We start from the raw sequence: 112585 nt of genomic DNA, 5'->3' as shown, positions 1-112585 counted from the left end.
GAGAAGAGAAGGATCACTGTGCAACAAGCCATTAAACGTTTATTGATCCCAAACAATAGGTTTCTGTATCCTGGTAGAATAAAAGCTGCTTGCCGATCAACAGTATTGTAAAGTTGCAGCAGTGGTCTTTTGGAACTTAACTTGCAACTAAAAAGCCCAAATATGCCCCCAGACCCCCAATCCATACTTTACCATCTGTAAATCGTGTTTCCTGGTCCACGGCACATTAAAAAGATGCCAAGGTGCTGATCCGACATGGGATTGACAATGAGATCAGGGCTCATGAAATGTTGCTTGGAAGGAAAACAATTTATATTGGATGATTCTGTGCTGACTGGGAATGTCTGACATAAAAGGAATCCAATACAGGACTGACGGGTGGGTGTTCTGGGTATGTGTATTGAGACTCAGTATCCTATGGAACAAACAAGCAAACAATTTGGTCCAGGGTAGCACTTGACTCGACGGACCCAGGTCTGATATATTTGAGTGGGTGAGTTTCTGGTGACGAGAGTCCTCACTGCTGGTTCCATCAAATGAGAGAATTCAGCTTTGATGAGCTCTGCTTCAGTCAGTCTGTTAAGTCAGTCTGACTAATAACAGCTCTGTGTTTACAAAACCTTGTCAGCGAGGGCAACACAAAGACCTACAGCACTCCTACTGATACATGGAGGGGCCACTTGAGACACGACTGTGCATGTCAGATACTGTAAAGTGCTATTCTTGTAGTGAACAATCCACTGTGTCAACATGACAGGAAATCATGACCTGTGACACAAGCTGATTTTCTTTTACTCAGCATATTACTTCTTGACAAAGTTCCAGCTGTGTGCGCTTAGAGTAGGACGCATCTGTCAGTGTGACCCACATGCTCTGACATACAGTAACACGTTCTGAGATTTGAATGTCTGTCCAAAAAAAGTCATATTTTCAGTAGGCTGTGGTGCATTTGAACACTGCTCCTTAACTCCTCTAAGATACTTTGAAAGGGTCTGTCACATCATATTCACGGGAATGGAAATGTTCTAGCTCTCGCACACCTCTCTCTTTAAAGCCAACCTTCACAGACTTTATTATCTCTCTAATCATCCATGTAAGCATAAATATATTGTAAGGCTGTCAGCATACTCCAGTGTCCAGAGTCCATCTTCATGAGTCCAGCTTCCATTCCCAGACAGGAAGCAACATGCAGGATTTTGTATGCAGAGCTGTGATTTGGACAGAGGGCTTCAGACAACTGGGGCTGTTTCTGACACATTTCCTCCATAATGTCAAGGAGCATTGGAAGCCATTACCGGACTAGCCCTAATTCACTATCACACTAATTGCACTCATTTGAATGTTCCCAGAACCGCTTGCGCATTTGCCACCACAGAGATGCTGCACGAGGCTGATAAGGATGATGTACCTGCAAGGGGGAATGCTAATCATAAGTTCATCTACGATATACGATATACAATTCCAAAGTAACGTAGAGATTATGAATTATTAAACCATCCGACCATTATCTCCCAGGGCCACTGGGGACTGAAGACTCATTAGCTGAATTTGAGCTGGATCAGCTGCTGTCTGTGAATCGTCCCATCAGTATTACTATGTAGTAACTGTGATGTTGTGCCATAGAGCAGAAATAAATACTGCTGCAAAGATTATCCATAGAGTTTAACTATCAAAGAGGAGGAGACACTGGAGATATGCATCAATGCAAACAACAATACACCCAGGACTCTGCAATCAATGCTCAAGATGCTGTTGATAACTGTACTGATCATTTATCGTTGTAAATTAATTAATCTTTCACTTCCATTAGAGGCTTCACAAAGAAGATCATTGTCAGTAAGAGTGACAGTTTGGAGAGGCTATTTACTGATGAAGGATGTGAAGGAAGTTAGTAATGACACCATAATAGCTTCTATCCAGATCCTAGATTTCTCACAGATGGGATTAACAGAGAAGCAGAAAGCAACCCAAAGATCTGAACCCTCGTTTCCACATGGTCGCTGATTATCTGGGATTTGATCAGCTTCAAGACAGCAGTTTTCCGTTTCCAAGCTCCTGCCCCAGCTCTGCTTGAGTTCCCAAATGAGCTTGTTAAATTCACAGGCGATGCCATAGTTGCCCTAGAAAGCCTTCCAGCAATCTCACCTTCTTTTGGTATACGTAGCTGTTACATGTATTTAAAGAGATTTTGATTCAGTTATAAGGATCTGCTAATTATTTAAGGCATTCAGGGAAGGCCTTATCAGGTCACCTGGAGTGTTGCAGTGAGAGTCTAGGGAGGGGTGCAGTCCCCATTACTGGCCTACCTGTCAGCCCAGCGTCCATTAGCATATAACTAGTACTGCTAGAATGTGACCATTAGTCCCAGAATATGTATGTCTGGCTCTGGCCCCAGATAAGAGACAGCAGCCATAAGGTTCAAATGCTGACTTCTGTATAGTATATGGACTTCTCTGGGAGGGGTGGGGGTAGTCATTATGATAATGGGTGCATTACTGTGCACACATACACAGTCTGGGAGAAAAGGCAGCTCTGCAATCATAGATTTTTTTTGCCAGAGAAAAATAAGTATCGTTTGACTGTGACATGCTGTTGATTTCAGAGAAGGGTTTGAATGTCCCATGGGGAGCGCAGATGAACAAATGTATAGATCACATTATTCAAACCTGGAGGAGCGATCATGAAATAAGTAGATCCATCAGTTGTCCTTCATAGGGAATTACACTATGTGCTAATTTAGTTAACCTGCTTTTAAAAGGGGTTTCATTCACTGGGTTTGTTGTTTGCTAAAAGCAGGGGTTCTACGTGGGCTCAACGTGATCAATGCGCTTATCTAATGTTACCTGCATACTTTGCCTCAGCGTCGTGAAAGACAAGGGGATTATCTCTACTGTTGCCACATTTCTAGTGGTGAATATTCCCAAGCTTTGAAATGCCTTTGAATCATCTAAGTGTTAATGGACCAGCCACAGAGACCGTCCCTTTTATCCTCTTATAGCTGGGATGGGAATGGAAGGAGTACACAGCAACAGCCAGCCACTCTGCATCTGACCTATGACTCTCATACTGGCATATTTTTGTTTAGGGTGGGGGTTGACCACAAGCTGACAAGCGAGATGAAAAAGGACTCTGGTGTTGTGTGAGCTTTGAGAACAAGGAGGGAATGTTACCTCAAAATGTATTAGTACTGTACATGCCACTTTCATTACCATAGCATTAAGAGAAGTGTAACATCCTTGCACAAAGGATGTAGCACAGTGGGAACAAATCATGCAATTCAAATGAAGTCCTAAAGGTATCTGGGGAACGCCTCTCTATATTCGTCTAATCTCTTCTCATCAGTCTGGGAAGAGTTTAATCATGTCCTCTTGAAGTTTCAAACTACTGTATATGGAAAACAGACAGAAAAAGTGAAAAAAGGGAACAAGGAAACAGAGAGAAAGAGAGAGAGCGAGAGAGAGAGAGAGAGAGAGAGAGAGAGAGAGAGAGAGAGAGAGAGAGAGAGAGTGAGAGAGAAATAGAGAAATAGAGAAATAGAGAAATAGAGAAATAGAGAAATAGAGAAATAAAGAGAAAAAACATCAGCAATGATTTTAGCTTTTGTCAGTGTGGCGATTAGCTGTTTTTTTACCCTTGTTTTAAGGATTCAAGGTAGAACGTTGTCTCTCAGGAGAATGGATCTTTGGAGTATCCTGTTTTGACAGGGCTTATTAGTGAGAGTAATGCATCCTGTCTGAACGCCACCTCTGGACCCTAGACTGATTGCATCTGGCTGCCTGGCTGGATGAGCCATTTTGGATTTGCTTCTCAAGGTTTGAGAGGAAAGCCAACAAGCCATGTCTGCTGGAAACAGGCGCACAGATTCATCTGCAGCAAGCCCAAACACGGAGAAATGTGAAAGAAAACCAAGCTGAGAGGTTGTTTCAGCAGAAGACAATCAACATGGATTTCAATTCAATACTATTGATGATCAGACATGTCGTCCGAAACTGTCATTGTAAATTGTTTGAGTTTGTTCTACAATTTGTCTAGCATTTTTGTTATCCTGATAAAGATCCTGAAATGGACATTTCTTGCTGGCTGGCTCTGCTTTCACATAGCTTCAATATAGCTCAGTCCTGTCAAGAAAACATTGCTCAGGGCCACAGAGTATCTGGAGAGAAGCAATTGAAGCTCTGAGCCTTAAGGATTAGACTATAAACACTGTGAGAAGGAAATAATTTGATCCTCACCCAATCCTTTCTTTCACACCCCCTATCAGGGGAGAGTCCTTCTGGTGAAATATCTTTAGTGTGTGTGTGTATGATCAAGACTTAGATGGATGGGTCAAAGGGCAGACAGATTGTAAATGGACTGCATTTAAATAGCGCGTTTTCTACCTTAGCGGCACTCAAAGCGCTTTATAGTGTTTGCCTCTCATTCACCCATTCATACTCACACATACCGACAGCGGTGAGCTGCCATGCAAGGCGCCGATCTGCCCATCGGGAGCAACTTGGGGTTCAGAGTCTTGCTCAAGGATACTTCGGCACATGGCCTTGGAGGAGTCGGGGATCGAACCGCCAACCTTGCAATTAACAGACGCCCCTCTCTACCCCCTAAGCCACAGCCGCCCCCGGATTGTATTTGCTGAGAGGTGATAGGACAACATGAAAGCACGGTGGGAGTGTGACCATTTGGCAAAGGCATTGAGTGGAAAACATTTGTGTGTCTATGGCTTCATGCATTATTGCATGTTTCAAAGATGACTGATGACAGCACATGATTGCAACCTGCTCCCCAATCCCTCATCTGAAAGACAAGTTACCTGACCAGTCTGCCACTGGGGCCCCCCACTCTTATTTTTGCCTGACAACTGCTCACATTTTTCTGCTGTCATGGAGCTGCTGTCATGGAAACTGTGTATGCTGAGGTACTTTGAGTTGGATTGCAGCTCTGTGGAGTTTTTTGACATAACTGTTGGTGTCAAGGCAGCTATAAAGAAACATCACATTTCCCATCAGGAATTCTATGAGAAATAAAAGGTCAGCTCACACACTCAGGGCAACATTACTGTAACCTCACTGACAGGGTGAGTAGTGGAAAAAAGAGAAAATCTTTCAAATAAATGTCATTCCAATTATAAAAATTAAGTCAGTGTATGATGGTTTATCCAATTTGGTTAATATTCATTTACACTACAGTTCTTATTGCTTCAAGGTGGGCTTGCTTTGATTCAGATGGCACTGGGTGAACTTTTATTTTACTGTACTAGTAGAATTAGCAAAAAGTCTTTGGTGACATCATTAACCTTCTGTGACAATTTAAATTACCCAATGAACAGATTTGACATCTTAAAATCTTAAACAATCTTAAAATATCTACTGAAGTGTTCCTGTAACTTTACATACTATGGAAGTATACTTTTATTCTTGGTGACTGGTTTGTTGACTATATACTCACAGCAAGACAGGATGTAAATCCAATATGGCTACTGGTGTAGATGGTGATGGTCATAAAGCAATGTGTTGGCTGACAGCTCTCTTCACTGCGCTCTACCTCAAACTCAGCTAACAGACAGCCTGACAGCTGCCAACTTCACAATTACATAAAACATGGTGGTAAATAACATCACCCGGCCAAACGATCTGATCTAGACCTGTTGGACTAGTAACATACTTTAAAATGCTTTCATGACCCCTAAGAACTATTCATTTCTAATGGCTTTCTGAAATACAGACAAAAGGAATGCAATTACCTTTGAGGTGCTCTAAATCGTCCATGGTGTTGTAGTCTATGGGCCATCCAACTGGGTTCATCTATAATGTAACATATACTGTACCATAGGAGGTGGGGGGAAGATACATTTTCCATGTTATCACTTCAGAATCTCCAATTGTGCTGGCAATATCCTGATTAGGATCCAGATACAGGATTGGAGGCCCCCTACATAGAGGAGAAAATAGTTTCTCAAAAGAGAGGGCAAAATTAAGGGAACATGAACGTAATTGTGTGTGTGTGTGTGTGTGTGTGTGTGTGTGTGCTTGCATGCATGTGTTTTTGTGTGTGCCTGTGTGCCTGTGTGTGTGTGTGTGTGTTTGTTTGTGTAAGTGTACAATATAGAGATTTAAAACAAAGAGAGAGAGAGAGACACACAGAGACAGAGACAGAGACAGAGACAGATTAGATATATCTTCCAGTCTGGGATGAAGGCAGCACATCTGTTTAGTTTGGGCTGGTCATTATCCATGAGAGCTTACTGTGGGTCGGGTCTGTGACAGCCATGGTTTCTAAGGAAAGTCAGTGAATCAGACAGAGAGACAGACAGGGCGAGAGATCATACTTTATCAACTAGACCCAGATCACACTCTCCTGTGCTGATCCGGTCATCTGGCCCACATTCATGGCATCTCCTGTATGGCCCCTGTCCCACAGATTACCATGAGATTCACAGTCACACTACCTGTTGAATACTGTATGATGTACTATGATTGTTGGACATTCTCAGAGTCAGTCAAGGTCACTCATTCTCAGCCCAATAATGATTGTTTAGGTTTGTACAGCTTTTTATGAGGTATTTCTTTCTCAGAATTGCAAGTTTTATTCTGCCCTTAATAATTTAAGGGGATGACAGAGAGATTAGCTTTTTTCAGATTTCAGAGATTTTGCTTGAAAATAGGGTCTAAAACCAGAAGGGACTGCTGTGTCAGGTCAATGCTTTGGAGGGTGTCCTGTTATACTGAAAGGAAACCATATCTCCCCCTCCAGAGATAGAACTACATTTTCAATAGAACAGCAAAATGTTCCTCTTTTACCTCCAGTTTTTATGTTTAAGCAAAAAGCAGTATTCTTTCAATTTTGCTTTCTCTCTCCCTCCATCTCTATATCCATCTCTGTCTCTTTCTCTCTATCTCCCCTTCTCTTTTAGGGCCAATGATAGCTCTCAGAGTTCCCGCTGTTGCTGGGCGCCGGTGAATAATGACTCCTTCCGGCCCCTGAGATCTATCCATCTTTAGATTAATTATCTGAGCAGCTGCACTTTTCTAAACGACGATGCAAATGACTTCAAATTACTGTTAAGGAGACTAAATTAACACTCGGGCCTTTTGAATTCATCAGAGCCCACAATCGCTGTGGCAAGCATGCCCTTGAGATCAGTTCTGCTCAGCTGGGACTGATTGTTGGAGAAGGCAAAAGTGGCAGAAGGAAAGACAGTCAGATGAGGGAGATATAGAAAGTGAGAAAAAAAAGAAAGAGAGAGAAAAAAAGAGTACTGAGAAACAAGCACAACCCTCTGAGTCACATATCGACGTGTTTCTTGAGGGACGAAGCCACCAGTCTTTCTCATGATGCAGTCCCCCCATTAACCTTGCAAGGCATTAACCCTACCCTCCGCCCTCCCTCAAGCCTTCAAAGTCAGCAGACCAAGTTCCCCCGTCCTTCATCAAATCGCGCCTGTCAAGTGAGCGTGGGCTTCCTTTTGCTCTTTTTTTCCTGGGAAAAGCCACAGGTTTCTGGGAAATTGATTCAAAGCATTAAGTCATCACTCAGGCAGGAGAGAGCCGAAAAAGATACATTGACAGCACAAATCACAGACATGAACCTTTCCAATTCTCTTTGATTCTCATCAGTGGCACACCCATCATCCTCTTTAGAGCCTGTGTGTGTGTCTGACCATGTCAAATGATTAAATATACTTTCAACCCAGAACACTGTAAAAGACACATGGCTATGAGTGCGTTCACAGTGCACTGTGAACTGGAAACTAGTGAACTGAAAAAGCGAGATAGCCAAAGAGGTGGACTTCCTGTCGGAAAAAAACGAAACAAGGACAGAAGCACTAATTTCTTCAGAACAAAGCTGGCTCTGATTCTCACGTTCTTCTGTGCACAATCCCTGCACACTTTCTGAAAATGTAGATGTCATGTTCTAATTATGTAGAATTTATTTTCTTAATCACCCTAATGTCATTACGCAATAAACCTGTTCCAAAGGGCTAAACAGTGCCAAGGGGCCTGCAGTGAGGGCAATTTCACAATTTATTATGGTCTGGTCTTAATATTGTCCGATGTATCCAGTCACAGAGGACACGAGAACTTGAGTCATGGGTGGGGTAAAGTAATTTGTCCTTGATTCTTGCTATTAGTATTTCCAATGCTTTTCGTCAGTCAAGGACTCATTCTATTATTTATTTCTGCAGTATTTAATTAATCAGAAAAACCTAAGAACACATTTACTATTATGAGTAAATCAATATTCAATGTTAATTCATGTATGAATAATTAATTAATAATTTTTCATAGACTGAGTGTACTCTACACAACTCTAACCCGCATTTTCATGATCTTGTCCTACTTTAGCTGCTGTGCACTACACCCATGTCCATGACAGTCAAAGAACAAGTTCAATGATTTCAATCCATTTATTGTTTTCACATTGTTAACAATATCATTCCTAAAATTGATATTTCTCACACACTCATCGTTGACACATTCATAATTCATTTTAAAAGTGGTTTCCTCTGAATCTCTCCAATCATCATCCTGATGTTGTTACTGTGTCTGCTGGTTAAAAGCTTTTGCAGCAAGGTTTTATAAGGCTGGGTACAACAATACCAGGATCTGGCTTTCCTTAATCTCTGTAGTGAGCATGGTGCCGCATGACACCCCAGGATCACACTTAAAACAAGGCAGGGTGTTTAACTGAGCGTTTATGCCTGACTGGCCCATTATGCAGAGCGGATAAGAGTAACAATGTAAATGTAGGCCACTGGCATTAAATATCAATGAGCGTTCTACATTTAATTTTGTGTTTAATTATGAATGATTTCCACTCCTGCTCTAGCAGAATACTGACCTGTGGGAGTTGGTGTAGGTACTCTACCCTCACACACATCTAGGTCTTAGCGTGCTGATCGGGCGGTTGCAGCCGTACAGAATGCACTTGGGTCAGGAACAAGTCACAGCCATAGTAACGTTCATAATCCCTTTATCTCCAACAGGCCTTGTGTAGCTTTGGACCCCGGCCCTGCGCTTTAGCTTGTCTCACAGATTTATTAATTTCATCTGCTGGACTGAAATAGAGGATTAAGAGAAGGGAGAAAGGTGAGACTCCCAAGAGATGGGTTATGAAATTGGGTTTATCATTGGCTTGCCTTGCGATGATGTCATTAAAAAGTTGATGTACTGTGGCAAATGTAATCATAGTTTACACTGATACATACAGTATGGCCATGGAAGAGAACATGAGATGTAGGTTTCAAATGGGATTCAACAAACAATTTAAACAAAGAGCCAAATAACTCATAAATGTGAAAAATACATTTAAAACAAGGAGCCTGAATTTCCAATGTCATGTGAATGTTTTTCTTGCATCTAATTCTCAAACTTTCTAGGATGTGATTCTTAATGAGCCGGTGTTTTCAGATGAAATTGAACACCTATTGAGATCAAAGCTTGTGAGAAAGACAAGGAAAAGTAGCCAAAGGACAATTATTTAAATTTCATAACAGAACTTTGCAAAGGCTTTAGAGGCTACCCTCATTACCCTCATTATGCTGTGGCTTGAGATTCATTTTTAATTATAGGCAAAAGTGTGTGGGTGTGTTTGTGAGTGAGTGAGTGAGCGTGTTTGAGAGAGAGAGAGAAAGAGAAGGGCTATTTTTTTTTGTCACATGAACTATACTTTCCATATATACCTTCTCTTTCCTTAGAGACAGGAGACATGCTCTTTAGCTCCACCAGAATCTGTTGTGGAAAGTTCTTACAAGTAAATACATGTGAATACATTTTCAACCGATTGCACCCCCCCCCCCCCCCCCCATCCCCCTCATCCTTCCAAATACAAACAAATACAAGCTTAAGGACACCCGCTCACCTCCTCAGTTCCCTTTCCATAATCAATGAATCCCATCTCCTCATATTCTGCTAGTAGTTCTGGAGCTCAGTATAAATTTACAGTTATTAGAGGATGGCCTGCCTCTCCCAGCTCTCTGGGAACAGCATTTATCATGGTTATTTAGGACTGCAGGCAGAGCTCTAATAGACCACCATTCTCTCTCCACTCTTTTCAGAATGACTGTTTGGCCCAGTAAGTCACCCAAAGGCAGCTGGAGAATGAAAGGGAATTAATATCTTGATTTAGGGTCCATTGAGTCTTTGCAGACTTTGCTAAAACGTCACAATTCATTACCCGCAAAGATGGATTTGACAAAAACCGAATTGGTCTTAGCCAAAACAAAATCTGTATTGAGAGAAATTATCCTGGCCTCAACATATAAACATCTTCATTTGCTTACAGTATGTTTTTATGTGTTGGTCTGTCAAGAAACACAATTCTACACTACACAAAACAAGCACCTTGTCATAGTAGTGTAGTTATATTGGTGTATTCAGGGGCAACACTGGTGAGTTACTCATTACTACTAAAATGTAGATTGTTTGCATTCAACACCAATGCAAACCAATTGATCATTGGGTGACTGAATTTCACTGGAGATTACCCTTCCTGCTGTGTGTATTATTACAGACCCCCTAAGCTACAATTGCTTTATAATTAATGTTTTTCATTTGTTTAGATCATTTGCTGTGTGAACTATATTGAGACATACAGGGGCATCAGGAAGTACTCACAACCCCTCTCTTCAAGCACATTTTATTGTGTTGTAAGTTTTATTCATAAATGGGTAACATTGGGTGTTTTGATGTAGGCTGTGACTGACAATTTGCATCCAACTCGCACAGAAGGCATTTATCTATGGATCGCTGGTGTATTCTGATGGTCCATGTGGTGATAATGTACAGCCTTTGTCTACCCCCCACTGGGTGGGCAGTGATCAAGTCAAAGTCATACTCATCAGTCTGTACTGTGTGCAATCTGCAGCACTGCCGGCTGGACTCAAGGGCTCTCTCTCTCTCTCTCTCTCTCTCTCTCTCTCTCTCTCTCTCTCTCTCTCTCTCTCTCTCTCTCTCTCTGTCTCTCTCACTGTGCTTCCTGATTAAATACTTTAACAGAGAAGATTAGCTCAGCAGCTAAACACTAAACTCAATCACGTAGCAAGCTTGTCTCTGAAGCAAGAATAAAAACAACAACACATTTGTGCAAGAAAACATGCTTGCACACACAGGCTACACACATCCAAGTAGCCAAGGTACCCTTTGTACTATGAGAAATCAAATCAGTGTCACTAACTGATTCATAAGTTGTTTGCTAGTTAACCACATCAAGTGTTTACGTTTACTAATAAAAAGTAGGCCCACCATTTCCTGTTAAGAACAGTGGGTTGGGATGTGTCGACCTAGCGAAGGAGACATGGAGGCAGTTTAAGACAGCCGAGGGGCATAACTCACACTCCGCAGGACTCCACAAGGCAACCCACCACAGCACCATCTGCGACTGCCATGACTGGACGCTATGACTGGAGATGGAAGATGTCCATGTCTGGATGCTGTGACTGGAGTTGGAGGAGGTTGCTGCATGAGTGTATCTTTACTCGCTCGGTCGGCTTTGTGCGCCAGCTGGTAATTAAGTTCAGAAATAATGTACAGTATGTACATTGCAACAAAGTACAACTTTCTTAAAAAGGTATGTACAGCCATGGCCAAAAGTATTGGGAGCGACATACATTTTCTGTTTGTAAAACTTGCTGGGCCTTGGCATAAAATGACATAGTTTCAGTAAGTCATATCATCAGCACAGGGGAAAGTGTGAACTAGATCTAGCCAGATGAAATCACTCTATCATTCTGATTGGATTTTAAGAGCAGATTGACTTCTGTAAAAGAGAGGACTATTATTGAAAATGTTCGCCCCAAAAAAGATTAAAAACATATGAAATGTGCCTTATTGTATTCCAGTAGTTTATAGAAACATGTGAAAACATTTTCCTCAAACACTGAACCAGCAAACTTTGCAAAACACAACATTTGGCATTGCCAAAACTTATGGCCACGACTGTATACTTGAGCACAATAATGGGGAACATATATAAATACAAAATAAAAGGATGATGGTGAAGATAATATGCAGACTAAACTGTGTTGACTTTTTCTAATAGTTTTTATGAAAGAACCATCGATTACATTTCCGTCATTCATGATAGTTGAATTCATTTCGCAAATTCCTGGTAATTTCGACAAGTCTCCTGTCTTTAGGATGGAACCACATGAATAAACTTTGACTAAATAACACAATTGCAGACAAAGGTAACCTTTCACTGTCTGGAACGTGGGCATATGAATGTTGTGGGATAGATCTGATCGCACTAGTGTTCACACGCCTCCCAGCCATCTGTTACACGCTGTAGCCCAGCCTGTCATCGTTTGGTTCACCACACAAATCTCCAAATCACTTCTATTTTAAGAGATGGCCACACCCACAGCCTTTGCTGTCACTCATCTTTGATCACCTATGGCTGAGTGTAAAAGCTGTGTGGCTTTTTACAGTATGTGCTGTGCATCGGATGAAATTGCTGAGATGGAACGACACGTTCATCGATGTCTGTGTATTGACAACTCTCAACTCTCATTAAGTCCCACACATCAATGCATAGCTGGCAGAGTCTTCACCACACCATTACTGAGGGAGAGTCTTCACCACAGCATTACTGAGAGGCAGGGGGAGCAGCAGACCGTTTCATTCAGCTCAGCCCTGCACAAATCGCAAGAACTACAAATGCCAGAGAAATGTGCCAGTGTGTGCATCTACGTGTGTGCATGTGTGTGTGTGTGTGTGTGTGTGGGTGTGTGATGTGTGATATGTAAGTCCGGTATCTCTTTCTCTTCATCTGTATGCTACAGTATATCTGTGTATGTGGTGCTTTCCAAACAAATGTCTATTAATTCATTTTGGCCCGAGCGAGGATGTGGTCATGTGTGGCTTTGACAGGCGAGTGGTGCTACAGTGGGCCCAGGGCCATTGAGCCCAACAGGGTCACATCTGGGGGCTGGTAGCAGAGCCCCAGAAAGGGCTTCTCATGATCATGGATAACTTATTTTTGTCTGTCGGCGGTAAAAGCCACCTGTAATACATCCCTGTCCAGAGACAGTAAACCAATTTTGGAAATGGATGAGATGAAAACAGATAATGCTCCCCTGGAGAAATACAGATTTTTTAGGGGGTGGTGGGGGTGGGAGGGGGGGAGGGTGATCCAGCCTCCCTGTCTGTCTTTCTGTCTTTCTTTTTTTCTTTGTTTCTGTCTGGTTGCCTGCCTGCCTTCCTGTCTGCATGCCTTTCTGTCTTCCTGTCTTCCTGTCTGTCTGTCTGTCTATCTGTCTATCTGTCTGTCTTCCATCTCTCTCCTTCCCTTTCCACCTATTCCCTCTTCTCTTTGATGTACTGTTTCATGAGCGAGCGGCCCTGCTCCTCTGGCGGTGATCGTAAACGACCCGGCCTCCCCTAGTGCACCGTCAGCACTATCAGATGATCGCCTGTACCTCAGGGCTATACATCAAACAGTGCCCCCCTGCTGATGGCATCCGACTGCCCCTGGCCTGGCCATAGCCCCCACAGCCCAAGGGCAAGGCAACCTGAATTTCTGCTTCATTGGTCTCTGCCTTCCCAATCCTACACTGGTTGTTTACTGGACATATTATTGCAACATTTGTTAGCTACTATACTTGGCTTTGCGAATATGACATGATCTTTGAAATGGCTCTGGAGAGTCAGTAAGTGGGCCTGTTGTAGGCATATCTCTTAAACGTTTCAGTGTATTATTCCCTCAAGATGTTTTGCAATTCTCCCGTTGTGCTTGGGGGAATTGCCTCCTCTACTTCTATTATGGAAATATGTCTCAACAAATGTGTTTCAGATAAACAGGGAGCTTATGGGAAATGACTATCCACTCATCTTAAGAGTAATCTTGATTCAGGTTATATGAGATGTCAGACTTTTGCCGTAATGCTGGAGATCAACGCAAACTATCATCATTGGCAAGTCAATCTGAGCAACAGCAGTGTAGTTTCACCCATAAATAACTTGACACAGTTACCAAACACACCTTTTCTCCTCCTCAAACCGCCTCCAGTGGATCAAAACAGAAACAAACCATGTATGCCAGGTGAGGTTTTCTGTGTCCCTGTGTTGCTATGTGATCGCTCCACCTCACCCGTCTCCTTGAAGCGAAGAGCCATTTGCAGTTTATCACATTTTCAACTGTCATTTACATGTTGTAAAAAATCCACCTTTTTTCATTTGTGCCCAAGCCACAATCTGATCTGTTCCCTGTTTTCCATATTTAATTCAACTGTGGTCCTCTTGGAGTGTAGGTATGACCTTGGAGAGTTGGAAAGGTAGATTATGTCTCTTAATGATCTTGGAGCATCAAAGTAACAAACACTGGAGAGAGAGGAAGCAGAGTTTGGTATAAGGCATCCATTATTTTCTTTCATTTGAATCTCGTTTTTTCCGATTAATTACCCCAAATTAGAAAGGTTTCTTGGTGGAAGAGACTGGGTTGAGCACATTACGAATGTATTAAAAGTGTAATACAGTAGAATTAGCATTTTCCTTATGCATGAAATTGAGTACCTTATTGACTTTCAATGAACTTTGAAAGTCGCAGTGAACAAGCGGATTTCTCCTTCTTGGATTTTCTACTTTTTTTTTATCAAGTTCAATTTGATCCCACTGCTGATAAACAGCTTTTGCAAAAAAAAAATGTTTTTGGCTTCTTTCAGCAATGAACTCAAATGAAAGGGTTATGGTTAGGTTTGCAAAACAAGAACAAGCCAGCAGTCTCATATACATTAGCAATCTACAAATAGGTCTATTATCTTAATCAACATTATCTATGTTTATCTCACCATGTGTGTTTTAGAATACTGTACAGTAAATGATAGTCTGGAATGTAAGTTACAAAGTAAAAAGACATAAATGCATAAATAAATGTTTATAAAAATCCCTAGGTTTCAAATCAAAATGAAATCAACCAAGATAATGTACTGAAATTGAAATTTAAGTACATTTTGTAGATTTGAACTGAGACACTTAAGCGTGTAAACATCTATATCATATTTTCAGGTAGGAGCTGATGGAAATCATCAGACTGCTTGAATTTCACACTTCATAGTGCTTCTGTCAAGCACCTTCTCACTGTAATACAGTATGTAGTTTAGTGGTAACTCAGGTAATATTTAGGCCTCTGGCACACTTTGACGTAAAATTGTAATGCTAAATACAGCTGAACAGTCTTCCTGTCCATCAACACTAACAACAGTCTGTGATCAAATACTTTATGAAAATCATGCTGCCTTTATTAATCCTCTTGAAACCCTTTACAGCAGTACTGTGACGTATGTTGTAATCTCTCTTGTTTTTCTTTTTACTTCTCTCTTGTCAGTTTTTTATTTATTTAATCCATACAGCGCTCTGAGAAAACATGATTGTTTCACATAACTTTGTAGATCCTCCCTAATCCTCCCCAAGCACATTACTTGTTTTCCAGAGCCGTCGCTAGAGTGTGTTTGTATGTGTGTATGTGTGTGTGTGTATGTGTGTATGTGTGTGTGTGTGTGTGTGTGTATGTGTGTGTGTGTGTGTGTGTGTATGTTGGGGGGGCCTTAGGTTCCTCCAGAGCAGGCAAGGATTTCAGTACATGATGCACATGCAATACAATCGTTGTCTGTTTCTTGTTCACGTTTAAATGAAAGTAAATGACTACCTTATGAGTAACACAGTGGCTGGCAAAATGTTTACCACCTGTGGGAAGCGTGTGCATCACTTGGTCACCTGTACACAAGCGTTGACTGTGACCCCCAAGAAGAACACCAGGCTACACTGCCAACTGAGGCAACATTTCTATAATTAAATGAATTTAAATGGTAAAATGTTTATTATATACATTGAATTTCAATTCTGTGTTATGACTAGAAGCAAGGGCCTTTTTTACATTTGTATTAAAGTAACTGTACCGGTAAACACATTAATCATTAGCGTGTGCAGATAAAGCTATTTCCAAAGGCATCTTTTTTTTTCGAATTTTGATTGCTAAATAACTTTTCCAAGAAAGCTTTATATACCGTGTATAAATTATTATGTTCCTTTGTCATAGATAGAAGAGAGAATGCATTTTTGAAGATGGTTGATACTGGTCTCCCCTCAAATTGAAATTAGAGCATATCTCATCGGCCTCTCAGCTGAAACCTCGTAATCAGATGCACTCAATCAATTTTAGCAGCTAATTAACTTTTTCCATCTCTATTCCTGTCATTCCACGCGCAATTTTAGTGTGTATGACTGCCCAAGTTTCAGTTCTACCAAAGAAATGTGCTTTGCCTATGCAGATAAAGAGGTGGGGCTGAGTCTTTTTTATCAAACCTTATATCAAAGGCAATCCCACCAGACTACAGCACCACTCATGATATGATTCTTTTGAGGGTAGGAAGAGCCTCTTTAAGCAGCCTAACAGCAAAAACTTTCAAATAAAACGCCTGCTTGCTCCTAGCGACAGACATCCTTCCATCCAAGAATGTCTCAAGTGACGTAAGGTTACATGAATTATTAGAGCTCCAACCCGTTATCTCCAGCCCGCTCACTTGAACAGGGGTATACATGCATCATACACTGCAGAAAGTACAAATAAAATCGGGAAGGTTGTTTTTTCTCTCGTCATAATGACGTTTGGCTTCTGATTTGGCTCTCTTGTCCTGTCAGCTGTTAGCTGGACAGGCAGGAACGCATGGACTGGCCAATGCCCCTGCACATGCAGGGTTGTTCACAGTGGATGTTATCTCCACACAAACACACAAACACTTTGTGTTTATTGTTGTGAATGATGCATTATGGATTAGACACATTATTTATGATCTTAATGCATCTATAACATTAGAATATTTATGTAGCCTAATAAAGAGAGAATGTTCCATTTAGCCTATATTTTGCTTGTTATTGTGTGGTATCTGATATTGTGCGGTATCTATGGTACTTGCTGCATTTTAGCTATATAGAGCATGCATATAGTAATATAGGCTACTTCCTCACAGTTGAGTTTAGCACAAAAGATTAAACTATTCATCCAAATAATGATTTATATTTTGAGGAGTTGAACAATATGTTTAGATACCCAAAGTTTGAAGTGATAAGAATTAGGCTACAGCTAAAATATGATATCATGATCAACATTCGTTCGACAGACAGCATCGTAACTTAATCCGAAAGAAAGTCTCATCGCTTGGTTTTAGAATTGCATCGACCTATTTTGTTACATGGACACCGAGTTTGCAGTGTTTGCCTTAAGGTTATTGTCACTGCCCTGATGTCATATTTGGGGTAGGGGGAGGGGGTATGGAGAAATGAGCAAGAGAGCGCGCTACCGCTCGGATGCTCGCAGCAGCCCACACTGTGCGTGCCCACGAGTGTCTGCCAGCCGTTACATAGCCGATTCACTTGCCTCATCTTACCTCTCTCTACAAACTTTGGCTACCCGTATCCTCCAGCAAGGGAAAAGAAAACACACTAGGCTACGTCCTCCATGCCTCCGATTTGATCTCCATGGAGCTAAAAGGATCGAATAAAGCCTAATAACAAATGGGTGAGTTCATGGACGCGGGTGGTTTGGATAAGGTTATGCGGTCTGAAAATTGTTTTACAGAAATGCTTTGTGTATCACCTATTCACAGTTGACTAATAACATGTTTAAAATATTTGATAGAGCCTAGAAAGACCATAGAAAACCATTCACTTAAAGAATGCCTTAAAAGTCTATTCAGGTATAATAATCACGTTAACTTTCCTTTTTCTCTCCTATCCGAACGGACCGCAAGAAGTGTTCTCTTAGCCCATTTCATTCGTATTGTGGGGTGGTCAAGCGTTTCCAAAATGGAAAGCACTCCGGTGGAAATCTTCAAAGGAGACAAGTGTCTTTCTGCGCTCGCCGAAGACTGTTTCATTAATTATACTTGGCTGTCTGAATCACAAACTCCCAATAGCACCCATAGCGACGAGTGGGACGAGGAACCCATGTCCCCAATCATCCCCATCATCACCGCTGTCTATTCCGTGGTGTTTGTGGTGGGCTTAGTGGGAAACTGCCTCGTCATGTATGTTATAATCAGGTAAGGCGCAACTTTTTTGCATGTACCGTCAGTGCTCGGGTTGTTTGTCTACCGTTTGGTAAATGAAAAGTGACTATTAATGCACAAGGAAACCCAAATTAATGTATCAATATGTATTTACGTCCTTCTTAAATATGTATGTAGATCCATAGTACTGAAAAAAATTCCTGACCAAGTTCTTTTTCATTCAAAAAACTTGCGAGACACCCAGAGGCAATTGTTTTTTTACATGCACGCATGAAGAGTAATTGAATAGGCCCTACATTCCTTTAAACTAGTGAAAAGGGTATATTTGGTGAAATGGAAATCAAAGCTTTGGGAGTAATTCATTAACATCTTGACATGGATGTGAGGGATGGTAGATATTTCAGATTATGCATTGAGGCATCATCATTAAAGTATTGTTCAGCATCTCCCAGTCGAACAGTTGTGCTTATGTTGCTTGTATGTTGTATACACAACATATATTTGTTGTTAAATGTATGCACAAAAAAACACACAAAAAAACTAAGCAGTAAACAGATAGGGACAATCAATATGTAAATCAGGTATTTTAGTCATTGTGATATTGGAATGGAAAATCCTTATGCACCACAATTTAAACCTGTTGTGATCTCTCATGCAGAAGTCTTGCATGCACCTCATTAGTTTTTATTGATGGAGTGTGAATCAGATCAATCAAGGACCATATCACATGGGAAGATCACTGCCAACAGAAGACTAGCTTGAATCAGATTGATGGCACATTACCTTTACCAAGCAGAGGACCTGCACAGTTTCCCATCAGAGATAATTATTGGCACATTGTCCATATTCTGTGTCAACAAGGTCTACCTTGTAGTGTATTTTGAAAGAATTTCCTCAGTCGTTCTCTGTCTGACACACTCATGCATTTTAAACTTGTCAGTTATTATTAGTGTTTGCTTATTACTGTTGATGTCATGTTGATTTCATTCTGCAGCCAAATGTCTCAATTATGGGACTGATATATTATCTATATTTCTCAATATTTTCTGTTTGTTGACGTCAAAACATGCTAAATATAAGTATATAGGAATAGGATGATGATTAAAATAAATAAATTGTATCTCACCCAGTGCAATAAAACCAATAGATAAGTTCTGTGAAGAGCCACCTGTGGGTCTTTCACTTGCATGACCCACAGTGTGGTGATTGATGGTACTGTTATAGGACAGAGGTTTGTGGCCATTGTAATTGATGCATTGTACTTGTGTGTGTCTATAAACCACCAGTGACAGAAGCAAAGATGGAAACATGGAAGCTTCAGCAGCCTCTAAATGGTTGAAGCAGCATTATGTGATCCAGTTGTGACAGAACAAAGACAGACTAATTAGCATTTCAAGAATAATTTAAGTTCAAAATTAATTTAAGTAAAATTCATCCTTAATTTCGTCTTAAATCATTCAAATTTTAAATATTTCCTAAATTGATTGTGAATAATGCAAAAATATTCTCTCATCAATTGTGTCTTCATTTTAGTCTTCCGGTCATTTAAATAATGGATGTTTTTCATAATCATTTCAAATGTATTTTATGTTCAGGTACACAAAAATGAAGACCGCCACCAACATTTACATATTCAACTTGGCCCTTGCTGACGCCCTGGTAACCACAACAATGCCTTTCCAGAGCACAGACTACCTGTTAAACTCGTGGCCGTTTGGTGAGGTGGTGTGTAAGGTCTTCATCTCCATAGACTACTACAACATGTTCACCAGCATCTTCACATTGACCATGATGAGTGTGGACCGCTACGTGGCTGTGTGCCACCCGGTCAAGGCGCTGGACTTCCGGACGCCCATAAAAGCCAAGATGATCAACGTGTGTATCTGGATCCTGTCATCGGCTGCAGGGATACCTGCTCTTCTGCTTGGGGGTACACAAACAAACAATGGTGAGAAATACACAAACACACACACACACGATTGCACAGACACACACAAGCACACACACGCACACACACTCAACACAGCCACTCGCAAATGTCTTCAAAGGCAAATTTCCCAAGAGATGTCGAGGAATTGTCTCATAACAGAGTGGAATGGTCCATTATCATGCTTTATTTGCCCTTAGAGGTCTATGGAGGAACTCATTACAATGAGAAATGCCAGTCACATTTTCTCTGGCAATCTGTGTTTTTTTAGCAATGCTGATTCTTTTGTCTAATTTTCATAGTCGGAAAGGAACATAAGCTTATCTATCTGATGGTAATGAGCTTTCCATTATCTTTTCTCACTGTATCACAGCCATATACAGAGGATGTTGTGAAAAGTGAAAGAGCCGATGTTGCGCAAGATGTTCCCATTTAAGAGCACATTAGCTGTTCCATCACAGCCAGACAGCATGAGTGGAAAGAGTCACTGTGAAATGGTATTTATGTTACACCAAAGCGTGGGTACATTTAACAGTCTCCCTGTCATAACTCCTCTCTCCCTGTTCTCTCTGTCCTCTCTGCTCTACTCTCTCGTACCTCTCCTGTCTCTCTTTCTCCTCCCCCCTTTGTTTTTTCTCTCTTCTCTCATCCTTCCTCCTCTAGGCACTACAGAGTGTGCCTTACAATTCCCTGAGCCCTACATCTACTGGGACACTTTGATGAAGATCTGTGTGTTTGTGTTTGCCTTCGTGGTGCCTGTGCTCATCATCACCGTCTGTTATTCTCTGATGATTCTGAGGCTGAAGAGCGTCAGGCTGTTGTCCGGTTCGCGTGAAAAGGACCGCACTCTACGACGCATCACCCGCCTGGTCATGGTGGTGGTGGCCGCGTTCGTGGTGTGCTGGACACCCATCCACATCTTCATCCTGATCAAGGCCCTGGTGAGCGTGCCCGAGACCACGGCCGTCATGGCTGCCTACTTCTTCTGCGTGGCGCTGGGCTACACCAACAGCAGCCTCAACCCCATCCTCTACGCCTTCCTGGACGAGAACTTTAAGCGATGCTTCAGGGATTTCTGTCTCCCAGCAAAGCTGAAGGGAGAGAGAGGCCCGGGGAGCAGTAAGGCCAGGAGCACTGTGAGAGAAGCTCCCCTCCCAATGGAGAACCCAGACGGGACTAAACCGGCATGACTAGCTATGGAACTGTCTTCAATCTCTCGGATTGGAAAAGAAGACTCAAATGATCTAGGCCTGACCCAAGTGACATCTGCAATGTGAAAACTACAGTGCTATATAAATTGCCCTTGTTGCTACAATCAAATTCAAGTCATTATGTCATTTCAGAATAGGCCTGTGGGCTATGTCCAAGACATATGAGGATATCATGCATCACTGATCATTATTTTTAAACGGATAAGAGGGGTATTGAATGAATTCAAGGACACCAATTACATTTATTTGCACATTTGTATACATTGAGTAATTTGGACATACAATTGATTTGCAGATAACATTCTCACCTTAAGGGAATTACAAAAATAATACAATAGATTTTTATTTTTACATGCACTGTGTCAATATTAGCTATTGCCATATTGTGTGTTAGAATACAGCAGTCAGATGACAGAACTCTGTGTTTTAAATTGAAATTCTCAGGGATGGCGGTTAGCGATATTTTGCCTTTTCATCATAAATAATAGAGAATATAGTGCTAAAAAAGACAGTATTATGTTAGTAATTTAAATTACATTTTCTTTTTCTTTTATTAATATACGTTTTTAATATATTTAAATGTTTCATGGACTGTGTATATAGTTCCTTAGGCCAGAAGTGCCTTATGCAGTCCAGATATGGTATTTTTCAGGCTGACATCAAGGCGCTACAATATAATGCTTGTTACATTGTGTGCCTGGTGTAAAGAAACATTACAATTAGGGAACGTTATGAAGTACATTCAGTTACATTTTCTTTTCATCATGACCAAAAGGAGTCAATGAAACACTATCAGTCATAATGCAACAATCTGAAATATTTCTAAACATTGTGTTGATTAGCTCCAGTGTGTCAGGGTTAGATGATAAGTGGGACCTTTGAGATAGACCGAATAAAAATGCTGTTGTTGACACAATCACTGTTATTGTGAGAAATCCTGGATTTAATTGTTATTTTCTAATTTGACAGAGGGCTTTTTTAGCAACTTTGATCTTGTGTCAAGTTGTTAATCTTAAGATATTTTGTGCTGTTAATTTGACTTGCGCCTAGTTACATATATTCATATTAGATTATGAATGTTCTTACCTTAGAAAAACATGAGTAGATCAATGCAATCCAAAACATTTGGATATTTCCTTCATGGACATATTGTGCACGTGGTTGAGTATTCAGATTTATGTAAAATACATCGATAAGTAATATACTTATTCAGAAATTGTATAGTCTTAAAGTTGCTTTGCACAGACCTTATATGAAATGTATCAGTATTTGTAGCATGGCCAATTATTGGAACACATGTACAGATATAAATATCAAATATTTTAAGTGTTCTTTGATCATACACAAAGTAAATGCTTGGTTGTCTGTGCTTTTTGTTAATGTTGTACAGTGAGTCCCACCGGATTTTGAATGTATATTTAAAGACTTGTAAACGTGTAACTAAAACTCCATTGACTTTTAGAGCCTGATAGTACTGTGGTAACGTGATTTATTCTCAGAGGCACAGTCCAAGCATACTACAGATCTTCGCACCTATTCTGCAGGTCATTTCAGTTTTGTAAGGTTACAGTTGATAGCCTTACAGGGATGTGGACTTGTAAAACAAATATACAGGTTCTAACCCAACAAACATTATTTAGGTTTTATTGGTCTCTAATCTTGACCAATATTACAGTGATAACATGTCATTTTTGATGTAAACTAAATGTGAGTGTTTGTAGAAAGATTAGTTTAAGGTAATCATTTAAGCTTTTAGAGGTGATTCTGCAGTCTTCAAGTTAGTATCACCTCACGTGATCAACATTTACATTTAGTCATTTAGCAGATGCTCTTATCCAGAGCGACTTACAGTAAGTACAGGGACATCCCCCCGGGGCAAGTAGGGTGAAGTGCCGTGCCTAGGGACACAACGTAATTTGCACGGCTGGGAATTGAACCAGCAACCTTCTGATTGGTAGCCCGATTCCCTAACCGCTCAGCCATCTGACCCCCCCAACATCAAACACAAATTGATTATCATTATTTATAAGTATCTGTGTTTTATCAATTATTGCTATTTTAGTTTTCTGTTACATGCAGAGATGATAGCCTACTCAGACCAAAACATGCTTTGCAGTGCTCAGTATTAAAGTGAATGAAAACAACATACTGTCTTGCATCAATATACTATGTTAATTTATTGATTTAAAATGAATATGATCATGGCCCTGATGAGCGTGCCCGAGACCATGGCCGTCATGGCTGCCTACTTCTTCTGCGTGGTGCTGGGCTACAGTAACAGCAGCCTCAACCCCATCCTATACGCCTTCCTTGATGAGATCTTTCAGCGATGCTTCAGGGATTTCTGTCTCCCAGCAAAGCTGAAGGGAGATAGGGGCCCGAGGAGCAGTAAGGCCAGGAGCACTGTGAGAGAAGCTCCCCTCCCAATGGAGAACCCAGACGGGAATAAACCGACATGACTAGCCATGGAACTGTCTTCAATCTCCTGGATTGGGAAAGAAGACTCAAATGATCTAGGCCAAACCCAAGTGACATCTGCAATGTGAAAATTACAGTGCTGTCTTCATTGCCCTTGTTTCTAAGTCTTTATGTCATTTCAGAATAGGCCTGTAGGCAATAGTTTACAACATATGAAGATGTCATGCATCATTGATCAATATTCGTTTAAGGATATGTACATCAATATTGTATATTGACCTATTGATATAAAATGTATATATGAATTAATGTAGTTGTGTGTGTGTGTGTGTGTGTGTGTGTGTGTGTGTGAAGCTCTTGCTAAATGTTTAATCCAATTCTTATGGATCATCGAGTACAGTGTAATCAAGCACAATGACTTTATCTCTGTAGACGGTTCTGAAGTTAACGGAGTTAACAGACCTCTAAATAAAAATATTTTTCATTTTAATTATAGTCTTCAACAGCTATAGTTAATAGACTGGTCCGTCGTTTTCAATTAGATTAATGTGTGTGGAGAAGGTCTGTGTATGATGGAATCCACGGAAATGTCCCACTCATTTCACGGAAAACTGAAATTGTACTGTTCATGGATTCCATTTACTGTTTTGTAAATGCATTAGTGACCTATCATTCCGGATAAACTTCAACAATGCATCAGCATCACCTTTGGCTTGATTGATTGTTCATCTGTTCATCCAACACATGGACTAAGAGCAATAGTATTCCAAATGACTGCCTATATGGAAGGGGCTGATGTAATTTAATATAACATGTGTTTGTATTTGAAAACATGACACTGGGGTGCCCCCTAATGGACATATTATGCTTTTCAATCATCTTTCTCAGTTCAAATAAATACACCGACGTTAAAAGGATACAAATTATAATTCTGTTCTTTCAGACGAGCAGTCCTTTGAATGTATCCTCCAGCTAATGACGGTAGGGCGTTGATAGCAAAGTTGGCCAACCATGTGACTGGTGTGACGTCACGAGGGTTATTTCCGGGTGTCCCAGCTGAAGTGACATTTAGCTAGCTGATTATTTTATGCTAACAAATATCTATTTGGGACAAAATGAATCGTATTTTTGGTCGAGGAAAGCCCAAGGGACCCCCACCCAATCTAACAGACTGTATTGGAGGTGTAAGTATCGATTGTCACAACTTGCAGAGCTGCTCCTTCTTAATAAATAAACAAAGAACTTCGTGGGAACAAGCACTTCAGTGTCAAGTATAGGCTGACGTCTACCTTGCTAACTAACGTAGAAATAGTATCTATAGCCATACTTTTGGGGTGAATTAGATAAATGTTTTAGACTGAAAACCGAAGAAATCAAAGTTAATAGCAGCTTTAAATAACTATCTGTAGTGAGTTGTCTGGCAAAAGACGTACTAGTTGGCTAACATTAGCCAGCTAATTTAAACACAAAACAATACAAAGAACAATAGTCTATCAGAACGATATGTTTAGAACTGAAATAACTGATTTAAGCATTTCTGGCATACAATTGAGTTTTGTTTTCTTTTATTAGTCGCAAATTAAGACCAGGTTCTTATTCCTGTTATGAAATGGGGCAAGGCATTGACTTAAATCAACCCGTTTAACTGGTTTTGGCCTAAAGATATATTTTGCTTCACAGCATCAGAAATATGTATTCAACTGCTATATTTTATTAAAAGTAAACCTCTTGCTACTTGTATTTTTGTTTTAACTTATTACCATAGGTGGACTCTAGGGCTGAGTCTATTGATAAGAAGATTTCAAGGTTAGACGTTGAGCTTGTCAAGTACAAAGATCAGATGAAGAAGATGAGAGATGGGCCGTCAAAGGTAACATTGGTTTTACAATGTGATATCATCTCTATACTTGGAATGTAATGGTCCATTAAGGAAACTCATAATACTCAACATGAAACTGGTTAGGTTATATGATACATCCATATCACATGAAGTACTGTTCTGTGGGACCATTGTTTATCTCACATCTGTACTTTGTTTCTATCAGAACATGGTCAAGCAAAAGGCCATGAGAGTGCTGAAGCAAAAGAGAATGTAAGTTATGGGACACATTCACTTCCTTATTCATGGCATGTTAATTAGTATGACTTGCTTTCATAACTTACGAGCAGTAGTACAATATTCAGAAATGCACCAACTGTACTCTATAGCATGACATTTTTGTCATGTTCAGGTATGAGGGCCAGAGAGACAATCTTATGCAGCAGTCTTTCAACATGGAACAGGCCAACTACACAATCCAGACCCTCAAAGACACCAAAACTACCGTATGAAACATGTGATACTATCCACTCCTGCACAGCTCTCACCATGCCATTATTACACTGGGCTTCCTGTCTATTGATCCGACCTCAAAAAACACTGGCTTGTTATTAATGTATGCCATAGGTGGATGCCATGAAGGTTGGAGCCAAAGAGATGAAGAAGGCATACAAGAATGTAAAGATCGATCAGATTGAGGTATGTGCTATTGATACTGTATATCTGACTTCTTAATGTCACAAAGAGTCGATCAGATTGAGGTATGTGGTATTGATACTGTAGATCTGACTTCGTAATGTCACAAAGATCAATCAGATGGAGGTATGTGCTTTTGATACTGTAGATCTGACTTCTTAATGTCACAAAATCCTTTTGGTAACGTTAAGATACTTAAATACATTTAGCAGACACTCTTATCCAGAGCGACTTACAGTAAGTACAGGGACATTCCCCCCGAAGCAACTAGGGTGAAGTGCCTTGCCCAAGGACACAACGTCAATTGACACGGCCAGGAATCGAACTGGCAACCTTCAGATTACTAGCCCGACTCCCTCACCGCTCAGCCATCTGACTCCCTCAAATACCTTCAACGTTGTTGCCTACTTTAGCTTGGCTGGTGCTGGGAAGTAAATAGAATATTGCTTGTGTTGCAGGATCTCCAGGATCAGCTGGAGGACATGATGGAGGATGCCAACGAGGTCCAGGAAGCCATGAGCAGAAGCTACGGGACGCCAGAGATCGATGACGATGACCTCGAAGCAGGTGAATGCAGCACCACGGCAGTGGTGTTAGATTAGCTGACACTGACAATAAACAGCTCTCTCTACTTTTGTATCTTTCCACAGTTAGGAGGGTTGCTCACTTTGGAACATTTGTGTGATGACCATTAGAAAGCTTACTATATACAAAATATATAGGCTGTGATAAATCAGTGTTTGTGAACACAGAGCTGGACGCCTTGGGAGATGAGCTCCTTTTGGATGAGGACAGCTCTTATCTGGATGAGGCCACCAGTCATCCTTCCATCCCTGAAGGAGTGCCGGGCGAGAAGAGCATCAACCGGGTACTTCTCATCTTCTTCCTCCAGATGGATATATATGTGTGTGTGTGTGTTGAAGATCGCAGTGTTTCCTGAGAACCTGACTGTGATTGTAACTGTGTTTCAGGATGGAGTTTTGGTGGACGAGTTTGGCCTGCCCCAGATTCCAGCCACATAGGAGCCCACACAAGACCCATCATTTGTTTTGTCTTTTTATGTATAACATTTTTATATTTATCCAACTGACACTCCCAGGTCATGGTGGTGACCAGAATATTATCAACCATTGGTTATCAGTGGAAAAACAAACGCAAAACATTTGGTTAATGTTGACAGCCTATCTTGATCTTGTTATGGACATTTCTCTCTCTCCATGGTGATTCTTGGGAAATTTGGTTTCTCTCAACTTTGTGTGTCCAAGAACAAATAAATGTATATATATATTTCACATTGTGTCAGTAATAATATAAATTGTTGTCAGTGACCTCATTTTAATTAACTGCAAGTTCAAACCATTATTAATATTACAATATACTAACTATCCAATATTGTTAGTGTATTTGGACATCTTTCCACTAGCACACTTTTAACATGATGAGTTTATTTTGTTTCCGTAAATGTATTGCTGATACACTCACAAGGAATATATAACAGTGTCACCAACTTAGCCTGTAACTGTGAGGGAATATCTTTTTGTGGAGATACTGAACAATCTCAGTATGGTTTTGCAGATTCTCAAATTCATAGTAAGGAATCTGGAAAAGAATGAGATGAGAATCATTAGGATGTCATGGCAGAAAAACCCTGACTCTCCACAGCACTAGCACATTCGTCAACAAAGAACAGACAAAGCTGTCACACCAGACAGAAGAAATCAAAAGGAATACTGACAGCAACTGGCAAACAGAAAACTGGTGACAATGACCAGCAAGGACACTGAAACGGAACATTGGCAATCACAAGGTGCCAGATGCAACACTCAGGCACATCTGTAGTCAAAGCACTCATTTTCACAAGACTATACATGCTTCAGTTATGGATACCGGGACTGCATCATAGGTTGCTAACCTGAACAACTTTATATCCCAGGAGTCTTAGATGCCTCTGTTTAATGGCCTCTTTTCCAAGAAGCTGCTTTGCATTTGAAGCGAACCGTTTGTGCCCATCAATACAAATCGCAATCCTGGGAGCATGGATAAAACATAACATTCAAGCATTAACACTGCCGCACACCAACACTCAAAATGATTGGGCTTATATTCTAGAAGAATGAACATGTCCGTACCTCTTGTATACGTCATCTGTGTGACTAGCAGGTAAAACATATCCTTCCTCATCAAGCTTTAATTCCACATCTATAACAAGATGGCAAACATCAGGCAACATGTCTAGCAAGCAATATGAAACCATATTGAATGACAGGCATATTGTCTGTACTACCTATGGTGTAACGGTAAGGAGTGAGGACTTTAGATGCAAAGTATGCACGAGACCCGAGTAGATCCACAAGGCCATTCTTGACATAGTTATAGAGTTGACTGTCCACCTGAGTCTCCAGGGACCGCCCAGGGGTGAGAAACGACTTGACCCGGTACTTGGGAGGGAGCCTAGGACCCTGAGGAGATTTAAAAGGTATTGAGGGAGTCAAACTCAACAGTTCCAAAACAATATTGTTGACAGGTGTTTAACTCATGTTACCTACCTCATAGAAGGGACACTCGAGCTTCAGGGTCATGTAGAGCTGAGTGAGTTGTGCCAAAACAATGCGGTCCATACCTTCATCTTTGACTGGAAAACATGGAGGAAGCACAGGTATTTCACACATTGCGACATCTGTACAAGATGAAAAGAGGAAATCTCCATAGCATTCCTTTGTAGTTCTAGATGTACTGTAAGCTCATTTACCTTGCAATTCCTGGAGGAAGTACTTGTTGGAGACCTTGGAGACAAAGTTGACAGGGTATCTCTCCACCAGGATGCAGGTGTGGAGCAGGTTGAGGAGGGTCCTGGGCTGAAAGTGGGAAAAGCGCCTGTGCAGGATGGCCTCCACTTTCCTGAACAACTGGCCAGCGTTTGGTGGGAGGTAGCCCAGCTTACCGAATGGCATGATCTGATGGGCCACCTGGCTGGTGGTGTAGTCATCTGCTCGGTACACAAAGCTCTCAGCCACGGCATCAAACACAGGCAGGGACAAGATGTTCCGTTGCCCAAAGTACTGCATCACCTTGGAGACCGTCTCTGGGTGTGAGGTGAAGGCCATGCTGGGCACGTGCCTCTCCATGGCTTCCACAAAGTGGTGATCGCTGTGACCAAAGTGCATAAGAGCTCCAAGGACTACGGTCAACTCCTCATCCCTGAAGTTGGGTACGTGCCTTACGGCCTGCTTGCACAGGCTGATCACCAGGGGCATGGCCTGGGTCTGGTTCAGTACCACCAGAGCACCCATCACCCTGCTGACAGCAGGAGGGTCCATATGGTAGGCGATTGACATGGCATGCAGATGCATTGCATGGAGGAGGCCCTGGTACTGTCCCTCCTTACCAACCCCGCCCTGCAGAAGTCCATAGATTGCAGTGAGCTCTGCTACGCTCCACTGGCCAGGCTCCTGCTTCTTGACCTTATCCATCACTTGCTCCAGCATCCCACAGCTAGGGCCCTCCAGGGCAAGCATGGCCTGCCCTACGGTGCACAGATGGCCAACACTCATCTGTCCTTTGTCCAGCCTCTCCTGGCTCTCAGACACCAGCCGCACCACTAGTGTGCTCCAGGGGTCCAGGTAGAGGCGGGTGCAGCCAAGCAGGGCTGACACCAGCCCAGCGTCCGTCAGACGGCATGAGTCCTGCTCCAACTGGTAGCACAGGGCCCTGAGAGTGTCCTGCTCCAGAACCGAGGGGTCCTTCAGGCAGTGGGTGTCCTGCTCCAGGTCAGCTACCCTGTGCAGCACTGCAGCTGCCATGTTGTCAGACATGACCTCCATGGCACCAAGCAGACGGAAGACCTGCCGGGATGAAGAGCAGCTGTCCAGCCGCACCTGGAAGGCCTGCTCGTCTGCAGGAGTGAGCCCGTGGAGCTGGCTCAGACAGAACCGGAGGGCTGAGTCTTTGTGGAGGCCCACAGACCCAGTGGTGAAGAAGGACGGGTCCCTGATGATTGTGGACAGGCTCATCCTCCCCAAGTTTGGCTGTAGCTTCTTACAGCCATGTCTCTGGATGCAGCGACCAGCTGAGGTCCAAAGGCAGGCCACACAGAGGCGCTCCCGGGCACGGCACTGGGAACTCAGGAGTCTGGAGATCTGTCCCAGATCAGAGCAGAGGTGTTTCCCCGTCTGTCCCAGCAGCTGAAGCCTCTGGATCACCTTTAAAGCCATGGCATGGGCCCAGGACTTCCAACCCAACGGACCTGTAGCAACTGCGTACATACATGTTCCAAACATGTAGACTTTAAACAATCTCATACTATCGTCCATAAATAATTATCCTACCTAACAGGTCAGAAGAAATCCGCAATCATCAAAAATGACGTAAGAACTAAACAAGTTCCCAACATAAAGTTATTTAACCTTCAGAGTGGTTATCAAATGACAGCGCCAGAGTTACATAACTAAAATTAGCTAAACACCACATGGATAAGTAATTGAAACCGTCCGAGAAACTGTTTCCTGAAGAAATTCGGTGGAACCGACTTGTTAATAAAGAACAAGTGCAGAACATGCAACATACATGTAATTTGCCCTTGTGTAGCTAGCGGGTTTGCTAGCTGTTTGAGGGTAGCTAGCTATCTTTCAACTAATAAAATAGCAGCAGTTAAATAGTTGGTCAGTTTGCTTTCACACAATACGTGTTACGTTTGCCATCAATTGTTAAACTGCGATTTCATAAAAAAACCTCTAGTTCAGATGTGGAAATAGCTTACCGTTCAAGACATAAATCCCTTTGAAACTATGCCGAAAGCCCGAAACCAACTCAACGTGGTTCCGTAAGTCAGGTGCTCTATCATGATTGGCTGTACTGAAGACACGTACGTGGTGACGTATATTGTTTCATAAAGCTTCGTATGTCCACTAGGTGACAACATCGTACCAAGGTTGAATCTATCGTAAATTCATGTTCAGGTTCAATGTTGCCTTGTTCCGTCGGACATCATATAGTTGCTTGAGTAAATACTCCAGTTCTAAAACACATATATACACACAATACATATTTTATTCCACACCATTTCCTGTAGAGCACCTACAATGCAGCACAAGGGACACATCTCCCCATTCCAAACGATCTAAAAGAAATGACGGCTGTGATGGGAATTACTCATCTTAAACGTGGTAGGCCTTATAGTTCACTTTTACAGTCGTTCCCTCTTCAAATCAAGCCCCTACATGTTGGAACATAACTCAAAACCAGTCAGTTTCAGGAAAAAACAAGGCGCTTTCTAACCATATATAAAAGAAGCCATCAGACAGAAGAGGGGTTATTGTAACTGTTTTATACAGGGCAATGAATAAGGGGCAAATACAAGTTGATATAGTACTTTATTTAAAAAGTTTATATTTATTATAAAATGTAAAAATTCAGCTAAACCAGCCCATTTGAATAGTTGGTGTTCCAGAGTTGCATGTCCACTTTCAAAATCTTTGAAGCATAGACCAGCACATTATTACATCTGTCTTGTAACTTAACAGTCACATTTGCCTTGTTTAACATGGGGGAGGGGGGGGGCTTAGAGACCGAGACATGCAGCACGATGATTTAGCCGAGGTGAAGGAGGTGGAGGAGAGAGCGTGGAAAATAGAATATGTGGCCATCTTAATCGTCCTTATCCTTGGCACCATGTTTCAGGATGCGTGTGAACTCCACATAGTTGAAGTTGCTCTTCTTGTCAATGGGTGCCTCCCTGAAGAGCTCGTCCACCTCCTCGTCTGTGAAGCGGTCTCCCATTGTGGTCAACAGCTCTCTGAGGTAATCTTCCTGGATGAAACCTGAGGGGAGAGACAAGGCCACCTCAGATGACTACAGCTTCTCCAATCAATCATCCCCCTAACAATGAAGTATACTTCCAATTTAAAATAATTTGTAAAAACCTTTGACAGTTCTTTCTTGATAATTACTTTTAGCCTTAATATGTCAAGATCTAAGATCCTGCACATCAATTGTATTCCAAAAGTGCAGAGACAAAGAGAGAGAGATATCCTTCCTTACCAGTGCCTTCCTCATCAAAGCAGGCAAAAGCATTTCTGATAACATCCTCTGGGTCTGTGCCATTGAGTTTCTCTCCAAACATGGTGAGGAACATGGTGAAGTTGATAGGCCCGGGGGCTTCAGTCATCATGGCCTCCAGGTAATCTTCAGTTGGGTTTTTCCCTGAAAGAAACAAATCACGGTTATTGTAACAACAGGTCAGTCTGGATTTAAAAAAGGTACGCAAAACATGGGTTCACAATTAACATTAGAAAGACATTTGAATCTATAGACAACAGAACAGGCTGCGTTAAATGCAATATCTATTGTGTGAATGTTCCAGCCTTCTGACTCCTCCTAAATACCAGCTGGGAGCCACACCTTCCAGCCTGAGGAAATATCTTACTTAAAAGCCCAATCCCTGTCTACAACACAGATGGGAGTCTCTGCCTTCTCCATATCAAATAAACAAGATGTCAAGCACTGGTCATTACAACAGTAGTACAAAATCTCAAACAGAAAGCAGGCCAGTAGTGTTTTTCTGTGAATATAAACCAAAGGTGGCCAGTATCTGACCAGTTAAGGAGCTTCAGATGATGCTTACCCAGTGAGGCCAGCATGTCGTGCAGATCCTCTTTGTCAACAAACCCATCACGGTTCTGGTCGATCATGTTGAACGCCTCCTTGAATTCCTGGATCTGAGACTGGTCAAACATGGCGAACACATTGGAGGTAGCACGCTGGGGGCGCTTCTTGGTGGTCTTTCCCTTTGCCCTTTTGCTCGACATGATGGCGGCTTTTGTGGTTTTTTTTTTACCTGTCAGGGTAAAACAGATTAAGCCTACATGTACAATGTAACATACTTAACATTTGCTAATTAATTTCTTCATATAAAACACATCCACACTAAAAAAGTATATTAAATTGTTAATCATAAAATCGAAAACCAATTCATAAGGCATATTGTAACTCATAGGCTTCTGAAACACAACATGAGCACACAAAATAGATCATGCAATTACCCCAAATAAGATCCAACCAGTAATGCCCAGCTCTCTGGCTTTGGCAAGTTAATCTAATTCTGAAGCAATGATTCCCCAAGTGGGGTGTCCCTCACTGTGCTATAAATGGAAATGTTCTGCAGCTTCTAAGATTGTTCTAGTTGTTCCTTTAGTACTGCGGAGGAAAAACTAGTGATGTGAGGACATATTGCCTTTTCAGGCAAGACCACCCAAGACCTCCTGTACACAGACTGGTCGCTCTGCCTTCTACCCTCTGGCATTTACTGACTGGCAGAACAAGATGTAGACTCAGACTAACTTGAATAACCATCTTCGATACTTTGCACCGTTGATCCACTATTTTGGCAACAACAGACTTGTTCTGTTTGGTCCCAATATATAGTATTAGTCATACGGTCAAACATTAACGTTAGTTGCCACGTCTTAAATGGTTGACTCTTTAATATGTTGTTTTAATAATATTTGTCTGTATTCGTGTTCAGAAAGGCACCAAATAATGGTGACGTTTCCCCGTTTTGAGGCCTATTTTAGCGCTAGCAAGCTAGCTTACTGGAAATAAAATGGTATACTGCTGTGCTGGTACTAGCTAGCCAACATCTGTCAGTGTGCCAGGGCTAGCTTACTAAATAGCCGTTAGCTGTATATATTTATCTAGAAAGTTAACTAAATAAACCACGTTATTGTTGTCTAAACTAACAGCTATCTACCATTTAAAACAATTATATACCAAGACCGCGAGGAGCTACAGTAGCTAGCCAATTTGCTATTTAGCTGGCGGCTAGTTAGACTAACACAGTCAAATTAGTCCGTTAGTGATACAAAGTACCAACATGAATTTCTATGAATTTGCTCAACCAATGTGCAATACCATACTGATTAAACAGGGAATTTGTAAGATTTTCTTTCCAAACATACATTTATAATAGTGTAAATATGTAGCCTTACCTGACGAAAAAAAGAATAGCCTACTAGCCTGTGCTGTGCTGTGCTCAGTCTCAACCACCGCCCTAACTTCCTGACGATTAAGTTGGTTCCGGACAGGAAATCTAGATCCTACCAACTGTTTCAAATAGGGACCACTTCCAACATAAAGCGTAGTAAATACTGCATCATAATTAAATATATGTCACCGTGTATTTTATAGTATTATAGTCGCTTTTATAAAAGATTGACAGACATATGTGCATAACAGTGTGCAATTACGACCTTATACATTAAAACTGTCTGTTTATACACCCCCAAAGAGTCAATGTAGCTTTCCCAAAACAACCATTCCCTCACAAGCTTGCCTGCGTCTACATTCTTGAGTATGTCCTTTTAAGGAGAGAAGGAATGTGTCTTCCTGTGTTTGGGATGTGTAATCATTAGTGAGATTGGGTTTAACTCAGGTGTAACTACGATGTAATTGTGATATTGCGGCAGTATTTAAGTACCCCATTCGACATAGTTCTCCCGAAAGCAACTAAAACAAGGAATGAACAGAGTGACATTGAAAGATTAACTTTTCAAAATTAGATATGAAATTGAAACTCTTTAAAAGGTTACAACTTCACATTCTAACACAGTGTAGCCTACATATGCATCTAGTACAATACATGAAGGACAAAAGTTGACTGTGTGGATAATAATAGATGCATGTGGGGTACATGACATGGCAACCCCATTTGGGTCAGAGAACAGTTGGTACCCCAGTGCCACTGGGGAGAAAGCTTAATGGCGATGATCCCAAGCAAGAGAGCCCAGTGGAATATATGAGTCACTGGTTAAAATGGGCAACTTTAGTAACCTGGTTTGTTCTTGATCACAGACCCCTCATGAAACAATGCATCCAAGCCACATGAACATTCATTAAAGGGTAAAAAGCTTACAGCGTATTCTGCAAATGTGAGGCACTGGCATTTTAACATTCACAGAGGCCTTTAAAATGTATAATAAATCCTTGGTGTTACAGCAATTGTTTACAGTTCTTCTAGACATGATGCCAGTATATAATACATTTCCTGGAAGATGTTAACCAACATTTATCATAGCAAGTTCAGATGACAGGACCCAGGTCTTAGCTGCAAAACAAGGCATTTCACAGACGGAGATGGAAACATAGAACCCAACAGGATACCAAAGGGTAGTAATGAATTCCCCCTGTGATCTCAACACAGATCACTGTACCTATGTCCTTATTAAGTGCTGGTGAGACTATGTAGAGAAGACCCTTTTTTCTTCAAAGAAGGGTGGGGTTGTCATTTGAAAACACCCGAGTACAACCGAGAGAGAGAACTTGGTTAACCAGATTGACTGCTGGTTTCTCACATTGTTTGACTGTGAGCTCTTGAGATCCAGTGGGTCTTACAGGATATCAAGATGTTAGGCTGATACGCCCTCTGTGTTTACAGGGGACTTGATGAGGGGCTCCTAAACTAGATGTAGTGTCCTTATATTGCACCACTGTCTTTAACCACTAGAGTCCGCTAACCCCGTAGCACATTTTCAACAAGAAAGCGGCATTCAGATTACAATTTGATTAATCATATAAACTGAAAACATTGCTGTGGTAAAGTGTGAGTATGATTCAAAGTATGCTGTTTTTAGGGTAATAATCACTGACAAGTTAGCAAGCAGCAAAGCATATAAGTGTGATGGGATGAAGTCATTAGCCAACCATGTTATCACTTTCTTTGTTAGCTGGGGGCTTGAGCTTTCTATGGATGTGGAGAGTTTTCAAGGAAAACTCCCCTATTTGAGTGTTGATTGACTGATTGTTAGCTGATTTATCCATGGACAATGGACAATAATTAAGATCAGGACATTTGTGGCAAAGGTAACTGAAAACAAGTTGTACGTATAGATTGGAAATACATTAATTGTATTAAATTATTCTCAACCCTATGAGGTAATTAAGAACGATGTGTCTGATCATATAAATTGAGAGCAGAGACTCTGATCACTAAGTGTTCCATGGTGGGGCGGCCAGACTCCAAGCCAGATTTCCAAATGTATTTTTCATGTTTGTGAAAAATATTTTGAAGATGGCATATGCTTTACATGGCACATTATCTCTTTCTGTCTCTGTCTCTCTGTCTCTCTGTCTCTGTCTCTCTCTCTCTCTCTCTCTCTCTCTCTCTCTCTCTCTCTCTCTCTCTCTCTCTCTCTCTCTCTCTCTCTCTCTCTCTCATATACACGCATTATTCTAACTGACATTCGTTGTGTGACACAAGTAACAATGGCATGGCTAAATTTAGCCACAGACACAGCTGAAGCCACTTTAGATATGGAGCCAGTACTGTCAGGAGACGTGTGCAGTTTTACAATCGTTCGAGTCTTTTGATGGTATGATGGGCAACATAATCGACCATAAACAGAAATATTAACATTTAGCCCATGGGTAGAAATCTACATAAATCTATAGCCATATTATATAATGACCTTGAAACTCCTATTCATGAAACAAAAACTCAAACTAACCAACTCCTAACCCTATGAAAAGTTGAGATTTTTTTTAGTTGCCAATAGCTTGATCATCCATAAAACGCATGCCTACATCGGGGCACTCGCTGAAACTTCTGTCATGCTAACTTGAGTCGCTCTAGTCTAGTGCATCCCATTGGGTCGGGTGTGTTGCTTGCATTTGAAAGTTGAGTTCCCTTCGTTCCCTATGCTCGGCTATATTTATCGGTAACCCTCACCATAAAAGGACGCGACTGTGGCTTCGACATTCCGTCGAGTGCCAATATTATTTTTGTTGTTTAGAAGACTGCCCTGTCTTCTGCTACCGCACCTACCTGTTGCTTTGCCTGGATTGCAAGCTTTATTGGGAACTTTTGGAGTTTAATCACCTGTTCTATCAAATTTAGTTGGAGGCTTTTTTGGCCTAGGTAAGTCATATTTATTAATACCAGACCTTCTCAACAAAACATCAGACAGTAAAGCTGTTTGTAAAGATACAAATTTGAGTATATAACCTTGTTAATGCATTTATTCACTGTGTGGATTATGTGCATGTTGATGGGATGTTTTGTCTGTTTGCTGTCTAAGTTATGTTGTGCTTGGCTAGCTCCAGTATAAACACTGGTTTGGAATTCCACATTCACAGACTTTCCGAAATCACACCTAGTGATGAAAGAAATTCATGTGCCTGCACCACTGATCTACTATCAATGACATGGCATGATACATTATCCAATTATACAATTTATAATTCAGCAATAAATGATCTGTGTTTAGTGATTTATACTGATTACACATATTATATCAAGGCAATCGGATTGCTTTCTAATCATATCAGGGATTCATTTAACCATAATCCTACAGACAGATTGTTACAATGTTTTTCCAAATTAACAATAGTCTTGCAGTATTCCAACTGCACTCAATACCACCACTTCCCTACAATAGCTAAGCAGACAGACAGGTAATCGGAGACTTGGGAGACTCAGGGCTTGAGACAGGCACAGCGTTGTGGAGGATGTCGGGATCCATACCTTTCTACCAGAAGAACCATCGCCACTATGATCGTGGCTACCGCAGCAAGGAGATGGAGTCGGCCGTGAGCCAATACCAGGCCAGCAGCAGCAGCTACGCCGCCCGTAGCAGCAGCACCAGCAGGGGGTAAGGAGGAGGGGAAATGCCCTGGAGGCTGAAGGGTCCATTCCTCCGACCCACCTACCCACCCCTGTGTCAGAACAGAGGATAGCCCCTAACCCTCATTACCCACCTCTTACTTCAGTCAGCTATCTCATCCATCCATGTCCCCCTGTGAAAATACTCATTTCACTACTTGGAATCAACTTACCTCTCTCTCCTCCTTTTGGATGGCTCCACCCAATATGTCACTTCCTTCCTGCCATTGCTGATATCCCCTCCTTCCCTAAGTCTCCTTTGCCTGAAGCTAAAACCTTTCTGCCCTCTTTAACACCTTATCCAGCCACATCTAAACACCCATGCCAAAATACCTAGTTTCTGTGAATCCTGCATGCTCTGTGAAGTTCCAAGATGTATGATTGCATGTGAGTGTGAGAATGCATCTTCCATGGCTGGCTAGGTTATGAGACATTTTGCCCTATGTATTTTGTTGTTAGCCTGTTTTTGCTGATCTCTAGCAGGCTGACGTATTGGATGAGCTTTACAGCAACGCAAGGTTATATAATGACGTGTTATGGTATATGGCATAGACTGAAATAGAGTCTTGCCCAGTGAATACCTTTCCAGAGGGAATGCAGGCTGTGTTGCAGTTTAGTTGGTAATCTGGAATGCTAAACTAGTTTTTAAGTTCCTTCTCTTAGTATTCACAGAACTAACTGAGAGATCATCTAACTGAGATATGGTGCTTGAAGCCGGTCATCGATGAGTTTACTGGGAGTACTGTACACAGTAATGCCAGATCACCATACAGGATCAGAGTTTAAGACTGACATGCAGATGCAAGGTGATAGGGTCACATGGAATTCTTGAAACTGATCTTGAAGACTTGGTTTTGTGTCAGTGCTTCAGCTCTTGGTTTTGTGTCAGTGCTTCAGCTCTTGATTTTGTGTCAGTGCTGCTCTCTGAATGTGATTTGTCTAGACCTGCTGAGTAAAAAAAGCTAATTTATATTCAGACACCTTCATGCAAAGACAATGAGAAGCTTGCTTTGCTACATCTACGATGGCTGAGATAAAGATGAATGGTTTAGAGTGTTGAGAGTGTTGGGCCTTTCTCATGGGAGCACCTGGCCACTCTTTAAATACACTGGCCTTGTCAATTTTCTTAGGAGGTCATGGGGCATCTGTGTAACAAACAGAAACCCCATGAGGACAGCAATGTCATACCAAACTTGCTGTTGAAAATGTATATTTCAGTTCAGTTCTGAATTGAGATTGTTTTGGGTTGCTTCCTTTCACAGGCTTGGCGCAGGAATAAGCTGTACTCCATTGCCATATGTGGTTATGTCGAGCTCTGCTCAACATGTTGGTTATGTCGAGCTCTGCTCAACATAATCTGTCTAGATGACTGCTTGTCCAGGCCAAAGATCAGACTGACATGTGGTGTTCTCTGGAGTCAGGGTCAGGATCAGACCGGACATACACACAGAGCCAGATGAGGAGGGGAGAGATAGCAATGAGAGATAGTAATGTGGACGTTTCCCTATGTGGAGTCTGTCTTAACAGACAGACCTATGGAGGGGTGAAAAAAGCAAGCTTGACCTCTGATCCTCATGTCATGTTTATGAGAAGTTCTGTCATCATCTCCACAATCCAACACGGAGGAGATAGCTTGTTATTCCTGTCTTTATCCCTTCCTCCATTCTCAAGGATCTATTTAAAAGAGAGTGCACATAGAGGGACATTGTTGTGGCTGGTATGTCATGGCCATGAAGGGCTTTATAAGTGTGCTTTGTATACTGTACATGAATGGAAGTACTGTATGACTTTCGGAGACTTTGATTGTAGCATTGTGAATTATAGTGGATAGGTATGCAGTTATTTTACAAATGCATATCGCTACTATTAGTACTGAATTATATTGTTTTATCTTCCTTGGTGGCCATGTTTGATCATGTTCTCATCTTATTGGCTAAACCCGCTTCCCTTCTTCCTATTAATACATCCCATAATATTTCAAAGACCTCTCATTTAACCCCCAGTTCTCTTATGTTGTAGTGGTTAACAGTGTCCTGTAACGTGTCTTAGTCTTAGAGTGTCTTCCTACTCTGGGCTGGAGGAAAGCAGACTGAGCCCAATACCCAAGAGATCCAAGCCCACCTACCTGGCTGTGGACAGAGAGAATCAAATTATTGGTTATGTAGTGCCCATCTTCAGGGGCAGGTAAATGACCTCTAAACCTAGGTGGGGGTGTAGTGGGCTACACAGTTACAGTAATGGCTTGATCTGCGAGAGTGTTGTAAACATGACTTGACAAATCCACCTCCTCCATCCTATCCGGATCTTCCCCCATAGTCAGGAGTTTGCCAGTGGGCTTTCTGACACAGAGGAGGCCAGGATGAAGGAGAGCGCTGGGCACATGGCCCGGAGGAACCTGTTCACCAGTGGGTTGGAGATGGAGAGGACTGAACAGAGCTCCAGGAAGACGGCCATGCGCGAGTCGGCCGAGCGCATCTCTCTGAGCAAAAGGGTTAGTGCAGGAGTACTGCTTTGTTTCATCATAAAGAGAAGGATTCTTCTTGTGACGTCATAGAGAGAGAGAGAGAGAGGTCTTTGTGACATCTAACAAGACAATGGTTTTGTGACATCATGGTAGACGGAATTCTCCTTTGTGACATCATAGAGGGAAGAGTTTCTTCAAAGAAACATTTTGTTCTGACTTCCAAGTGAGGTCATAAAATAGTATAATAGTGGCAAAGGACTGTTATGAATACGTTATAATTATGTTAATAACCCTTGAAGACAAGAATGAGCAAAGCAACGCTCCATGTACATGGTCGACAGTCTAGCGTGACTGTGTCTGTTATCATTTTACTCTGCTCAGGTTTTTTCCCTCAGGGGTTATTTGTGTTTCTCATTAAAATGATTGTGTCAAAGATCCTGCCCCAGTCATACTAATCAAACGAGCCACTGTGACCCCCAGAGTGGGACACCCTGCATTTAGCCTGTCCTTCCCCTGCCAACGAGCCCTGTTACTGGGTGAGACATTCCTCCACTGATCTGGTTTCTTAAGACACAGGGAGCAGTGTCCAGGGAGTGTTGTCAGATGATGTGTTAAGGGTTATTGGAGGCGAGAGAAGGTGTCCCCAAGCCCATAGCTATTCTGCGGTTATAGATGTTGCCTGGGAACAGTGCCACACAGAGAAAGATGCACGTAGTTGGCATGTCGCAAAAATATTTATTGAGGCCCATTTCCAAGAAGGAGCCTTGAAAATGCTTTGTCTTTGCTTTGAGTATGCAATGCGAATTCCTTGTCAGTGTTCAAGAAATGGTTTTAACGTGTTCTAGGGTTTTGGTGTTTGGTTGTGGTCAAGGAAATGTGAGTGTTTTATGTAGTAACTAAACTGAACTAATCACCATGGTGTCTTCAGATTCATGAAAACGAGGAGTACCACAAGCGCATGAACGAGGACAGCCTGATGCATACCCCAGAGTTTGTGATTAAGCCTCGCTCCCACACGGTGTGGGAGAAGCAGTGCGTACGTCTGCACTGCACTGTCTCCGGGTGGCCCGACCCAAGAGTCGTCTGGTGAGTGTACCCCCCCCCCCCCACACACACACACACACATACAGTACACACACACACACACACACATTACACACACACACATACAGTACACACACATGCACAGCCACACACACTCTCTCTTTCTCCCTCTCTGTCCTCACACTCTACCTTTTCAGCCTTGACTATTTACATTTGTTTCCCTCCTTTTTTACATGTCTGGTTTCGTTCCTTCTTCTTCTTTCTCTCTATCTACTTTTGACAACAAGGTACAAAAACAATGTGACAATTGACCCCCTTGCCCAACCGGGCAAGTACAAGCTCGTCAGCAGCTATAATGTGCACTCACTGGAGATCAACAGGTAGGCCAACGGCTGTTGTGGTGCATTAACACGTACTCTGAAACAAGCCACAGCCATCTCTGAGTGGGGTATATCATCCCTGTGATGTCACCACATCGTCCTAGCACCCATTAATGGTGCAACCACACCTCCGTGAAGGAATAGATTTTGGTAGCTTACTGTGAGAGCGGGCAGGTCGGACTGAGGGCTAAAGGGACAGTAGTGTCATATGTCACACCATAGGTACAGAGAGATGTCTGTCTGTTGTCTGTCCGTCCGTTCGTATGGTTTGATGAGACGGGATCTTTGGAGCCTTTTCTCGTCTCACCTTTCGATAACAAAGAGGTCGTCTAAACATAGACTGCGGAGGTCTCTGGAGATATGTGGCCTGTTTTAGATCACTTCACACGGGACCAAACACTTGAGAAAGTGCCCTTGGGTACAGATGCATGTTTAAGGTCCACACAGATATTAGGTGGCAAGTCATTAGTTAATGGAAAGTAACATTATAGCTGAAACCATGGTGCATTAGAAGACACACTGTAACCACCTCGTACAAATAACACCTAGCGACTGATGCGTATGACATCATTAGCAGAGGTTATTTATTTCCAGAGTATTTGCGGCCTGGAGTCCTGGTACACATTACAGTCCTGGCTCACATAGTTGTGTGTGATTTAAGGGAGTCGGATGGGAGGGGGGCCAAGGGGTTATTTGTAGGCTACACGTGAGCCAGTGCATAAAGAGACAAAACGTGTGTATCCTGAACATCACCTGTTTCCCGCTGATCTTTCAGATGTGACTTTGATGACACGGCACAGTATCGTGCGTCTGCCATGAACTCCAAAGGAGAGCTCTCCGCCTTCGCTTCTGTTGTTGTTAAGAGTATGTTTGAACAAAATTCCCAACTCTTACTATTTTCATGATATCACTTAGATACAGTAGATACTAGATAGATACAGTAGATAGACTAAATCAAATCTCTTACCGTAAAAATGTTTACATCATTCCTCTCCTTTAGACCCATGCCTTCGATTATGTGAACTCGTTGGCCCTATTCCTACTGTAGATTCGCCCACTCTCCCATTGTTGAAACTAGATTGTTAGTTACCACAGTTCCTCAAAATGAATAAACACTCTTCTTCTGCGTGTTCTCTCCTCAGGATTCAAGGGAGAAGTGGATGAAGCTCTCCCTTCACCCAGATGTAAGTCAGGATGTTCTGTAACTGCCAAACATGACTCATCAACATAACATCATTCATGTACAGTAGGCTGTATGCTGGTGTATGGTTGTGGAGGTCAGGGGAGGGTGGAGGTAGGGACAGGGTGGGATGCCTTGGGTGCTACTAAGCTAACCGCTTCTTTGTTCTTCTGACACTGGTGGGCGCAGCAAGTGCAGCAAGCGGTTCTAAAGGTAACAGGGCCACCTCTGGTTTGATTATGTTTTGTTCAACTTTTGGTGTATTCACAGACTGTCTCAATGCGTATCTGCATGGTCACTTTGTTGTGCATCTGTTTGAAAGTATTCTTTTTTTGGGACTTTGATAATACAATCAAATCATAATTTGCCTGGGATCAGTCCACAGCCCTCCTCTTTTTGGTTTGTAAAATATGATACTTTAAATATATATATGAGGTTTGAATATATATATGGATATGCTAAATATACTGTATGTTGTTTATATGCAATATGAATAGACACAAAGTGTGATATCTTTGGAATGAGTATTTACTGTCTTGGCTGTAGGCAAGTAGCATAATGATATAGTTAAACTGTACATGAACTATAGCCTACTTTTATATACATAAAAGACACCTACCTATCACACCTTTGAATAACAACAACCCTAACTAGATTCAGTGGATGGTCGGATGTGGAAAGTCTTTAACTCCAACTAGGATTTGGTCCATGTGTACGTGCATTGCTCTCTGTGCTGCATGACTGTGTGCTTCCTAGTCACCTCCCTTTTGTTTGTGGACACCTTGTCAAGTCTCTGTCCCTGAACACTGTTGTTGAGTTGTCTCTGTGTAGGCCTGGGGGTGACTGAAGAAGCCCCTTACACACCCCTGTCTGTTGAGAAGTTGTGCCTGTGTGGCATTCTTTGAGTCTTTTTCTCTTCTGATGGAATGGAAGGTTATTGAAGAGTGTTTTGGCTGAACATAATGAAGACCATGACGGGTCACCTGACCAATGTTCGTTCATCCCTTGATGCGATATGAATGTTTATATTTCAGTTTATCCATCTGAGATGTGTGTGTGTGTGTGTCTGTGTCACACAGTGTTCCCAGAGCTGCATGGCGGACGCGTGTCCTCACCTGAACCCTTAGTAACCTCACATCTCTTCGTCCTTCAGACGGCATCGTGTCTGAGTATGGCATCACCTTCCAGACCCATATTGTGGAGAAGTTTGACGTGGCGTTCGGCCGGGAGGGGGAGACCCTGAGCCTGGGCTGCACTGTCATCATCTACCCCAACCTCCAGCGCTACCAGCCTGAGGTGCAGTGGTACAGAGACGGTAGGTAGAAGGTTCCCAGCCAAGGGTTTCTTTTGTGGTGCAAAGTGCTGAACAGTCTTAAAACCCCCTTGAACACCCCTTGAATAATTGGCCAAAGTTGATCCATGAAACTAACATCAATAGCAAGTCCAGCTAGTTTTATTGTTATCATAAACAGTTTTTATCAAGAGTTACAATTTAGCAGAGCGTATTCTGTGTTTATGATTATTTGAATGGTTCTAGTGATTATAGCATTTTATCCATAATCTTCTAATGCAGCTAGCGTCTTGAGAATGTGACTGGTGGTGTACGCTGGTGCACATGTCTTGGCTGGGACGTGTCCCAGAGTTGTCATCTGTGTGATGCATCAGGCCACTGATACACTCCTCTCCATGTCTGAGACCCGCTCAGTGCTGACAGGCACAGACTCATAGAAATACAACCCCACTCCGACATGCACTGTACTTGATGAAGTTTGTGTGCGCTGATCCATGCCTATTTGAAGTGCTAATGTACACACTTGCCTTGTCTACTGATACATTGGGCTTGTGCAATTCCTATCCAAAGGAAGACAGTGAAGGAGTGCTTAAATGGCTCCCCTTTCTTGCGAAAATATCCAAATAAATACATAAATGTAGTCTTAGATGAATCTGTTTTTGTCTTCTTTATTAGTGTGCCAGTAGAACATATCTAGAATATTTAGATTCGATTTCTTAGCAAATTTCGATTTTAGCAAATTTCGATAATTTTTTTTTTTTTACACAGTCCTGCATCTGCTGTCAAATCCTGTTTTCTCCAATGTTCTTCTGTGTGTGCCAGACGTTCTCCTGTCTCCCTCCAAGTGGACCCACATGCACTGGAGTGGTGACCGGGCCACCATGACCCTGACACACCTGAACAAGGAGGATGAGGGCCTGTACACGCTGCGCATCACCACCAAGAGCGGCTATGAAACCCACTCTGCCTACGTCTTCGTCAGAGGTGTGGACTTGAGTCGAAAAGAACAAGCCCTTCATGTTCTGTGAAGTTCATGGATGTACTGTTCATGGATGTACTGTTCATGGATGTACTGTTCTTGGATGTACTGTTCATGGACATACAGCACAGAAAGTGCTTCTGTTTCTTGTTTGCCCCTCTCTCTGTTGCCATGTGTCATGTGTGATTAACACGACCACGGTCAAAGTCACAGCAGATAACGGTGGAGTCACGGCCTGTGTGTGTGTGTGTGAGAACATGTGTGTGTGTGAGTGGTCCTACATGGAGCCATACTGGTGTCATCTTTTAAATCCCACTTTCCCAAACAAAGTGAAATCTGTCAACGTACGACCCTAGAGGTCAATAACTCTGAACTGTCACCCTCTCAACAGGCATCTGTCTTTCTAACTACGGAAAAGGTTATACTGTATGTGTGGCCAAAATATTTATCTGTGAATGTCAGCCTGTACAACGGGATTGACCTTCTCTGTTTCATGGTGTCCATACGCCTGCTCTTAGGGGAGACAGTGAGCGTGATGAAAATAGGTCCTATTCACTCTCTAACCTTTCAGAGGCCAGGTACAGTGTTTATGGTAGCTAGCTATACAAGACTTAGGACTTAACAGAGTTAAAAATGGTCCCTAAATGAAAAGAAACTACGGATTTTAAAGAGACCAATTTCCAGATTTTTTCCCAGTCCTTCCCCGGACTAAAACATGCAACAAGCACACATAGACCACCCCACTTGCCGTCGATATATACACACTCAACACATACATAAACACTCAATGCACATGATAGCCAGTGATTTAAAATACTCCCTGAATCACCACCTAAGTGACCACTGACTTAATGAAGGACCTGCCATGTTATGTCTCTTTAAAAGTCTCCACTCCGATCCTCTTACGTCTATGGAGATGGCTGCTGCTAAATCTGTCCCCCCCCACCCCTTCTGTGGGATGCCTCAGGGGGGGGGCTCAAGACCAGTAGCATTTATGGACCTCAGCCTTGGCGCACCTCAGTCCATTGCACTGTACACTGGAAACCAGACACAGACTCCTACTACTGTGTACCACACAGAAACATATTAGGGATTTATTTTTGTGTTTTAGACTGGATGTGTGTGTAAGTGTATCCGTATGTGTGTGTCTTTTGGTGTGTGTGTCTGTCTGTGGTTGTATTTGTGTTTCTGTTTGTGTGTGTGTGTGTGTGGATGTGTGGGGGGGGCAAAGACCGTTGTTACTACAGACTAACACACACATTGTATAGGACTAATAAACAGTACAGTGTAACTCACAACCATAAACTTCCTCACAAGTGAGTGTTGAGAGTGTTGAAGATGTGTGTCTTCCTGCTGTCAGACGCTGATGCGGAGGTGGAGGGGGCTCCTGGTGCTCCTCTGGACGTACGCTGTCAGGATGCCAACAAGGACTATGTCATCGTGACCTGGAAGCAGCCAGCGGTGGACAGAGGAAGCTCAATCATGGGATATTTCGTGGACAGGTCAGTCTTAGGACATGTCAGAGGTCAGAGTTTTGGGTGTGCTCTAACATTGATTTGCTAGCCTTTTTTACTGCCAATTTGCTCTTTTACATGAATTAGAGGCTATAAATTGGCTTGTAGAGATCAACCAGAGGTTGGCACTCGGTTGAAACATCCACCCTCTCTGCTTCTGTTCCTCCTTTTCAGATGTGAGGTTGGCACTACCCACTGGAGCCAGTGCAATGACACCCCCATCAAGTTTGCCCGCTTCCCCGTGACCGGTCTGGTCGAGGGGCGTTCCTACACCTTCCGTGTCCGCGCTGTAAACAAGTCCGGCATGAGCCGCCCATCCCGCGCCTCTGAGCCCGTGGCCGCCATGGACCCGGGTGACCGCGCCCGCATGAGAGGTATGGCCAGCACCGTAAACCCCATGTCAGGCAAACTGATTGGAACCGGTAATCTTACACCAGTCATACCAGGACACAGCAGGTTTTGCCGAGTCTGGTTAAATAAAGGTTAAAATGAAAATGAATGAAACTATGGCCCTGAGATCCTCTCCTGTGTAGATGGAAAACAGTATAAGACGGATGTGTCTATAGTCCCTTTTTCACCTGTATTCTCTAAGGCACCTCTGCCCCCTGGACCGGTCAGATCATCGTGACAGAGGAGGAGCCCGCCGGTAAGAAAGACTTACCGCATGACGGCCTCCATGTTTAGGATGAATATTTATAGTAAAACGATCATCTTGATGCTGATGTGAGCCTGTAAGTGTTAGCAACCGTTCAGCGGGCAAACCGTTTAGCGGTAACGTGGTCAGTAGCTTACCGTAATGGGCGAGTGGGTGTACCTTGAACGTTTGAGCGTATCCTCCAGAGGGCGTGGTTCCCGGTGTTCCAGCTGAGCTGGAGGTGACTGAGGCCACCAAGAACTACGTGGTGCTGAGCTGGAAGCCTCCTGGTGAGAGAGGCCATGAGGGCGTCATGTACTACGTGGAGAAGGTAAGATCTGACGCCTGGTCTTCAGAACACAGCCTGAGGCTGTCCAGTACTACAAACACCACGTTCACCCAAGGACCTATTTATAATAACTGTAATGTTTTACATTATTACCTTTTTTTCCTGTATTTCTATATTGCTACTTGTGAAATCTAGAAGCAGCAATAACCCAATTGTAAATGTTGTTTTCCAGTGTGTGTCTGGCACCGACAGCTGGCAGAGGGTGAACACAGAGATCCCGGTTAAGTCTCCTCGCTTCGCCCTGTTCGACCTGGCCGAGGGGAAGTCATACAGCTTCCGTGTGCGCTGCTGCAACTCTGCTGGCGTGGGCGAGCCCTCCAACCCCACCGAACCCACCACTGTGGGAGACAAGCTGGGTGAGGGGTCAAAGGTTGCACTAGGGCTGGCGCATACACAATCACAAGCTCCAAATCATAAAGCATCCAATCTGCCCTTGGCTTGCCCTTGGAGTTTGGTGTCAGTCCCAAATCTAAATGAAAAGTTCACTCTATTACATTCAGCGATATCTAATCAAATGTATCATTTCTGTCCCCAGATATCCCAGCTCCCCCTGGTCGTGTGGTGCCCATCAGGAACACAGACACATCCGTGGTGGTGTCCTGGGAGGCTTCCCGTGAGGCCAAGGAGCTGGTGGGATACTACATTGAGGCCAGCATTGTGGGCAGCAATGTCTGGGAGCCCTGCAACAACAAGCCTGTCAAAGCAACCAGGTACTGCAGGGTCACATTTGCCATGCAGAACCATACATGGTTCTACAGTGCTCTCTGGAGGGAACACAACTCAGGAAAACACTTTGACTTTTCACTTTGCACGTGGAACCTTCTTCTTAGATAGAGGCTCCGGCTAGAACCATCTCAACAATGAAAAGTTCCACAAGTAACCACAACATCTCCTTGAGGGTTGTTTCACAAGGTCAATTGTGTGTTCCGAAACCTTTTTCCGTTTATGTAAACAGCACTCCTTTCCCTCCAATGTAGCCTGCCCTCTGTATGGTCAACAGGTGCATTACAAGTAAATGGTGACATTGCATTCATGCTGTGTTCAGGTTCATCTGCCACGGTCTGGTCACAGGAGAGACCTACGTGTTCAAGGTGAAGGCTGTGAACGCTGCAGGGCTCAGCGAGAGCTCTCAGGAGTCTGAGCCTATTGAGGTGAAGGCTGCTATTGGTGAGTGAGACCCACAAAGGGGGTCACCTGAGTCTTACGAAAGAGGGCCGAATTAGTCCTCAAGGTTTCTTAAGTAACTTATTTTTGTTAAATTGACGTTCGTGTGGATTAAAAGTAGGCCTTCATATTTTTAAGTAACAGGATTAATCTAGAAGTTGATGAAATTAAGGTTTTTTCTCGACACCATGAAGGGATGTCATGTATCTGATGCACCATTGTGGATTATCTCTGTCCATTAAGACGTGTTCCTTCAGCTCTGTGTCCCCATCCGCATCTATACGTTTTTCTCTCCATTGGTTCTCTGGTTTTACTCTGTCACTCCACCACTTCCTCCGCCGTCACGTTGTACCGCACCGTAGTAACCGTGTAAGCCACACCCACCATCCCGTCGAGACCCTGCTACCCCTCCTTCCCCCTCCCCCCACCTCCACCAACCCCACCCCTGCACTCCCCCTGAGTTGGGGTCAGGGTGGACTTGTAGACTTCCTCTAAATTGGGTCGGACGCGATCCAACTCAGCGGTGGTTACAAAACCAGCCCACCTCGCGGTCCTCCGCCACCACCCCGATTCCCCTCACCTGTCCTGGGCACGAGTGTCGGCCCCCCCTCCTGGTGTTTAAGGTATCCTCCCCACCCCACTCCCACCAGAACCCCCCCAGATCTGCATCTTGTCTCTGACTCATCTGGGATGACTAACCTGATAGTGGCATGGGTCTGGACAGCATAGTTTTCACAGCACACCGTACAACACACATATACCAGTAACACAATAAATGCATTACATTACCAACATTTCAAACACGTAAAAGTAGCACATACTCTAGCATTCTACAGTGAGTAGGCATGATACACATACAATAAGCAGGTGAAAACCCTGCCATGCTATGACCACCACTGCTGTTAGTAGGTCCTGCCTGCTCGCCTCCAGCTGCTCCATAATGTCTGTCTGCACCCTGAGTTCCAGTGCTTTCTGCTGGGCAACATCACTCATCCACTGGCTAGCTTTGCGCCAAGCAGCATGCTCGGTTCGCCATTATGAAACACACTTAGAAACAATGCTAATGGATTTCTCCTCTCCTGATTTCCATTACTAATAGCTGGAAAAAGTGTCCCTCATGTCAATGCAAGATAACGATTGCACTGATTTGTATTGACTGTACACACATTATCATACTGTATCCAATCAAAATATGAACCAAGGTCAGCGGATGAAATCCATTGGCATCATTTCTAAAGTACAGTGTGGCTTTTTCATAAAGGATTCGTGCAAAGCCTTCACACACCTCCTCACAGGCCTGCGCTTCCTCATAAACACGAATGGCTTTTTGTCTCCTCACCCAGATGTCACCCGTTTGTCATCTTGTCTTCATTTTTCTGTCAGATGAAGACTGTGTAACTGTATCTGATATGTCAATTTATTGTTCCTGCTTTAATAGTCTCTCTTTCTGTGTTTGAGTGTTGTAACTGAGATTTGAGTTGTTTGTGATCCTTTTTTGTGTGTGTAAAATGGCCTCTTCTGCTTTTCTCTGCTAACTCCTATAGGGGGCGGTATTCCATATGGTGTGTTGCCGGAGATTGGGCCGGGGGGTAACGCGGGCGGACTAACCGAGCACAGGCCACGCTGGACGGGCACGCATGCAGCCGTCCAGCCTCCCGCTGACACAATGCTAAAGCTCAATGCTCAGACTGACAGTGTGTCTGGGGCCGGGGCCGGGCCGGGGGCCAGAGCTGGGACCACCAGCTCAGACCCCTCAGAGTCCTCAGAGCCCATACTCACTGGGAGTAAAGGTATGGGAGGCAAGAGAGGCAGTGTGACCTGGGCACCTGACCTGGTCCAAGATTCTTTCTGTGACTCCGACCCAGTCCCAGTCCCAAACTCAAACATAAACTCAGGCCCAGACTCAGTCGTAGACCCAGCCGTAGACTCTGTCTTGGCTACAGATGAGGTTCAGAGTCAGGCTGTAGCCCAAGAACAGGTGCCAGTGGTTGGGCAGGCACGTAAGTCTTCTGTAGATGCTTCTGCCAAAGCATCTACACATGGGAGAGAGAACCCCAGGACAGACCCAGCAGGTGAGCACTCAGTCAGGGACAACCATCTCTTCCTCATCCAACCCCCTCCCTACAAAAACACTCATCTTTCACCAACAGGAATGGTTCTATTTAATGATGTTTTATTCTTGGAAATATGTTATTTTTGGATCCATTGTTTCTCAGTAATAATAATGACATTGTAAAAAAAAAAATCTGAATGGTGAGGTTCTATTGTCCCATCCACAGGAAATTCACAAAACAGGTACATTGTAGATTAAGTTTTTCAGGTAAGTTTAATACCACTCCTTACAGTTAACTCAACTCAAGTCACGCCGTTAAGGCATTCTGCTGGCCACCTTTACCACAAGGCTGACTTACACACCCTGGGGTGCTCATCGGGGTCCTAAACCCACATTACACGTTCAGGCAATGTGTTGGCTACCTCTAAATGTAGGCTGGCTCTTTAGGACCCCACTGTCACCTTGCGAGCTCAGTGCACATTAACACACACAGTCACACTGTGACATAGCCCCTGCCAACCAATCACAGCTCGCCTCCAAAGTAGGTCAGCAAATCGCAATGAAGACATGACCACCTGTGACCTGAGACCTTTACAGTAGTGTACTCTCCGCCTCTTAAAAACCCACCCCTCTTTGATTTTCAAGAGCTCAACCCCCTCTGCTATAAATTAGGGAAGACACGTGACTATTTGTGTTTGACATGGCAGCTCAATTAATCATCGCTCTGTAATAGGATCCAACTTGCTTTGGGAGCTTTTATTCTCAAGACGTCACTGCAGTCCAGTCCTTGAAACCTGGTGAATCTAGAGACATTCTGCCCACATGCAATTCTATCGTTTTCAAATCCTGAGAGTCTGTTTTTCCACTTTGTCACTCACTGTGTTGTGAAAACACAGCATGAGTCAAAAGGTTGAATGTTCAGCTGTGTGTCGCTAACAAGGGACTTCTACAGCAAGTCTACAGCAAGGACTATATTGGCTTCAGTCCACCATCCTCTATTTCATACTATCTTCAAATCAAAGATACTTTTACTTTTCATATGAATTAATATATTTTTTTTTTAATTTATTAATAATGAACATCAATATGAAATGTCCTCAAGGGTGTCCAACTCTTTCTGTAGGAAATAGTAAAAAGTATTAAGAACAATAGCAGAATTCAGATAACAGGTCTTCAGTGTCCCAGTACTCCCTAGCCTCACAGTTGACTCAGCCTGATATTAACTGGCCTCCTGCGTTGCCACAGCGACCCCTGCCCCGCCCTATGGCATCAGCGTTCTGGAGTGCGTGCGTGACGCCATGGTGCTGGCCTGGAAGCAGCCGGCGTTCATCGGTGGGGCGGACATCACCGGGTACTTCGTGGACTACCGGCAGGTCGTCGAGGGAGTGGTGGGGAAGTGGCACGAGGCCAACATCAAGTCTGTCACTGACAGAGCCTACAGGGTGAGGGGGCCATGTGGTTGATTTGGGATGATGTCCTCTCTCTGGCCTCTAATCATTCATGTCTATTAATGTCCCGAAAATGTGACTGTTGTGGACTGTCTGTGCCTTGTCTGCCCAGGTGTCAGATCTGAAGGAGAACATGAAGTACCAGTTCCAGGTACGGGCTGCCAACATGGCAGGTGTGGGCATCCCCTCTTTGTCCAGTGAAACGTTTACATGTGCGGAGTGGACCATCGCTGTGCCAGGTCAGTTTCACACATCTCAACGTTATCAGAAGAACAAAATAACTTTTGTCTAAAAGCCGATTGGGGAGTTTTCAGAAAACTCCCCAATCCGCTGCATACACAAAACATCTTGACCATCTGTTTTCTCTGGTTGCCGGGTTACAGGACCCCCCCATGACCTGCAGGCCATGGAGGTACGCAGCACCTCCCTGGTGTTGCTGTGGAAACCACCCGTGTACCAGGGTCGTGATGAGGTCAACGGATTCTACATTGACATAAAGGAGGCTGAGGCACCGTTGGAGGCGTGGAGAGGAGTCAACGAGAAAGCCACAGACAAGAAGTACATGAAGGTCGGCACCTTCCTGTCTTCTTATTAGGAACTCATTGAAAGCACTCAAAAGATTAAACTACATAGAAAACAACATTTGTTTTATGATAGAAAGCAGAATAATTTTATTGGAGAACCATCTCTTTCAGTTTTGAATAAATGTAAAAAAAACTCTCAAGATTTTCCCTTTGAGACATTTTCAAGAGACACATCTCTTCACGGTGTCTACTATTAGTCTTTTCTCTCTTTTTGACAGATCAAAATCCTGAAGGAGGGAGAGACCTATGTGTTCCGTGTACGTGCACAGAACAAGGCCGGTGTTGGAAAGGCCTCCGAACCTACAGAACCAGTCCTGGCCCAGACCAAACCAGGTACACAAACCCAGAACCCAAGGCTTGGGAGCACATTGCTTTGTAATCGTGTCCTGGTTAGGATAAGGGAGTCAGGTGGCTGAGCGGTTAGGGAATTGGCCTAGTAATCAGAAAGTTGCCGGTTCGATTCTAGGCTGTGAAAAATGATGTTGTGTCCTTGGGCAAGGCACTTCACCCTACTTACCTCAGGGGAAATGTCCCTGTACTTACTGTAAGTCGCTCTGGATAAGAGCGTCTGCTAAATGACTAAATGTAAATGTCAACCTGAATCTTCCTCCTGTCTCACTCAGGTACCAAGGATATAGTCGTGGACGTTGATGATGATGGAGTGATCTCCATGAACTTCGAGTGCGCAAACCTGACCCCAGACTCTAAATTTGTGTGGTCCAAAAACTACGAAGAAATCACAGATGAGACCCGCATTACCATGGAAACCAAAGGCAACAAGTAATTCAAGAAAAATAGTGTGTGTGTTTTCTAGTCTGAGTCGTTCTTCAGTGTTCTTCTTTCTTTTAACGCTGCTATGTGTCCACTTAGGTCAAAAGCCACCTTTAAAACACCTGCTGAAGACGATCTGGGCATTTACTCTTGTTTGGTCACCCACACGGATGGGGCTTCATCCAGCTACACTCTCTCCGCAGAGGGTGAGTCACACTCTCTGATCCTGACCTGAGGACCCTTCTTAGCGGGCACAGTCCTCTCTGTAACAGTCACTCCCCATCCTGGGACAGCTGTTTTTTTTGCTGTTTTAATATATTGTTATTGTGGGGTCATGTTTTCATGCCGACATGTCTACTTTTCTGACAGAGCTGAAGAAGCTGCTTGAGATCAGTCACGACCACAAGTTCCCAAGTGAGTGTCTTACTTTCATCCACCCTCTTTATAGAATTTAGTGGCGTATTAGAATGACTGTCTGATCTCTCTCTCTCATTCTCACTCACTATCTCCTCATCTTTCCATATATAACTTACATCCTTTTACCTCTCTCTTCCTTTCACTCTCTCCCTTCAGTTATTCCCCTGAAGACAGAGCTGGCAGTGGAGCTGCTGGAGAAGGGCAAGGTTCGCTTCTGGCTGCAGGCTGAGAAGATCTCAGCCAACGGCAAAGTGGAATACGTGTTCAACGATAACGTTGTCTCTCAGGGCGAGGTGAGAGAGCGCAGACAGGGAACTAATGATGGCAAACACACTGGGCTAAAAGGCCAGGCACTCACTTTCATACCAAGTAGTCTGAAAAAGAAAGAAATAAAATTAATAAAATTAATCACACATACAGTCACACTTCTAATCTACTATGTATTCAAACTATATGTGTAAGTACAGACTAATACATGTTTTTAATACATATAAATATGTATCTGGTTTAATAAGAGTGAATATAGGGCAGTGTAATCGCTAACAGCCTAAACACAGTCACAACGTGTGTTGTTGTCGATGGCGCCTATGGGATAAGACTGAAAATGTTTTGTCTTCGGGGTTGTTGCCTTGCAGAAGTACAAGATGAACTTTGACAAGAACACAGGTGTGATTGAGATGACCATGGAGTCCCTGACACCTGCAGACGAGGGGACCTTCACCTTCCAGCTGCAGGACGGCAAGGCCACCAACCAGTCTAGCCTGGTGCTCATTGGAGATGGTAACCCTCAGATTAGGCCCTGTCCAACCTTCTTTCTTCTTTCCTGTCTTCCTTCCTTCCCTCCTTCCTTCCGAGGCTGGATAGGTCACTGTGATACAGAGGAGTTCATGCCATCCATGATCAAATCATGTTCGATAGGAGATCATTTTGAGAAGGAAAGGAAGGAATCTTTGGTCCTTTTGGTCCCCTTTTCTGTCTAACTAAACCAGAAGTCTACTCATTACACTGTCACTGTATCCACACTATGAGACAGTGAATACATTGATAATTTACATGTATTCGTTCCACTGAAGATTTGTTGCCTCATCTGTGATCTTTTGCTTATTTCTCCAGTGTTTAAGCAGCTGCAGAAGGAGTCTGAGTTCCAGAGGAAAGAGTGGTTCAGAAAGCAAGGTACTGGAACCAGACTGGAGCACACAAGCAAGCACACATACCTGCTTGGGAAGCTTATGTTAGTGGTGTGAAATGGGTTTGTTTCAAGTTCAATGTTTATAATGGCTGGCATGTTTGCTTTGTGTAGGTCCTCACTTTGTGGAGTACCTGAGGTACGAGGTGACCCCAGAATGTTGTGTTGTCCTGAAGTGCAAGGTGAGGCTGAAGGAAGTGGTCAAATAGACAAGGGAAACAATAATGAGGACGATGTTAAATCCCTTTAAAACTTACAGTTTTAAAGAGTATCTCTAACTATGTCTCTCTTTCTCTCCATCCCTTTATTGCTCCCTTGCAGGTTGGGAACATCAAGAAGGAAACAGTTGCATTGTGGTACAAAGACGGGCGTGAGATTAAGGCAGATGAGCATCTCACTTTCTCAGAGGGAGTGCTGACCCTGGAGATTGCTCAGGTGGGAGAAAGAAAGATATATATATATATGTATATATTATACAAATTGCCTATTATGTATACATGTTTAACACTTTTGTCTTTTGTGGAGTATTATTCCTGTCAACGTGCTCATCATCTCATATATGAATGTTCATCAAATCTCTCTTTGTTCATATATTGTAAATATACAGTCTCTTCACATATCACAGGAATCACCTCCCTGTGTATCTTCAATATACAAGATGCATTGTGGAGCAACATATTCTAAAGTGGTTTTCTATGTGCACAGTCCAGCCCGATAATAGTGAACATGACAATCTTAGCACAACTTCTATGTATTATTACCTTGCATTATAGTTATATATGTATTATTTATATTTTATATTATATACCTTATTATACCTTTATTTTATGTGTCAACACTGTGACCTGATCTTGAACACTTGACATGATATTACCACCTTCTCTTCAATCCTAACTAATTAACCTAATACATCACACCTACTGGACTTCAAACCCCCCGTTTAATATCTCTGTCAGAAAATCTCAATTTGTTTTCTGTCTTAACTCTTATATCTGTTTGTATCTAGCCTGTCCTGTCAAGTCCTTTTTCCATCCTTCAGTTTATATGTATGGGCAGAGCCATCTCCATCCCAGCGTGTTGTCCCGTATGCGTCTCACTGGGCGTACTGTAGCAAGTGACATGATTGAGCCTTGAGCCCTGGTCGGCTGTGAACGTAAACATGTGTCCCTGTTGCAGCGTGACACTCCTGCAGCCTCAGGCGCTGCCGTGGCAGACATTCCGCCCGACGACGTTTACTGGAGAAGACTCAAAGTTGGGATCCGTGTTGTGTTGTCACCATAAGACGCCTCTTTTTTGTATTGCCTTTGAGAGTGCTTTCTTGCTTTTGCGTCAAATATATGTGTGTCCTGCAGCATCCTTAGCAGGGGAGAAAAGCTTGGCTTTTCCGTAGAGCTTCTATTTACGTTTTCTTTTACAAAATGGAGTTGCAACGGGTTGTGGGTATTTGCTTCTCACCTCAACTTCTCCCTCCAGATCTCAAAGAAGGATGCTGGTATCTATGAGGTGATTCTGAAGGATGACAGAGGGAAGGACTCCTCCACATTGAACCTGACGGACCAAGGTACACCCTCAGAACTGTCTGCTGAACCAGACCTCTGATCGGTACTTGACTGGAACTAACTAAACTCTTGAATTTCCATCTTTCAGGTTTCAAGAACATGATGAACGAAGTGTTCAGTGTTATTGGTAAGAATGTCTTTAGGTATTTCCAGTCCAGCTGTTCCCTTTTTTTTGCACCGTTTATTTCCTAATCTTACAGGGTCTAAACCAAAACACCTTTTGACATTTGTATGTATTTTCCTGTACATTAAACCTTTTTCTTCTGCTTGTGTTACCCAGCCAACTCATCCACCGCTCTGAAGATCCAGAGCACTGAGGAGGGCATTAGACTGTACAGCTTCGTCAGCTACTACAACGACGAGCTACATGTCACCTGGCACCACAAGTGTGTACTGCTACCGTTGCCATGTCTTAGTGACTGTCTGTATGACTTTGTTCTTGTATCTGTGTGTGTATAAGTGTCTATGTGTGTGCGATTGTGTGTGTGTGTGTGTTCAGTGTGTAAAACCACTCTTTCTCCCTGTCTGGTAGGGATGCAGCGATAGCCTTCACGGACCGGATCAAGTGTGGCGTGGTGGGGGAACAGCTGTGGCTGCAGATTTCTGATCCCACCGACAAGGACAAGGGAAAGTACGCCATTGAGTTCTTCGATGGGAAGGGTGGTCTACGGAGAACTGTGGAGCTGTCCGGACAGGGTGAGTCCATTAACAGGTGTTGGAAGGAATTAACTAGTCTTTTTGCTCTGACTCTGCTGGATGTGTTGGCACTTAATTGTTTGTTTATTTGTTTGGCCTTGCAGCATTTGATGACGCCTATGCAGAGTTCCAAAGACTCAAGTAAGTTACTCAGAGTTGTGCCAGTGCCAGGTAATTTATGCAATTGCAAACCCCTGGCTGTTGCTATGGGTTGCGGTTTGTGCTTTATGCAGAAGTTCAAAGTTAGGATTAGGGTTTCCCCTCTTTCCTGGTCTCATTGTCTGCAACCTCTTTATTCAACATCCCTGACTGTTCTTTCCCATCCCGTCAATCTTCAGAGCGGCTGCTATTGCAGAAAGAAGTAAGTTAAACGTTTTCCAGTCAAATCCAGTTTGGCCGTAGATACAGGTGTCTTTTTTAGGTCAGCTCCTAATTCTGATGCTGTTTGTTGTAGACCGTGCTCGTGTGGCAGGAGGCCTGCCTGATGTGGTCACCATACAGGAGGGCAAGGTAAACTGCTGCTGCTGAGTCCACCGTGTTGAGCAGAATTTGACACCACAGTTACAGTCCTCACATAGGAGTATGGGGGGACGGGTCTGTACACTGTATTGGGTGTATAAGGGGATGTTCATGGTTCCATTTTGGCCTGGAACTCTGGTACTTCTGGTACTTGCAATTAGTAACACTGCTTGTTGATGTGTAAACGGTATGTGTGTGTTTTACCTTTGTTGTTGTTGTTTGTTTGTGTTAATATACCTCCTCAGGCCCTGAACCTGACCTGCAACATCTCAGGCGACCCTCTGCCTGAGGTCACCTGGCTGAAGAACGACAGGGAGATGGTGTCAGACGACCACTACATCCTGAAGTTTGAGTCGGGCAAGTTTGCCAGCTTCACCATCAGCACGGTGAACACGGCGGACTCTGGCAAGTACAGCATCCTGGTGAAGAACAAGTACGGCACAGAGAGCGGAGACTTCACCGTAAGTGTCTTCATGCCCGACGATGTCGGCGGCAAGAAAAAATAAGAAGGTTTCCCGGTCTTGACGTAAATATGTATAAAAAAAAGTACAAAAATGAACAGCAAAAAAAGAGAATTGTCATACCGTCTTTAGCCTTTGCGTTGGATTGTGGTTTGAGTAGTGTAAACAATATAGTCTCATACAAGGAGGTGGTTCACTGTTATAGTCTGAGCGCAACATGTCTGAAGTTTCTTTGAGAAATCCAAAGTGGATCAAGGAAAATATCATTTATTGAAGCAAAACCTGTAAACCACACTAGTAGGTCCAAACATTCTTTATCTTGAAATCACGGTAAACCTATAGTAATTACATGATTATAACATTACACACCCCTTCACTGCCCAAATATTATGTTCTGTTATTTCCTTTGTTTTTGTGTTCAGTACCAAAAAGGCATGTAGAGTCAAATGTGAGTGTAAGTTTGTATTGATTTGCTGCAACTGACTTAAGAAATGAAAGGCTGACCGTCCAAAGTAAATATGTGACGATGAGGAAGAAAAACAAACAATGACGGGTTGAGAATCTGTGTAAGAACAGCTTCTGTGTTAAATGTAAGTTCCATTACTTTCACAATCACTATGCAGTGATTTGACCTCCTCTGTCATCCTGTAGTGATTATGATATCACCTCCCCTGTCATGCTGTAGTGGTTATGATGTCACCTCCCCTGTCATGCTGTAGTGGTTATGATATCACCTCCCCTGTCATGCTGTAGTGGTTATGATGTCACCTCCCCTGTAATGCTTTAGTGGTTATGATGTCACCTCCCCTGTCATGCTGTACTGGTTATGATGTCACCTCCCCTGTCATCCTGTAGTGATTATGATGTCACATTCACGGGCATCCTGTAGTGATCATGATGTCATTTTCTCTGTCTATCTGTCTATGAATGATAATTATTGCATCACTTCCTCCACTCCCTGTCTCTTCAGAAGCACTAATAAAGGTAGCACGTATTCCCCCACCTCCTCCTGTTTGGTTTCACTGTGTGGTCTCCCCTATCACAAACTCCTCACATTCCCTTCCAGTTCAGTATTCTATTCACCCTTCACTCCAGTCACTTGTCTGATTCTGTTTGCTACAGTAGATTGCCAAGAGCATGGAGTCAACAATCAGCGCATGAAGACACTCCCCCTTTCTCAGCCAGACCACGGCCCAAATGAAATCTTTCCATTATTTGAGGTGCATTTGATTTAATTTACTGGGAACAATGGAGTGAACCATTGTAACAGTAACTGAAGCGAGTTCTTGCTGTCAGTCCACCCACCCCCCGGCCCAGCAAACTGAATAAAGTGCACCTAAATAATTAAAAGAACATTTTAGTCCTGGTCTGATCAGAACACACGTAAGCACTCGTCTTTCACGTCACATCCTGTTAGGCTCTCAACACACCCAAACCAACTGCCCTTCATGTCCTCCACACACATCTAGTAAAGCTTCCCTACTCATCACATTCCTTCTCTTTCCTTAGTGCATAGAGTTCCCTTTTTGTGCACGTAAAACATATTTCAACTCAAGCATAAACCTTAGGCTCAAGCATTACCTTGTGTTTTTATATCTACTCATCAATTATTTACTACATGGACCTATGATCTTTGACTGGGAACGATATGTAACAATGTGACAGAGAAAAAGAAAGTGTTTGTTATGAAGAACACAACAAGGAAATGCTAGGGGCGTGTGGAAAAAACTCTTAGTCATACCTGTCGCTGTGTGAGAGTGTGTGTGTGTGTGTGTGTTTGAGTCTCCATTTGAGGTCATTGACCGGAAAAGGTGGATGGTTGAACCAGGGAATGTGGCTTTAATGACATCTAACTGAACAAAGGGTTAAGTCACAGCAGTATAATGAAAGCAGCCACCTTTCTCACACTGAGGCCAGGGTGTGGGCTCCACAGAAACTCATCAAACCCGATTGCCCAGGGCATGGTCAATACCTGCCTACAAGATTTACCAACAATCTTCATTTACCATCCTGCAGTCTCTAGTGCCCACGTTATTGATGATAGGAAACAAACACTGATTGTTTACCTTTCTGGTTTTGTAAACCACAATGTCTAAAATATGGACAAACGTTTTCTCTCAGATATGTTAATTTACATTATGACTTAATTGTAGAATTTCAAATCACATGCCACCTTTATTAGTCTGGAAAGTACCTAAATATTCAAGTAATCCTAATGTGTCCTTGGTAAGTAGTGCATCCTTACCTAATTTTACTAAGATAAGTATCAATCTGTTATTATAATCTATTGTGGGTTTGTATGTGTCTAAGTGGATAACCTCTCCTGCCAGATAAATGTGACAGAGGGCACAGGAGACCTTGGAGGGACTGCATATCTGACTGATGCTGATGGGAATGTAGTGTTTGGGCCGAACACCCCTCAGGAGAAGAAGAAGACGACAGTTACTGGAAAGAAAATGCAGAAAAGGAAAGGTAAGACGAAGACGAACCCCCAGGTAGATCTGTGTACCCGCATCTGTGTATGCTCATGTTACTGTATGGACAGGAATGCACTACATTCCTTTCTTTGTAGGCCTATGGTAAACACTATACACTGTCACAAAAATTGAAGAACTTGAAAATTGAAACTTGAAGTGGTTTTATGAATAAATGATTGAGTGGATGTAAATTAGTGAATTAATCCACTTTTTGTATCCTTTCAGACTCTGTAATTCTTAAACAACCAATGCATATTGCAGAAGAAAAAAAGGAGAGCAAGGCAGAGGGAAAGTCTGAAAAGAAAAAAGAAATGAAAGTGGAGAAAGTGGGTGGAAAGGTTGATGTCGCAGAAGAGAAAAGGGCTGCTGTACCTGCTGCTGGAGAACAGGAGAACCTGACCCCTGCTGCTGGAGAACAGGAGAACCTGACCCCTGCTGCTGGAGAACAGGAGAACCTGACCCCTGCTGCTGGAGAACAGGAGAACCTGACCCCCGCTGCTGGAGAACAGGAGAACCTGACCCCCGCTGCTGGAGAACAGGAGAACCTGACTGAGGCCACAGGCACAGATGAACACAGAGCTCACATCTGAAATGCAAGCACAGAAAACAGACTGAACAGGACAAACATGAGTGTTAGAAAAGAAGAGAATAGATTCATCACAGTGTGAAATGGTTCTGCTGTAGTTTGATCTGGGCATGATTGGTGTGTAGCAGAACTTGGAAATATGAGTTGTTGTTTAATGGCCACTTGTAATTTTCTTTTCTCTTTCTTGTTGGAAAATACATAATAACCTTGAGATGATGACTTTGATCAGTTTGGTCATATCCATTTCTTTTGCTTTAAGTTACAATATTGCACAGTAGGAATTGCTTTTTTTCTAGAAATTTGTATTTTATATTCTTTAATATTTGATTCATAAACTTCAATAAAGGCATAGCCTACGGCTAACATAAACCACCAGTGGCGGCTGTCAAAATCCCTTTAGTCAACTATGAATTGAAGAGAGGTTCAGTAGATTTATGCACAATATAAACTTGTGTAATTCTCAGATTTTATAGTCTATGGGGCACTGCATTAGTAGCTGTTCGACTGGAACAGGGGCTGCATAAATAACTCAAATAAAATCGTCAAAAGAATATCAAATTACTTTTGATAGTCAACACATCCATTGAGAGAGAATGTGGCTGGAGAGTGCGCTCACATTGTAGCGAACCACAGTGTTTTAATGTAATGACGTAAACGCTCCCCGAGGTCACATGATTTCAGATTATAACGCTGCAACTGTGAGTCTCCTATTGAAGAGAAGTGAAGTGAGAGCTCATACTTTCCCGCACCGGCGAATGTGTCTTTGAAAGGTATGTTGGCTGCATTCACCTTAGGTGCTGGGGACATTATATACATTAAACTTGAAACATATAAGGGGGCAGTTGCGATGTAAACGGAATACATGTTTGAAAATGTGAATCACGATCAAACCCATACCAATGAAACGTTATTGAGGAAAGGGGTTTGGTTTCGTTGTGAACGCGTACACGTACGTAGCCTATGTGGATGTATTTTTTTTCCTATTAAGTGTCACCAAGTATAATAATATAATGTAGTTCCTGAACGGTATACTGCCTATATTTTACATTAAAGTTAACAGAACATTCTACCACAGGCTATTTAATTCACTTGAATTATAGATAGCCTACAAATGACCGGCAAGTGGATGAGAACGCTCTATATTGATTAATGTAACACACAACCATTTTATATAATGTTACTATCACGTTGTGTAAACATGTTGTAGCCTACATAAAACAATTTTTGTAGCCTAAAATTACACAAGTGTTCGTCTCTGTGGGTAACTTTCAAAGTTAACGATGAACGAGTGACATGATGGAGATTTTGTTCCTTGAGTAGACGCGTGACCATTCTTCACGTTGGCTAACTGCATTTGGAGACCCGGAGAAACGTGACGAGCCAGAGAAAGCTAGATTTACTCTAAGCTTGAAAACAAGATTAACGCCTCTCAAGGTGCTCTTAACCTTCTCAGAGGGAGGGTGATAGAATTCTGTTTTTGTTGTCAGTCGTTTCACTTTACAATAAACAACTTTAAGCTTGTGGCTCGAATTATGAATTCAAATCGAATAGTAGGCTGACAGATAAGACAGTTCATGTTCGAGTCGTAGGGCCACTGTAGTTTATTAACGGTGCTTACATAGCTCAGTTATTAAAGTTGCAGTTGCATGTTTTGGTCTTAATCACTACTTCGAATTACATTTTTACCAGATAGAATGTCATTATTGTCCAACCAATAACAAGGGTGACATTGTTATATCTCTCTATATTGAGATATTGTGCAGTGCAGGTCTGGATCAGGCCTTTTCCTGCCTAAATTAGGTTCTGCATGTGTTTAGAAAAGTCTCTGACCCAGCACAGATAAACATACAGTCAGCTGAATCCTAACTCTGGGAGCCACTGAGCTTTCCATGGGTGATGGTCATCTGACATGACTTAACAACCTTCTGCTTTCTCCTTTAAAATACTGCAGTTACTGTCAAGCAGCAGAAACACTTTGCTACTCGTAGTTACATAAGCATGTACAGTACATTTCGTTTGTAGTGAGCACTAATCTACTTGAACAATGCTCTTTTGTTACCAAATAATGTCTTAACACAAGGGAAACAATGTTGTAAGCACCATTCAAATCTCTCTTTATCTGGAAATTGTTTTCTCAAAAATAATTGTAATGGAGAAATGCCAGAGGAGATAGGTCTGTGTCAAGGTGACTCTTCATCAGGCTAATGCATAACTCCTCAGACTTCACAGAATTTTCCATGCCATAACAGGAGGCTGATGGCAGAGGCGTTTGGGTGCAGGGCCTGTTGGTGGTTATGTAATAGTTGTTAAGGATCAGGGGTGATTTGACCTCCCAGTGTTTGTGTTCAGTTGGGTGGACGGGGGTTAGGGGTTCTGGGATCAGAGTCAGCGGTGCATGGCACCTATTTGTTGAAGGGGTGGCAGATGAGGAGAGTGTGAGGGAGACGGAGTGGAAGGGAGGGACAGAGGGGAGGGAAGGAGAGGGAGGGTGAAAGGAGGAAGAGAGCTGAGAGAGGCCCAGAGGACAGTCGTAGCCCCTCTGGTGAGCAAGTCAGGGCCAGAGGAGACATGGAGCTCTCAGGGGAGCCTCGTGGCCTCCACAGCTCTATGGATGAACAGCGGGAAGACCTCAAGTCCTCCTGGACTCTGGTGAGTTGACCTTTCTGACACCCCTCGTTGGGATGAGTCTGGTTCGAGTCTTTCTTCTGATGTTCACATTTTGGAATTTAGTTACAGTATTATGGTTGCTGTGACCTGCATAATTTATGAGGCAGTTGTTATTTACTCGTGGTCTTTGCAGTTGGACTTAATGTGTACTGATAATGTCATATAAATGACTGCTTTCTCCTAATTATTTTTTAGCAGATATTGTCAACTCTGGCTTTTGAGATTAAGATTTAAAGCGTACTGGTATGCAGCACAAACAGAACGATTGTCTAAGGTTCTTAAGCATTCTTGATCTTGTTGTGGAGTTACGCTTCTTGTACTTCTTGTCCTACTTTTACTGTAATACAGGCCTATTGTATTATACAGGAGAGGACAGCTCCAATGGTAGAAATCAATGGTATTTGTGTGCATCTGTGTGTACTTGGGGTGTTTGTGAGCGCTTGTGTGCAATTGGATGTGTGTGTGAAAACATGCACGTGTGTGTATATGGGAGCCATACCAGGCCCTGCATTAGACCTGACATGGTCCCACATTATTGTTCTCCTCGACTATTGGTTCAGCAGGTCACCCAGCTACAGTGTGATACAGTGAATGGCCCCAAAAGCATCAGCAGCAGCAAAACCCCGGTAAACAATAGATCTTTTTAAGTGGCCCTGTTACCGTTAGCTGTTGTTATAAGTGAACCCAGTGGACCTGTGTCCCTGTTTAGAACCAGGCCCCCCCGGCTGGAGCAGAGCTGTAATCTGTGGCCCGGGCCCATGACCACTGGTCTGCTGTTAAGTCCTTTGTCTCTGCACTGTGCAGGACAGCTGATACAGTCCAACTACATATTTGCTGAAGGTGTTGTTATCAACTGTACACAGTGGCATCAGGTTATTACAGTGTGCAGGCTATAACAGTTATCACAAAAAATAGGTTGTTAATAGGCAAGTACTATGACAATGATAAGGGGCATACTAAATATCATATAAACGTTTTATTACGTACAAAATATCTTCATTGAGCTCTGGGGAAAAAACATGTCGTCAAACAAACACATTTCTCCTAGTGGGATCAATACAATTGACTTGACTTGATGGCTTGGCAGTTGGAAATGTTGCTGTTTTGTGAGGTTTCTGTTTGGCTCAGTTTTTTCCCTTCAGGTCAACCCAGTCCTGAGTCAAATTAGTCACTTGCAAAAACTTTCAACAATACTTTTGTTTTCGTGGAAGCCCTTAATGGACTTGTACTTATGGCAATGCCGGACTATCCCTATTCACTAACTTCCTTAGAGGGACATAAATCAGATGAACACACATACCTTCCTGGAGAAAGACACTGTTTCACTTCCCTCTAAAACCCACATTCACAGTCCGCTTTGTTTAGGTTACGAGATGATTAAGCTGTTTCTGCGGTCTGTAATAAACAGAAGAATCTAGGTCATAAAATCACACTGTATGTCTGATCCCTGTACAGTAGTACCACAGAGTACCCCTCCTATGGGTGTCCTCTGCCTCCCCCATGATTCCCATGTATGTGACAGCATACCATAGATGGACCAGGCCCTCAGACACAGCCCGAGTGGGGCCCTGTGGGAGATGTTGTGTAGAGCGAGGGAGTACTGGGAAGCCAACAAGTTCCAGGAGGCCCAGGGCTCCTGGTCTTCAGCCCACCAGCAGGACAGTCTGCTGGGGTCTGCAGAGCTGAGAGGCCGGGCCTGATTAGCCTGCTGCTGGTTCCAGATCCTGTAGATGAAAATATAGGACAGAACCACTGGGTTTAGGGAGCAGTGCAGCTCTGCACTAGTACCGCATTCCTCCAGGAACAGGGTCGCTCCCTGTCCCAGTAATTTCAAAGCTATAGCTGCTTTCTATTCTAACCTCAGACTCCACATCAGATTCCACTAGCTTTGATCCCCCCACCCCCACCTTTATGCTGTTGTCCTGATGATTTATGTTTGCCTGTGCAAAAATCTTAAAGGTATGGTGAAGATATCTGTGTCGTGTACAAACGATTGTTTACAGGATGGATTCAACATACGTTTTCACTTTTTGATTCTCAAACTAGACTCTAAAGTAGACACTTAATTGCATTGTGTTTTGCTTTGGGTGTGGTCGGCAGGTAGACACCATGAACTACATGGGCCAGCTGGCTGGCCAGGTGCTGGTGACAGTGAAGGAGCTGTACAAGGGGATCAACCAGGCCACGCTGTCCGGCTGCATCGACGTGGTGGTGGTCCGGCAGCAGGACGGAAGCTTCCAGTGCTCCCCCTTCCACGTGCGCTTCGGGAAACTGGGCGTGCTCCGCTCCAAGGAGAAAGTGGTGAGTGGGGCAGGTGGAGATGACGGGAGGAGGGAGGGAGGAGAGGGAGGGGAGAAGGAGTGAGAGAGGGGAGGGAGGGGGAGAGGGGAATGGAACTGGTCACCGTGGCAACACATTTGCCCTACCCTGGCAAAAAACGATTGTGCCCTTGAGATAGTGAAGGGTGCAACACTGGACACCATAAGATTCTTCTAAATCTGCTGCAGAGTTTACAATGAAGGACACAATGCATTTTCCACTCATCCGAATCCTCAACCCAGCCCTGCTCTACTCCACATATTCCATACTGGATGACAAGACAGCAACTTCCCTGTTGTCTCACTGCTTGTTTTCAAGGCTTACAGTCCTCTCTCTATTTATAGCTGGGTAGACTAACTCTGACACGGGCTCTGTTTAAATGACCTCAACTGATGGCAGAGTCAAAAACACACACGTTCTACACTGCTATTATGAACTCAGATACATTCTGAACTCTAAATAAAGAGTTTCACATGACTGATGATGCTCTCTGCTCGTTTACTGTATATTCATCTACTGTAAATGTGCCGGTTTTCTTGTTTCTTGCTGTAGGTGTTTTTTTACATTTGTATGTAAAATGTAAATGTAAAATGTTTTTTTGGGGACTGGTAAACCAAATGTACTAAGGTTCCCACGCCGGTGTGTAACTCTCGGAGGGTTAAAGGGATACGTGACCTGTCCTGTATAGCCATCACAAAAGCAAAACAACACTTCACGGCGTATGCTGTCCTGTAAGGCTAAAGCTCTAGCTAATCCTGTGGCTCAACTGTTACTCATCAAGGATGGGACCTACAGCTGGTGTTTGGCCCATCTCCTTTCACTACCTTGTTCACATGTGGTTTACCTGTGGCCCACTTGTAAGGAAGCATCATTGTGCACTGTGATTGTGCAGACTGAGGTCAAAGTGAGGCCACATGAGCACCTGTTCTCTGGTACCTGCAGATTGACATTGAGATCAATGGGGAACCGGTGGAGCTACACATGAAGCTAGGAGACAATGGAGAGGCCTTCTTTGTCCAGGAGACAGAGCAGCACAACGTGAGTGTTTTGAACTTCATACAACAACTAGTTCGATCAATGTGTAAAAACAATCAACGAAAAATAATAGATAAATGAGCTATTTAGAGCTGTAGTTACTGTTTGTTGACAGTTATTCTGTTGTTGCTCCCTTACCCAGGAGATCATCCCGGCCCACCTCGCCACCTCACCTATCCCCACAGAAGAGGTTCTGTCCTGGAGCCGGGAGTCCAAAGCCGGGGGGTCGGGTCTGGAGAACGGGACGCCTCACGTTCCCGAGGACCCCTTCTCAGCCCTGACCCAGCCTGGCAACTCCGCCGGTGCCGGGAAGAAGAAGAAGAGGCGCCGGAGGAAGCACAAAGCCGACGCCCGCAAAGAGGAGCATGCCCCCGGGGCCGCCGCAGGGGAGGAGGCCTGTGAGCTCAGCTCCGACGAGGAGCACGTCACACACAACGGCAGGTGTGTGTGGGCCTCACTCAGACACTCCATGGGACTTAAGTGGGACCTAAGTTCATGAACAGAATCTAAACAACCTGTCTAATACATAAAGCTCTCTGCCCTCAGGAGTTCCACAGTGAAGGACCCTGCAGAGCCCCGGCAGCACACCTCCCTCCACTCCCTGGACAGCTACCCCTTCTCTGACGGAGACTGGGCTCACTCTGACAGGTAGCCATCGACTCAGTGTCAACACGCATTGTGCAAACTAACATTAACATACACAAAACAGATTGGATCATGAGCTAACCGTCATGACAAATGCAAATGTGTCTTCCACTAAACAAATCCAGTGATTATACCAGGTGAAGTGGAGGAAGAAAAGTGTTTTTGAAATATGCTCAGCTTGACCTCATGGTAGCTGTTCTTTCGCTATGTTTTTCTTGTTTATTGGTTGTTTCGATTCCTGTTAGTTAGGTCATGTGTTAGCAACCACTAGTCTTCTTGTGGTCTGCACTAAAAGGATGGTTGGAACTTGACTCTAGACTGACTGTGTTTGTGTGTTTTGACTGCTGCAGAGCCCTCTCAGAACCCCAGTCTCCTAAAAGTGACTCAGAACTCATGGTGAAGTCGACAGAGAGCATGCTCAGATCTGAGTCCCACATGCAATGGTCCTGGGGAGAGTTCCCAGAATCCACCAGGGTAAGGCCTACCCCCCCCCCCCCCCCCCCATTGAATGATTTAATTAGTTTATTGACATCATTCTTTCTACCCATGTGTCCAGGTCAGCAAGAAAGAGAGATCCGATCTACCTAAGACAGTAACCATCACCCCATCTGAGAGCACCCACTTCCGTGTCATTCTTAGCTCAGAGGCCATGGAAGCTGGGGTGAAGGACATGCAGACCTCCATGGATCCGGTCTGCACTATCGTCAAACCAGAACCCCGCACACCTAAAGCGGACCGGCACAACGCCAACACCAACTTTCCCAGCCCTGTATCTGAACCCAGCCGGGCCCTAATCAACCCCTGTGAGCCGGACCTCACAAAACCTGAACCCAACACGACATCTCTCACGACGGAGCCGTGCTACTCCAAAACAGACCCCTGTCCCCCCAAGCCGGATGTGTACCCCCAAAAAGCAGAGCCCTCTCCCCCCAAACCTGACCTCAGTGTCCTCAGGTCTGATGTCTGTCCCCCCAAACTGGAGCGCAGGACCCGTTGGACGTCCTCCCCCCCCAGTGTGTCTGCGTCCAGCCGGAGAGACAGTGCCGGTGAGAATGGGACTGCCGCGGCCAGTCACAAGGGTACCAGAAACCCCGACACCAGACCCTGCTCCGGGGCAGACTCGCCTTCCAAGAGAAGAGGTACTAAAGTCTCCACACCGGCTCTCTGTCTAGCAATGATGGGAGGATCGTTTTTCATGTATTCTTAATGTATGGCGTTTATGTAGCTTATTGTCCATCTCACTTGTAGTGAGCATAAATGACTTGAATACTTTTGGGATGTGCTTTTCTAGAAGTACAGTATAGCACTGCGTGATTTGGGACGGCTCCCTAAATAACAAGGCTAGTATTTGTTTAGAGGAAACATCTTTATAATGAGTATGTACTGAGTAGTACTCAGTAGCGCTGTGAAGCGCTACACCCAGACAGGGTGGTTTTAGTGCTGTGTGTCTGGAAGAGCTGACAGGAAGGAAGTGGTTTTCTTAGTCAGCTCAGGGAAGTTTCACCCGAACCAGTGAATGTGCCGTGCATGTGGCCATGCAGAGGTTCTCATGAAGAGGAGGAAGTGAAAAAAGCTTTTTGTGATAGTGCTGACCTGGTTGTGGTCAGGGCAGGTGTGATCTCTTCCTCTGTGTGACCAAGGAGTGAGGAAGAGAAGCCAGCACCAGGGACCTGAGGACATCTACCTGGACGACCTGAGCGCGCTTGAGCCTGATGTTGTGGCACGCTACTTCCCAAAGAGGTAATGACCCATGACTAAAGCTGAGCCCTGACCCTTCACTGGTTGAATGGAACCAAACCGTGAACCTTCTTATATTCATCATTCACACACAAACATACGCCACACCATTTTATTGTCTGTGGGAGAAGAGAGGACCAATTCTATTTCATTACGGTTAGTTTGATTTCATCAAATCCGTGGTTGTGTGTGTCTTCCAGCGAGTCCGAGCAGGTTCCTCAGGACTGGGTGGAGGTGGACAGGCGTTCGGGCTCCCAGTCGCCTCATTCTGTGGGGAGCGCTGCGGCCGACAGTGGGACAGAGTGTCTGTCGGACTCCGCCGGTGACCTGCCCGACGTCACCGTATCTCTCTGTGGGGGTGTGGGAGAGAACTCTGAGATCTCCAAAGGTGACCTGGACACATCCAGTCTGACATATATCAGGCTGCTGAACCAGTTAGAACTGGTTAAACTGTTACAGAATATCAGCATTACAAATTGGGGAAATAGATGAAGGACTGCATGGTGATAAGTTGACCCTGCTTGTCTACCAGCCAGTGAGCTTCCCTAGACTTAATATGCATAGTATGTTTAATAATGATGTATATCAAGTGAGGGTGTGGTGATACATACTGTTTGAGATAAAGATGCTTCTCTGTTGCAGAGAGATTCATGGAGCACATCATCACATATCAGGAATTTGCTGAAAATCCAGCGATTATCGACAATCCTAATTTGGTAGTTAGAATCGCCAACCGGTGAGTCAAATTTAATAAAATATTGAATGATATTGACTCACATCACTACATCACACATGTATACACACAGTACAACTATTACTTCTGGTAAGCCTGCTTTGTATTATTTTACACGTTTGAACAGATATTACAACTGGACCTTGGCAGCTCCCTTGATACTAAGCATGCAGGCCTTCCAGAAGAACCTTCCCAAGGTACTGTAGACCTAGAAAATGTTTCCCTTTCTGTGTGCTCTCCTGCTTATGTATTGTTAATGCTGTCTCTCTGTGTGTGAATACTCATCCATAGTGAATGTGTGGTTTCCCAGGCGACTGAGGAGGCGTGGGTGAAGGAGAAGATGCCAAAGAAGTCTGGTCGCTGGTGGTTCTGGAGAAAGAGCAGTGTAAAGCAGGTGCCTACAGGGGGGTTCAGGGCTGCCTTACAGGGTTGTATCTTGGGATGGGGAGTCAGACATCTGACTTTTTGAAAACTACTTTTAAGCAATTTCACAAGCAGATGGACTATTGTGCAAGTCACATGCAATGGGTGGGCAAAATACACATTTAATTTTTCTGAAACTATATAATGTAGTATATATTGTTGGTTTCTAGCATCTCGAGGTGTACATTGCAGTATACTGTACAGTACAGTATACTGTATATTTTTCATTTATGTTCGCATGGAACTACATTTGTTTCCATTTCCTTTACCATAGGGAAATCAGACTATCCTTGTTTGAATGGAAATTATTCCTATCTGCTACTATCTGTATTAGTTTAGTTCACAATATACTTTCATATGTGGTCAATGTTGCAATGTATGGTGTTTTTACATAATAGTTGATTTGTTTGGTTCCTCTCCTTAGTCAGAGACTAAGATGGAGAGACAGGAGTCCCTTAGCAGAGAGAGCCCTGTTCCTCACCAGGCCCCTGCTACACAGTAAGTCAACAACTAATTCAACACAACCATGGTTTATAAGAAGTTGGTTTCTTAATCAACAACCTTGTGAGCAGAAGTTTCAGATTCCCTTGGAGCGTGCACTACAAACAGCTGTGGCAGAATGCTAGCCTCAGAGCCCAATACCCACAGCCTCCCAGCTCTTTCAACCTCACTGCCTCATGATAATTGGGAGTCAGATGGCTGAGCGGTGAGGGAGTCAGGCTAGTAATCTGAAGGTTGCCAGTTTGATTCCCAGCCGTGCCAAATGACGTTGTGTCCTTGGGCAAGGCACTTCACCCTACTTGCCTCGGGGGAAATGTCCCTGTACTTACTGTAAATCGCTCTGGATAAGAGCGTCTGCTAAATGACTAAATGTAAATGATAAAAACATATACTAATCTGTTTTTTTGTAGACTTTATAGTTATAGTTATATAGTTTATAGTCTTTTTTTCTCAAGAAACAAAACAGTCAATCCACTACTGACTCCAATCCCTAACCAATTCATCTTAATCACTGAGTGATTTGGAGAAGTTGGTTTCTTTACCATAATTCTGCATTCAGTTTCCCTTTCTCACACGCACTAGAGAAGAAAGTAGGTGTATTGGGACACTGCCCTCTAGTGGTCATACATCCACATGCAGGTTTATAGCTGTTATTCAAGCACAGATTGTGTCATAAATGTAGCTTTTCAGCACAATGTCTAGTGGGAAACAGTACAGTTCCATGACTTGACATCTCTGAGAGAAGTTGATGTTCGTACTGGTGTGGCGTCTGTGATGCAGGCAGAAAACAGCCGACTCTTCCAGCGATGACGAGTCCAAAGAGCTCAACGCTGTGGCTCCTGCTTCTGCCCCGCCCTCGACCCAGCCTCCAGCGGCTGCAGCCGGTTCACATTCCTACAGGAAGTCCCTCCGCCTCTCCTCCAACCAGATAGTAAGTCACAGCTCACACGTCTAACAATGACAGTGCAGTCAGTCAGTTCCATTCCATTGAGCTCTACAAGACAGATCTCCAGAATGATATTACCGCTTGATAGAGCCTCTCTCTCTCCTCTCTCTCATCTCTCTCTCTCTCATCTCTCTCTCTCATCTCTCCTCTCTCTCTCTTCTCACTCTCTCTCTCTCTCTCTCTTCCTCTCCTCTCTCTCTCTCCTCTCTCTCTCTCTCTCTCTCTCTCTCTCTCTCTCTCTCACTCCTCGCATCCCTCCCTCCCTCCCTCCTCCCTCCCTCCCTCCTCCACTCCCCCTCCCTCCCTCCCTCTCTCTCTCTCTCTCTCTCTCTTCTCTCTCATCTCTCTCTCTCTCTCTCTCTCTCTCTCTCTCGTCTCTCTCTCTCTCTCTCTCTCTCTCTCTCTCTCTCTCCTCTTCTCTCTCTTCTCTCTCCCCTCCCTCCCCTCCCTCCCCTCCTCTCTCCTCTCTCTCTCCTCTCTCTCTCTCTCTCTCTCTCTCTCTCTCTCTCTCGCTCTCTCTCCTCTCTCTCTCTCTCTCTCTCTCTCTCTCTCTCTCTCCTCTCTCTCTCTCTCTCATCTCTCTCTCTCTCTCTCTCTCTCTCTCTCTCTCTTCTCTCTCTCCTCTCTCTCTCGAGACCAGTCTGAAGCTGAGGGAGGGTCCGAACGACGTGACCTTCAGCATCACCGACCCAGTACCAGGGCACCTGCCGCTGTGAGGGCACCATCTACCTGTGGAGCTGGGACGACAAGGTCATCATCTCCGACATCGACGGCACCATCACCAAGTAATGAGCACTCTCATCCTGTCCCTCTTTTTAAACACGCTGCTGGCCAAGCGTTTCGATTTGAACCCTTTTTTTAAACCCAGGGATTATTAGGAGGATTTATGTTAGGAATGAATGTCTTTGTGCTTTATAAAAAAACCTTTATAACATTGCATGCATGTCAGTCAAATCTTATTTAATTGAAAACTCATTAAATGAATCCCGTTTCTCTCCAGGTCTGATGTGTTTGGTCAGATTTTACCTCAGCTGGGTAAAGACTGGACCCACCCTGGCATCGCCAGACTCTACCACCTAGTGCACGAGTATGTCTCTATACTCTATAGTCAGTGGTCACACAAAATCAGTCATCTCAATAGAGATTCAGTCCAACTCATGTCTCTTTCTTTCCATCAGTCTCTATCTCATTCACTCTGCCTGTTTCTCTCTTTTCCTCTCTCTGTCTCCTCCCCTCCCCTAACTCATTCTGTCTATGCCCCTCCCTCTCTCTCTCCCTTCTCAGGAATGGCTACAAGTTCCTATACTGTTCGGCCCGGGCCATTGGCATGGCAGACATGACCAGAGGGTACCTGCACTGGGTGAATGACAGGGGCACCATCCTCCCCAGGGGCCCTCTCATGCTGTGCCCCAGCAGCCTCTTCTCAGCCTTCCACAGGTCCCTCCAACACGCACACCCAGACTCCAGACACACTTTATTCGACGAGCACCCAGCTAATCGCTCAGCGGACGTTTCTAATCCTCCATCTCTGCTTCTGTCTCTCTCAGAGAGGTTATAGAGAAGAAGCCGGAGAAATTTAAGATCGAGTGCCTCACGGATATTAAGAACCTCTTCCACCCCAACACACATCCCTTCTACGCTGCTTTTGGGAACAGAACTAATGTAAGTTTGATTCCAAACTCTTATTGTAACCTAAAAGTATGAATTTGATTTTGAATTTCTACAAAAAAATAACCCAATGGTACTACTTTGCTGGTTGTCTCAGGACGTGTTTGCATACAAGCAAGTGGGTGTCCCTGTATGTAGGATCTTCACCGTCAACCCTAAAGGAGAGCTCATCTTGGAGCAGACCAAGGGCAACAAAACCTCGTAAGACAGCCACAACCATCATTACTTTTATATCTCGGTACTCTACATGCAGTCGATGGGCTACCATTCCATGGCTACCACAACCACTGACCTACCCCCACATTGTGTCTCCAGGTACAGCCGACTGAGTGAGCTTGTGGAACACGTTTTCCCTCTCCGAAGCAAGGAACAGAACGCCAACTTCCTCTTCCCAGAATTCAGTTCCTTCTGCTTCTGGAGACAGCCAATCGCTGAGGTCGGTCTTGAGGAGCTGTGATCCAGCATGGCACATTTATACCTCTAGTATTACTTAAAATGAAGTGATAGCTAGCTATGCTGTGGGAAAGCCATTGTAGTGTGTATATTGTTGAAAACAGCACTTGAAATGAACATTGATATGTACCAATATATTTTTGTGATGTTTTTAATGGTGTTTTCCATCATTGATTGTACTGCCTTACTACCTGTATGAACAGTATATGTAATGACAAAATGTTGCATATGCTTTGTGCAATGCATAGCATTCCAAAGGCCCAATAGGTTTGAGAATATTTACTGATTAGACACCAGTAGAAGCTGTTTAACAGTACCTCTATTTACAGTAGGTTTACATTCCCAGGACAGCCTAAATGCACTTGATTGATGATGTGCTGCTTACAGTATGTAGCATACTGTTGCTTTTAAAGGCCTTGCTGTATGAGTATATTATAGCTTTAACTACGGTAAGCTTTAGCACTGAGATGCCAGTAGAACTGCCCCGTGTTTTAAATACAGACACTGTAGATAATATGCATGGATAGATAACATGTGGGCTGACTCGGTATCATAGAATATGGCACTTTGAAGTTGTGAGTGTCTCGGTGGCAACTGTAGATGTTGCTGTTGTTACACACACCAGCAGGCACACACACAGAACTGACCTTTCCGACAGATATGAGTTCATATGCACTTAAAGCACAATTGTTGGTTTTTGACAATTTCAGGTTTGATTTTGACGTTCTTGGTCTGATTTTCTTTTTTTGTAAGTTCACAATAACTGAAGTTGTAAAGATAATATTATATTAAGAAATATTGTTAGATCCCTGATTGAGCATCCTTTTGCTTTTGTATTTGATGGTGTTCAATGTTGTTGCCTCTCTGTACTGTAAAATATTTTGCCGTTCTTTCTATGAAAGTGATATTTTGTGTGTTGAGAACACATCAGATCTGTGCTTTAGGTAAAGAAGCAACTGCTTAAGGAGTGATGTATTTTAGTCTGATTACCCAGAATTAATCAATTTTTGTCTTCTATCTGAAATGCCTTTACTGCTGCTTCAAGTATTAAAGTTGGATAATTCTGGTTTTAGATAAACATGTATGTTTGGCTTGTCAATAATTAATGAAGTGTATGTTTGGGATGAACGTTTGTATAAAATAAATAAAATAATGAAACAAAAAACATTATTCTAAGATAATTCACGGTTATTGCAATTTGTTTTAAACTATTGAGTTTTCACATCCTTTATCAAATGTTGCATATGGATATCTTTGGCGAAGGTATTCAAAGAACAACTTAATTTCAACAGCAGATCTAATAAGATAATTAACAAATCAAGTTATGTAAAAACACAATGGTAAAACAATGACAAAACTACACACATTAAGTACATTACATTAAAAAAAAAAAAATTCAAAGTTACTGAATATATTAATACTTCAATATAAAGGCAGGATGTGTTGGTTCTCCTTCTATAAAAGATATTAATGTTATTAAAAAAGATAATAAACACAATTTTTAACAGGTAGCTTTAAGCACACCATACAAAACAATATGTAAATGTATGATTCACTACTGTATTGATCCCAGAACTCAAAAGGATAACCTGAACAATAGTTAAGAGTCTTGTCGTCATGGCAGGGAGGTCCTGGAGCTCCTGTTATCTGTGGGAGGGAGGAGGGTAGAGGAGGACGCCACTGAAAGTGGACAGAACCTCTGTGGACTCAGTGATGGCTAGTTTCCCAGCGGTCAGGACAAGCCCCAGCTTGTCCCCTCTCTTCAGGTTGAGCACGAGGCTCAGAGAGGCCGAGCCTCCACAGTCACATCTCCCCTCTTTGATTGGTCCAGGTCCGGCCAGATCTGCCCGGTAACCTGCCGTGTCCAGCCTCTGGATGCTGCGATTGGACACCGAGAGGACGGCATCCACGTGTTCTCCTCTTTGGGCTGTCAGCACGGCACTGATCAGGTAGCGGCCCTCCACAGGAGCAGTGAAGATCCCTGAAAAGAAGGCGGTAAAATGGGGTGAGTGGGGAAGGATTAGATATTTTCAAGCTGACCAATGTATGCCAGAGGGGGGCAGTATAAGATACATTATTCTTGCAAGTAGTCAAACCAGAACATGACACCTTTGTACTATTATTGTTCTACCACTATCAGGCTATGATGGTAGCTGAATTCAATGAGAAAGAACAGTGTGAATTGTTTGTAGTTCACCCATGTGTGTGTCTACCTGTGTGGGTTAGAGAGTGATCCCAGTGCAGTACTAGTTACCTGTGTGAGGGTCGTAGTGTCTCCCATCATTGACAAGCACCTTGTTGAAGCGTATGATTCCAACCTCGCCAGGGAAAGACCGGATGTTCAGACCAGAGGAGAACGATACCCCCTCACCTGGCACACACATACACACACAATGGATTACAATAGTTGACCCATGCTGTGGATGACCCTGTCCTACAGATAAGCATTGTCTTCACCTACCTGAGGCCATGAATGGTTTATGGGTTTGTGGTCTCAGTGGAATGTGAGCTGTTGAGAGAAAGAGGCACAATTATTTTGCAGTGTCAGCATGAGGAGATGGACTGGTCTGTGATGGCACAGTACCAGACTGATGAGAGGAACACACCTGACAGCATCGGCACACTGGGCTTTACAGACACCGTTGAGATGGGTGGAGGAGCTGCAGAAAGGGGGAATCTCATGAGGCTTTGCCGACATGCAAACAGAAACACTGAACACAATTACATAAAAGAATATGTATAGTGCTTCTATGAGCTCTATATCCCACTCCTCCTCTCCCGGCTCGGAGCTCCTACCCGGGGCTCCTGCGAAGCCCTTGAGGGGGGTCATGCTACCATCAGTCCCCTTGGGCAGCCTGGAGGAGGCCTTGGTTCCAGGGGGGCCTGCCTGCCCAGTCTCCATTACATGTGGCCCAGGGAGGGGGGAATCTAGGGGGCCCACCGGGCCCAGTTCTAGGTGGGGCTCCTTGGGTGGCACCCAGGGCTTGGACGATGTAGAGAGGACAGAATTTTTCACACCTACCCGAACACCTGTAAAAAGAGGAAGAATGAGAGATTAAAGGGTCGAGTCAGGTAAAGAGAAGAAAGAGGTGAGGAGAAAGAGTGAAGGTAGAAATGAAAAAGCAGGTGTCTGGAAGTTAGACGGGTTAACAAAACAGCTGGTTCTGGGACAGTTTTTGACTTGCACATGACTGAATGTGCACAATTGACCAAATGTCCCAACACCTCTCATCTCCATGGTAACTCCCAAGTCAAAGGGGGAATTCCCTTTTGACATGAAGGTGTTTGGGGGTTTTTAAGTTTCAGTGCTGTAGGAACTCTCCCAATTTTAATTACTTTTCAGTTTTCAGTCCATGTGTCTTTTTCCGTCGTTGAAGTTTGTTGCCAATTTTGTACTCACAAACACGTTACTGCTGCACTAAAGCTATAGAAATGCCATTCAACAAAAATAAATGGATAAAAAAAAACATTGCAAGGTGGATCAACCACTGTGTTATGCTAGTGCTAACTATAACCTGGTCTTTCACAGGAGGTCTGATGTCAGAGCTACATGAAAGACATACCAGCATAACGAGGCCTAGCCACATGTCCAGCTACCAGGCGGCCTCACCCCCACCCCAGGCACCGGAGGTCAGGCTCTATAAACGCCAGAGATCTTTGGGTAGTGTTATATAGCTGAGAAGGCAGGCCGGTGGGGCACTGTTAAACCTCCAGGGGGGGGTCTGCCTCTGCCCACGTGTGCTGGCTCATTTAGAAAAGTGATGCCTACCTTAATACCAGGGAAAATGATCTGCACATGTGTGTCTGTGTGTGTGTGTGTACACAGTACATGACTAAATAAGTCAATAGTAAACAATTGCAGCTGGGGGCCTCTGTGTCTAGAAGCATTTGATAGAAAATGTAGCCAACCCAAAAAAGCCTAAAGTCTACATACACACACCCCTATCACCCCCCTCCCCCTTCAGACAACATGCAAGTCCCAGTAGGTCAGAAAAAAACACCTAGCTCTTCTCCCAGTTACATATCATATTATAGGCGCAGTGCAGTCATTTAATACCACATGCAGAATTTATGAATCACTCCCAGACAAAAAGGACACTGCTGTGTCTTGAGAATGAATGCATTTATCCCCAGACTTTGGAACCAAAGTTGAGTTCGGAGAGAGCCAAACTGATCATCTTAAATACCTTAAATCTGTCAAGGGACCATACTGCCTTGCTCAGCAGGACAGGATGGAAGAACAGTGAGAAGGCACATGGAGGGTCCAACATAAAAAGAGGGAGACATGTTTTAAAGCAATTGGAAGTTGAAGTACGTCTGGTCCTAGCTGTGGGCCAGGCCCTGTGATGTCATGACCTGCAGCACTGATCCTGAATCAGATCCAATCTGTCCATTCAACGATGTAGTTCATTAGGACCTTCAGGGCTAAACTAACTTAAAAGTCTGCTTTCCTACTCGGAGACCTTCTCTGAATAGCAGCCTTGTTCTGTTGTGGTTATGAGGCTTGTCCAGTAGGTCTGTCCTGCCACCCTCCAGCCAACCTTATCTCTCCCAGGTCACCGACCTGAGCAGTGTTGCCACTGAAGCAGACAAGGAGCCAGGAAAGCATGCTGACTTATCTCGCTGGTCCCTATAATGGGGTTCTGAAGTGCTGTCTAAAATAGGCTTTTAGTGACCCGAGACCACCTTGTCAAACACAATGAAGAGGATGGGCTGTGACCAAGCGGAGGCACCTAGACACACACACAGACATGTCTCTCTCACAAACAGAGGAAGTGCCTCTTAAAGCTGCAGAGCTCTGCTTTGGCACAGATAGCATCTACAGGAAACGTGTCAGCTGGAGGAGGGAAATGACTAGGGAGCTCCGTTTTGAAGACATGTGTACCCACACAAACAACTAAGTAGAAGATTCTCACAACTATTAGTGCTGTTTACACACAAACATTTAAAACACACACACATGTGCACACACAGGGAGCTGTCCTCCAGAGGGATTCTTGGACACAGTGTGAGCTCATTGGAAGCTTAGTAATGACTAATGGTTTGGGAAATTGCCCTACTTAAACCACACATTTGATAACCGAACAAAGGGCCTTTCTTTTAAGTAGGGTGACTAGGATGGAATTGTTAAATGTGCATTTCCTTTAGGGGTCAGATGGCTGATCGGTTAAGGAATCGTGCTATTTATCAGAAGTTTGCCAGTTCGATTCCCGGCCGTGCAAAATGAGGTTGTGTCCTTGGGCAAGGCACTTCACCCTATTTGCCTCGGGGGAATGTCCCTGTACTTACTGTAAGTCGCTCTGGATAAGAGTGTAAATGTAAATGTAATTCACAGTCACAAACTATTGTGTTTGTGTTCACACTACATGTTCTAGATATTTTACACTGATGACCGATACCCGTTTAGCCAAGCTGAAAACTGCACCTATTTGACAATCGTTCTGTATTTCGCCAGATAGGATGATATTAACGTTGTCTATTGGAAGCCGAAACAGCTATGAACAACCCACAGACCAAACAAAACAAACATTTGGTGGTAAATCTGAGCCTCGGAGACTGTTCCAGTTTGGCCTCATCGATCAGAGGGTATGTGCCGTGACCACGTGCTGAGCATCTGGACATGTCTGACTGCTGTCTGTTTATTTAGAGAGAGAAGACTGAGCTGGACTGTGTTGGACCGATTCTACGTTAGCAGCAACAGAGGTGGGGAGGGATTGGAGGAGCTAACGAGAGTACAAGGAAGTGATGAGGAGATCAAGTCTCTCACTAGCTCCTAATCTGAACCCACTGAAACAGCCCAATTGATTCAGGCAAGTGGCTCATTGATAAGCCGATGACACGTCGGCCAGTAATGGACTCCCAACATGCAACACTTCCCAGACACTGCAGATGTGGAGATAGAGAACTGTGGGCAGGCAGACATCAGGGCAGGAGAGGAGCAGGGAGCCAAAGTGGTCTCGCAACACACAGCCACGGTGACGTAGGATCCTATTCTGGAACATATGAATAATGCCCCTCCCTCCAAGCCTGCTACCCAAACATTTAAATTGACAGTAATGATTTAGACTCAGATTATTACTATGCTAGCTAAGTGAAGGGTGGGGTGCTGACATGTGTCAGTGTCTCCATAGGCGTGCTCTGGACTGTGACATCTGTCTTCAAAGCCAGATGTGAAGCCTGATCACATGTTTTTTTTGACACACATTCAGAACAGATCTGGGCACTAAGCCCAGAAGTGAGCAGTTTAGCCACCTGAATCTGAGGTTTCATTCTCTGCTGGAACCTGAACCAGAGCACATCAGTCCAAACCATGCAGATTTTAGATTTGACTCATAACAAGCCAGTCCTAGAAGATAAAGAAAGGCCCTGTAAACCTTCCTTCTATCCTCTGTGGTGGAACTCTTACTGAGTCAGATTGGGTCGACTGGGCACCAGAACTGAGCTGTCCACAATCGTAATGTACCGTGAACGAGGATGTGTGGTTCTGCACTGACAGATGCACAGACCAACAAGGCCCATTTTCACAGAGACCCAAATAATTGCAGAGCGTGGAAATGCGTATTACCCTTGTGAATACTCAAATAAATGTTATGCACACACACACACACACACACACACACACACACACACACACACACACACACACACACACACACACACACACACACACACACACACACACACACACACACACACACACACACACACACACACACACACACACACACACACACACACACACACACACACACACACACACACACACACACACACACACACACACACACACACACACACACACACACACACACACACACACACACACACACATAGTAATCCCTGAAAGCAAAAGCATTGCTCAACACACGCCGGGCCCATTAAAACAGGCATGTGTGTTCAATCATCCCTGCCTCCTCTGAGTCAGAAAGTAGAGGGAGTTTAAATATCCCACCCCCTACAACCCTTTTTCTCTCTCCCTCAATCTTACACAGTAACATGTCCTCCATTTAACACATTCCAGTAGGGGCAATTTACACACAAAAGCAACCTGTAGCTAAAAATGGTCTCCAGATGCTTCCAGGATGGTAATCTTATTAACACTATTTGATCACAAGACTTTGCTACTGGAGCTCCTGTGGATGATAAATCATGTTTATGTGTGATATGATGTGGCGGAGAGAGGGAGGGGGATGGTAGGGACCCTTTAGGAACATATGGAAGATAGGTTACAGCTTTTGGCTATGGAATAATCATTTACTTTGAAGGAAAGTACAGGGAAGCTGGTCACCTGTTGTTTTACATTGAAGCTTTAAGTTTAACCCTTACCTGAGTTACCTGGAGGACTGCTGGTCAGGTCGCGAAGGTCCCTTGCCATGTCAGAGATGTGGTTCTGCAGGTGCTGGCAGGTTCCCTTCAGTCCTCTTACATCCAGGGCCTGAGCTCTCACAGTACGGTTCAGCTGGCCGATGCAGGTCCACAGTCCGGTCACGTGCTTGTTCAACCCATCCTTGATCCTCTGCAGGCTTCCTGAGATGGGATCCAGCTTACTGCACATGTTCTCAACATTGGCCACTCTGCTGTCCACACCAGCCACCTCTTTCTCCACTCCTTCGGCACTCTGCCTGCAGCGGTCGGCCTCGGCCCTCACCTCCCTGGCCAGCTCCACCAGCCTACCCCTCAGCTCCTCACGCTGGGCAGTGTGAAGCCCCAGCAGGTCTCTTGACTCCTGGCGTGATCTTGTGCTGGCCTGGCTGCAGGTGGAGTTGATCTGATGGATCTCCCTGGCTTGCTGGCCGAGAGAGGATCCCAGGTCCGAAAGAGAGCTCTCCAGAGTCCCCACGAGTCGCCTCAGAACACGAAGCTCACCCTGTATGTCTGAGATGCCTGCACTGTGGTTCAGGAGACGGCCCTGCACAATCTCCTCCATGGCTCTGAAGCTATCTGATTGACCATTCAAACTGCTCTGCATGGCATCCAGGCTTGTCCTGCAGGTCTGGAGGTCCTGCTGAATGTTCAGCATGACAGCAGGATTTTCCTTAGAACACAACTGGTCCAGGGCTTGGAGTCTGTCCTCCAGGCCTTGAACACTTGTCTTATAAGAGCTGACCTCCCGTTCCAGATTCTCTAGCCCCCGGGCCCCATTCAAGGGGCTGTTATCTTGGTTTGTCAAGAGGTTGGTGACCCTGCCCTCCATGGAGCTTAGCCTGTCCTCCAGGCTCTTCCTCAGGCCGGCAGACCTCTCCTCCCCCTCTCTTTTCAACTTCTGCTGGAGGGAGAGACAGCACCCCCCCGGGCTCCTCTCAGACGTGTTCAGACGGTTCTCCAGGACCTCTACACGGGTCAATAGGGGGTGGGGTGTCCGGGGGGAAGAGCTGAGCCCTTCCATTCTCTCTACACCGGCCCGGAGAGTCATCTGGTTCTCAGACAGCTTCTCCACCTCCCTTTTCAACTCCTCCATCCCAGGAGATCCTCCTCCGACTCCCATTTCTGAGCTGGGCAACTGGAGCTTGAGGTCCTGGATCTCCTTGCGAAGGTCGCCCTCCTTGGAGTCTAGGAGCTCAGTCAGGCTGAGGTAGTTGGTCTCTTGGCCCTCACACTGCTCCTGCACAGACATGATCTTGTAGTCACACGAGCTCTTTAGGTCTGCCATCTTGATCTCCATGCCCTCCATCAACTCATCCCTCAGGGCACGAAACTTCTCGTCCACGTATGCCAGCAGGGACGCGTCCTTGGCTTGTGGAGCAGGAGCGGGTGTGGCCTGATGACCCTGGGTGGCCTCCAGAAGCAACTGGAGCTGTCCATCATGCTGGTTGACTCTGCCCAGGAGGTCTTCCAAAGCGTTGCTCTTCACAGTGAGGGTGTCGGTGACCTGATTGATCTTGCTCATGACCTCGTCCATGCCCGTGTAGTCATGCTCCAGTGAGAGGCCCTGTAGGCTAATGCTCTGGGTCTCCCCGGCCCTCGCGCTGTCAGGCTGCCGCAGGTTGTTCAGCAGAGTGACCAGCATCTTACTGGCGTCCTCTTGGACGTCCACGCGCAGGTTGGAGGACATTGTTGTCATGGCAGCCTGCATATCCAGGACCGTCTGGGCAAGACGCTGAACCTCCTCTTCTAACTGCTGATTGGTCGGTCCACTTGTCCACTGGCCCCCAACTCCCCCCTGAGTGGTCTGACCCCCAGGCTGCCCCACACCCACCTGGCCCGTCTGCCCCGCCTCACTCCATGGATGGCCACTCTGCCCCCCTGATGATTGCTCTTGACCTACATGGGGGGAATCACATGGTATGGTTTGGTTGGTTGTATGGAATCTGTATGTCAATCACTTTATGTTTGCATGATAACATTTCATTACACATAAGCAGTCAAAAATGATTAGAAGTAAAAAAAAAAAAACAAAAGACAAAATATCTCCAAATGTCCATCCTACCATGTGTTGCAGGGATGCTTCCAGGAGAAGGAGGGGGGTGGGGCCATTGGCTCTGCTCTGTCTGACGGGGTGGCACGCCCTTTAGCTCTCTGCAGTCGTGTCCTTGGAAACCTGGACAGCACCTCCACTCCAGCTCTGTCACCAGTTTATAGGCAATCTTGTACATGGGCCGGAAGAGCGTCCTATACCTAGAGAGTGAACAAGCAATATAGTGTTTGACGAGAAGGCACTGTTTGTCCAGTCTCTTTTATATGTCCCTGTTGTCATTATTTTTTATCATAGATGCAAAAGTCACTGGCTTCAGGAAGTGGGATTATTACTGTCATTGAATCAAATGTTTATAAAGATTAGACAGTAGGCAACAACTAGACAATCAAGCCTTTATGCAAAAATGATCACAACACCATAATAAACAATATTATTGTCCAGCAAGCTTCTGCTTTTAATGGTCGTTCTTGGCTCAATGTGATCATTGTTTTGCTGTGCCGCAACTATGCTTGGGCAGTGAGTTCTCTAAGCAGAGCTGTGTAAATATTTGTATCCCAACAATAAAGATATGTTTATGACAACAAACCCCAGATGGGCATGCTAGTCAAACTTCTAATCAAAGACAAGCAGTTTTAGATTTTCCACCATTCACAACCAGTTACACAGTTTCTAAATAACTTCAGGACATATCTCACGGTTGCCTCCAAATGTGGGACCAAGATGAACACTGTAAAATAATGAGCTGTTTGACACAGGGTACAGAGCAGTGTGCCATCACTAACTTAATCAAGAAGTTTTGACTGATAAGAGTATTTGTAGAATGGGCCTATTCCTCATGACTTCAAAAGTCTTCATTCTGCTGACTACATCAAATAACTCAATCACATTCACTTGTCCATCATAGACATCTAATCACCAAGAGATAATAGGTTGTAAATAGGCCTACACAATAATGAGATGATCTGAAAATGTGAACATAAATCACAAAGGAGATAGCGGTGAGCCCTTGGTACCTATCAAAGCACAATTCCTGTTCACCGTCGATCTGTGAGGTCTACAAGAGCTCATTTTCCTTTAAGTTTTGTCCCAGTGAATCATGATAGAAGAACAAAATGTAAGTTTTCAACCAAATGTCGAAACGATATAGACCTAAAACCCGAACCACTGCTCTAAAGACCTATTAAATTGTCACCCTCCACCCACAGCTGTCTCTCGGGAAACTTACATCACTTGTTGCGCACAGTTCTGCTGATGCATTGGGCACGGGGAGAACTCTGGTTGCACGTAACTTGCAGTGCCTCCGACTACTGAACAGCTCACGTTCTTATGCACAACATACGCACACCAATTTCTATAGAAAGGGAAATTTCATGATCATACAAAGGAAATAATATTGTATATTTAAACAGTTTTCATTAAATAGGCATTCTGGACTATTTGGGTATAATTTATCATGTAATCCAAATGATAGAACAACATATACTTTACAGGATGAGTCTATATTTGGCTATGATTTAGCCAGAAAACAGATGAATTAATTGTTTACTTACTTATGTCTCTGCCTGTGTTCGGAGCCAGAATGCACGTTGCCGTGAAACATGTTATATTTAGATGGTGTCCCGTTTATCAATGGCAAAGTGAGTGTGATATAAAATATCACACTTTTCAGTGTCAAGGTTTCGCTCTCCATTGTGTATAAAATAAATAACTTCAAAATGAAGAAACTGTCCCCAAATTGTGGAAATGAAGTTCAGAGTTTTAGTCGCTGTCTTGGAGCGCGCACGGCAGATGACTGTAAATGTTATCCAGGGGGTTGCCTGCGCCCCACGCAATGTGACGTTGAAGTTTTTGAACTACCTCCGAAAAGAGAAATGCGCTCCCTTACAAGCAGCGTATCAAGAAGAAACACTGTATACAGATGTACTCATTTGCTTCAGCTTTATACAGAGGACGTTACCAACTTCAGTACGAAGCAGGCAAATGCATTTGATGACTGACATAAAACATCTGGGGTGACCAAAAAGCACTCCTCATGCTGGCAGTATCTTCAACTGCTAATCAACAGGTAGAGACATGAACGCATATGACCGGTGATGTAGCTCTCCGAAAAACGAAACAGCCAGGATTCCAATATCCTTGCCCGTCTACTGCACAAAGATGTCGCTATGCTTTATTGAGATTTTCTTTCGACCTACTATCAACTTATCATTTTTAGCATATGAAATGCTTGGCGTTGCAAAAGTGAACATCACCGCCTCATCTCATGTTATGTACAGGTATTAACAAAGCAGATTTGTTATAGTTTATAAAAAAAACAGTTTGGTTGTATTGATCCTTAATGTAGGCTATAAAATATAGAAAATGGTATTCATATCAATTTGAAAAAAGAGCAATATCGTTATTTCTTACTTTTATACAAACACAAAGATAGAAATGTTGACCTCTGCTCTATTTTGTGACACACACACAGGTAAAGGAAGCATTTTGAAATAACAAAAGAGAAATAAAATGCACAATGTTGACTTGTGCACACTTAATGTGTTTTTATCTATACAAACTATTTACATTAGTTTTAATAAAAAATAATTGTTTAATAAAAGTGTATCTCACACAATGCTGCCAAAAAAACAAAAACACATTTCTAATGTAAATCCCTTCTTGAAGACCTTGTTCTTTTGATAATGATATCAGCCAGTTCATCAACCTCCTCATGCCTCCTCTTCACAGCAGAAGTTGGCAGTGGTCGCACTGGGGTGCTGGCTGTGAAGAGAAAGGAAAACACATCAAAAAGTTTCCATGATGGGTTTATATTTATATGAATTGATTGACACTGAACGTACCGAGCGTCTTTTCAATGTCTCTGAGCTGCTTCTCCTGTTCTGCCATCTCCTCCTCCTTCTTCAACATCTCAGGAGACTTCAGGTACTGCATGTGGTTCTCAAACTCCATCTTCACCTGCATGCTCTTCTGCATGGCCATCTTGCTCTGTTGGAGCAAATCTATTGACAACAAAACCAATCCCATGAACAGAGAATCAATGTAAAGCAACATTGAAACAGTCCTGTCAAATCACAAACCAGGTAGATTCCGGAATGTGATGTCACATTAATAAAAACTGGAGGTTGGTGTTATTTGGGTTTCTTCATCATCATCTCTATTTTAGAGATATGCTATGTGTGATGTCACCTCTCTGGAATCTACCATCAAGTTCACCAGCCTCGCTCACCTATCTGCCCCATGAGGGTGTGGTACTGCTGGGGCAGGGGTGCACCAAACACCTGGGAGCGCATTCGTTCGAGGGGGGGGGCTTTGTTCTGCAAACCCCCAAACTTGCCGTTTGCACGGATCCTCTCTCCCTTTCTGGTCAGGAGAGTGGGGCAAGGGACCTGGCTCTGGACCACCTACATAGAACACACACACACTTAGAAGACTGTTCTCCCGCAGAACGTTTTGATTCATTTAATCCTCTGATCACCAACAACAGTGGCATACGGCTGTTTTAAACTAGAAACACAACTTAAGTCTGTGGTGCTGCAGAATGTTTGATAGAGGCCATGCAACTCCCAGCCTGACTCACCCCTTTCCTGTAGTGGTTAGCAGAGTCAAGGTCATCCACCAAAATGGTATCTCCCAGGAGGCTGCCAAACACTGAGAGAGAGGGGTGGGGGGCGTCAGGGAAAGAGCAGGGGGGATGGTGGTACAAAGGGGTTTTGTATACTTCCTCACTAAATCAATGCCAGACGTAAAAAGCCCTTGTTCACTTTCCAGTGTTTACTATTCGTGACTCATCTTTATATCAAACTCCAATCCTGATAAGGCAGCCCAGAGGAAAAAATGACCTCAGTTACTTCTACAGACAATAAATAAACTCATTTGAACTCTTGGTGTTTTGTTTGGAAGCTCCAAGCCATATATTCTTTGTCTTGTCTTCGTAGTTAGTAGATGCTACCCTCAAGCGGTAAAGAACAACTGCTGATGAGAGGATGTGGCTCTATTTACAGGAATACCTTTGTGACATCAGCGTGAATCTAGAAATAGTTAAAAACCATATATCTTCTTCCATTTGTCAGAACTAAAATAACTGCAAAGTGGAAACGTAGCACATTGTGAAAATCTACCCCCTGAACTACACAAGCATTATATCTAATTGGTTTTCATAGTGAAAGTACAGTTTCCAATCCATGAGCAACCCCCCCCCCCCTCCTCCCCCCCCAGAGGCTGGGGTTCCTTCTGGAAATGTTTACCCTCAAGCCCCCATTCTCTCACCACCACTGGGACCAGGAAAGAGCTGAACAGAGAGGGGGAGGGGCGGGGGACTACTCCAACAACAACAAACACACACAGACCTTACAACACTGACGTGGAGAGTCTCGTCCACCACCCCCTACCTCCCCCCCCTCTTCCAAGACACAGCGAAGCCTCTGGAACTGCTCAGGAACCATGGCCTAGCACACCATTATGCAGTGCACAGACCCCCCTGGTCTGAGTAGTCCCGGTTAATGAGCGGAGCGGGGGGGCTTGTATGTGCTTCATCCCTTAGAGACTCACCCATCTGGCAGCTTTCAGAATTCTCTGAAAAGATGAGAAGATCTTTGGCAAACACAGGGTTTCCAGTGGGTTGAAAGCTGGTTTTACCGTTTCGCAGGTGGGGTAGAGGTCTGTAGTGAAATAAAATCACACACACCCATCAAACCCATTCACCGGCATTTACCACACTACATTGCACAGGACTGCTGAGACACCTGCTTATGTACATATGCGTATTTACTTCTGGCTGCTTCTCCAGAACACTGTGTCCAAAGGCAAGACCTGCTGCCTCCCCTGGGTGTCATCGTAGATCTTCCGTGCCGCAACTGTCGTCTTGGTGACCACGCAGTCCATGTCTCCTAGGAGATGCCAGGATATGACCGTGGCGGCATCGTCATCCACCACCAACGCCAGGTGGGCGATCTGCAGGAATCACTGCCATGAACACTCACAGAAACCAGCAGACAAACCCCTCACTCGTAAATGAGAAAACTGTTTCTGTAACTTGGTTTGAGAACTAATGCAAGATGGTGTAGTCTAAAACATGCAGTCCATTAGTCTCCTTATTCAGAGGAGCAGCAGGTATTCAGCAGGGGTTGTTTTGGTGAGCCTACTTTTCCCAGGACGTCCTGACTGCCCTTGTAGGGATCAGGCATGGAGCACACTCTCCTGGGCTGGCGTCTGACCCTCTCTGCCTCCGCCGAGCTCTCACGGACGGCTGCGTCGATCTCTGAAATCTACGTGCATGGAACCAAATCAGACCCATCATCCAATCTTCTTTTTACGCCTTGTTCACGCTTGCCAACACTGTATTACAGTGTACTTCTAGTCTTCAACGATCTGCTGCACTTATTATATGCACTTCATGCAAGTTGCTTTAGATACAAGTGTAAATTAATAGCAATGTATGAAATGTACTCACAGATGATAACTTGGCAACGTTTAGACTTTGTCTCCGTAACTGGGATTTCAGAAAGGTCTCTTTGTTGGTGACGTCTTTGACCTGGTCTGAAAATCGAAATGAGACAACCACATTCGAAACTCTAATGTGGATGGACGATGTCTTCATTGGAACTCTCAGGAGGTAACCAGAACAACAGCCTTACTGTTAAGCTCATTGATGAGCTGTCTGTTGGTGTCAAACAAGCTCTTGTAGATGTCGATGGTTTGGGAGAGCTGGTCTTTCTTCTTGGTCAGCTCCGACATCTGCTTCTGGTTCTGGACGTCTGCAAGAAGAAGGCCAAAACGGTCATCAGAGCCATCTTCAACTGTCAAAAGGGCAGTGTAAAGATGCAGCCCTGCGAGCCCCCCCCTGCGAGCCCCCCCCTGCGAGCCCCCCCCTGCGAGCCCCCCCCTGCGAGCCCCCCCCTGCGAGCACCCCCCTGCGAGCACCCCCCTGCGAGCACCCCCCTGCGAGCACCCCCCGCGAGCCACCCCTGCTCACCGTTGTAGAAGCGGAAGGGCAGTTCGAAGGCAGCCAGGTGTTTCTTGGAGCTGAACCCCGAGACGGAGGGTTTGAATAGCAGGGTGTACTCCTGTCCGTCATCACCAGGGCTGTTCATCATGATCGCCAGGTTCTACCGAGACGAGAAAATCCTTTCATGCACACTTTCAGACAGACAATGGATAAACACACATTTCACTCTCACAGTAATGCGGGCCTGGCCCTCAGACAGTGTTAGACTCACAGTGATGCGGGCTTGGCCCTCAGGCAGTGTTGACTCACAGTAATGCGGGCCTGGCCCTCAGACAGTGTGAGACTCACAGTAATGCGGGCCTGGCCCTCAGACAGTGTGAGACTCACAGTGATGCGGGCTTGGCCCTCAGACAGTGTTGACTCACAGTAATGCGGGCCTGGCCCTCAGACAGTGTGAGACTCACAGTGATGCGGGCTTGGCCCTCAGACAGTGTTGACTCACAGTAATGCGGGCCTGGCCCTCAGACAGTGTGAGACTCACAGTAATGCGGGCCTGGCCCTCAGACAGTGTGAGACTCACAGTGATGCGGGCTTGGCCCTCAGACAGTGTTGACTCACAGTAATGCGGGCCTGGCCCTCAGACAGTGTGAGACTCACAGTAATGCGGGCCTGGCCCTCAGACAGTGTGAGACTCACAGTAATGCGGGCCTGGCCCTCAGACAGTGTGAGACTCACAGTGATGCGGGCTTGGCCCTCAGACAGTGTTAGACTCACAGTGATGCGGGCTTGGCCCTCAGACAGTGTTAGACTCACAGTGATGCGGGCTTGGCCCTCAGACAGTGTTAGACTCACAGTGATGCGGGCTTGGCCCTCAGACAGTGTTGACTCACAGTAATGCGGGCTTGGCCCTCAGACAGTGTTAGACTCACAGTGATGCGGGCTTGGCCCTCAGACAGGGGGACTTGAAGGCTCTTCTTGTTGCTGTCGAACACGGGCAGAGTGGCTGAGCTGCTGGAGCTCCTCATGGTGATCATCACCTTCCCCTGCAGCCCCGTGCCTGCCGGGTTGTTATACATGTCCTGCAGGGACGAGGGGCGCACACACACACACACCACAACTAAATATTGTCTTACTGAATTGTTATTATAAACACCCTTTATGGAGGTACGATGCAATGGTATTCAATCTCTATGATGAATGTTTACAATTGAACGTGCTGGATTTAAACTACATCCTGTCTAATGTACTGTCTGGCGTAGGCTAGATGGTAGTAATGAGTGATTCATGGCCACCCCTCTCAGAGGAAGTCATCTCACCATTATCCTCAGAGTCATATCCTCCACCAGGGTCCGGCTGGCGATGATGTCATTGTTGGAGATGACTGGGGTTGGTGGCTGTGAGTCTGGGGCCAGCTTGACAGGTTCGTTAGCCACCACGTTTATGACATACTAATTGAAAAAACAACAACAATGAATGATGTGTGGTTCTAGGACTGAAACCAAAAACATGACCATTCAAAGCCAACAGCCTCCGAGTAAGATGCCGGAGAGACCCGTTTGAAAGCCACATCCAAGCATTTGTGTGTCATTACAGGTCTTGTTAAGGGGTGTGTGGAGGTCCCAGCCAGGCCAGGCCTGACTTGGTTAGACCCACCTGCTGGCTCCACAGGCCTTTGGACATGTCCACACACAGGGCAAACTGCACCGTGTAATCTCCCACATGGTCTGGGATGACTTTGTCTCTAATGGGTGGAAAGTAACAAAACACATTTCCAAACAACAATCAAATCAAGAGACAAACCAGTTTGGAAAGACATGCTGATACTTTTAATAGGAATGCAAAAACTTGATTGCTCGTTGTACCTGAAGTAAAAACGGTCATCCTTCTCATCCCCCATGGGTTTACTGCACTTGAGCTGAGAGGCCTTCAGAGGGAGGAGAAAAGCATCCCTTTAACACACATCACACCACACAGACCCTGCACAGCCATCACTCATCATAGATACTGACCCTTCAAACAAGCTTTGAGTTTAATATGGTCTAGTCTGCAGGCGATGCAGAGCTGAATGCGGGACTCACCACTTTAGGCGGGACCTTGGAGACGGAGCCCCCGCCCCTCCACATGAGCATGGACAGAGACGCAGGGTTCAGCTTCCTCATGGGGCTCTCGTCCTCCGCCATCACCGACACGGTGAACACTGGAGAGGGGCAGCCGGCGGTCAGTCAGCTGACACACACGGGTCACACAAACACACAGGCAGGCGTCCAGACGCAGAGACACGGGAGAGGTGGAGCCACACACACACACACGAGCAGAAAACAACAGACAGCAGACAGACAAAGACAAGCAGACCAACAGAAAGAAAGGCAGGAACAAAAGACGACAGATAAAGAGCCTGTAAGAGAGACAGCAGATGGAAGGGGACCTGCATGTGGATCCACAGACAGACAGATGAAAACAGCTAGCAGCACAGACATGGACAGGCCCCAACAGTGAGAGCGACCCAGGGAGAGGTGCAGACCTGGGAGTGTGCCTCCAGCAGCAAACACAGCGTTGGTGTCGTACTCCACGGCCAGTCTGACAGGCTTGTTGGGGCTGGGGACGATGATGATCGTGACTGACGGGCCAGGGATGGGCTTCCTGTTGAAGGAACCCCGGAACTCCAGCTGGTACTCCCCCCTGGAAGAACACACAGGGGATGGAACACTTCTCTACAGCAGGGCAACGGCAAGTTAGTGTCCAGAAAAGTTGTCCCGTTGCCAACTGTAAACCATCTGGTGTAATATAGCTGAGGCTCTGGATCAAGATGAGGGTTCACTCACTTAGGACCGCTCAGGTTGTCCACTATGAAAGTGGCTCTGCCCTCCAAGTCAACTGGCTGGGAGGCAGCAGACAATCTTAGCTGAAAATTTTTTAATCAACCTTGGTCAACATGGTCATCGTTGTGGGTTCATATCTCCAAACAACAGCAGCGTTTCCAGTATCTGTACATGTAGTCTGGTTGGTGGAGCTGACCTTCAGGGAGCTGTTGGGGGTCTTCAGCATCACAACCACCTTCTGTCCTGGGGAGGGATTCCCCCACTCATCACACATTTGTAGGATGAAGGACTGTGCGATTCTCTGCTCATTAAAAACCTGCAGGGGCTGACCACAACAGAGGGCTGACAGTTATGACTGGTGTGCAGTACTGGAAACTCACACCTACACCTGTTTTTTTTCTTTCGAATATGTACATTTAAACTGTATTTCTGTAGGACATCATTTGTTTGTTACAATTTCAATCTTCAGAAATGGCTCCAGATAGGAGTATAACCACAGGTTAAGGGTTTAAACCTTGTTATGCCAAAGGCCTTGCACCCTCAGAGAAGCATCATGGAGACTCCATACTCACCTCCTTAGGCCCGTCCACCAGTCTGAACTGGGCAGGCTGGCCGGCAGCCAGGTTGACCCTCACGTTCTCTGTGAAGCCCCCCCAGGTGAAGCTGATCTCCCGGGAGCCGGGTACCCCCGGGGAGAAGCGCACGCCCCTCACCACCATGGCGTGTCGGCCCTCCTGGACACAGCACAGCAGAACACGCAAGTGTTATGAGGGGAAACTTGACTGGTGTAAGTATAAACTCCAGGCTACATTGCCGGAAGCCTTGTGAAACATCATATACAGCTGAGGTCGATTCTGGATTGTCTATTTTGCTGAGGTTTCTGTAACCTCGATCCTGTATATACTGAGTCTAGAGTGTTAGATTCAAGGTTCTCACCTGCCAGGTGAACACCAGCGACGCCTCATCCAGACCTTCTCCCTTTGCGCTGACCTCGTCCAGGCCGCTCGGGGGCAGAGACAGAGTCTTGTTCCCGTACTGGTCCGTCAGCTCCAAGTCTGGGAGACGAGTCATCTGCTTTCAAAGCTGGCAGCTAACTAAGTCATCACATAATACTAATATAGACATATTATTGATCCTTGAGCTGAAATTGCACCATTATACAGCAGTTTTATGATAATAATAATGACAACAAGTAACATATTAGTTCTACTGATATAAAAGTTGAGGAGGGGACAGTAAACTGCTCTGTAATTGGCTGCTGAGCATGTGGATTCAGGCTCACAGATATTTCCAGGTAGAACCTCGCCCATCCTCACAGAGCTCTCTCTCATGGTAACCTTCATGGTCCTGGGCTCATCAGGGTGGGGCCTACAACACAACGCAGACACACCCACAAACAGCTGATCCCGAGGCATGTGCATGCATGTTCAAGTGACAAGAATGATGGAACCTGGGACTTTGTGTTCTCCCCAAGGCTTCCTTTTCAAACTATGTACAGTCATGATTTCAGGCAGCATATACACATTTACAGTGAATTGAGTCAGTCAAGCGGGCATGCAATCAACCAATCAGCTTACACTATGATGAAGGAGGTGTCGACAGTGGTGTTGAGGTCCTGGTAGGAGACCTGGTAGTAGTGCTCGTCCTGTACCAGGGTGGGAACCTGGATGTTGGGCAGCTTCCCCTGAACCAGCTCCTCAACATTCAATTCTGCCGTCCAGTTCACCTGTCACACAGGCAGAGGAAACACAGTAAACAACAAGCCCAAAGGGCACTACCCTAAACCACCGCAGTCTCCTCCAAACCCGCTCTGCACCAGTTAAAGTTAGTGAGGGGGACGGCATCCCTACCTTGACCTTGAGGGCCAGTTCCTCTGACAGAGTGACCGTCCTGCCCCCCTCGTCAGACAGCCTGTAGCACAGGTTGTCCAGGGTATCCCCAACGGCCCAGTCCACCTTCTCTTTGTCCTTCAGCACCGTGGTGTCCTGACCGTCCTCCTGGCGGTACACCTCCAGCCTGGACACGCGCCTGCTGGGGACCACCTTCAGCTCCCGCAGCAAGGCCACCACGCCCTTCTGACTCTGACAGGACAGACACACGGCTGGAGATACACACTGACCTTTGCCCCCAAATGAACCGAGTGCGCTTGAGAAAGTGCTCCAAATACCTCTAAACTTTCTAGTGTCATAAAAGGCTGATTAACCAAGGAAAGGTCATTTGGGACTTACAGGCACGTCAAATTTCGCTTTGACCATCTGCTCTTTCTTGATGTCCTTCAGGGTGATGGACTTGGTCACTATCTGGCCGGCTCCAGTGTTACTGCAATCTACGGCCACCAATGTGGAGCCTGGAACCCCTTGTAACTGCGCAAAAAAACAGCACAGGCATCCATTCAGATGACAATGCAGCAACGTATTCATCTCACTAGGCAATAGGGAGGCTGCACAGCTGAGAACAGAATTTTGCATTATTGTCATTGTAGAAGAAATGTGACAGAAGATTGAGGTCTTGGATTAACACTATGGCTATCTGGTGGTAAACAAAGTCTTAAAGGAGCATCTGGAGAAGATGCTGTCCATGATAAATGACATCAAATCCTTTACAGAAACACTTTCAAACGTTTGACCCAAAACATTGTTTATGACAAATCAGGATCTTGTTTGGTAAGCATCTGTTAGGGATGGAACTGTTTTAAGCCTTGGTTTTATGAATCCTGGATTAAAGTTAAAACAATCGTCCCCAGATGTGTGATCTTGCCTCTGGTGAGAAATGATCCAATTGTTTTTATCGACTCTGCGCCCTAATTCTTCCATGAGATGAGAAAATGAACTGACTGATGTGGGGGGTGAATGGACAGAGGCCCTGAGGGGCCACAAAACCTAAAGCTCGCTGACACAGGGCCAAGCCCGCAACTGTCTGAAACACTGCTGCCTTTGGCAGAGGGTCACACAGCCTCTCCCTAGTATATGACTTCCCTCAGAAAAATATGTATGTTCTGAGTGTCCCATGTTTTTCCGTTTGCCAATGATTGTAACACAGAAGTACACAGACAGACGTACACCCCTTAAGCTGCAAGTTACAAGTATGACAACATGATAAATGGCCTAACAAAAACCTGATGCTTTCAACAGTGAAAGCATGAATGTTTATTTTAATAGTGGAATTCTATAATAAAAGCTCATTTTTTCCATTTAAAATTGAAAAATCAGTAGGTCAGAATGGATGCGATGTGCAGGGAGGGCTGGACTAGCTGTGACATGTCTGGTCTACTTTACCTGGCAGCGAACGATCAGCTTTGGGTGGGCAGTGACGTTCCCTGATTTGTCATAGACTTCAATGTCAAAGACAACAGGTGTCCCGTTCTCAACTGTGATATGCTGATCCTTTGGTGTAACCATGAGAGAATGTGGGATACCTGGAGAAATGTAAAAATCCCGCAGTTCAGCAGAAACGTGACAAAAGTACCACTATTATGTAGCCGTTAGTACTTCCTGTGTACACCGGGCAGAAGAACATTTCAGAGATGCGGTTGATTAAACACAGTTTAGGTCACGTTTAGCAGTCAGTTTTTCCCCTATCCTATGTTGTCTTTTAGCTGCCAGTTCAAGCCCCAGCTGTACAGCATCTGCTAGTCTGTCACTAACACTTCACTAAAGGCTTTTGTAAGTCCCCCCCCCCCCCCCTCCCCATGAGACAGGAAGACAGGGATGTTTCTCCTCTCGTAGACCCCCCAGGCTGAGGTGACTGTCATATATCAGCTGGGAGCACCCAAGTGTTTATTATGTCTGAAGGGTACAATAACTCATAATGCCAACGGCCTGTTTAATGTTTACCAAATAAACAAGTGTAATGGGGGAGTGTGTGAGAGAACTTGAACGTTCAGTGTAAAGAGATCAAAGCAGGTCTTACCAGGGAGAAGACTGATTTTGAAAGTCTGGGAGTCCTGTTGGAGCCCAGGCAAGACCACTTTCATATCAAATGTCTGAGGGAAAATAAAAACACCACAAACAGGCATTATTTCGAGAGTATTCACTTTTTTGGGTTAATATGGCTACACACACACAGTGTGAGCTATCTCTGACCTTGCGTTGAAAGTTCTGCACTTTTCCACAGGCTGTGACACCTTTGATGGTGAATGTGGTCCCGATCATAGCTGTACCTTCATAACTCACTACTAGACCACTGAAAGACAGCAACTAGCAGCTGAAAAGGTGCTAAACACATCTGGCACCACAGGATATTCACTACCACCATTAGAGCCCAGGACTATAATCATTTAATCATGCACACTATAGTTAAGTACAACAGCTATAATTAAGCACTTTAATGGGACATTGTTGATAATCCTTGTCATTTGGTGAGCAACCCACCGACATTCCAAGACGGGTTTGCTGTCTGCAGGGGGCCGAGTTGGGTGTCCGTATCCATCCACCACCTCCACAGGAATGTCAAAGGGCTCCCCTATGTGGAGAGGAGTGGACACTGCGCCCACCACAAACCTCTCTGCACTGCCCTCTGGGGTGGAGCAGATGACATTCAGGGAGGTGAGGGGGGAGAGACTTGATTAGTCGTTTTTACACTTGGGTGTATTTATAAGGAGTTCCTGACCATTACTTTTTATCACAGTTAGTGTTACCTGTGATGGAGAAATGCAGTTTGTAGCTGGGCAGCTGCTTCCCAGCAAAGATCGTGGCATTGCTCTCATTGAGAACAGTGTTGAGGTGTAAAGTGTACTTCCCTAGCTTGTTTAGGTTCTCTGTAAAGTTTGGACAAGACAGAGTCAAACATTGCTGCAAATAAGTCTCAGGAATAAATATTGAAAATACATTGGGATTACTTTTTTTTTTTTTTTTTTTTTTACTGCATGTTCATTTTTCTGCTTGTGAGTTATCAAAACAAAGTACCCATGGTTTTGAACCAGAATGCCCACTTTCCAGAATGCTGGGCGATATGAGAGTTGGTTTCTATGTCCCCTTTAGGACCTGCAGGCGAAGAAGAGAAAGAATGAGACATTTCAAAAAGCTCCAGATCTTCAGCAGCGTACCATACTGGGCCCAGTCCATCAGTGACGACTCACCATGCCAGACCACCTTGAGCTCCATCAGAAGCTTCTTGGAGGTGCTCTGAGAGGACGACGGCATCCGCGACACAGACTCCCCCTTCTTGTTCAGCACATCCACATGAAGGGGCCCTTTAATAACACAGTATGCAGTGAGCACTGTTTGACATTGATGACATTAAAGGAACACTTTTACAATAATGTACTTGGGCGGCCAACCTCTTCGTAGAGGTGCTTTTCAACCTCATGTGTCTAGCCTCGTTAAAAGAGTGTGATAGGATTATCAATGGTGGCTTTGTACAATGAAACTAGCTGTATGAAGCAGGAGCGAGGCGCAGTCCGGTGTACCTAAAAAGGTCCCTGCAGGGCGCACAGCGTTCTGGGCCCAGGGGTTATTCTCAGGCCACGTGACCTTCACCTTGTCTGGGAGTCTGGGGAGGGGTAATACAAGGAAACAGGGCATAAACAATAAAGCTTTCATGATAACATTTAATTTAAGAACCAAATAAGAGACAGTAAGTCCTTAGGTTAATGTGGATCAACACCAAGATAGCTCACCTGGCCAGTTCATCATCAATGCTTTTCTTAATCGCGGCAGTTGTCACGTTCCTGTCCAGCTTGGAGATGGGTATAATCTTGATCTCATCGTACAGGCTGGAAGGTTCCTATGGAGACAGATACAAGTCCTTCACAACCACAAGGACTACGTAACTCTTAGAATCTATAGACTCTCAATGTGAATATTCCTTTCTCACCATGATAACCTGCACCTGCCCCCCCGTGGCGTAGACATCTCCGTCGTGATCTCCGAACAGCAAGAACTGAGCCACAGAGCCGCAGAAGATGGGCATTGTTCTCAGGGACTTGACCTGAAACGGGAGAGAAGCCAGGAGGGAACAGCAATGAGACCTCACCACACTTTGGGTCACCACATGACCTAGTGTGCACCTAACATTTGTTATTCGAGTGCAAGCTTGTCTACCCAAGACGCACGTGTTGTACTCACATATTGGCCTGTTTTGTATGTTTTGCCTTCCCACTCGATGGAGGAGAAGGTTGCCCAGGGATATTGCATCTTCTTGGTGGCCACGTCAGTGCGTGCAGTCATCCCTGTGAAGCCGGAGAACTTCACCTGCTTGTCCAGCTTCTCGTGGCAGTTCTTCATCCACTGGGAGAACTCTCTCTGGATCTTCACTCTTTGCTCCTGATACATGCATCAATATCAATACAATGGAAGATGGAATAATAAAACGTATTTCAAGTCAAAATTCTATGCGTCTGTTTTGGGAGGATGCAGGAGGAAGGCGTCTACCTGTCCATTGACGACACGCGTGAAGAAGGTCTCCTTGTCTTTGAGCTGTAGCTCCAAGTCCATGAAGGTGAGCTTGTTGGTGCTGACCTGGAACCTGTCGTTGGTGAACAGGACCCCGGAGAACCGGCTGTAGCACTCCACTGGCACCGGCGCTGCCTTCTTGGGCTGGGCACACCAGTCAAACCTAGAAAACACAGACAGACAACCCTATCAATTGGAAACAAATGGGTGCAAAAACCTGAATATATTTCTCCTAACAGTTCGTACTCTGATACTGTAGTGTATGGTATGAGTCTTCCATTCCAGAAGCACTCAAATATGGGCCTTTTCCCCCGGGCCTGGTTCAGGATTACACAGTCCTCATCATCTTCCTCCATGGGTGCTGATAACAGGAGAAGGATACAGTGGAACAGACTTCAGCATGCTAGTGTTCACTGATAAGTGTGTCATAGACAGTAATATCTCCGCAACACGTCAGCAGTGAGTCTTCTTGAAAAGAACCCGGCTGCCCTTCCGAACCCCCAGCCTCTGTTTCCTTGACCTCACCTGGTATGGCGTAGGGATCTTCGGGGTAGGTCTCTTTATCATAAAGGAAAGGATGGTATCTCAGAATGCCCTCCACGGTGCCGTCGCTTTCGACGTAAGCCTTGAACTCAAACGTGTCTGCTGTGGAGTTGATGTAGAGGGTCTGCATATCGTTATCGATCTCTCTGAGGTTCACCACCCTGGGAATCTTGGGGATCTTCTCCAGTAAGGAGATCTGATTGGACGGATAGAAATATAGAATGATCAATGCGAGCATCTGTCGGAACAGAAAAAGCATATTATTGAAATAAATAAAAAAACAAACAGTAATAGTAATAACAGTTAACCATCTGACCTGAATGTCAATGTTGGAGACACAATCAGAGTTCCGATAAGTGGATTTCATGTCGTTTCCATTGATGCCATGAATGTAGTAGTGATATAGATGTCTGAAACAGGGATTACATCTTTATTACACAGACAGCAGGAGCTGTAACAGGGATTGGAGCCTGTCAGGTTGATAGGAGTGTTGTGTGAGGGAAGGAGGACTGGCAGAGGGAGGGTGAACTCACGCCAGCTCTCTGGTCCACAGGTGGAAGTCCTGCTTGAGAAGGGTGATATGCTCAGGCTGGACCCCAGTCACCACCACGGCTGTGAAGCTCTCCTTTCCCACCTCCTCTGCAATGAGTCCGTGGAGGAAGCGCTCCTCCTCATCCTTTACATGGGAGGAATCCCCCACCTGAATGACCGACAGGCAACATTAGACCACAGCGATGAGGACAGACCTCTTGGTGGGATGAAGATGTCTCCCTTACCTTTCTGTTTCGGATGAACCCACTGTATATATCTTCCTTGTTTCTCTCCTTTCTTTCAAACTCCTCCTTGGAAAGGACCAACTCGTGAACATCTGGACGTCCCACTGGTTTAGTGATCATCTGCCAGACACATCAGATATAGTTGCAACACAGACTTCACCACGGATCGCGCATCCGTAGCAACGGGGAGAGGATTTTTACACTGGCATGTTTACCACCTACCCTGGTTGACTGTCCGATGTAGAACACAGCTTGTTTCCCTCCCACTCCAAAGTAGGATATATCACTGTTGAGACTGCGAGGGACGGCCTCTGGACGAATATACTGGGAATGATCACTATGGGGTGGGAAGGGATTTCGATCAATGCAAATGTCTAATCCAAACAATTGGTACACAACCTTGTGGTTCCATGATACATAGGGATGTGGTTTATGAACTATATCTTGCAGTGAACCAACCTGGAAAGGCTGCTGTGTTCCCTGGTGAACTTAGACAGCCTGTACACTGCCCAGTTATTGAGCTGCTTGGAAGTCATCCCACAGCCGTTGTCTAGAACAACCACTGCTGGTCTCCCTAGGGAATCATCAAACATCTGGAGGAAAATGAAAGCTGTTGTTATGGAGCGATAATAACCTATCACTTTTAATGATAGCAATACAACACTGAAAACATGAAACATTTCAGTAAGGCAAACCACAGAACGACCATTGAAAGTTGAGAAAAACAGAAGTCATGACTAACCAAACGGATGTCTATAGACCTAACTCCGGTGATCGTAGATGTTGCTGCCAGTGAATTGTCGATTAGCTCTGCAAAAGCATATGCTAAGGAAATAACATCAAGTCAAACATGAACGACATCCTAGTGTGTATGAGACACACACACACACACCACACCATATTTTCACAAACAGGACCATGATTACATGTTTGCTTTGAGACTCACGTAGTGACTTTTGACCTTCACTGGCATAATATTCATACATGCCACTCTGGACAATTGTGTCATAATGAGGCAGGAAATTGATGCGTTCCTTTGTTGCCACATATAGAACCTGATCATTGCTCTGCAAAAGGTGGAGTGTATTGCCATCTTGAAGTTCCTCTGAAAGAGATTGTCAAAATAACCACACCAGTGACTAGAAAAATAAAATATCTGCCTGCAAGCCAAAATAAATTTACACATTACATTGAGGCTTTCTGTGGTGTAAATAGTATGACATTTAGTATGTTTGGGTGACTGAATCCGAGAGAGAAAGTCTACAAAGTGTACAATTCCAGTTGGTAATATGTGCACGGTTATTAATAAAGTGTCACTTACCATATCTCTCAACATTAATTCCTGCTCTATCAGTTGTAGTCAAGACAAATGTTTCGTTTGTGGGGATGGCGAATTCCTGTGAAAACATCAGGATATGATGCACTAGTTGCTGCCTAGATATGTCACTTGATTAATTACTTTTCATTAATGTCAGCTGTGCATTACGGGCTAAAGGCATAGGTACAGTTGTCTACGAAATCCTGAATGCACGTGAGCAAGTCAAGTGTTATGTCTACCACCAAAAACGCAAGCCCTACTGGGGCCTGGTTAATTGTTGCCGTTTTGAAACGGTTTGTTTACCTTCGAGATATGGAGTAGAAAAGCATTTAAGTCCAAGCCATTTGCGTTTACAACTCTCTTCGTCGATGTCTTTTTCTCTATGCGACAGTCATACACAACTAATCTTTTAGGTGGTATATCCGCCTTGAAGCTTTCATCAGTTGAGTTTTTCTCAACGCCCAACTCTGACATTCTCTGAACTTCTTGAGGTGCTAGCCAGATATTAGTTAAGCTATGTCGTGCTAGATGAACAGCGCTAGCCTTAAGTTAATGTTAGCAGACGAATGCCAGTACAACTAGCTTGCATATTTAGAAAGGAGCTCTTATCTCTGTGTCTGTTCACTAAACGTCTACACCAAACATTTCAAATTTCAGGTGCGTCCAATTTGTGGTAGCCTAATAATTCTTCTGCCAAGCGCTTTCTTGTTCTTTTTCTTCGAATTTGATTGGCGGATCGCTAGCCCGCACGCGCTGCGGAAAAGCACTCGGGCCTCAATACTGCACAGGCGCAGTGGAATTATTTTGGCCAATCTTCAAACGTAAGGTAGGAACAGCGTGCTCAACTTGTAGGAAGTGGAGCGATTTTTTTTTTTTTTATCATTTTGGCTCTGGTATTAAGCTTCGTGATGGTTTGCCACGCACTTAGCCATAGCTAGCTTAAACGAGCATGCAGTTTGTTTAGCCTACTCCTCCAAAAGTACAGGGTTTGCTGTTCTTTTGCGGAAATGTCGATTGTATTTGAAAATGATAAAGGGTGGCTTTTGGACGCATGTTCACTCATAGACCAGGGACACGCACGATGCATTTCGCAGTCTAAAGCAGATCGACAGCGTTATTTTAAATGTCGTTTCAAACAGCAATGTTTTCAGATTTTAAAGTGTCATTTTAATATGAACCCCGGTAATACTGATCTGCAAAAAACCTCAGACAATGTGTCCAAGGCAGAAAATGGGACTACGAGTAGAGTACCATCAAAGGTAAATACACCACCGTTGTGCCTTTTGAGCAGAGTTTACTAATTAGTTGCCATACTCTGTTACTTTCTCCTATGGGAGTGTGTAAATGTGAGCAAACTACTCGTGTACATCGTGTCTTGTCCTCATCACATGTTAATGGTCATGGTTTGCATACTCCCACAGAAAAGAAAACGGAAACGCAGTGATCTAAACCAAGGGGAAATTGACTCACTGTCTTACCACGTCAAGGTGATGTACACTCATGTCAGTCATGTTTTCCCCTCCTCATGTTGCCTGCCATCTTTAAACTCCCAACATAATACTGTGTGTATGTGATTGTTACAGGTTAGGCCGTTCATCGCTGAGGGAACCAAATCCCTGGTGGATGCTGGTCTTTCCTGTGGATACCTAAATGGAGAGATGGGCCCACAGGGGCCCCATCCTTTTCAGGAGTGCAACCTGGCGGCACTGTGTGACTTGGCTAAAGTGCTCCCTCTTGTGTCTGACCCTGACAAGGATACTCAACAGTTACAGTTTGTTGACTCTGAGGATGACAGCGCAGCACAGCTGGACCTGTTCACACGGGTCACAGAGAACCGTATGGACTGTGCCGTAGAGGTGACACTGATGGGGGAGAAATACATCATACCCCCACAATGTTCCTTCCTACTCTCCGATTTCACCAGAATGCAGCCGTTGGTTGACCGTAAGTGCGTAACACGTGGTTGAGATTACTCAGCAGATATTAGCGCAGTTACAAATGGTCTGGAGTCGGTGAATAGCATCTGGCTCGTGTATGACAGTGTGCCTCGTGTGTCTCCTGCAGGTGAACAGACATATGAGCTAATTGTTCTGGATCCGCCATGGGAAAACAAGTCTGTGAAAAGAAGTCGCAGGTTAGCGGAAGAATCAAACACTGAAACGCAGAAGGGATGAACAGCAAATCCAGCGAGTGCGACTCTGTTAGGATGCATGTCCTTTTGTTTCCCCTATCGTTACGATTCCCCACCTCTGCTCCTAGGTACAGCTTTCTGCCTTCCACCCAGCTCAAACGCCTCCCCGTGCCCTCGCTGGCCTCCCCAGGCTGTCTGGTGGTCACCTGGGTCACCAACAGGCCCAGCCACCTGCGCTTCGTCAGGGAAGAGCTCTACCCACATTGGGGAGTGAAGGTCCTAGCAGAATGGCTATGGGTCAAGGTAAAAGCACATCAGGAAGACAATGGTAAACATGGAGATTACGTAAGCGAGTGTGTCTGTGAATATTAGCTTTAGTCATAGGGTTTTTAATCTTTTGTCGTGTTGTGCTCTTCAGGTCACAAGGTCCGGTGAGTTTGTGTTCCCCCTGGACTCTCAGCATAAGAGGCCTTACGAAGTGCTAGTTCTGGGTCGATATCATGGAAACAGCCCAGAATCCCCCAGGTGAGACTATTTATTCTTTAGCTCTATACCTTTACTTCCATTGCATCAGTGTGTTTTTATATTCTCATTGGTCATCGATTATTCACATGAGCCCCTGTGTCTTAGTCCTTCAGAGACATCCAAAATCCCTCTGGAGGATCAGCGTGTTATTGTCAGTGTCCCGTCAGTCCTGCATTCCCAGAAGCCATCACTCTCTGGTAAACAACCCTAAAACAAATAACCTGTATAAGTATAAAAAAAATTGTGGGTTAACTAAATCCTGCCACTAGAGGGCAGTGCAGCAACACTAATAACACTACATGAAGTGGCTCGTTGACCAGCTCCAACCAGCATTGTCTATATATTTCTCACTTCTTCATAAAGACAGAAGAATGTCTTAGTATTGAACTAGGTGTGGGGGAAGGAGAGTTGCGGATGACCTCTGCTTTGCAGCTCTCTCACAGTCATGTTTGAGAAAGCAACTACGTTGTTACAATAGCATGTCATTTAGTAATGCAGGTTGCCACACCCTCATGGCCATTCTACGAAGCTGCGACAGGTAACTAATGCCTAATTGGGAATTTACTACCTTTGTGGCCTCTGTCATTACATTGTGATATTTATAGTGATTTAGAAGCAAGTGAAAACTTTTGGCTCAAACCAGAAGTAAAACAGCAGTGGTGTTGGAAAGGTGACAAGACTTTAAACAATGAATATGCAGAGAGCCTTTGAACGAGCAGGGTTTGACGTCAGCACCCTCCTTCTCAAGGGAAAGCGTTTTATTATGCCGTAGATTTACTTGGAGAGCAAGCCAGAGCAGGAAGAAGGTCTGTCCGTGCCCTTTCAGCTAAATATAAAAGATGCCACTCAGTGAAAATGGCAAGATATTGTCAAATTAAAGTCATTATGGCGGCCCTGTGAAAGAGTGATGTTTTGTGTTGTGTAGATCCTCTCTGAGGGTTTGATTTTCATCTAGTTTACTTTAGCTCAGGATTCAAGCGTGTAGGTCAGTTTTTGATATGGCGTCTGAAAAACAAACACACCTTTTTACGTTTGGTCGGCTTGGCTAATTCGAAATGCCCTTTGAGTGAAAGGCATTAGCTCAAAGAACAAAATGAGATGATCCTTCAAACCTTTTGACGTCTTTTTCTTTTTTTGGGGGCGGGGGGGGTTAGCTGTGAACTAATCTGCTGGTGATGTGCTCCCTTTCTCTGTCCTTGCACTGCAGTCCTCCACACCCCCTCTTTCCTCCCCAGGTTCCATGGGCACCATGGTGGGGGTGGGGGTGGCGTTGTGGTGGGCGGCTGAAAGAAAATGTCAGCTGGGCTGGTCCTCATCTCCTGCAGAGAGAACTCCCCAGAGACGCCACCTCACATTAACAGAAGTTCCAACTGAGAGGCATTGAATTTAACTTTATTGATCCTGAAAGGTTCCACTAAGCTGGCAGGTCTAAATGACCATGAGGATTATGTGTTTTTAATGCAGGATATTAACTGTATACCCAGAGGCGTGAAAAAAGAGATTTGGCTGTCCTTTCCCTGCCTTTGGAGAGGGATTATGCAACATCTTGAAAGTTGTCTTTAAAGCGGGTGAAGTTATTTCCAATCTCAACCATTAATTCTCTCTAAGAGGGTTGTTGCATTGTGCAGCCCCAGTGTTAGAATTCCAAATGTGCCAGCTCATCTTGAGTCAGTGCCCGCTCCACCCCCTCCACTGCCTAAGCCTCAGTCATGACCTCCTGGCACAGTTGTCTCAAACACCCAGGGAGGGGTTACACGACCCTGTGACCCTATAGCTTTTGGTCCCCTTCTTAACTGGTGATCCTGACAGTGACATCCAACTTTCGTGTGCGGGCAAGGGGTAGGGGCAGGAAACAAACAGGGATGCTTTCTCACACGTGACGGTGTACATTTTCCTGCCAGATGGTCTAACTGTCGGTAAAACAGTCTTTTATGTGTGTCTGGAAAATCCGATGTTTGTTTTTTAATTGGTATCCTGAAAAACGTTCATAATGACTGAAATAGAAAAGGATGCTTTCAGCATCGCAATATAATCAGCTGCTAATTGGCAGTGCCCGCCTGATGCACTGGGATCTGTGATTTGAAAAAAGAAACATCATTACGTTTGTAATAATACCCCTCAATGTAAAAGTTAGGTGCAGACAGTACAGTCCCTCAGTAATGTGTGTTTTCTCGTTGACTCACCAATGCTGACACAATTCATTCAAAACCATGCTGACAATAAACGTGGTGGTAGATGATTGGGTAGAGGGGTGTTGTCAGAAATGAAGGTAACCAATCGGAGGTGTATGCTCTTTCATTGTCAGTCACAGAGAGGCACGTCACCTCCCTCACTCAGGAGTGTGAGAGCACAGCACACGCAGAGAAATAGACCGCGAAAACTTCCTTTTAATTGTGCCCAAGTTGAGAGCTTTCTCATTGTCTCTCCAACTGCTTGTCTCGCACCTTGTCCTTTCCTCCCCGGTGAGTTAAAAGCGTAATTAGACCTTTTACTCCTCCAACTTTGAGAGTCGAGTCAACCGGAGAGGTCTGTGTTCGGCTGAGAGGGGCATGTTTGGCCTTTACTTCGCCTGCCGTTAGTTCCAGTGTGACGTGTAGAACGAGGGGAGCTGAGGTAGGGGGAGGGAGGGAAGGAAGGGAGGGAAGGAAGGTGGGGTGGGTGGTGAATTGTGTAGTTTGGATAGATGTCTTGGGGGAGTGGGTGGTGGTGGTGGTGGGGGGGGTGTTCATTAACTCCCAGCGGAGCGTAGGCTGTGCTGAGGATCGGGGTGGCGTGTGTGAGCATGCATGTGTGCAGACAAAGCTGTGAGAGGTGACAGGGGAGGTGAAATGAAACATATCTGTCAGGTGTGTGTGCTTCCCGGAATGCCATTGTTCCTATAGATGCAAGGTCAGTCACCAATTCCTCTACTTTAACATACAGTCCTACTCTAGATAAAACCCAGATTTGAATAGAACACAATAGAACGTTATTGAATTATTGAATTGTGATCAAATCAAAATGCATTTGTTCCATTGCAAAGTAAGCAGCAGAGCTTCGGAGACAGGCAGGCATTCTCCATCTAAATCTCTCCTTTCACTCATATCAGCTCGCTGTCTTTTCTTGAAATCGCTCACTTTCTTCCACACCTGAGAACTGATCACAGATTGTGTTTGAGAACGTGAGCATGCCCTTTGTTGGTCTCTCTCCCTCAACAGAGGTGCTGAAGCCGTTTGTCGGAGCGGACGCCAGCTGCCTGGAGCTGTTTGCCCGCAGCTTGCTGCCAGGCTGGGCCTGCTGGGGTAACGAGGTGCTCAAGTTTCAGCATGTCAGTTACTTCACCATTGAGGCAACTGAAGAACCCATAGAGCAGCCTGCAGAGACTTCCACAGAATACCCTGTAGAGCAGCCTGCAGAGACTTCCACAGATGTATCCATAGAGCAGCCTGCAGACATGGAAACCCCCTCCTCATACTCCTCCCACACTGGTCTAAGAAACTAACTATTGTGCTGTCAGGGCATTTTGTACCCAAGTCCCAATTTGTTTTTGTAAAGTTACTGTGAGCGCTCGAACATCTTTATCTCTGTTTCCTCTTTGATCTGTTGTTTCCTTTCAGAGTTCAGAATCTCAGCTGCAGTAAAAATGTGATATAAGGAAAAACTGCTGAAGGTTTAGATAATAATAAAGATGAAACTTTTTACATACTTTATATTATCTGAAGTTGTGATTTAAAAATAATAGTTTTCAGTAAATAAAGATGCCAGCAATTATGCATCAGCCTGATAATTGCTTAAGTCAGATTCTAACAACAATCTGACACTCACTATGTCCAGACAGTGGCCATAAGTTCATGGTTCTGAGACCATTTGTTGTACCTCAGAATCCACAGGACTTCAGTGCCTCAACATCTACATCAGTGCCCTCAGGATCTACCTCAGTGCCTCACTATCTGCCCTAGTCACTTCCTAGATCCCTTAGTGCTTCAGCATCTGCCTCATATCCCTTGCTACCTCAACGGATGCCTAGACATCTCCCTGATCTCCTCAAACAAGATTACCAAACCCTCATTCCTGCCAGATTGCTCAGAGTTGATTCTAAAGCAGAGAGCAAGTCTCTCATCCTCATCAAACTGTCTCTCACCATCCATGCAAGCCTATTGAAGGCAACTTCCGCTTTCTCTCCTGCGGGATTGCGCTCTTGTGATGGGCCTAGGGTCCAGGGGGGAGGGGGGGGTCACCTGGGCTAGATAAGGGAGAGATGGTGCTGCAGAAAGAAACCCAGCAATCCAACGAATCCGGAGGAAGACTGATGCAGATTTATTTCAACATTATACCTATTTTCTCTGTCTCGCTCCATCTTCTTTCAGTCTTCCTTGTGGCAAGAGAAGATCATGACTGAGAAACCGAAAATAGAGATTGGATTTATTGTAATGTATTCCTGTCTGGGTGAGGAGAGGCAACTGTATTGGGCTTTCAACATCCAACTAAATAAGGAGTGTAAGGTTTTCTCATTAGCTCACTCCCCAGGTGTGCAGTAATTGATTTATTCTGTTATTGGGCGTAGCCACATTCAAAACAACCCTGTATCCTTCAAACTCCCATGGAGCTGGCAAAATGAATATTAAATTAAATCCCACATTGAATCAGTGCTGAGTATTGGAAGTGTTGCAGGTGTTGCTAATTTAGCATTATTAAGCTTTTAACCCTTGTGCTGCCTTCGGGTCACATGACCCAAAGGTTCACAACGAACCATCGTTGTGTTTACCCAATTTTACCCAATACAAAAACAATAAATAGCATTTTCCCTTAACCGTTGCAATGTGGGGGGTCTGAGACAGCCCGACGGTTAAAAGAAAATTCCTCACTTTGCTTTTGTATGCGGTAAACTTGTCGCAATACAACGGTGGGTCACAATGAGTGATGGGTCAGAATTACCCAAAGATAACAATGGTTAAAAAACATTAGTAATAGATACTTTAAAACTTATGTAAAGCCTTAAAGTACAAAACTTGAGAAGATAAAAATGGTTGAACTCGATTTGAGTTTCTCATCCACCTGTAGCTTCCTCCTCTGGTAGGGTAGGATCACATCAACCCTGTTGACGCTGGCGATCTGCGTGCCATAAGTTCTCTCATATCAAAGTTAACCAGTTTGGTCACAGGCACACATCATTGCACCAATCAGTGTTGATGGTGACAAATTGTATTCCAATCTGTAATGGTCTGTTTCCTAGTGTCTCACTTCCTGAACCGATTCCCATGATTCATCTTGGGTAATGATCCGTGATCACCAGTAATCACGTCTGCAGCCTGTAAATAGCGTCCATGACTCCACCCGCCTCTGTTACTCTCAGAAAACGGGAAGTTCTTCTTAGGCTTCAGTTCATATCAAAAGATTGAATAGGGCGTCAAGAAGATCATGACATCCTCGTGGAGGACCAGTGTGCCAGCTAAATGAATATGTGCAATGTGCTATACTCAAAACTGCTGCACTATTCTGATTGTTAAGTGAGCTCTTTTATAATAGGTTACCGTTATATATTTCACTTCCAAGGCCAGTGCTGCTATTCAACCTTTAGTAATCCACTTTCTAAAGTTTAAATATTTCCCTGAAACAGGGTATTGATTTTAATATACAAATAGAATGCTTTTCTTTTTCCTTACTGGGAAATTGTACTTTCAGCTCAACAAAGCCAACCTGGTCACCAAGGATTCGTAGGATCCGTACTGAAACAGATCAATGTATTGTCTGCGTTCCCACGGAAACGTTGGCCTAGCCATAGAAACGCTCACTCCTCAGCCTTGACTTTTTAGAAAGTCTCCATTTTGAAAATGGAAATGGTCTTGATGTTTCCTGGCTGATAATACCTGAAACTGGTGTGCAGGAGTCCATCCATGATGCAGTTTATGGACCTTGTCTTCTCATACAGCCTCCACCTCATTCACCCCCACATACTCGAGCGTGCACATGCCTCCGTTTGTGTAATTGGCTGTTTGTTATTGAAAGAAGCTACAAAGTAGCTTATGTGACAGCATCACCATCATTTCTCCCATATATTCCAGAGATGGCAGAGAAAGGAAGGTCAGATACTTTGACTGCAGTCCAACACCTATCTCCATCGTCTATTTCCAGATGCCACCCACGAAGCCTGTCCTTTTTGACAAATGTCTTGGCCTCAAGCGAACGCACCATTTACCACACTGACGTAGCGTAGAAGCAAAACCAGACCCACAGAATCATCTACTGCGTCCATCAAGTTTGTCGACTCATCATATTGTCATTGTGATATCACTAGTGTTATAACGATAGTCAAAGAGGAATACAATACGTAACTTCTCTTTTCATTATCTCCACTTTGACACCTCACAGATCAAGTCTGTGCTATGTCTCCTCTACTTCCACCTCCTCTCCTTCTCTTCTGTGCCAGTATCATGCCTGCCGCACCTCCCCCCCCCCCCCCTTTACACCCCCTCCACACACGCACACTTTACACTTTACTCCTTCCCACCCCTCCTCTGTGAAGAGACAATCTCTCCAAAACTCCCAATTCACTGCTTCCACTGATGTCACCGTGGTAATTAAGGCCCTTTCTCCGGATGCCAGCCCTGGGAGGAGCGAAGGTGTTCTGTCAAGCTAAGGATGAAGCAGGAGCCTGAACACACCCTTCACCTCCTCCACATCTTCACTCCCTTTTCTAGTCTGGCACATTCATAGCTCAACAGTCCAGACTCTGAGCAGTCATAGAACAGTCACCCTTTTAAAGTGTAAACGACAGTCGTCTGATTAGACTCACGCTTGTTTGGTTTGTGAATTTTACAAATGTGTTTAGCGAGAATATTCAGCGTAGGAATAGATTAGAAATGCAATATCACTGCATCATGTACTTTGTACATGATGTTAGATGAACATTACTAAGTTTTCCCTTTAGGTACATCACTCAGATTGTGAGTGATATTTCTTGAAAGAATCTGCACTGACAACCTCCATAATTTGTACATGACATGGATGACAAATGATGTTGCCTTGGGTAAAGGATTGGTGCTACAGCGATACAGTGCTCTGGTCACAGACAGTTTTAGAGACAGCAGTATTGCAAACTGGCAGCCTTTGTTGTTCCCAAAGGAGCTTGAGAGATAGAGATAATTATTTTCCAGGAGCCGTCATTTTGTGTCGGATGTTTCTGACTAACTCTGCCCTGTTCTCTTCTCTGACACATCAAAACGACTGAAACCAGACCCCACACACAGCCCATCTGGTGAGAAAACAGCTACTGAAAAGTTATTACAAAAAAAGGAGATTGAACATGGATCCCAGATTGTTTATTATCAGGGAGATCATCTCTTATGTAAGTTAGTATGTAGTATTGTGTTGGCTGAATACCATTGATTTGTGTGTGTGGGCATGGATGTCAGATCTGCTGAATGAAGAAGAGATGCTCAGTGACCTTACTTCTATACATTGGGAATTGGATAATTTAATCAGATTAAAGATGCTTTTTGGTTTCCCATCTGCATTCTCTACCAGTCACCCAGAGGACAATTCTCATTTACATATAGTTGATACCATGTAGTGGGTATTGAATTTATTTTGAATACAAATATAATGCAATGAAAGAAAGAGATTAAATAAATAAAGTGGTTAAATAATGTAAAAGAGTCACCAAGCCACTACTTTGTGAGAAAAATAAAATTAAAAATCACCAAAGTTTCCAAAGTGAGAACCCAGTTAAATGAAATTGTAATCAATTCAGAGGTCATAACCTCTCTACCAAGAGAATACGTTGTAGTTCTTCAAAATGGCCACATACATCATCTAACCTCTAATGGAGTCTCAAGTATAAATTGTAGCCAAAGTTCAGTGTGACTAGTTGGGTCAGAAGTCATCCCAGTGCAATAGGAAATGTTCAGTGACATTCCAAGTCATGTTTACATTTAATATGGTGAAGGTTATTTTGAAAACAACCAACACCTCAATCTCTGTAGGCTCAGACTATCGACAGGACAGCATGGTGGAAGTAATCATCTGAGCACACGTTTGGGTAGGTAGATTTACTACTGCACATTTCCAAATCCTGTCATTTTTATGTATGGGCAAGTTGAAGGCTTTCAAGACCTCTTCCTCTGTCCTCTTTCCCCCTCCTTCTC

The 112585-nt window shown here is 44.4% G+C and overlaps 10 protein-coding genes across 13 annotated transcripts; 6 read left to right on the top strand and 4 right to left on the bottom strand.

Annotated features, from left to right (window-relative positions):
- The first annotated feature begins 17488 nt into the window (after positions 1–17488).
- On the top strand, positions 17489–21112 carry LOC136957503 (delta-type opioid receptor-like). The gene is made up of 4 exons (XM_067251466.1): positions 17489–17505; positions 17741–18028; positions 19591–19943; positions 20586–21112. The coding sequence occupies exons 2-4, from the start codon at positions 17793–17795 to the stop codon at positions 21110–21112; spliced, it is 1116 nt and encodes a 371-aa protein (XP_067107567.1). The 5' UTR covers positions 17489–17505; positions 17741–17792.
- A 3471-nt stretch (positions 21113–24583) lies between these two features.
- On the top strand, positions 24584–27358 carry chmp5b (charged multivesicular body protein 5b). The gene is made up of 8 exons (XM_067251654.1): positions 24584–24735; positions 25317–25421; positions 25597–25643; positions 25783–25876; positions 25998–26069; positions 26525–26633; positions 26819–26934; positions 27038–27358. The coding sequence occupies exons 1-8, from the start codon at positions 24667–24669 to the stop codon at positions 27086–27088; spliced, it is 663 nt and encodes a 220-aa protein (XP_067107755.1). The 5' UTR covers positions 24584–24666; the 3' UTR covers positions 27089–27358.
- Positions 27359–27490: 132 nt separating this feature from the next.
- On the bottom strand, positions 27491–30883 carry fastkd3 (FAST kinase domains 3). Its single transcript, XM_067251653.1, has 7 exons — positions 30823–30883; positions 28816–30318; positions 28613–28698; positions 28351–28525; positions 28196–28265; positions 27979–28093; positions 27491–27665 (listed from the first exon to the last, which is right to left on the bottom strand). Exons 2-7 carry the CDS (start codon positions 30275–30277, stop codon positions 27567–27569), a joined length of 2007 nt encoding a protein of 668 aa, XP_067107754.1. The 5' UTR covers positions 30278–30318; positions 30823–30883; the 3' UTR covers positions 27491–27566.
- Positions 30884–31418: 535 nt separating this feature from the next.
- myl12.1 (myosin, light chain 12, genome duplicate 1) lies at positions 31419–37684 on the bottom strand. 2 transcript variants are annotated; one of them, XM_067251932.1, is made up of 4 exons: positions 37579–37684; positions 32686–32898; positions 32103–32264; positions 31419–31882 (listed from the first exon to the last, which is right to left on the bottom strand). In XM_067251932.1, the coding sequence occupies exons 2-4, from the start codon at positions 32867–32869 to the stop codon at positions 31710–31712; spliced, it is 519 nt and encodes a 172-aa protein (XP_067108033.1). In that variant the 5' UTR covers positions 32870–32898; positions 37579–37684; the 3' UTR covers positions 31419–31709. The 2 variants fall into 2 exon arrangements, with proteins under 2 accessions (XP_067108033.1, XP_067108032.1); XM_067251931.1 differs by lacking the exon at positions 37579–37684 and adding an exon at positions 34049–34131.
- Positions 36863–59411, top strand: myom1b (myomesin 1b). Of its 2 annotated transcripts, XM_067251930.1 has the most exons (36): positions 37548–37705; positions 39766–39900; positions 40033–40207; positions 41109–41266; positions 41512–41604; positions 42380–42468; positions 42747–42788; positions 43938–44099; positions 44898–45059; positions 46415–46556; positions 46743–46942; positions 47161–47214; positions 47409–47533; positions 47724–47907; positions 48087–48261; positions 48597–48718; positions 52014–52210; positions 52329–52455; positions 52600–52784; positions 53019–53133; positions 53424–53580; positions 53671–53777; positions 53941–53985; positions 54145–54281; positions 54624–54768; positions 55102–55161; positions 55289–55356; positions 55496–55609; positions 56648–56735; positions 56822–56860; positions 57014–57119; positions 57266–57429; positions 57534–57570; positions 57768–57790; positions 57884–57939; positions 58194–59411. In XM_067251930.1, the coding sequence occupies exons 1-36, from the start codon at positions 37563–37565 to the stop codon at positions 58452–58454; spliced, it is 4392 nt and encodes a 1463-aa protein (XP_067108031.1). In that variant the 5' UTR covers positions 37548–37562; the 3' UTR covers positions 58455–59411. The 2 variants fall into 2 exon arrangements, with proteins under 2 accessions (XP_067108030.1, XP_067108031.1); XM_067251929.1 differs by lacking the exons at positions 37548–37705; positions 39766–39900; positions 40033–40207 and adding an exon at positions 36863–36972.
- On the top strand, positions 50223–52005 carry LOC136957935 (uncharacterized; the record flags this gene model as incomplete). Its single annotated transcript, XM_067252155.1, has 1 exon — positions 50223–52005. A coding segment is annotated over one exon (729 nt), but the record flags the coding sequence as incomplete, so codon positions are not given.
- A 2770-nt stretch (positions 59412–62181) lies between the features above and the next one.
- LOC136957820 (phosphatidate phosphatase LPIN2-like) lies at positions 62182–74964 on the top strand. The gene is given in 21 exon segments (XM_067252020.1): positions 62182–62242; positions 66240–66440; positions 67401–67496; positions 67636–67934; positions 68040–68141; positions 68489–68612; positions 68695–69277; positions 69779–69878; positions 70076–70263; positions 70518–70611; positions 70736–70805; positions 70919–71002; positions 71456–71529; positions 72313–72463; positions 73114–73164; positions 73166–73263; positions 73479–73565; positions 73763–73915; positions 74026–74140; positions 74244–74347; positions 74462–74964. Coding segments are annotated over 20 exon segments (2907 nt in total). The 5' UTR covers positions 62182–62242; positions 66240–66248; the 3' UTR covers positions 74604–74964.
- A 268-nt stretch (positions 74965–75232) lies between these two features.
- Positions 75233–86267, bottom strand: emilin2b (elastin microfibril interfacer 2b). Of its 2 annotated transcripts, none has more exons than XM_067252018.1 (9): positions 85565–86267; positions 85240–85365; positions 84027–84214; positions 81926–83860; positions 77396–77629; positions 77206–77259; positions 77061–77108; positions 76854–76970; positions 75233–76580 (listed from the first exon to the last, which is right to left on the bottom strand). In XM_067252018.1, the coding sequence occupies exons 1-9, from the start codon at positions 85702–85704 to the stop codon at positions 76243–76245; spliced, it is 3180 nt and encodes a 1059-aa protein (XP_067108119.1). In that variant the 5' UTR covers positions 85705–86267; the 3' UTR covers positions 75233–76242. The 2 variants fall into 2 exon arrangements, with proteins under 2 accessions (XP_067108119.1, XP_067108120.1); XM_067252019.1 differs by having other exon boundaries at positions 81935–83860.
- A 313-nt stretch (positions 86268–86580) lies between these two features.
- smchd1 (structural maintenance of chromosomes flexible hinge domain containing 1) lies at positions 86581–102493 on the bottom strand. Its single transcript, XM_067252016.1, has 47 exons — positions 102110–102493; positions 101810–101885; positions 101435–101593; positions 101231–101313; positions 100948–101081; positions 100711–100825; positions 100489–100608; positions 100246–100412; positions 100029–100122; positions 99695–99908; positions 99416–99530; positions 99149–99332; positions 98843–99040; positions 98592–98705; positions 98395–98501; positions 98185–98267; positions 97855–97968; positions 97682–97759; positions 97414–97533; positions 97148–97292; positions 96860–96959; positions 96687–96759; positions 96053–96192; positions 95006–95140; positions 94628–94858; positions 94355–94503; positions 94060–94145; positions 93714–93832; positions 93350–93511; positions 92974–93102; positions 92781–92860; positions 92480–92637; positions 92037–92155; positions 91821–91882; positions 91612–91699; positions 91275–91406; positions 90888–91037; positions 89986–90118; positions 89648–89767; positions 89464–89549; positions 89156–89278; positions 88783–88964; positions 88563–88672; positions 87592–87662; positions 87241–87415; positions 86855–87013; positions 86581–86774 (listed from the first exon to the last, which is right to left on the bottom strand). The coding sequence occupies exons 1-47, from the start codon at positions 102278–102280 to the stop codon at positions 86656–86658; spliced, it is 5982 nt and encodes a 1993-aa protein (XP_067108117.1). The 5' UTR covers positions 102281–102493; the 3' UTR covers positions 86581–86655.
- A 214-nt stretch (positions 102494–102707) lies between these two features.
- Positions 102708–108201, top strand: mettl4 (methyltransferase 4, N6-adenosine). The gene is made up of 8 exons (XM_067251970.1): positions 102708–103065; positions 103228–103293; positions 103390–103750; positions 103871–103940; positions 104066–104240; positions 104356–104462; positions 104568–104659; positions 107660–108201. The coding sequence occupies exons 1-8, from the start codon at positions 102814–102816 to the stop codon at positions 107941–107943; spliced, it is 1407 nt and encodes a 468-aa protein (XP_067108071.1). The 5' UTR covers positions 102708–102813; the 3' UTR covers positions 107944–108201.
- The last annotated feature ends 4384 nt before the right edge of the window (positions 108202–112585 follow it).

Source organism: Osmerus mordax, chromosome 15 (genome assembly GCF_038355195.1).
Source record: "Osmerus mordax isolate fOsmMor3 chromosome 15, fOsmMor3.pri, whole genome shotgun sequence".
In the NCBI taxonomy this organism is placed as follows: Eukaryota; Metazoa; Chordata; class Actinopteri; order Osmeriformes; family Osmeridae; genus Osmerus; species Osmerus mordax.
Note: the sequence above shows the minus strand (reverse complement) of the source record. Positions and strands in the feature narration are given on the sequence as shown.

Excerpts from the sequence above, each read along its gene's own strand:
- LOC136957503 (XM_067251466.1), top strand. The coding sequence starts at position 17,793 with ATGGAAAGCACTCCGGTGGAAATCTTCAAAGGAGACAAGTGTCTTTCT. Across the intron at positions 18,029-19,590 it reads GTCATGTATGTTATAATCAG|GTACACAAAAATGAAGACCG; the intron begins GTAAGGCGCAAC and ends TTTTATGTTCAG. Across the intron at positions 19,944-20,585 it reads GGGTACACAAACAAACAATG|GCACTACAGAGTGTGCCTTA; the intron begins GTGAGAAATACA and ends TTCCTCCTCTAG.
- chmp5b (XM_067251654.1), top strand. The coding sequence starts at position 24,667 with ATGAATCGTATTTTTGGTCGAGGAAAGCCCAAGGGACCCCCACCCAAT. Across the intron at positions 25,877-25,997 it reads TCAAAGACACCAAAACTACC|GTGGATGCCATGAAGGTTGG; the intron begins GTATGAAACATG and ends TGTATGCCATAG. Across the intron at positions 26,634-26,818 it reads TGACGATGACCTCGAAGCAG|AGCTGGACGCCTTGGGAGAT; the intron begins GTGAATGCAGCA and ends TTGTGAACACAG.
- fastkd3 (XM_067251653.1), bottom strand. The coding sequence starts at position 30,277 with ATGGCTTTAAAGGTGATCCAGAGGCTTCAGCTGCTGGGACAGACGGGG. Across the intron at positions 28,699-28,815 it reads CTTCCTCCAGGAATTGCAAG|TCAAAGATGAAGGTATGGAC; the intron begins GTAAATGAGCTT and ends CATGTTTTCCAG. Across the intron at positions 28,526-28,612 it reads TCGAGTGTCCCTTCTATGAG|GGTCCTAGGCTCCCTCCCAA; the intron begins GTAGGTAACATG and ends AAATCTCCTCAG.
- myl12.1 (XM_067251932.1), bottom strand. The coding sequence starts at position 32,869 with ATGTCGAGCAAAAGGGCAAAGGGAAAGACCACCAAGAAGCGCCCCCAG. Across the intron at positions 32,265-32,685 it reads CGACATGCTGGCCTCACTGG|GGAAAAACCCAACTGAAGAT; the intron begins GTAAGCATCATC and ends TGTTTCTTTCAG. Across the intron at positions 31,883-32,102 it reads CTTTGATGAGGAAGGCACTG|GTTTCATCCAGGAAGATTAC; the intron begins GTAAGGAAGGAT and ends CTCTCCCCTCAG.
- myom1b (XM_067251930.1), top strand. The coding sequence starts at position 37,563 with ATGTCGGGATCCATACCTTTCTACCAGAAGAACCATCGCCACTATGAT. Across the intron at positions 45,060-46,414 it reads TGCCTACGTCTTCGTCAGAG|ACGCTGATGCGGAGGTGGAG; the intron begins GTGTGGACTTGA and ends TCCTGCTGTCAG. Across the intron at positions 57,571-57,767 it reads GCAGAGTTCCAAAGACTCAA|AGCGGCTGCTATTGCAGAAA; the intron begins GTAAGTTACTCA and ends GTCAATCTTCAG.
- emilin2b (XM_067252018.1), bottom strand. The coding sequence starts at position 85,704 with ATGGAGAGCGAAACCTTGACACTGAAAAGTGTGATATTTTATATCACA. Across the intron at positions 83,861-84,026 it reads AAGCATCCCTGCAACACATG|GTCAAGAGCAATCATCAGGG; the intron begins GTAGGATGGACA and ends CCCCCCATGTAG. Across the intron at positions 77,260-77,395 it reads GGGCTTCGCAGGAGCCCCGG|CTCCTCCACCCATCTCAACG; the intron begins GTAGGAGCTCCG and ends CCCTTTCTGCAG.
- smchd1 (XM_067252016.1), bottom strand. The coding sequence starts at position 102,280 with ATGTCAGAGTTGGGCGTTGAGAAAAACTCAACTGATGAAAGCTTCAAG. Across the intron at positions 100,609-100,710 it reads ACATCGGACAGTCAACCAGG|ATGATCACTAAACCAGTGGG; the intron begins GTAGGTGGTAAA and ends TGTGTCTGGCAG. Across the intron at positions 90,119-90,887 it reads AGGGCCAAGCCCGCATCACT|AACCTGGCGATCATGATGAA; the intron begins GTGAGTCTAACA and ends TCGTCTCGGTAG.
- mettl4 (XM_067251970.1), top strand. The coding sequence starts at position 102,814 with ATGTCGATTGTATTTGAAAATGATAAAGGGTGGCTTTTGGACGCATGT. Across the intron at positions 103,294-103,389 it reads CACTGTCTTACCACGTCAAG|GTTAGGCCGTTCATCGCTGA; the intron begins GTGATGTACACT and ends TGATTGTTACAG. Across the intron at positions 104,241-104,355 it reads CAGAATGGCTATGGGTCAAG|GTCACAAGGTCCGGTGAGTT; the intron begins GTAAAAGCACAT and ends TGTGCTCTTCAG.